Source organism: Myxocyprinus asiaticus, chromosome 9 (assembly GCF_019703515.2).
Source record: "Myxocyprinus asiaticus isolate MX2 ecotype Aquarium Trade chromosome 9, UBuf_Myxa_2, whole genome shotgun sequence".
Classification (NCBI taxonomy): domain Eukaryota; kingdom Metazoa; phylum Chordata; class Actinopteri; order Cypriniformes; family Catostomidae; genus Myxocyprinus; species Myxocyprinus asiaticus.
Window position 1 is genome coordinate 8,558,089 of NC_059352.1, and position 144,179 is coordinate 8,702,267.

The following is a 144,179-nucleotide window of genomic DNA, read 5'->3' on the forward strand; positions in this document are numbered from 1 at the left end:
AGGTTGTCATAGTGTAACAGATTAACTTTCTCAATCATCATAGCACTATTACTAACGCTTTTTGCACAAAAACTAATATTTTAACACTTTAACTGACCGTTGGTTCAAGTTCACCTGTGCAGTTGACTATTATCTATCAGTTGTAGTTGTTCATATCTTACAATGTGCTATAGAGAGTCTGGTTTCATATGCTGTTAAAAATTGATTTATCTTATCTTTTCAATGTCTTTGTCAAGTTGTAACTGATTTAAAAACCACTCACTGTAACCACAGGTAGATACTGATTGAACAGGACCTATTTGCAATGGACAAAGGAATTCTTTTCAAGCTTTAAGAAAACTCATATATCAGGTAAGCGCAAAAACAGCACTAGGAACTGAGGGTGTTCGACATGACCTTCTCATTGGTACTTGATGTTCTGTTACTTTATGTTCAACATATTCAGAAAATAGTGTAATTGTGAAACAGTGTTTCTATTGTGGTTTATTTTGTTGCATTAATGGGGGTATATCAGGTAACTGATAAAAGTGATTTTAAAAATCGCATGATTTTCATAAAAGCGTGATAAACGCCAGCCTGGAAAAAGCACAAAGCGTTGGAATTCATTAAGCAACTGTGACTAAACCTTTTTTTCAATGCTAAACTCACGTCATGAGCTTGGAATAAAAAAAACTTCACTTCCTTTTACAATGTAACTGCTATATCTTCTGGCCTTGAGGGATCATTAACTCAGGGTTTTTTTTTGTTTTTTTTTTTGTTGTTGTGGTCAGTCCAAGATTACAGAACACTTAAATTCTTAACAGCTATTGGCACAGAGAGGAGCTACTTGGTCCTGGCCTCCTCTTAAATGTTGGGGAAAGCATTTTAGGACTTTCCAGCAAGAACTTGATCTCGACTTCCAGCATCACTTAACAGAAAACCAGGACTCAACCGACCAGGACTAAACTGACTGGACTGATACCAGCTATATAGCTCTTGAAGATCTCCATAAGTATATTTTGAAATCATGACTGGCAGTGGAGGTCCCGTTGCGATGTTCTCAGTGTGGGACTATGTGGTCTTTGCTGGGCTGATCCTTTTTGCAGCTGGCATTGGGTTGTTTCAAGCCATCCGGGGAAGAAAGGACACCAGCAGCAATGAGTTTCTACTGGGGGGTCGTCAGATGACAGCAGTGCCTGTTGCTTTGTCCCTCACGGCTAGTTTCATGTCAGGTATCACTGTTATTGGAACACCTGCAGAGGCTTACTTATATGGCACACCGTTTTGGCTCTTCGTCTTTTCCTATTCTATCATGTCAGCCATCAGCGCGGAAATCTTCGTGCCATTGTTTTACCGCCTGGGCATCACCAGCACATATGAGGTAAGAGGGTGACATGGGCCACATGGGGTTTGAATGAGGACAAATGAGTGTGGTCAACAGACAGAAAATACCCAGATAAACTGCAGGGTGTGTATGAAGTCAAGAGTACCATTGATTGGCTCTCAGATGCTCCCATTTTTATTTGTCCTTGTTGAAGAATCAATAGATGGAAATACAAATAAAGACAAAGGAGATCGAGAGAGATAAAAAGGAAAAAGGCAAAGCCGGGACAGTTTACTGATGAACAGATTTACTGCCCTGACATTGTATTCGACACTTTCATGGTGAAAATGTTGTAGGTGTGTAATCCAAAGTGCAAAAGTTATTCTGGGTTACTTGCCCTGTAAAAGAAACATACATTAAAAACATACATTTTATGAAGAATGAGCATTTAGAATTCGAATATACATTGGCCCCAAAAAGAATTTGGACACTTAGGTTACACTTAAAAAAGTTTTTGTAGTAAACAAGGTAATTTATTTTAGAGAAAAATAGCAAAAATGGCCCAGAAAAGTAATGTTTGTTTGCAAATGCAACTTGGCTTGGTGTTTAGTTTCTAATGCAATCAAATGAATACATTTTTAAGTGTGACTTAAAGGAATATTCCGGGTTCAATATAAGATTAGCTCAATCCACAGCATTTGTGACATAATAATGATTACCACAAAAATTGGTTTTGACTAATGAAGGAAATAAAATCTGTTACAGTGAGGTACTTACAATAGAAGGTGAATGGGGCTGATCCGTAAACGTTAAAACACTCAATGTTTCATAAGTATAGCCACGCAATGTAAACAATATGTGTCTTTAAATGATTTTAGTGTGATAAAATCGATTTCTAACCTTTTCTGTGGAAAGTTCTATCCAATTTTACTTGTAAGTGTCTCATTGGAACCTTGATTTTTGCTTTTTTTTAAAGAAAAGAAGGGACAAGTTGAAATTACTGTTGTGGTAATCAACATTATGCCACAAATGCTTCGACTGAGCGTAACTTGTATTGAACCTGAAATATTCTTTTAAGTGTCCAGAAGTTTGTGCCATTGTATCAATGGTTTCTTTTTTTTTTCTGTTTTAAAAACTAAATGGGTGCTGATGTTCAAAAAACATGTGCAAATGATCATCACTCAAAAATGTGTTTTACATTATCCTTAGAAGAGCAAAGATGTTAATCTTAGAAAATTCATTATGTAATGTACAGCTGGTGTTTTGCATTATGTAAATTTTTACAAAGTAAATTTGTTGTTTCGTTTACTAATAATTAATTCAATTGGTCACTTGTTTTGTAGTACTTGGAAATGCGTTTCAGCAAGCTCATACGAATCATTGGAACAAGCATGTATATTGCTCAAACCGTAAGTTGGTTTTTAGCTTCTTGCATGACTTTATACATAACCAAACACACGCATGAAGAGTGATTGCATCAGCATTAGCGAACATTACTTTGAAAAAACAGCTTCCATTTTTCCATGTCAAAATGTCATATAATTCAGGTGTTGAATATATTAAAGAATTTTAGGCAGAATATATTTTTGTCCAATTATCTAATGGGTGGTTTTATCTCTACTAGGCTTTATACACAGGCATGGTTATCTACGCACCTGCGCTCGCCCTTAATCAGAGTAAGTAAAGAGCCACTCTTCATCTACTAATGTCAAAGGGATCAACAAAGTATCTGCTGAATATAAAAGTGATGTCTATGCATGCTAGCATAAATGGTGACGCCGCCCTGTGACTTTAAACATGTATAGTGAGGCCAAATTTTCATTATAAATTATTTCAGAATATCTTAGTATTTGCTTTGTCCACCCTTTTGCTTTAATGACAGCACACACTCGAGCTGACACTTCATAAGTTGCAGCAAGTTGTAAAACCTGATGATCCAAGTTATCCAGCATATCTGAGAATGTTCCAAAGAGCATTGTGTGTGCTACAATGGAAGCAAGGAATTTGGACCTTTTGAGTTAACATGGTCAATGCCACAAATTTGATTAAATTTGATTAGTGACCAAGAAATAAAGCAAAATCTTTTCTATCTTTCTTTCTTTTCTTTTTCTTTTTTTTTTTTTTTTAAATTAATTTTCTGTTTGAAATTATTCAAAATCTTAAATATTTACTTCCAGACTTTTGGACCCCACTGTATATCAAATAAAAAAGTACTTGCAGTGTATAAATGCGTATACTGTACGTTGAAATCTATCTGTTTTGTTGCAGTCACTGGTCTGGATCTTTGGGGAGTGCTAGTGGCAACAGGGGCTGTTTGCATCATCTACTGCACCCTAGTCAGTAACATTATTCAGTTTACATGCAATTTCACATACTGTTTAGTAATTTTTTTGTTTTTCATTTTTAATCCCCTTTTAGATTTTTGCAGTTCATTTAAATAGCCCAGTGACGTAATAAAAAATACACAAATGAGTAAGGAAATTAATTTCAGTGCTCAAAGGTGCTGTCAGTGCCTGATGTGAGAGGTAAATTATGTAATTTGTTGATATTCTCTGATATTCTCTAATCAACAGGGAGGGCTGAAGGCAGTGATATGGACAGATGTATTCCAGATGGTCATTATGTTGGCTGGGTTTGTGGCGGTTATTGCTCGTGGGTCTGTACTACAGGGGGGACTCGGAAAGATCTGGAATGATAGCTACCATGGTGGGCGTTTGGAAACATTCAGGTATATTCTAAGTACAAATCTAATCAAGATTACATAAATATAGTTAAAAAGACAGTAACGTACAATATACATACAGTGCATATACAAAATGTAATGCGATGGATGGATGGATGGATGATATAGTTAGGTAGATAGAAAGAGGGATGGATGGATGGATGATATAGATAGGTAGATAGAGGGATGGATGGATGGATCATTTAGATAGGTAGATAGAAAGAGGGATGGATGATGGATCATATAGATAGGTAGATAGAAAGAGGGATGATGGATGTATGGATGGATAGGTAAATAGAAAGAGGGATGGATGGATAATATAAATAGGCTGATAGAAAGAGGGATGGATGGATGGATATGTAAATAGAAAGTGGGATGGATGGATGGATGATGGATTGATGATATGGTTAGGTAGATAGATAGAAAGATGGATGGATGGTTCATTTAGATAGGTAGATAGAAAGAGGGATGTATGGATGGATGGATCATATAGATAGGTAGATAGAAAGAGGGATGGATGGATGCATAGATGGATGAATAGATCATATAGAAAGGTAGATAGAAAGAGGGATGATGGATGGATGGTTGGATGATGGATGATAGATCATATAGAAAGATTGATAGAAAGAGGGAAGGATGGATGCATGGATGGATGGATAGATAATATAGAAAGGTAGATAGAAAGAGGGATGATGCATGGATGGAAGGATGGATGATGGATGGATCATATAGATACATAGAAAGAGGGATGGATGTATGGTTGGATGGATTGATGATATAGATAGGTAGATAGAAAGATGGATGGATCATATAGATTGGTAGATAGAAAGAGGGATGGATGGATGGTTCACATAGATAGGTAGATAAAAAGAGGGATGGATGGTTCAGATAGATAGGTAGATAGAAAGCGGGATGAATGGATGGAAGGAAGGATGGATCTTAACCTACCTCTAAAATGTACCTTCAGTTTTGATCCTGACCCTTTGAAGCGTCACAGTTTTTGGACAATCGTTGTTGGTGGCAGTCTGATGTGGGCATCAATGTACTCAATCAACCAATCGCAGGTCCAACGCTACATTTCCTGTAAGACAATGACTCAGGCCAAGCTGTGAGTATATGATCAACACATGATTGTGTGAGGATTGGTTACAGCTAATACCAAATATTTTGTGTAAACACTTGTGTCCTGTCAATATTCCCCCCACACAGATCTCTGTATGTGAATATGGTGGGATTATGGGTCACAGTGAGTTTGGCCATGCTTTCTGGTCTCACTATGTACTCCATCTACAAAGACTGTGATCCTTTCACAAACAAAGATGTAGGCGCCACAGACCAGGTAATACAAGCTCCAACAGTGACCACTTAATCTTAAACCCCAATGCTTAAAATCAAACTCACCAAACAACATGTTCACCAGCTCCTTCCTTATCTGGTGATGGACATACTAGCAGATTTTCCAGGACTGCCTGGCTTGTTTGTGGCTGCAGCATACAGTGGCACACTGAGGTGAGAAACAAAAAAATATCTTTGTCAGATTTGTCCACCCTGATTTTTTTGTAAAGGGTTTTCCAGACTGGGGTTTGTGATTGTGATAGAGTGTGCAAAATTAAATTAAATTAAATTACATTACATTAATTGAAACAATCAAACTATAACACTGAACTTATATGCAAAAATAAATGTTGTTAAATGTTTTCATTATTATAATTATTTACTAATTGTTATTTTCATTATTATAATAATGTAAATAAGTTATTAAATGCTAATTATTATATAATTGTGTTATTATTACTTAGATTTATTGTTATAATTATTTTAATTATTATCTTGATTATATTTGATTGTAAATCTTAATATTTCATTATTACTTCTTAATAATTAAAAATCATTTTAATAGTTTTAATATTTATTTCAATTAGATTTTCATTTGAAATCTCAGGGCTTACTTCTGATTCATCCTACCAAAAAGGTTGAGAAGCCCCGATTCAGGCCATGAATTAAATTGAAAGAAAAAAAAAAAGTAACATGAAGACAATAAAAATATATCACTGATTTTATATGCAAAAATAAATGTTGCTAATTTTCATAATTATTGTAATTTAAATAAGTTATTTAAATTATAATTATAAAATAAATATGTTATTATTTATTATAATTGTTTAATTATTTGATTGATTATATTTAATAAATCTTAATATTTAATTTTACTTATCAATAATTGAAAACATATTTTTAATAGTTTAAATTATTATGTTAATACGTTTTTCACAATAAATTATTATTATGCATTTTATTCTTGAAAGCTTAGAACTTAAAAGCTTATGAAATCTTAGACAAAAACATTTGAGAACCCCCGATTCAGGCCTTGAAGTAACATGAACATTGTGAATTTTGTTGAGGTCTGGTCACATAATTTACCATCAGTTATAACTGGTGTGTTGGATTTCAACAGTACAGTGTCATCCAGTATAAACGCTCTGGTGGCAGTCACAGTGGAGGACTTTATGAAACCTGCTTTGCCCTGGCTGACAGAGAAACAGCTGTCCTGGATCAACATGGGCATGAGTGAGTTACATTGTGACAATTACTGTATATACCCTGACAACTGCATGCATTAAAACCCCCGTGAAGCAGAGTATAGAGGTGATGTTGGATTGTTTGATGAGTAATTACATACAGGTTATCTCTAGGTGTATTCTATGGAGCTGTATGCATTGGTATGGCTGGTATTGCCTCTTTGATGGGCAATATATTGCAGGTAAGTTTATTTATGGACACTTAAAATTACACGAGACAAAAACGAGAGAAACATGAAAGCAAACAATTTTAAATTTAAAACCGCAATAATGTCTTAACAATTAAGATTACTGAATACATTTTAAGAATTTAATGGGGAACTAATACTTCCTTGGGTCACTTTGCAAGGCATTGCATTTTTTTAGTCAACAGCGCCATCTGCTGGTAACAGACTGCAATGGCATGTTACAAGTAAATTTTCTCTTCCCCCACAGGCTGCTCTATCCATATTTGGGATGATCAGCGGCCCTCTCTTGGGCCTGTATCTGCTCGGCATATTCTTCCGCTGTGTGAACTCCATTGTAAGAACTGGAATTTATCTTAAAGTGCTATACATCCTTTTAAACAAGCAAACAACAAGTTTTTAAAGTGGCTTATTAGTGCAATAAGCGATTCTCTTTCCACTGTAAAAAAAATAAAATAATAATTACAGCTAAAAAAATTAATACATTTTTATACAAAATTTATAATATTTCTGCATTGCACATGGGCTGGTCACCCCCTCATGCTGGCCGTCCTGTTGAGAATTACATGACTTGCCAAATTACTGCTCATTTAATCTCAGTAACCCACTTATTACTGGACACTTTTGGTGGCAGAATAAAAAAAATGTATCTTGCAAGCAGGGTATTTTTTACAATTACCTAAAAAGTTTTTTTTAGGGATGACGCATCCAAGCAGACAGGTGTCGATATAAAGTTTAAGACCAGTTGTTTAAATAAAAATAGCTTTATGCACCTTTAACACTAAAGTGCATAACTTACAAAGTTCAGTTTGCTCAGACTGTCTGATGGACCACAGATCTACAGAATAACAATGTATTCCTACAGGGAGGATTAGCTGGTTTGATTTGTGGCCTGGTTATAACATTATGGGTTGGGATTGGAGCTCAGATATATCCACCTTTACCTGAGAAGACCCTTCGCCTTCCGTTGAGTGTGGAGGGCTGCATCTCATGGGACATGAACCAAACCACCACAGTGACACCATTCAGTACTGTCCTACAAACCACAACTACAAAGTTAGTGATCCCACATTTGTTTTACATACATTAACCTATTCTTCTTGTCAAATTTCCATGACCTTGAAATCGCAAGTGCCATGCTCTACCAATCGAGATACAGGAACATAAAAACATACAACAGTAAATACAGATACACTGACATCAAAGCTAAAATCTAAAGCTAACTGTAACTTGTCTCATGCTGTCCTTCAGCCCAAGACCAGCTTTGGCAGACAACTGGTATTCTCTGTCCTACCTGTACTTCTGCCCTGTAGGCATACTGGTGACCATGATCACAGGACTAATAGTTAGTGCAATATCAGGTAAGATCTTTTTGTTGGTGATGCAAGCACTCAGAGGTGGAACCTTAAAGTCAACATGAAATGGCCAACACTTTTTACTATTGTAATCAGACATATTTCTAGTAAAAGAGGATATCCAAAGAGAAAAATATAGGGTGGGGACTTGATTTTATCCATCAGGAATTGATTGAATAGTGAAAAGAGAGGATTATCAGAATGGAGCCTGGTTGGAGGGGAGGAACTGAAAAACTAAGAGGGATTTGTTATGTCAGCCAAAAAGGAAAGTTGTTTCAGAAGCGGAGCAAGTTTTTGCATTTTGATAAAAGACAAACAAACATAAAAAATAAATAAATAAATAAATATAAAAAAATTGGAATAACATGCACTGATGCACTGTGAAAAGATAAGACCAGGAATGTGCATTAAGAAAGTAAATAGGGTTGACGTTTTTTTTTTAATTAGGTGGCTGTAAACAGGAGAAACTTCGACCTGAACTGTTCATCAGAAAGTCAGATCTCCTCTACTTTGGTTGCAGTAGAGAAGACACAGAGGTGAGGCCTTTCATTACCATTGTGAAAGATATATCAAGATCAAAGATCAATGTTGTAATGTTTTGACTATATAACACTCTCAGCTTTCAGTTGTAGTCAGGAACCTAAAATTAAGTAATTAATTAGTAAGCTACAAAGTTGTTGATAAAGTTGATTTTACACACACATAATTTACAAAACATTTACGAATACTATTTATGTGTTTTACTATGAACGTTTTCGCAAAACTGGCCCTGCAAGAATTTAAAATGCTTATAACTGCATTGTTTTTCATATTTTCTCTAGAAGTCCAAGTCAGACCTAATTGAAAAAGAGCCAAACCACATCCAGGGGTTGGACAGTCCAGTTTTCTATGACAATGAAATTGCACTGACAGAGAAAGACCTAGAGAAGATCACAAGATTTTAGATATAATACGGTAACACTTTACAATAAGGTTGCATTTGTTTATAGTTAACACCTTTAGTTAACATGAACTAACAATGAACAATACTTTTACAGCATTTATTAATCTTGGTTAATATTAATTTAAACATATATGTTTAAATCAAAAGTTGTATTTGTTAACATCAGTAACTAACATGAACTAACATGAACTAACAAAGAACAATTGTATTTTTATTAACTAACATTAACAAAGATTAATAAATGTTGTAAACAATATATTGTTCATTGTTAGTTCATGATACCTAATACATTAACTAATGTTAACAAATGGAACCTTATTGTACAGTGTTACCAATAATACACTCTTTTGATTTTTTGATGTTGTAAATAGTAAATGGTAACTGTATTTTTGTATGTTAAAATTGCTGATGCTCCAAGTGATGATGAAAAAAATTAAATCCACATAAAAGAAGCATAAAATTATTGATAAACATGTCTATTTATTTCCATTGTCCTTATTAAGCCTGTTTTTGTGATTGAGTTGCTTGTTTTCAATAATGTACAGAAATATAATAAAGATTATGTATTAAATTTGAACTGTCTGAGAACTGTAATATCTGCACAAATAAAATTGGACAAACTCAACAACTTTTGGGCTGATTTCTATGTAAAATCCAGGGTCGTTTTCTCTTCCCAGTCTGCCCACGCCTGCCTCCTCGACACTTTACTGATAAAGGAAGTCACATATTTGAAGGTCCGCCCACTCTACCTGTTTGTTTGACGTAGAGCCGGTTGTTTAGCTCTCTGTTTTCTTAAAGGAGTGGAAAAAGTATCGAGCCTACCGCAAGTGGGGGTGTTATAACTGCTGCAAGGCATTTCCTGGTTTCATGTCCCAGGATTTGTTTCTGCTTAAAGGTAAGTTCAAAACCTGCTCATATTGTTGTGTGTTATTATTGCTTTTATATATAAACTACAGTGTAGAAACTATAAAAACCAAGATGTGGGAAAAGCGGGGAAAAAGATAGATAAGAAAAAGATATTGTGGCTGGGGAAAGAATTAGTTTTTCTTTAAAAGCTTTATGACATATAGCTGCTCTTATAAAACCGCATAATGAGTAGAAATTCAACAAAATTATCTGCGTGACAATTAAATTATGGGAGGCTACTCTAACCAAGGAACGTTTGCTACTAAGTTGGACTGCCCATGACTGTTTGTTTAGTCCATGCAAATCCATATTGTTCTTTGTTGTTTTCAGTTTAGTGTCAGCACCATTTTAAGTTTAATCATCAAGTATAGCACTTGTGTGAGATGGGATCCACACCATCTCAGCATCTTCTTCAAAATTTTTGTATGTGTTCTTCTAAACACATACACATATTATTTTTTTATGCATATATTAGCAATTAAAATGTCCAGAACAAAAGAAAAATGGATTTTGAACATGAAAAGACAAAATAGTGGGTTAAAATACAAAGCAGGTGTTACCAGAAATGAATTAACATATGCAAATGGGAACTTTGCAAGAACCTAACAGGAAACCACATGTCAGTACCATATACACATAAAGTCACTATGTTAGGTCATGCTAAATATGAAAGTGAATGATCTCTTGATTTGGGTGTGTTCTGTGTTTGTATTATTTTTTTAAGGAGACAAAAGCATTTGTGAACAGCTATGGGTGTATTAACTCTTCAGCTTTTGGTATATGGCCAACTAATATGGTTTATATTGGCTATAAACAATGTAACTTATCCTGACCGGACCACTGAGTCACCATCATGGCTGAATAACACCTCTCAGATTAAACCTACTATGATGGCTCCACCGCTGAATGCAACTGGAAACTACACATAAAACAATGCCTCAAATTCAAATACAAATCAGACCAACTAGACCACCCAGGTGACCACTACTGGACCCCAGAACACTACTTTATGCCCCATCCACAGCAATGCAACAGTCACAGGAACAACAGTGCAGCCAAACACAACGGCAAATGCTCAGACAACCCGCTCAACACAGTTCACCTCAAAGCCAAAAACAACAGTGAACATCACATCAACAGCCGTCACCTCTCTAGACAACATCACTCACAACGGCAATGAAAGTACTACATTAAAGACTACACCAGTGCCTAAACCAACAGAGAATGCACCCACCACTGTAATTCAAAACAACACAACTCTTTTCAATGAATCTCGAGGTAGGTTTGATGACATCCTATCATTAATAGTGTAAACTACATAATGAAATTTGTTTACCCAGCCTGATTAATTCCAACCCGGTCTCATGACAAGTCGAACAAAATCGTAAGAAATTGTACGAGTTGGCTTGTACAGAAACATACAACTCTCTCAACAGAGAGAGAGAGAGAGAGAGAGAGAGAGAGAGAGAGAGAAAAGATTGACATTTATAAAAAACAATTCTTAGTTTAACCCCTAAACCAAACCTAACCATAAAATAACTTTGGCGTACCACGGAAGAAAGAAAACATTGCAGATTTGAAAAAGACAATGGGAGCATGTTACAGGTTCTTGATATACATCCATCATTTTTATTGCATACATAAATATAGAAAGAGTAAGCAAATTTGTTCACTAACGATTCCTTTCTTAAAATAAAGTGTTGGATAGGAGGGTAGCTAAAATCTGATGCCTGTATTGTGTCAATCTAAAATTGTCTTTGCTTTTTAGTGGGTCTCTAGATGGGAAGAAAAGTTTTACCTTTTTGTACGACAAGTCGTACAATATCTTACGAATACGAATTATTACGAGACTACTGTATGCTAAATAATTCCTACCTCCTATTCCTATTCAAAGCAGGTGCTGGCATGAATCATTCAGAGAAGTCCATGACCATTTTATTCAGCATTCTGCTTGGTGTAATAGTTCTGATAATTCTGGGGCACTTTGTGTACAAGTCTGGTAGAAGCAATCAGAGAAGGATCCAATATACTCATCGCCGTCTCCAGAATGAGGATACAGTTAAGGAAAACCTTTTTTTTTTTTTGTGCTTTTTTTACACTATGTCCACATGTTTGTTTATGTGTACATGGTGTCTATAATTGCTTAATGAAATTCTTGTAGTGTCATTCAGGTTAAATAAAGTTGTGACTAGATTAACAACTAAGTGATAATGTACTGTGAGCTGGTCATCATCACAAAATAAACCCTTACTTTGCGATAATGACCACCTGGCTATACGTTATTCAGCTTTTTATACTGCTGCTCTGCGGTCATTATATGAAAATATTTGACCGAATAATGTTGAGAAATTAGAATCAAATATTCCAGACAACTCTGTAATGAAAGTATTTTTTATGATTAAGATTACAAATAGTACATCTGATTCTCTAAATTACTTTCACAGGTGAGCAGTTTACAGTGCCAGAAGACACACTGGTCATTTCAGGAGGACTCAACGATGGCCCCTAGATTTACAACCCCACAATGACAGTGCATAATGAGGATGAATTTCAGACAGATGCACCTGGACTATCCTACAGACCCATTCAGTTCCACTTGGAGCTTTTGGGAGAGGATCAGGGAAGCGCACTTGATCGTAATACCTTCACCTTTCAGACATTCCAAGCAAATGATACCTTGATATCTGAACACAGCAACCAGACTTTTTATTTTTAAAAACTGAGATGAAAATTGCTGAACGGAAAAATCAGTAACAGTCACTAAAAACCATTTGAACGCAAAAATAAATAAATAAATAAATAAATAAATAAATAAAATAATGCAAACAACAAAAAGCTGCACACAACAAAATTAACTATACAGAGAACATATATTTTTTAACAGAACATACTATGATGTGAAAGTGTTTTGAGAAAAAAACAGATAATCACTGTAATATTTTTGATACAAACATTTTCAAGCAAATATTTTCTGTGATAATTGTTTTCTTCTTATCTGAACTGTTGACGGTGGTCCATCCAGCATCTTGCATTCTCTTTATTGCTATCAGTTTCAGAACTGTTCCCGTAGATTTGCATGCAACAGAACTTTGCACCTGTACAAGCATATTTTGTACTTACTGTAACAACCATATTTTCAGATCACATTCGAGAAGATAAAAGAATTACATTTTGACTAATTCTGTCAAATTTTAATTTTTACCTTCTTGAGCATGCCTGAACTCCCTATTTCTGGGTCTTTTGGCGGCAGTGGTTTCTATGACTTAACAGGTCTCAGAGAGAAACTCTGCACAACAGATAAACAGGGGGTTAAGAAAGTGTAACACAAACCACAGACTGGAGGATCTACTTTAGTGAATTTCATGCCAAAAAGCAGAGCTGTTTAATAACACTAGAAAGTGAATAGAGTAACAGTAAATACACATATACCAGTATATCACTGATTTCTGAGCTGTCCAGCTTCAGTATGCTGGTCTTCCAAGACCCAGTTATATCAGGTGTTGGTGGTGTACGGATTCTGAATGACTGAAGCAAAAATGTAACTGGCTCTTCCAAATGTTTAAGATGAATGATGACTAGTGCTAACAGTTCGGGCTGACCATATACCTTTATCTGAGGTGTTCTTCCAACACCACAAAGGGGGTTTATGGCTTCATTTAAAGCTCCCTTGCATACAAATTTAGTTAGACACTATACGTGAAGAATATGAATGTTCAAAATAGACAAAGGGAAAAAACCTACAACAGGAGTGGCAGATGCATTTCTTGATGGAGATTCATATTCTTGTTCATTGAAAAGAGCATATACTTAGTGGAAGCAGTTTTTTGAGTTTTAGAAATATTACTTCTCCCTTTCTTGGGTTTTGCTTCAGATATCTAAAACAAGATTTTCATATTTCACTGTTCACTTTAAATAGCCATGCATACTTCTGGTATATTCTCAAATGACACAAGATATGACACCTTTTGAGGTGATTCTTTTTCAAGAGATGTCCTCAAGGCCACCTTTTCTCTTTTCATCTTTTCCAGTTGTTGTCTCAGTTCATCATTTTCCACTTGCAGATGTGACAGCTCCAGCTCCTGAATTGAGTGTTTTTTTTATTTTTTTATTTAGCAGAGGCTATTTATATTTTAGAGGCTTTTATTTAATGCAACTTACAGTACTCTTACAAAAATGACAGTCCTCCTGCAGCAACCTGGGGCTAAATGTCTCGAGGGCATAAAAGTACAGTAACAGGCAAACTCAGCAACTTCATGAATCAAACTTTCCAAAGTTTGAACCTACTGTAGGACCTTTGAATTACCATCCCAAATCTCTAACTTCTAGCTAGCCCCAACTCTACATTTATGCTGAATAAGATTTTCAATGCGAACAATGTTGTCAGCCATAAAAAAAGTCAAATAATTACCAGTAATGCTTTACTTGCATTAACTTCAGCTTCTCTCATCCATTTTTCACTCAGTTCTGCATCCTTTTCTTTTACCATTTTGTCATACTCATGCTATTAAGTAAAATAAAACATCAGAATGATCAATCTCCAATAATAATATAAGAGATCAGTGATGAATATAAACAATGATTACCACCTTGTGCCTTTCCATCAAAGCAACCATGTCTGATATCTTCTGCTGGCATTTGATTTCTGTGTCGTCTTTACGCTTCAGTGCATCCATAACTTTTTGCTTCAGTTTCTGCACCTGCAAAAAACCAAACTGATCAAGTAGGGCATGAGTGTTCATTATTATGCCAGCTAATGTATTTAACAAAAGAAATAACATTGAGGTTGAGCCCCAGATGTTGATTTGTCTTCAAGGACAAAGCATATTTTCTGAAGCTCCTCTTTGTGCTGTTTCTTCATGTTCTCAGACTCTTCCTTCAATTTAGTTAACTATGAGAGACAATATTATACTTAAACAAGCCTATGTTTACTCCTAGCTTATACTGATATAGGAAAACACAGTGTATGCAATTTGAATCCGCTAAGGAATCTTCTTATGACTACAAATGTCAGATTCATCAACAATTTTTATTTATGATGCTATTGATTTCTACAAATTTTTGCTGATAATGAATATTGATCAATTAATAAGTTTAATATAAACAAGATAACATATTGTTTGTTTGCTGAGTAATAGTAAGTAAATCATCTACCTCATTTTGGCACTCCTCATAAGCCTTGGTTTTGGTCTCTAGTTTTGTTTTTAAGTTTGTCAGCTAAAAAAGAGAGGAAATTAAAAGTAAATATATAAACAAACATGTTTCTAATGAGTATGGAGCATGCATACTTTGTATCCAAGATACGTAATATGATGTTTCACCTTTGACTCCAATGCTTTGATTTGTTTGTCTTTTTTCAGAAGTTCTCTCTTCGAATTTTTGCCCTGTTGGGGTGATTAAAAACAGATTACTGTTAGATGTGTGAGCTGATACACCTCAATATCCAAGACAATAAAGTGTGTAATAATGTAAACGCACACTCTCTTTCAACTGCTCCTGAGCATTCTTACTCTCTTCATTCTGACCAGCAATTTTTGTGGATAAAATATCCATCTGTGTCCTGGGAAATGAAATTATCCATGTAAAACAAAATGAAACCAATATATAAAACCAAATATAATGTTTCAAACAGTTTTCCCCCAAGGTTACTGAAGCTGTTCTTTCTCCCTCTCAAGTCTCTCTATTTCTGTCTTCTCCCTTTCTGCATTTGGTTAGCTTTACTGTAGTTAAAAAAAGAAACCACATAACATATAGCACCTGAAACCAAACAAAGCCACTTTGTCATAATGACATAAAATTACAAGATTAGTAGCTTGATTTAATTTATAGACCTTGAAATAAGACTGTAGGACGTATTGTTCTCTAAAGCACTCTCAACCTGTTTTTGCATGGTGTCCTTATCTATTTGCAGGTCATTAAACCTCAACAACAGCTCCTTGTGTTTATCTCTACAGAAAAAAGTTCCATATGGTATTAAACAGAATTCCAACATAAATAGCAGAAATGTCTAAATGCTTAATATCTAAAGGAAAGGAAAATAATTTTAGCTAATTGTCTTATAAGCCCTGTTTCCACACACTATAATTAGTGTGTGGAAACAGGGTTTATAAGACCATAAAACAAATTTGCAAAACATCTCTAAGTTTAAAAAAGTTAAATTAAATACCAATACCTATATTAAGAGTATATAAAAACAGTATGCTACAATGAAAAATAGAGGAGCAAATGACCATTTACACATACACTTAAATTGTTTTTAAACACAAGAGAGGTTTAAGTTTGATGCGCAAAGAGACAGTGATTGCTCTTACTTCTGTTGCTCTATGTCCCTCTCCAATCTTTCTACCTCTTTTGATGATTTACGACCACTGTCTAAAGCTTCTTGCAGTTGTTCTTCTATCTCTTTCCATTTAGTCTGGATGAAAGATGTAAATGTTCAGGCTGAGCACCCTAATTGTTCAAGTTCAATCACATTCCATCTTAATATTGAACTCAAAATATGATTACAAATACATTTACTTTGGCAGTGTTATAAAATGAAACATTGAACCTCTTTCAGAAGCATTTCTTCTTGCATCTCATCAAACTCATGTCTAGCCTTTTTCAGGGCCTCCTCCGTGTTTTTATTTTTGGTGGCGGCATTCTCCATTGCATCCTTGAAGGAAGAATTTTAGATATATGAAGCACACAGAGCAAATTATGAAGCATACACTTTACCACAGCATCTCAGTAAATGCTTCATAATTTTCTCCTCACCTTCAATTGATTTGCTTCCCTTTGTTTCTCTTCAAGTGCTGCAATAACATGAGCATCTGATCCTTATTTGTCTGTAAATTCTCTTTTACAGACCTAAGTGAGTCTGACTACACATCCTGTTTAAAAACACAGTGGTAAAAACTACGTCGATAACGTTGAGGTATCTGAGGTAAATATTACTCGCAAATCATATGATTTTTGTTACTGTTTCTTTTGTATAACTTGGGTTTATAACTTCAATTCACTTCATTTTGGAGACCTTTTTGGAATTATTATTATTATTATTATTATTATTATTATTATTACCTTTAAACAATTCACCGGAGCTCTTTCGTGAACTATTGTACCATTAATAGCACTCAGTGGACCAACGGTTTCTCAGCTGACGATCATATGACTCACGCAACGCGGATTTAAATAGTTCGCGCGCTTTCACGCGCTGCTCAGTACCAAAAGCGCGAGTGCTCCGAAATGAGCTCTGGTGCTTCCAAACTATAACAGGTCTTCCAGCTGTGTTATAAAAAGTGCGAATTAAAGGGCGAGCTCAATAATATCTCAAAAAATCTTCGGGGTATCTTTAACGCTCTTGAAAGAAGGGACAATACATTTCATATTAAAATGAGAATCACTTTTATTTAAACTATATTACTGTTTTACAACACAAAATGATATACAGTATATATAAACTGGCTCTGATAGTAAATTATTTGTCATTTCAAGACCTACACAGTTTTAAACAAGAAATATTAATGCTGAATTACACACTCATAACTCACAAAAGAATATATAATAAAACAGACATTGGCAAGTGAAGCATGGGTACTGTATGAACAATGCACAGCAGTACTTTCCTGCAATTAAGAAGCCAAGAAGTTATTTCATATTAAGTTGCTTCACTTTTGCATATAATTAAAATGAGCATGGAACTGACCCTATTTAGGCCAAGTAAAAAAAGAACTATAACTAAAATAACAAATAACTTGGTCCGGGAGGTCCAACACATTTCCTTTTCAGCCGACACCACCAAGCACTCTTATTTTTCAACCCCTCCCCAACCACCTTTAATATAGAGACAACTTTTCACATCCAATCAATTCCTGATGGACAAAATAAGCTCCTGCCCTAAATGTATTTCTTGTTAAATATCCTCTTTCATTTAGAAATACATCAAAATACTGAAGTAATATGGGTTGAGAACTCCTTTTCATGTTGACTTCTAGCAACAAAAACTTTGTTAATCTCTCTCCTTTTTATTTACTACTTATTGATAGATAATTGTTTCATGTAGATTAATTTTATCTGTATTCAGTGCACTTCGATTCAGTCTTTCCTCCTACATATATAAAATGCCCTAAAATAGAAGTGCCACAACTCTTGTCCTACAATGAAGGCTTATGTTTAAGCAAAAATCCTTTAAAACTTATATTCAACATCAACATCAGTGTTAACCAAATCAATACATGAAATAGTCAGTTTCACACAGTATCCTCTGCAGTATTGTCATCAGGTGCTTTCAATGGTTCTACAACACCTTTGCCAGGCTGTCTATTTGAACTGTCCTTGTTGCAGTCATCCTCTCTCCCCTGCAGACTGGCTCTCTTGGATTCCTCTTTTGCCTCCCTATCCAGTAGCCTGTAGTTGATGCCCATTCCGATGAAAAGAAACATACTGCCAACCAGCAGGAGAATTCCACAGCCAATGTATGTGTACTTGTAGTCATGAAAGATGTCATTGAATTTTCCTGTAAGTGAAAACAGAATTATCAAATGTTACCAATGGTCTGTAAACTTGATATGTCTTTACCACCAGCCCCATTGGATCCATCAACCCACCAACTCAACTTTCTACAGAGCACAACAGTGTCCACCCACTTTTTCATCCGGCTTGGTTCCAGAAGTAATTTTTCCATAATTTTTTTCATAAAATCCTTCAGAAGAGAGTTCTAAGCCTTGGATCAAACCAACCAGCTCCGAGGTGAATCACAACATTACAAACTTTGATTTGAAGTATTAGAAAAACAGACAAATACAAAAAGTACGTGACTAATGTGTACTTAACGTCTTTAATGGGGGAATGAACTACAATGCAGTTATTGTTTGGCGTGCTTTGTTGGCAACAATTCTCTGATTGGTGGGGTGTTTCTCTGTAGGATCATAGGTAGTGTAGTTCTTCACTAGGAATTCCACTATTAAAAAATATTTCTAAAATATTAAGTTGGAATATATCATCATATACCATCAATTAACGACTCATTAAAGGTTTAAATAATCCTTAAAAATGAATTGACTTATGGATTTATTTATTTATTTTTTACTTTAGAACTTGATTTAACTATTATGCTAAGCCCAGCAAGTGCAATGATGAAATAAATATTTTAGGCCATATTTATGTGAACATAAAAGAATAATTAATGCTTTTTTAAATTATTTTTTTTTTAAGTGATAAAATATTTAGGATGCTCATAACATTTAGCAAGACATATACTGACTGATCCCTGAATCTATTGCTCATTATGCATCTTTATTTTGCGAAGACATTTAAAAGTTTGTTGAAAATGTTTTTTAACAACTTCCCTGCTGGGGATCCATACAGAAGGAACTCCAGATCATACTGTTTTTATTGTCTTTTCTTATCATTCATCATCATTATAAGTGGGAAAGGAAAGAAAGCTCTAAAGTGAGTGTTTAAAAGTTTTGAAAGCCTAAGAAAGCTAACCAGAAATGTGTAACTTTTTCTGTAATAAATACTTTCTCCTATCCCAGCTTAATATGCGGAGACAACTGTAAGTAAGCCATTCTACTTACAGTTGTCTCTGCATATTAAGCTGGGATAGGTTAAAACCATGTCTCTGTGAAAAAAAGCACTACATAACATTAACTCAACCAACAGCTCGAGTTGGGGGCGAGACGATCTGTTTGTTCGATCAACAGAAAACTCGTATTCAGATGCTTGTTTATTTTTGCAATTCCGTTCGGTGGCGCTAGTGGTGCAGAAGTTACACACTTCAGCTTTATTAATGACTTATTCTGTGTTGCTTGATTTCCTAGTTTACAGTCCATACTCACCTAGTAAAGGAGGCCCTAGTAACACTGGCCCACACTCCACAATTGTCACCAATCCAACAGCACTGGAGAAACGCTGGGCACCCACCAGATCCATGAGGGTCTCAAACAGCACAGAGCTCAACCACCCAAAGGCAAACCCAAAGAAGATGGCATAAATCACAAACCCTGTGTAGTCCGTCGACAAAGGGGCAAGCAGGTGGCACACACCGTTGAGAAGAACAGAGGCAGCAAAGAAGTACTGCACCCTCTGTCTCACCCATTTTGTGCTGGCGACTACTCCCATGGAAGGTCGTGCCACCATGTCTACAAAGGCCAGTACAGAGAGCAGAAAAGCCGCTTTCTCCTTGGGAATTTCCCTGCTCTTGGCGAAATTACTGAGGAACACAAGGGGAGTGAAGAGGCCAAAGAACAAGACCACATTTCCCAGAAGGTAAAGCAAGAAGCCACGATGCTTGAAGAGCGTCAGATCAATAAAACCATTAATCATCTCCATCACCGTCTTTTGCTCTGTGGCTCTGCTGTTACTTTTAACCCCTTTAACAGCAGGTTGGGGCTTTGGCCCTATAGGTCTCATCAGTGATCCAGCTACACAACAATTGAGCAAAATTCCACCCAAGATCAAGAAGCTACCCCTCCAGCCATACTGATCAAAGAACCAGGTGTTCAGAGGAGCAAGAGTTGACAAGAAGACTGGACTACCAGCCATAGCAATGCCATTCGCTATTGGACGTCTCTTGAAGAAATATTTGCCGATCATAGTGAGTGCAGGGTTGAGATTGAACGCCAGTCCCAGACCTGTAACATCATAAGAAACAGTTAAAATGAGAATCGGTTCATAGTGTGATATTAAAATGTTATTAAAATTGCATTGGATAAGACCAGTGTGTGTTTAAAAATTGTATTTGATTTTAATTATACCTCCAACAACTCCCACACAGAAGTACAAGCTTTCAATATTATTGCAGAAAGAAGCAGCAATGAGTCCGGTTCCCGAGAGACAGCCTCCTAAAATCATAACAGGCCGACTTCCATACTTATTGACCATGATACTGCTGGCAGGACCTGAGGTGAGAAATTGAACAGCAAAAAGTTTGAATTTTTCAGCTGTTTTCTAAAGGGTGAAGCAGTCATCAAGAGTTTTTCTCTTTAAAAGGTGAAGTTAATTATTTTGTGCCTCTAGCAGCACCGAACAGAATCGCAAAAATAATGTGTTTTCAAACAGGATTCCCGAACAGTCCCCTCATCTTCAGTTGGTTGATCAAACAAATAGTCTTATGAAAATCAAGAAGGCTTGGTGTAATTTCAGAGGCAAAGCAAGTCATTACATTTTGATGAAGGTTTTTGAAGACAAGCATTTCTTTTCTTTTTAAATAATATGCACAGGCTAATTATTCACAATAAGACAAGGTGTGTATAAATAAAGTAAATAGGGTCAATTTTGATTGTAAAAATAAATAGTTCACCAAAAACTAATAATTCTCTAATCATTTACTCTCCCTCATGCCATTCCAAAACCATATGGCTTTCTCTTTTTTCCCCCGAGGAGCACAAATAAAGATGTTTTGAAGAATGTATGGTGTTTTTCCCGTACAATGCAAGCCAATATGAATAAAACTCGAGTGGTTTAAACCATGTCTTCTGAAGAGATATGATCAATTTGTGTGAGAAACAGACAAAGATTTAACCTTATAAAAGTCCTTAGTCCTTACAAATCATTATACATAAACTGTTATCATTATACAATCAATAAGACATTTTCAAAGTGCATTTTCAGTTTTTAGAGTTTACCATCAACCTTTTGGTGACCACTGCACATTATAAAAATTGCAAACTGCAAACTTGGCAGCACTTTTTCTGTCTTGTGCACAGTGCTTTTCGCATGCGTCAAACACAAGGGCGCATGAACGAGCTTTGCTCATGAACGTGTATTGGAGAGCTGGGAGGAAGGGAAGATTTTAAGTGAACAAGGAATGATTTTTTTTTCACTCAAAGCTATCGTAATGCTTTAGAAGACATGGATTAAACCACTCAAGTTGTATGGATTATTTTTATGCCGCCTTTTTACTTTTTGTAGCTGAAAAGTTTTGAACCTCATTGACTTACATTGTATGGACAAAATCAGCAGACAATCTTCAAAATATCTTCTTTTATGTTCCGCAGAAGAAAGAAAGTCATTCAAGTTTGGGCCATCATGAGGGTGAGTAAATTATGACAGAATTTTCCCTCGTTGGGTGAAATATACTTTCAACTTTAAGGGATAGTTCTGCCAAAAATGACAATTCTGTCATCATTTACTCACCCTTATGCTATTTCAAATTTGTATGACTTTATTTCTTATGTAGAATACAAAAGGAGATGATAGGCAAAATGTTAGGACTGACAGCCTCAGTCAACATTCACTTACATTTCATCTTCTTCCATACTCTGTAAATGCACCATTCACTTACATTTCATCTTCTTCCATACTCTGTGAATGGTGGCTGGGACTGTTTGTCCCTTACATTCTGCCTAACATCTCCATTTATGCTCCACAGAAAAAAATACAGATTTTAGACAACACAAGGGTGATTACGTGATGACACAATGTTCATTTATGAGTGAACTATCCCTTTAATAATGCAAGCTGGTAGTCTATCTTCAAACCACTAGAGGGCATTGTAGCTCTGAATGAAAGAACAGTAGAATTTGACATCGCATATTACTGCAATTATCATTAAATTGCAGATTTTACTGCTTGCCACCATCATCAAGCCACTGAGAAAAATTAATTTCCTCAGAAACATGGTGGCTGATTGATTAAACCACTCTTCTAAATTATATTCCAGATGCATTTTAACCCATGGTAAAATTTAGCCCTCACAAACCAAACTAATGTCTTACTCTGCTACTGTAGCAAATGCAGAAATCCCAAAGGTATTTCCAGTTACGTGCTTGCTTTAAAGTGATCCTTGTACTGAGTCTAAATCCTATCATGAATGTGAAAAGGAAGTCTGATAATCACGTGAAAAATGGAGAGTGATGGTGAGCGCTTGCATGTCTTCATACACCCAGTACAATAGGCTGCCTTGTTTTCCAGCTCTAATCCACCTTGTACAACGGGGGAGTGCGTCACCTCAAACATGTATGAATGAACACATTAACACATTTCTGCGGACACTTCATTAGCTCAGGGTCTGGAATGAGAAGCCCTTGTTTACCCCACAACTTGAGCTGTATTCAAAGAATTTGGGCTTCTTAACTACCAATACCAGTACTTTAACCAGATTTGAGCTGTTCTTTTTCTCGAAGAAGAAATACAAGTACTGAAGATATATGAGCGATCAAGCACATATGAGCATGACAACTTGCAAAACTTAAAGAGATCAAAAATGAATTTTCTTTTGTTATTTACTCACCCTCATGTTGTTCCAAACCCGTATGACTTTCTTATCTCAGTCCATCTTTTCAATACATGGCAGTTGATAGTGACTCAATTTAAATCTTAAAAAAGCACACAAAAGTATCATAAAAATTAGTCCAAGCAATTCATGCATCATCATCATTCCAAGTCTTCTAAGGCATTCTATAGGTTTTTGGTGAGAAACAACGTGAAATTTAAACAATTTCTTTGATGAAATTCTTGAAATCTGTTGCACGTTCACGAGTGTTTAGAGATTTCGAATGGTACACGTGTTCAGAACCTAGTTTTTAGCACTAAACATAGTTCTAGCGTGATTTATTTTAAATTTTTTCACTTAAAGAGATTACATCCATATGTTTTGGAATGACATGAGGGTGAGTATTAAGAATATGTGAGTAGTGCTTGCCCGTGCCATACTTGCTGCCATGTGACAATGTTAGGACGTTTTGAGTGTTTTTGTAGTGCATTGCTATGGATTTGTTAAAAAAAAACAGAGTTAAAATTTATATATATAAAAAAGGAAAACATTTAACAAATTTAACATGATTACATTCTGTTTTCTAATGATAAAATATACATTTAAATTGAATTGAAAATGGTTTTCTTAAGGTATATTCATCTAACCAGGGCTGTAACCCCCCCTCTCTAATTGTCTAACTGTCATTAAGTTGTTGCAAGGATTATATAATGGTTAAAAAAAGTTAATTACTTTAGCATGGTCAATGGTCTAACACAAGGTCTAACACTGCTTGACAATGTTGTCTGAGAATGCAAATCAAATCAATGAAGGCGGGACTCACGATTCATAAAAAAGTAAGTGCGAGTGCATGACACATCAGTAAAGTCAGCAGTTCATATTGGAAGGGCGAAACCTTTGTAAAGTGTCTGCCCGGAGCAATTACATTGAGGCACACTTCACAACATCACACACACACACACACACACACACACACACACACACACACACACACACACACACAATGATGGTGCAGCTATCATTATGAGGACTCTCCATAGACAAAATGATTTTTATACTGTACGAACTATAGATTCTATCCCCTAACCCTAACCCTAACCCTACCCCTAAACCTAACCCTCACAGAAACCTTTTTGCATTTTTACATTTTCAATAAAACATTGTTTAGTATATTTTTTAAGTGATTTGAATTATGGGGACACTAGAAATGTCCTTATAAACCACATTTATAGCATAATACCCTTGTAATTACCAGTTTGTAACCTAAAAAAAAGTCCTCGTAAACCACTTAAACCTGCCCAAATACACACACAAACACACACACACACACACACACACACACAAACAACAGCGCTTTCGTGTCAGTGATCAAATGATAGAGATTGAGACTTATGATAGAAATCAAATATTTTTCAGCCTATGTGTGGTGCATTTTAATTACCACAGAGGCGCATCAAGTCTTTATAATCACCAAAACGCAGAATGAGACGTCTTTTTCTGCAAGCGCGTTTCATGTGGAGTTCAAAGTAGAGCTTGAAACTGGTGTTGATGCCCTGATGCGAATCATGAACTTGGCTTCATGTTTGCTGTAGGAAAGCGGAAAGCCACAGTCTACAGGCAGATTAATATTGTGGAGGATGAGAGTTTAAGAGATTTAATGACCATTGCAATGAATATGTGACCTGTGTGGGGACTTCTTTCAATTAGTCAAAGAGGGGGAAGTACAGTGTAATTCAGCATTGCTCACAGCAGTCAAATGTGTAAAGGAAAATTAATTTTAATTTTCAACTAGCTGTTGCAGAACAAGTACTTGTTTAATTGTGCACTTTTTTATATTAAGGACAAAAAAGGAACATTACACCCTCAACACCCGCGACCCCTCACCCCCCAAAATGTTTGGTCCCCCCCCAATGTTCAAGACGTGGTTACAGCCTTGCATCTAACAGCAGTCTGGCCATTCTCTGTTGACCGCTCTCATCAACAAGGCGTTTCCGTCCACAGAACTGCCACTCACTGGGTATTTTTTGTTTTTGGCACCATTTGGAGTAAATTTTAGAGACTTTTGTGTGTGAAAATCCCTTGAGATCAGCAGTTACAGAAATACTCAAACCAGCCCGTCTGGCACCAACAATACTCCATGCGATTATCTAATCAGCCAATCGTATGGCAACAGTGTAGTGTATAAAATCATGCAGATGTGGGTCAGGAGCTTCAGTTAATGTTCACTTAACTGTCAACCATCAGAATGGGGAAAAAATGTGATCTCAATGATTTGGATCATGGCATGATTGTTGGTGCCAGATGGGCTGGTTTTAGTATTTTTTTAACTGCTGATCTCCAGGGATTTTCATGCACAACAGTCTCTAGAATTGACTAAGATTGGTGCCAAAAACAAAAAACATCCAGTGAGTGGCAGTTCTGTGGATGGAAATGCCTTGTTGATGAGAGAGGTCAGCAGAGAATGGCCAGACTGGTTCGAACTGACAAAGTCTACGTTCACTCAGATAAACGCTCTGTACAATTGTGGTGAAAAGAATATAATCTCAGAATGCTATTCTAAGATGTGGGTTGGCGCTGTTTTGGTGGCACGAGGGGGACCTACACAATATTAGGCAAGTGGTTTTAATGTTGTTGGCTGATCGGTGTATGTATATGTGCCATAAAATCAGTGGACATGCTGTTATTAAAAGTTTGGCAATATCAATACAGTAAATCCACGCCCGTGTTTATTATGTGCAGGATTTGCGCCACATGTAATAAACAAGCATGCACTGCTCCATACAATCAGCTTCTGTGCTAGGATGTGCATTCGAGACAAGCGTGCCAGTTTTAGCCACTGGAAGTGAGAAAAAACATTAGTGAAGTTTCAGGAAGTAAAGAAAAAACAACTGATAATGCATTAATTGCATTAATTTTTTTTAATACGTTAAGCAGTTAAGAACTACTAATCACAGAAATTAATGCATTAAATTTCCCAGCCCTAATTATGACTTACTATTTTTCCTCACACAGTACATGAAAACATATTTGTGCCTTCTTATTTTTATGGAAGAGGGTCCCTTGCAAGGGGATCATCATATTCAGGGATCCTATGTATAAAAAAGTTTGAACCAGTGGGCAGCCAGCTTGTTACTGTTACTCTCCGGGGAGGCTCCTCAATTACCGCCAGCCTCCTCAATTACCCCAATCTCAAGAAAGCCATCCTGCAGCGAGTTGGTCGTAGTCCAGAGCAGAGCCACAAGCAGTTCCGATCCCTGAGGTTCGGGAGGCATGGCCGCCTGTTTGCCTTTGCCAGCAGCTCCAGGATGCCTGCCAGAAATGGTTGCTGGCTGAGGGGACACGTGGCGCCGTGGACGTCGTCGACCTGGTGGTACTGGAGCAGTTCATTGCCCAGCTTCCTCGTGGTATGGCCGAGTGGGTCCAGTGCCACCGCCCGGCGTCGCTGGAAGAGGCCGTCCAGTTGGTAGAGGACTGCATGACAGCGTTTCTGTGAGGCAGAGAAGCAGTCTCTTCTTCTTCTCTCTCTCTCTCCTGTATCTCAGGACCCCCTCCCTCTCACCCCTCCCATTTCCATCATGTTCCAGCTCCCCGGAGATGGGGAGGAACCCCACCCAAACCCCTTCCCCGATCTAGGGGGTCCTTCCCTTTATCTGTGTCCCCCACTTCTCCTGTCTCTCTCCGATCTCCTCCAAGGTTGACGGGACCACCCCCACGAGTGAGGTAGGGAGCCTGAGCCAGTCTGTTGGGGCTGCGGGGAAGCCAGGCACTCCCAGGATCAGTGCTCGGAGATGGAGATGGATGGTCCGGATCCCTGACCCTCCGCAGGCTGCCCCCAGTCGGGCAGGGGCATATCGTATACCGATGAGTCTAAAAGGGGATACATACTAAGCTTTGGTGGATTCAGGCTGTTCTCAAAACACCATTCACCAACGCTTGATGCAAGATGGGCACTGGGTACAGATAAACAAGTGAGGGTGCATGTGTGCATGGGGATATTCACATGTATCCGGTGGTTACCATTGAGATTTTCAGGGGAAAAAAGTATAGAGTAGAGGCCATGGTTAATTCCAGCCTCACCCATCCACTGATTTTGAGAACAAATTGGCCTGATTTTAAGAATCTATTAAGGGAAATATATGTGGATGGGTCCTGTAAAAAGTTGTCTTGGTGTGTGACTTGCGATGCTATGGCTGGAGAGGCGGTGCCAGGGCCATCTACATCTGCTCTGTGTCAAGATGACACAGGAGGGAGAGTTCCCGTCCTCAGGGGATTCCCTGATGGGGATTTCCCTCTAGAGCAGTCACATGATGAGTCTTTCAAACACGTGTTTGACCAAGTGAGAGTAATTGATGGTCAACAGCTTCGGCCTGACTTCACACTTGCATACCCATATTTTTCAATTATCAAAAGATAGGTTGTATCAAGTGATGCAGGACATTCAAACAAAAGGAAATACAACCCATTTGTTAGTACAGAAATGCCGTCGGGAAACCCTCTTCCAGGTGGCTCACCATAATCCAGTGGCTAGCCATCTAGGTCACGAAAAAACACTCAACCGCATAATGGCGTGTGACATGCCATGAATGTCAGTTGGTGAATCCACCAGCCACCCCAAAAGCACCATTGTGCCCTCTACCACTAATCGAGGTCCCCTTCGAAAGAATTGGTATGGACATCATCGGGCCATTAGAACGGACCGCACGCAGGCATCGTTTTGTATTAGTTCTGGTGGACTATGCAATGCAATATACAGAAGCAGTGCCCCTGCACAACATCTCAGCACGTAGTGTTGCGGAGGCACTCTTCAGTGTTATCTCCCGAGTGGGGGTTCCAAAAGAAATCCTCACTGATCAAGGCACAACCTTTATGTCATGAACACTACGCGAACTATACGAATTGTTAGGTATTAAACAGATTCACACCAGTGTTTATCACCCACAAATGGATGAGTTGGTGGAATGATTTAATAAAACCTTAAAAAACATGATTTGTAAGTTCGTACACGAGGACGCTAGAAAATGGGATAAGTGGCTCGATCCCCTGTTATTTGCAGTGCGAGAGGTCCCGAAAGCCTCCACAGGGTTTTCCCCATTCGAACTGCTGTATGGGCATCGGTCAAGCGGCGTGTTCGACATCATATGGGAAGCTTGGGAGGAGGGACCTTCAAACAGTAAAAACAAAATTCAGTATGTTCGTGATCTTAGAGCAAAACTCCACACTTTGGGTCGATTAACACAGGAGAATTTGCTCCAAGCTCAGGAACGTCAAAGCCGGCTGTATGATAGGGGCACTTGATAATGGGGAATTGACACCGGGAGATAAAGTGCTTGTATTACTGCCCACCTCAAGCTCTAAATTACTTGTCAAGTGGCAAGGGCCTTTTGAGGTCACATGGCGAGTTGGAGATCTTGATTATGGTCCCGTGTGGAGACCACCTCTCACTGTCGCAGCTCACAGATGTGGCCAAGTTGCAATCGGAATTTGTGGACGTGTTCACGCCTCTCCCCGGTTGCATTAACCTCATAGAGCACCACATAGAGACCAACCCAGGCGTGGAGGTTCGTAGCCGCACCTATCGCCTTCCTGAACACAAAAAAAGGTAATTAAGGAAGAATTAGAGGCAATGCTTGATATGGGCATAATAGAAGAGTCGATTGGGCCAACCCGGTGGTTCTGGTACCTAAGAGTGATGGGACGATCCAAATTTGACACGTACCCAATTCCTTGGATTGACGAATTGCTCGATCGGTTGGGCGCGGCTCAATTTTATTCAACACAGGACTTAACAAAGGGTTATTGGCAGATCCCTTTAACTCCAGTCTCCCGAGAAAAAACTGCTTTTTCCACACCATTCAGCTTACACCAATTTGTGACCCTTCCGTTCTGTTTGTTAGGGGTCTTGGCCACATTTCAGCGTCTCATGGACAAAATTCTCAGACCTCATACAGCATTTGATGCTGCATATTTAAATGATATTATTATCTATAGTAATGACTGGCAGCGGCATATGCAACATCTGAGAGCTGTCCTGAGGTCGCTGCGATGGGCGGGGCTCATGGCCAACCCAAAGAAGTGCGGAACTGGGCGAGTGGAAGTTCAGTATTTGGGGTTCCACTTGGGCCACGGTCAGGTGTGTCCCCAGGTTAACAAAACCTCAGTGATCGCAGCCTGTCCGAGGCCCAAGTCTAAAAAGGAAGTGAGCCAGTTTCTGGGGCTGAATGGCTACTACCGAAGATTTGTGCCTAGTTACTCTGATGTCACCAGCCCATTGACTGATCTTACTAGAAAGGGGGCCCCCGATCCGGTCCAGTGGACGGAGTCGTGCCAATAGGCTTTCTTAAAAATAAAATCTGTGCTTTGTGGGGGGCCACTTTTACATGCTCCTAATTAGTCTCTCCCCTTTATTTTGCAGACGGATGCATCTGACAGAAGGCTGGGGGCAGTGCTTTCACAGGAGGTGGAGGGGGAGGAGCAACCAGTGCTGTACATTAGTCGTAAGCTCTTGCTGAGAGACACTAAGTACAGCACCGTGGAGAAGGAATGTCTGGTGATTAAGTGGGCCGTCCTCACTCTCCGCTACTACCTGCTGGGGTGGGCCTTCACCCTCTGTTCAGATCATGCCCCAATCCAGTGGCTCCACCGCATGAAGGATACCAATGCGCGGATCAGCCGTTGGTACCTGGCACTTCAGCTGTTCAAATTTGCAGTGATCCACAGACCAGGAGCGCAGATGGCTGTGGCTGACTTTCTCTCCAGAAAAGGCGGGGGGGGGGGGGTGGGCTGGGGGGTTGGTTTGGCAGGGCGGATGTTGCCCTGGCCTGAGTCGGGTGGCGGGGATATGTGGTGATGGGGGCATGGTCGTGTGTCTGTCAGAGGGAGAGAGAGAGCGAACAGAGAGCACGATCGTGATGTGTATTGAGTGTATTAAAATGTTTATGTCATCTTATTGAATATTGTGAATAATCTACGTGAATTTTTTTGCATTAAAAATACAAGACGCTGAAGGCAGAAAATAAAAGACTAGCCTGCACTGCTTTGTTGTCTCCGGACTCCTCGACAGCTCCAAAAGAACCGAACATACTACACCATGGTAACCCCAAAATTCCCCAAATAATGTGTTATTTAACATGGAAACCCAAAATAATTGCGAAAACTGTGAAACTGTTGTAAGGAAGCACAATATGTTTTGTGAGTGAACACGGACTATTGAAAAAAAAAAAACTTTTGTGAGATCGTAAAACTATTTCAGAATATAAGTTCCCCCCCTTTCCTCTAACTTACATACAAAAATAACTTGAAACTACACACAAAAATATTAATGGATCTTAAAACCAGATAGAAATGTTTATACACTTAGCTTATACTGTAGATACAGTAGACCTATCGTACATTACAAGGGCCAATTTTCTGGTTGTTTTATTGGCTAATTGTGTAAACAAAAGTATATTTGTGTGTAAGCATACAAGCAAGCCATACTGACAACAGTATACACTAGTCGGCTGGTGGTGATAATAGGTTTGATAAATCAGTAGTGTTGGGGATGCTACTTTGAAACTGTAGTCTGACAAGCTACAAGCTACTCATAATTTTAAGTAGTTAAGCTAAAGTCAAGCTACTCTTTTGAAAAAGTAGTTAGCTACACTACAAGTTACTATCAAAAAGTAGCTAGCTACATTGAAGCTACTTGATGAGGCAATATTTTTTTTTTTAATGTTACTATCAAACCAATAATATTAATATAAAAATTTACACTAATGACATTTATTAATTCATGTATAAATTAAATACATTTAATGTGTTTAATTAAATATATCAAAAGTATTTAATACATTTAATGAAAAGTAACATTAATACAATTAATAATGTCATAAACTAAAATACAACAGTATAAAATAAAAAAAATAGTTTTTAAAACGCCATTAAAAAAATAGTTTTTATACTATACTTCACACTTTTCAGTCCTGCTGTGGCCAGGTGTAGCCTACTTCCCTAAAGATCAAATTTTTATGACAAACTCTCCTTGGGCTGGCATTTTTTGTTCTTGTCACATAATATTTAGTGTGGATAATATGTGAATAAAGACTCAAGGCTTGTTTCTCCCCTCACCTGGGTTCATGCTCGTTGTATTTTCTGACTTTTTTGCCATTGACATGCAAGTGCCAGCTTTACAGGTCACATACAGAGGTTACTCTACAAATATTTGTTCACTTTGTCCAGGTCCAAAAAAAGTGGACGGACGGTCATCCTAGATTGTTGCATAATAATACATGCCATAAATTATTTCTTTTACTAATAATTTTTTTTTTTTTATTTTACGTGAAAATAATAGTTAATTAAATGTTAAGAAATGGAGAAATCAAATAGTTCTGCATGATAGTAATTATTATAATAATAATTCACTCGCTGCTCCCAATAACGCACAGATGATGAGAAGCGAAATAAACTTATTTAGAACAGAAACAAAATCCCTCAAAAGGCAATAATAACTTTTTGAATTATTTTATTTAAAATAGTAAAGGTAAATATGCTGTTATGTGATCTATTAAGAACAAAGTGTCTGAAACATTCTTTGTTTCATAGAAAAATAAAATAGTGTTCTTTTATTAACCATCAGACAATCTCTTCTTATCCAAGTGAGCTGTAACAAGCTCTCAGTAGATGGCGGTAATTCACTATTTTTGTTTGTGATCTGCCATTACAAAAGAAGAAGCTGACGCTGCCTGATTCTGATCAGCAGACAGAAATATGCTGCCAGATCTAGGGTTGCCAACTTTTTGTCAAATTAATACAGGATGCTTGAGCCCCTTTGAACATTTTGTTGATTCAATACGGGGCATTTCGCCATCTGATCGGGGTCCTGCTCCAGTGTCTTCCTGCTGAAATACAGGACAATAGGCTTCCCGTATGGGACATCTTCATTTCCGCCGAAATACGGCTAATACGGGACAGTTGGCAACCTTAGCCAGATTGTCAGATGTTTTGCCGGTAAAAGTTTGGCTTCTACACAATAAGGAAGGCTATTAGTTATAATCTTACCAACATGATGAAGCGTTTGGTCACGCTACACCGCTACTTGCTGGAAAAAGTAGTTTGCTACTGGAAAAGCTACTCTGTTTTAAAAGCAGCTGAGCTACTTTCAAGCTACTGAAAAATGTAGTTAAGTTAGTAGCGTCGCTACATGTAGTTAGCTACTCCCCAACACTGTAAATCAGCTAACCCAAATGTAGCACCATAATGCCAAAAACATTCCAATGATTTATTTCTTATTCATAATGGGATATATTTTTTAAACATATGTTTGATTTGCTCAGTAGTGTGAGCATGAGTGCGTGCAATTTAGTCTTCCTATGTGAGAGTGCTGACATCACTCGCTGGTGCTCTACTTCCTGAGACAGGTTTGCTAGACGCTAGTCATCACAAGTCTGTGTGACTCCTGAGTTAGGCGTCTCATCTCCACATCTCTCTCCAAGGAAAACATCTGACACATGCAGAATAAAGAGCTGACTGAGAAGAAAGGCTCCAGAGAGAGATAGAGTTGCCCATTCAGAGCTCAATCTCTCTGCAAAGCAGCCGGTAGCTAGTGTGTCTAAGCCTTGTCTAGCATGTCCTCATTTCTACCATTCAAATGAATAAGGGCCTTTTCACTCATTGATAAACTGCGTCGAGGTCTCCATTATCTGTGCCATGATCTCAGCACTGGCTTGAACAGATAGTTGATTTAAAAGTGACTAAAGGGCAGAATTACAGTATGAAGCAACTCACTGAGACTCTTTGTACTGGTGAAAACATCTAAGACCAGACTGCATCATTATAGATACAAAATAAAATGTTTATGAGTTATGGAGTGTCATTTCTGTGCTACAAGCGTCACCAAACAGAATTGCAAAAATAATCATTGTTTTCAAACAGTTTACCCTGAACACTTTCCCCCTCTGCAACAAAAAAATAATCACTTTTTGGTGAAAACATTCATAGTTACATAAATATACATTAAATATAGATAGAATAAATATATATATATATATATATTTAAAAAAAGTTTGCTAGATTCAACTTAGTAAATTAAGGTGGAAATACTGTATGTAATACATTTTGTGAAAAAGGCTACATTTTACCTACTTTTACACCATTTTTACATCAATCTGGAGCAGATATGTGTAATTTTAACATGCAGAGACAACTATAAGTAAGCCATTTGTACAACCTTGTCTCATAAAATCATGTTACTACTATAACTATATTTTTGCAAAAGGAGTTTTACGTGGCTTGTTGTACATATTGCGACAGTTTCCTGGTTAAAAAAAAACACAAGAGGCGCTACAACAACAACCTTAATTCTTTCACAGTAATTACGAGTAAAACGGCTGATCATCAGTTCATAAACACTTACTTTTCGCTCTGTTCCTCACACAATGCTACGTATGTTGTGACATCAAAACACCTTTACTATAACATTTTCATTACATAACCAACTACATTTACAAGCTTATTCCAAAGCAATTAAGTTGTGTGGTAGCTCAACTGATAGAGCATTGTAATTGCGACACAAAGGGCTTCATGCACTTCAGTAGAGCATGTGAGTTGACACGTGAGCCAAGTGTAATAAAAGCCCCACATAACGACATAGTTGCTTCAGCAATTGTGTTTTTCACTTTTATGACACCATCGGTTAGGTTTAGGGTTAAGGTTAGGCTATGGACATCAGTTTTGTTGATTTAAAACTCAGTCTGTTTGGGAGAAAATTTAACTTGCTTTTAACGCCACACAGTGGACATTTCACCAGGGAACTGCTGTGATAAGTGCAATGAACCAGGTAATTTCGTTTTGCAAAAATGATGCCACATTCAAGCCACTTTCATGAGATCAGGCTGGATTTGTAGGTTGATTTCCTCAAAAAGATTCCCATGTTTGAGCATCCCAACTTAAAAACATTAACTCAACCAATGGTGTGAGTTTGGGACAGGAGTATCTGTTTGGTTCAACAATGGTGGATGGAGGGAGTGTTTGGAAAATTTATTTGGAAACCATCATTATTTTTGTAATTCCGTTTGGTGCTACTAATTGTGCTGAAATGACACATTGCACCCTCCACTTAAGCCTGTAGCATTTATTTTTGCACATAAATAATTTGATCCCATTTAACAGAGGCAAATTCAGATTGCTTTGGTGTAGAGGCTTCTCTAGAAGAAGCAGGAAGTCACTGCTTACCTCCTGCGTACATGACAGCGAGCATGATGGAAGAGATCCAGGACACTTGACTGCTGGTGGCATTGAAGATCACTTCAATTTCTTTGAAGAAGACAGTGATGGACTTTGGAAAGGCATAGGAGAACCCAATGGAAATGAAGGCTCCAAACACCACAGCCCAACCCCAGACCCCCTCTGGAGGGGTGTAACCGACGGGACCTCCAACTGCAGGTGGCATGGCTGCAGAGTGCAGATGACCAGGTGTTTACAAAGAAAGCTATTAAAGAATAAAAGAAATAGGAAAATGGTGATTATATAATATTCTGACCCTGTAAATCTAAACAGAAAAATTTTATAGTAAGTAAAGGCTTATTAATAACAACATTTTTGATTGTGGATGAGGTAACATGGTAGAGCTTATTTTTTGATTAAAGAACTTCGATAGATTCAACTTTTGATAGATTATTATGTACTATATGAAAGAAAATTACAAGAAAGAAAATAAAACAGAGCTGAAGTTTTAAATAAAACTATTTATACATCTTCTGAAAATGCAGGTGGTGCTTGCCCTAGCAAAACGCTTTTCCATGATGATTGTGTCTTTTGGGTGGTTGCCAGTGTGTTGCTATATGATTGCTGTTCACTTACTGGCTCAAGTACAAACAGGCTCACTTTAAATTCTCTATGACATTCTGGTTCAGAAGATATGGCTAAAACATAAATCTTTCACCCATTTTATCATCTGCCAGGTGAAAATCCAAAGCCTTATTACTAGAAAAGTAAAAGAACACCTCTCATAAATAAGCTGCACGATTTGAGGTATCATTCATATCTGTAGAAAAACGGTGCGGGTTAGAGGTTTGTTCAAATCCCTAACCCCAATTATGAGGAATATTAATAGGAATGATTGCCTTAGCAAAGGAGTTAGGCTAAAATAACTGGAAATTTCTTACCAATTTGCCTTTTACAGGTAAACCCAAAACATCAAAGCTTCACACATCAGACCCAACAGCTTCAAGAAATCATAAATGTGGCAGAAAAATGTTCAAAGGAAATGTAGACGGTACAAAGACTCTGAGTACCTCAACAAATTAAAACCTTGTAACCGACCTGCACACATCAAGTGTAAAGTGTTCAGCTGGGTTCAACTACAGTAATGCCTTCCAAAACAATAAAAAATCTAGGGGTAACCATCGATAACCAACTCAATTTCACAGACCACATCTAAAAGACAGCATGATCATGTAGATTTACACTCTACAATATCAGGAAAATAAGACCCTTCCTCTCTGAACATGCCACACAACTTCTTGTTCAGTCACTTGTCAAAACTAGACTGGACTACTGTAACGCTCTCATTGCAGGCCTCCCTGAATGCTCAATTAGGCCCCTGCAAATGATCCAGAATACAGCAGCACATCTGGTCTTTAATGAACCAAGGAGAGCGCATGTTACACCACTCCTTGTCTCTCTTCACGAGTTGCCGGTTGATGCACATATCAAATTCAAAGCTCTGATGCTGGCATACAGAACAGTCACTGGGTCAGCTCCAGCATACTTAAAATCATTTCTGCAGAACTACATTCCCACCAGAAGCCTGTGCTCGGCTAATGTGTGGCGCCTTGTTGTACCAACACAAAGAGGCACCAAAATACTTTCCTGGACTTTCGGTTTCACTGTACCATGTTGGTGAAATGACCTTCCATCTGTAAAGCAGACTCACTCTCTGTCTTCAAAAAATGGCTAAAAACACATAATTTCAATGAGCACTTAACCATTCACTCATAAAAAATAAAATAAAATAAAATAAAAATAATGATATATATTTTTGTTACACTCTAATCTGTCTTGGATACTACTATTCTGATGCTATTGAAACTTTGTAATGCAGCACTTTTCGTACCACTTTCATCTCCTTAAGATGAATCGCTTATGATGTATTATTCCTCTTATGTAAGTCGCTTTGGATAAAAGCGTCTGCCAAATTAATAAAAGTAAATGTAATGTAAAGGTAAAGCCATGGCAGCATGCTTTTAAAGCGAACATGCCCTCAAAAATGGAAATGTGACTCACATTATGTTAGGAGGATCAGAGGTTTATGTCAGAAAGAGGTGCCTTGTACCAGCATCAGGTTATTTTCCCCATTGGAATTTAAGCCTCTTTACATGTGTTCCTAGATATATTTTGCCAGCCCAGGCAGAATGATCTAGAGGGATCAGGCCACCTCATTGCTTGTTATGCTCCGTACAGTGATACTTCCCATTATTACACATAATAGCAGCCAGAACAATTTAAATAACAACTTTTACATTAAAACAAAAATCATATGTAAGGGATAATGTACGGTCAGCCGAGCGACAGGGTGAACAGGACCCCAACACAAAGAGAGTCTGGTATAACCTTAAAGGTGTTTACTTTGTCATAATGAATGGCTGTCTGTATTTTATCCTGCCTCCCTTCTGAAAAACCATCTGAACTTTGTGCGATCACATGCGTGGACATTGTATTTTAGCTTCGATATATGCAACAAATAATTTAAATTCATATAAATCAACTGATCTCAGTTCAGGAGACTCTGGGCTGTCAGTAAAGGGTTAAACTCTCGACGTATGGAGCCATATGACAAAACAACATGGCCCGTTCACAGCGGAGATTGTATTTGGGAGAAATGCCAACAAACTACATCTGGTAAGAAACCTAATTAAATTTTTATATTGAAACCTGTTTGAATGAAAATAGTCTCTAGTTTCATCCGATATTCCATTTTTTTAATTTGAACGATTTATCGTGAAACGCCACACTGCTAAACACAATGTACACTAATGTGTACTTAAGCACATATTTTCCTTAGAAATACTATATTTAGTGTGCATTATCACATTATCACACAGAAAAATATGCCTTTCAGAGGCTTTTTATGGAGTTAGGATGAAAATAATTCACGTTTTGAACTGTTCTAAGACCAGTGCAGACAGACAGCACACTGGAGGTTAAGTCATTTACTAAACAGGGAGCAAGGGAGCATCCTATAACTTTCATATGCAGCTAAGTGCATTCGCTCCTAAAATCCGTCCAAAAGTTCAGTTTCAGGCGGCAGATGATGTTTAGCCCAATATGTTTGGCAGATATGGGATAATGGTAATCAGCACATAGATTCAGAATGTATAATGTATAATCATATATAACACTCCAACCAACACTCCTGCAAACATAAACTTGATTAAAAATAATCTGACTTTCTATAGCTTGGTATTATTTCAAATTTCACAACTTAGTTCTGCTGTCCACATACACTGCCATTCAAAAGTTTGGGGTCACTTACTCATTCTTTATTATAATTTTTTCCCCCATTTTAGAATAATTGTAAAGTCATCAAAACTATGGAATAACAGAAACTGAATTATGTAAATTATGTTGTGACTAAAAAATCCAAAATAAATAAAAACTATGTTATATTTTATCATCTTCAAAGTAGCCACTGTTTGCCTAAAATTTGTAGAAATGTACTCTTTGCATTTTCTCAACCAACTTCTTGAGGTATCACCCAGGAATGCTTTTTAAAGAGTATTGAAGGAGTTCCCATCTATGCAGGGCATTTATTGGCTGCTTTTCTTTATTATTCGTTCCAAGTCATCCATTTCAAAAACTTTTATTTTTTTTAAATAAAATTTTAGTTTTGTAATTAAACAAATTCATATGTTGGCACAATTATATTTTTGTCTACAAAACTAATTTCAAACTTTTAAGCATACACCTTCAGATCAAAAGGTTTTTAAGATCATGAGAAACATTTCAGTCAAGTGACCCCAAACTTTTGAACAGCAGTGTATGTTGCCATACATTTTTAGGATAACTATATGCCCCAGAATTTATTTATTTATTTATTTATTTATTTATTTTTTGCATGTTTATTAAGTGCTACTAGTTACAAATTAAAAAAGGGAAATGGAAAATGGATTCATCTCAAAATGGTGCCGTGTATTGCAGCCTCGGTATGGAGCTCTCCAATTCTTTTGTAGTTTTTGTTTGTTTGTCCTGTGTTTATAAAAAAATTTCCAATCAGTTTTACAAGGGACGGACTGCTTAATATTCAGCAGCACATACCAGACAATCTTTTCCTGATTTTTGACCAATTGGACGTTTTGCTGAACATTATAGTCGATGGTGCAGCTGTGTTGTTCAAGCACGCTATGAGATGCAAGTGAGGGAAGATAGCCGATGCGCTGGTCAGGTTTTCCTCATTTATTCTGGTGTTTTTATGTTCCTCCACAAACGTGCATGAAAGCAGAGCTGCAAAAGCTGGCTGATGATATCACAGACACAGATTAACAATACCCGGACTCACTTATTATTCTCTGTGATTTTAAGGATTAGGATTTTAAAGAAAATAGGATGCTTACAGAAGTGGGGATAAAATCTTGTACATTCAGGCCAGAAACACACTGACAAAAGGGATTAGAGTGGCTAAAAGAAGCTACTCTGAGAAGCTGAAAAACAAGTTTTCAGCTAACGACCCTGCATCAGTGTGGAGAGGCCTGAAAGGCATTACTAACAACAAGACACCATTCTTCAACACTGTAGGGAATCAACAACCGGCTGACGACCTGAATGTGTTTTACTGTAGGTTTGAAAAGCCCAGTCTCACACCCCACAACCAATCTGACCTTCACTTCACACAAACATCAACACCTACTGCGACCCCCTCCCCCCTCCTGCTATTCAACCTGCACTTAAGATCTGTGAAGAGGATGTGTGCCGGGTATTCCCAAAACAAAAGACAAGGAAAGCACAGAGCCCAGACGGTGTATCACCCACTTGTCTAAAATCCTGTGCTGACCAGCTGGCCCCCATCTTCTCACAGATCTTCAACAGATCACTGGAGCAGTGTGAAGTTCCCTGCTGCTTCAAACGCTCCACCATCATCCCTGTCCCAAAGAAACCCAAAATCACAGGACTTAATGACTACAGACCCGTTGCTCTGACGTCTGTGGTCATGAAGTCATTTGAGAGACTGGTGTTGGCCCACCTGAAGGACATCACTGGACCCTTTCTGGATCCCCTTTAATTTGCTTATCAAGCAAACAGGTCTGTGGATGATGCAGTCAACATGGGATTGCATCATATCCTGCAACATCTCGACAGACCAGGAACATTTGCAAAGATCCTTTTTGTGGACTTCAGTTCAGCTTTCAACACCATCATCCCAGCTATTCTCTGGACTAAATTAAACCAACTCTCTGTTCCCACCTCTATCTGTCAGTGGATCACCAGCTTTCTGAGAGATAGGTAGCAGTTAGTGAGACTGGGGAAATTTACTTCCAGCATCTGTACGATCAGCACTGGTGCCCCCCAGGGATGTGTGCTCTCCACAATACTCTTCTCCCTGTACACAAATGACTGCACCACCAAGGACCCCTCTGTCAAGCTCCTGAAGTTTGCAGGTGACACTACTGTCATCGGCCTCATCCAGGATGACAATGAGTCTGCATACAGAAGGGAGGTTGAACAGCTGACTGTCTGGCTGGAGCTGAACACGCTGTCTGGCTAGAGCTGAACATGCTCAAAACAGTGGAGACTATAGTGGACTTTAAGAGGAACACCCCAACATTGACCCCGCTCACCATTCTGAACAGCACTGTCGCAGCAGGTCATTCAGGTTCCTGGGCACTACCATCTCACATGTCCTGAGGTGGGAGACCCACATTGATTGTCTGTCCTCTGCACTTCAATAATGCACTTCAATGTCTGGTTTGGTTCAGCTATGAAATCAGACATCAGAAAACTACAAAGGACAGTTTGGACTGCTAAGCAGATTACTGGTTGCCCCCTGCCATCCCTTCAAGAACTGTACACTTCCAGAGTGAGGAAAAGGGCTGGAAAAATCACTCTGGACCCCACTCACCCAGCCCACTACCTTTTTGAACTGTTGCCTTTTGGCCTGCGCTACACTGAGCACCAGAACCGTCAGGCACAAGAACAGTTTTTTCCCTCAGGCTATCCATCTCATGAACAGTTAAAACTGCCCCATTGATCAATAATTATGTGCAATACACAGCTTTGTCTATTTATAGGTATCCAACATACCTTACCTCTTCTGCCAATACATTCCCTTGCAATATCTGTATATAACAGATTTGTATTTGTACATACACACATACAGTATATACATACACACACACTCACACACACACACACACACACACACACACACAATAGTTAGTTCCGGTCCTCGAATCTGATTGGACGACAGACGTTCCATGAGTACTGATGGTCTCACACCATCAGCACTTGGATGCTTCACTGTTTGTATCACTCCGCTTGTGTTCGTGCCATTCTAAACTAAAGTGTAAAAGCAGTGCAGATGTGTTAAGAGCCATTGTGACATTACATATTTTAGCCAGCAGGTGGTGGCAAAAGACCATTTTTTTGTGTGTAATATGAGCCAGTTGGTGACGTTAAGTGACTCAGCGTCACTCAGTGTTTATATTCAACAGCACTCCGTGATCGCTCAAATTACTACTACACTACTAAAACTAGGAAATACCTTTAAATGGCTTTAAACTAACAACTTCAGCATTAAGGCTCTTCACAGCTGAGAGACACAACAGACTGATTAATCACACAAACTCTTACCTCTTAGCAGATTTTCTATAGTGAAAGACTCTTGTGCACCAGCTACCGCGAAATAGGGAGGAATACCCCTGCTTGGATGGCTATTTTTCCACTGAGAAAATAGGATGCATTTCACCAAAATTACCATTACCAGAATCATTATCTTCAGAAAGCTGACTAACAGACTATAGCATCATCAACAGGTGATCGCACATGCTCCATCTCTCTCTCTCTCTCTCTCTCTCTCTCTCTCTCTCTCTCTCTCTCTCTCTCTCTCTCTCACACACACACACACACACACACACACACACACACACACACACAAACACACGAACAAACATATCCTTGTTTTTCCAATAACATGTTAGAAACAGCCCAAGCCGTGATACTATTGCTAAAGTGAAATTTTTTAATTATTAACGGAGGCTTGGACACATCATTTGTTTTGAACCAGCAACTGCAGATTCTGATCCATCACGTAAGAAAGTAGTTCCATGCACAAATGCATTTTGTGACCGTACTAAGTTTTTCCTAATTTTAAAAAATTTACTTGTTCATTGAACTGTTGTATATAAGCAATTTCACAGTCGCAATCGTGTTGTATGGCCCTAAATCAGCACTGCTGTGATTACCTGCGGCCGAATCACAACAGTGCTGATGTAGGACCATATCGCACTCTTGCTCGTGTGATATTGCTTAAATATATATTTGTTTTTTGTCTTATTGTGTATTTCTATATACATTTATATTTTTTATTTGCTTTTTATTTTTATTCTATTTTTTATTATCTCTATCTTTTTGTTGTATTGTTAGTTTACTGGAAGCTTCTGTCACCAAGACAAATTCCTTGTATGTGTAAGCATACTTGGCATTAAAGCTAATTCTGATTCTGATTCTGAAATGTACACAGCAGTCAGTCTAAACTGGTTTGCTGGACTCCGAGCTGGTGTTCAGCTGGTTTATCTGGTCAGCCAGCTGGTCTCAAAAGTCACAAGTGACCAAAATCCCTTAAAAACTAGCAAACCAGACCAGCTTTGGAGACCAGCTAAGACTAGCTTAGGGTTTTTTTCAGCAGGGTTATTAGATGGCTACTTGAGAGATAAATAAATAAATGGACATGAAATTGAAATGACTTTATTATGTGAGAAAAAAGCGACCAAGTGATACAAGAAACATACATAGCTATGTCGAAAATCAGTTGCCATTTAATTAAACATTTTAGCTATCATTATACAAAAATATTTGACAGCAGAAAGACGTGATTGATCAATCAGAATCAAGTTATCTTGAAAGCTGTTTTTTAAGGTATTGCCAAAATATTTCAAATGTGACAGGATTAACTGAATTCTTTCAAGCACTAAAATTAAATCACTCCAAAAAGTTTGAGAGGTGATGCCTTTTAACATACCAACATCTGTCTTTTCCTTTTATACATTTCTTTGCTAAATTCTTACAAAATGCATTTTGATTTAGCTATTATTACATTGTTGGGCCGTTCACTTTGAATTTGGACCATCTGACAGCTTGATCATTTTGGCAGAGCATATGCCCTTTCAATGCACTTGAAGTGCTATATGGTTAAAAGAGAGGTGAAAATGAAATGAATCACTTAACAGGTAAAACTGCACTTTGACATGCTGACAGGTTGGGCATTTTAATACATTCAAGCCTAGAATCACACATTCCACACAGACATGCTCCTACCTTTCTGGCACAGTCTATAAATTCTCTTGATAAAATAGTTCAAAGTGCTCCTCTATTCCACTGTGATGACAAGCTGCATTGTAAGGGACCAGTCTGTTTCAAGGCAAGTCTTGGGTAATGTGAATAATCCCTACGAAAAACACACAAATTGGAGAGAGAGAAAAAATATCTATTGAAACTTAAATAGGCCTTGATGTTCACCCTTATGATCCGGTCAGCTTGGTCAAACTGTGACCAACTGTGTTCAGGCCTGCTCTTATTGGTCCCCAAAGTCTACAGAGAATTCAAAATGGGTCCCTATTGGCTACTTGATGTCTGTCAACATTTCCACTTGTGTCCCCTGTTCCCTCCTCTTTGTCCTTTGTTTAAGCCACTCATTCTGAACTCTGTTGATGTCTTCCTTGGAGGATATATGTTTCAATATGGGCTCTTTGAGATAGCATGTACATAGCTTCCTGATTGTGTCTATTTAGCCAATTTCAACAAACATTCATTATAGCAATAGGATGTTAATGCTATTATACTTCCCATACTATGTACATGCTCTTTTATTATTATGTATGATTCTTGTTGTTCAGTAGTTTGTAAACTGTAGTTTGTTGTCCTATTTTATAATTATATAGATTATGATACATTCTGAGACTCTCAGCCTAAGAAACTGCTGAAATATTTTTTAGCCAAAAATGTACTTTTTTTCTTATTTTTCTTATTTGACATTATGTCTCTCTGGGTGTACAAAACATGCAAACACAACAATGACTAAAGGTATTCATAGCATGGAGACATGATTTTAGCAATGCGATTTAACACAATGTGTGCCATTTGACTCAATGAGTGTGCATCATTGGCTCCATTTCCTCCTGGTATTAAGATGCGTTTCGGGTGATCCAATCACATGTGGCCAGGTGAGACACATGGCTGTTTACACCTGGTTGTTTAAATGCGTCTCCTGTGACCACTTGTGTTCAGGGGAGGGTCTCTGTTCATGACGACATACATCAGTCACTATGTCAGTGTGTTGCTGCATGATATTAAAGCACAACAATATCAGAAGAGACAAATAATGCAAAAAAAAAAAAAAAAAAAGGCGTGCTGATTCTCCCAGATGCGGTTGAAATATAATCTAAGCACAAACGCAACATGCAGAATTATAAGTTATTTTAGAGTATTGCCTGTATTAAAGATGCTTCAGGTGTTCATGCTTCTCATCTGTGTTGATATTAGACACACTAAAGAAGATTCGTGAAGCTCTTGTGATTGTGTATGTATCTGCTTTTTTAACATTTTGCAATCGGGTGGTTATTTCCTTTTAAAGCCGCTTGTAACCGACAAGTTTAAATTCTTGTTTTGGCGCAGCGGTTGATTAGGTGAGGGGCGGTGCTTCACTGCTGTCAAGATGCATACAGGACAGATTAGCATTTACACCACAAATGCGACCTGGTCACTAGGGTTGCAACTAACGATTATTTTGATAATCGATTAATCTAACGAGTATTAGAACGATTATTCGACTATTCACCGATTATTGCAATGATTAATCATTTGCTCCTAAACGATTATTCAGCTTGTGTCCCGACTTAAAAGGTTGTATTAAACGTGCTTGCTAACAATAAAGAGGACAAAATGGAAAAATATATCTCTAAAAAAAAAAAAAAAAAAAATTCCTATTGTTATCAAGTGTTTTGTCTGGTTTTCCATTTAAAATGGTCTAAAAATCCTTAAAACAAGATACATTTACTTCAGAAGCAACATATAAGATATTTAGACTTCCTTTAAGAGAACGTATCTTAAATATAAGTGTATTTTGTATTTAAGTGTATTGTTCACTTGGTTATACTTCTGCGAGTGCAGTAAAGACAAAATATACTTATATTCATGATCTATTCTCTAAAAGCAAGTCTAAATATCTTATATGCTGCTTTTCAGGTGAATGTATCTTTTTTTAAAGGATTTTTAGATATTTTAAAATATTTGCATTTTTAATATTATATTCAACATTTTTAGATAAAAATGTATTCTGCAGTATAGCTGCTAAAGTAAATGTACATTGTTTTAAAGGAGTTTCAGATATTTATATTGGAAAACAAGCCAAAACAAAAACAAATCAAAAACATATTTTGTTGCAGTGTATAATGGGGCGAAGACTACCCTCTCTCACCTTTCTGTTCACTTCAATCCATCTTTAATTCACAAAAAAACAAACTCTTTCTTATTAATAAAGCTGCGTATTGCCAATTTGTTTCACGATAAGAAATGCACAGTTACATATATTATGATTCACTAAGTCAGGAGTCATCACGTTATAATCTAGCTGCAGCAAGCTCGAGGGACAAGCGTCCCCACGACAGAGTGTGCATCATACGAGTACAGTTTCTATCTCTCCCCCTTAGATTGGGACACTTCGCGCAACTCATAGAAGAGGTGCAGACTGCACAGAGAAATGCCAGTTTCGGAGTTTGTAGTTATTTACATGATCTGCTTCCATATAATTTGAACTTTAATAAAGCTATAATGCATTAAATATAACTGCAATTAAGATGTAACGCTGGGGTGTTTCCTTTAAAGACACTTGATACACAAGTTTTGCTCCAGCTCCACTTATTCCACAACGAGAGTGTTTCTGTATTTACTTATGTTGTATTTTTGCATTATAATTCCCTCATACTTTGCGATCTACATCACCTGAAGCTGTTTGGAAAGTTTCGAGTGCATCTGGGCTGTAAGCTGTGTAATTCTTCCTCTCCTCAGTCAGGTGTGAACTGCAGTGCTGCTCTCACGCGTCATCATTACAGTTTACAGTTACAGTTAATGTGATCACGTTACGTTAAATGAGATCAAACGAATATTCGACAATGCAAATTTTTGTTGACAATTTTTTTATTGTCAACGTTGTCGATAATGTCGACTAATTGTTTTTAGCCCTACTGGTGACATATGTTTTTGACCACATGCGTATGTGGTTTTTGGTTTAGACCTGTATTTAGGGCTGACCACATGTGATCAGATCACCAGAAACGCATCTTAATACCAGGTGGGCCATTGAGTCTGTGTCAATTACTTGTTGCCATCTCCTGGTGGCCATATGTATCACTGTGCTTTGTAGGGTTTATCTAATGATCTGTACATCTGATTGCTTGTTTGAAAGATAAAAACCTCATCTAATCCATATGACTCAAAAAAACTATTTGGGTAAGGATGGGGTTAAAAAAAATACAATTATTTCAAGATATATTCTCTGAATTCTCTTAAAATTGTATGCAATTTTGCTCCTCAATTAAAATGATCTGATTTTAAGGATGTTTTGAGGATATATATATATATATATATATATATATATATATATATATATATATATATATATATATATATATATACAGTGGTGTGAAAAAGTGTTTGCCCCCTTCCTGATTTCTTATTTTTTTGCATGTTTGTCACACTTAAATGTTTCAGATCATCAAACAAGTTTAAATATTAGTCAAAGATAACACAAGTAAACACAAAATGCAGTTTTTAAATGAAGGTTGTTATTATTAAGGGAAAACAAAATCCAAACCTACATGGCCCTGTGTGAAAAAGTGTTTGCCCCACCTATTAAAACATAACTGTGGTTTATCACACCTGAGTTCAATTTCTCTAGCCACACCCAAGCCTGATTACTGCCACACCTGTTCTCAATCAAGAAATCACTTAATAGGACCTGCCTGACAAAGTGAAGTAGACCAAAAGATCTTCAAAAGCTAGACATCATGCCGAGATCCAAAGAAATTCAGGAACAAATGAGAAAGAAAGTAATTGAGATCTATCAGTCTGGAAAAGGTTATAAAGCCATTTCTAAAGCTTTAGGACTCCAGAGAACCACAGTGAGAGCCATTATCCACAAATGGCGAAAACATGGAACAGTGGTGAACCTTCCCAGGAGTGGCCGGCCGACCAAAATTACCCCAAGAGCGCAGCGACGACTCATCCAAGAGGTCACAAAAGACCCCACAACAACATCCAAAGAACTGCAGGCCTCACTTGCCTCAGTTAAGATCAGTGTTCATGACTCCACCATAAGAAAGAGACTGGGCAAAAATGGCCTGCATGGCAGAGTTCCAAGATGAAAACCACTGCTGAGCAAAAAGAACATTAAGGCTCGTCTCATTTTTGCCAGAAAACATCTTGATGATCCCCAAGACTTTTGGGAAAATACTCTGTGGACTGATGAGACAAAAGTTGAACTTTTTGGAAGGTGTGTCCCGTTACATCTGGCGTAAAAGTAACACCGCATTTCAGAAAAAGAACATCATACCAACAGTAAAATATGGTGGTGTAGTGTGATGGTCTGGGGCTGTTTTGCTGCTTCAGGACCTGGAAGACTTGCTGTGATAAATGGAACCATGAATTCTGCTGTCTACCAAAAAATCCTGAAGGAGAATGTCCGGCCATCTGTACGTGACCTCAAGCTGAAGCGAACTTGGGTTCTGCAGCAGGACAATGATCCAAAACACACCAGCAAGTCCACCTCTGAATGGCTGAAGAAAAACAAAATGAAGACTTTGGAGTGGCCTAGTCAAAGTCCTGACCTGAATCCTATTGAGATGCTGTGGCATGACCTTAAAAAGGCAGTTCATGCTCGAAAACCCTCCAATGTGGCTGAATTACAACAATTCTGCAAAGATGAGTGGGCCAAAATTCCTCCACAGCGCTGTAAAAGACTCATTGCAAGTTATCGCAAACGCTTGATTGCAGTTGTTGCTGCTAAGGGTGGCCCAACCAGTTATTAGGTTTAGGGGGCAATCACTTTTTCACACAGGGCCATGTAGGTTTGGATTTTGTTTTCCCTTAATAATAACAACCTTCATTTAAAAACTGCATTTTGTGTTTACTTGTGTTATCTTTGACTAATATTTAAACTTGTTTGATGATCTGAAACATTTAAGTGTGACAAACATGCAAAAAAAATAAGAAATCAGGAAGGGGGCAAACACTTTTTCACACCACTGTATATTACAATATATATAACAGTACACAGTTGCCATTTAATTTGAATAAATTGTATAACTGCTACTTTAAAAAATCCTGTCAAAATATGGTAACTAGTAGGCTAAATTTACTGTAAATTCATACTAGAGTATTTCTGACAGTACATGCAGTACATTCTCCATGAATCAGCAGAAACTGTAAAACACGTTCCTTCAGATTCCTGTGGCTTTCAAAGGCCTAGTCACACTTTCATGTCAGAGCAATTGTGTCCTGAACGTGACACCAACCCAAAATATTTACTTTCCTCCACTTTCGTATGAAAACCTCCACAAACCTGACATCAATAGGCTTTCCCCTTCATCTCAGGAAGCTTCGTGCTTCAGGCTAATAGAGAGAGGAGCAACTGTAGCTCCTTTTTGAAGCATGTGTGTCCTTATGCCCAGAAGACAGAAGATCTGATGGCCATTTGTCCATGGTGGTGCATCTGTGTGGAGAAAAACAGCTATGACAATAAACACGCCACGAAAAAGGCAGGAAAGAATAGAGGATCCTGTGCTCTCCCGTCGAGGGCTCTATTGTTCAGCACATCAAGCTTTAACATGAAAGGAATTGTTTGTGACACTCCTATCGGGGTCATATAAGGAGTTTATGGGAAGGAGGAGGTTCAAAAGACAGAGAGTCTCCAGTCTGGGAGATTCTTTCGATCTCTTTGTCAGATGTCACAGATTTCTGTCCCTGTGACAAATGAGACACTTCATGGCTAAAGGGTAAGATGAAGTGTGAGAGTCATTGACCTTCACAGATAATTAGTTTTGGTGTGCACTGAGGTTAATTGTCGTCACTCCTTTTACCGTGATTCTTATAAAAATATGCCCAGGTCACCTTTCACCCAAAAATCAAGAGAAAATAAAAATGCATAAAGAAAAAGAAGCTTATTTTTAGTATTTGTTTGAATTGTGGCATTATTTTCTGATTATAGTCAGGCCATCACTGATTAAAGTCAAGCCATCTCCGATTTTTCCAGCAGGAGAGGTAGCTAACCTTGGAGAGAATTGACAGAAGGGAACACTGTTAACAAGGACTTGCAATATATCAAAGAGCCAATTTGGATCTTTAAATCCACTAGGGGTGAATTCTCGTCATGTGGACATACAGTAGATCACAGCGGTTCAGGACATGTTACACAGTTGATATCTGTCTGTTCAATCCTCCATCCAGCCAAATATGGTCCAGCTTGTTATTTACACAGAATGGGAAATAAAGTAGAAAGAGATGAGCTACAAAGCATTCAGAAGCATGTACACAAATATTTGATTACAAAGACAAGATTGCTTAATTTACAAGTTGAATACCATGCACTACGATAATTTCACATTTTCAGTCATATACATTCTTATGAAATATGTAGCCTATTTTCAAATATGAGAATACAGAAAAACAACTGATGAAGCATACAAGGAGGTAACTTTAACATATTTTGTCTGTGTTGGGCAAGCTACACTAAAACTATAGAAATATAAGAAAAACATGGCACTCCCACTCAAAGAGTTTAAATGACTTTTATTGAATCGTGAATCGATTCAGGCAATTTTGATAAACAGTTTGACCGTTCTTTAAAGAACCGACTTAAAGGAGGGAGTTATTTGCTAATCGGGCTTCGCTAGTTCTGAAACTTCTGATTCTAAACAGCCGACAGAAATGCATGACAAACAACGTAATTAATGACATATTTTCATGGACAATGTTACATACCCCATTACTTAATCAATTAAATTGTAAAGGTCGACCGAAAATGGATTTTGCCGATGGCGTTAACTAAGATGGTGGAAAAGGCTGATAACCGATTAATCGGCCGATAGTTTTTAAATTCAGTTAAAGAGCATTTAAAATAGTGAGTATACTATAACGGGAACAGACATATTGGCTACAAGAGTCCAACATGAACAAAATCCCAGATTCTGATTATTGTTCAACCAAAATCCCAATAATAATCCTATATATATATATATATATATATATATATATATATATATATATATATATTGGTGCATTATGTGGGACTTTTAACTGTAAACAAGCCCAAAACCTACATAAGGGACTCTTATTTTGAAATAACGGAGAGTTGGCTCCATTATAATGATCTATATTTAAGTATTTACCAAATTAATCTTTTTATAGCCTATATATTCACCAGATTATGAGTTTGTATTTATATTTCACCAGATGAGGTTTAATGAGGAATATGGTTATTTATTATTCCCAAGATATGAAGTTGGAGAAAACACAGTGACATATTTCTTACCCTCACTTCAATTTACATTTTTATTTATGTATTTGGCAGACAATTTTTATTCAAAGTGACTTATTGCAGGGTCAATCCCCTCATAGCAACATGGAGTTCAGTGCCTTGCTCAAGGACACAATGGTGGTGGCAGCTGTGGGGATTGAACCTGAAACCTTCTGTTTACCAGTTCTGTGCTTTAGCCCACTACGCCACCACCACTCCAATTTAGATTATCTATATTATTACAGAGGAACATGGAGAAATTATAATAAAAAAATTATCTGCAACTATCGGCATAGATTTTGGCCGATAACCGATAGTTCCAAAAAGCAACTATCGGCACCGATTAATCGGTAAAACCGATATATCGATCTACTCCATTATTGAAAAGCTACCTGATATAAAAACTAGCAAGGCTACCAAGTACTGAGAAATTTAAAGTAGCCTATAGTCAGGTGGGGTTAACAGTTTGGATGGTTTAATATCCCACTCTTTTAGTTTGTGTAAAGCAGATACATTTATGGCAGGTCAGATATTCTGGAATGTATTTTTGATATTTTCTAAAATTACACCAGTGCTTTGGAACTGGTCTGTCTTGTGCTTTTCTGTACCAGGCAGTAATGTCACTACTCAGTGGAGCTACGGCATTAGCCATCCTACTCATGACATACTTTGTGCTCACAAGTGAGGGTACTCTTGTGCTTTTGTAGAAATGTCCTCTGCTGCCCAGTTACATTACATTTGGTTTGCCTAAACCTTTGGCCTAACCCAGAGAACAATTTAATTGCTCCAAAGTTGCTCTTCACAGCTCAAAAGATGTAATGGTGTTCTCAGTCATGATCAACCTTTTTTCAGACTTTCTCCTAAAATCAACATGGTTTTGGTATCTTGGCAAATCTGAACATAGTTTAAGACATTAAAGCCTCTATGTGCTCTCCATTTAATTCCATTGCTTTCTATGAGAAAAATTGAGATATTTAAGCTACTGTAAGCATTGTTAGCCATCTTTCACCACTTTGACATCAAATTAGTCAAAGCTCCACCACCCATAGGCATGCCAGCAAACAAAACACAAAAAATTATTGACAGGCAAAGAGGTTCCTCCACGATTTCTGATTGGCTACAGTAATTTGTGCGAGCCATACCAAGATTATTATTTTTTTGCCATTAACAGTCTATAATCGGGCTGTCACAGACACAAGTGTGATTTCTCAGAACAACTTTCAGTGATATTTGTCGGGTTATTAGTACATTTTAAGTGAAAATACTCACAGAAGCTTTAAGCAGATCTCATCTGGGAGTTTTCCCCATTCATTTCCCCATTCATAGTTTTAAAATTCATATTCAGAGCGGGACTGAATTTAAACCTACTGTGACCCCATCAAACACAGGACAAGATACAGGCATTTCTAACATCAAACAGTGGCTACAGAAATGAGCAGAGACAAAATCAAGACGAGGCACCAAATTAAACAGTTTAGACTGCATAAACTCTGAACGCTTGTGTGAATCCTACGACAACAGGAACAACGCTTATAACTCGCAATGACAAAACACAGCAATATCTTATGATGTTAAATATTCCTTGTCACACAACAGGCCCAGGGCCCCTTGAACATTCACTGAAACTCATATGCTCCAAAACTTCCTTATAGTGGCCTCATTGTGTCAGCACGGCAGCTAGTACTGTAGATTCCCCTGCGTTATGTTGGATGAGTTCTGTCTTCATGTTGTTCTAAAACCTGCACTCAGCAGATAGACTGAAGACATCTAGGATCCATTTGGCTGTGAACTGCAGTGCTCTAGTGAGCTTACTTAAGATCTGTTTTTTATTTTATTTTTATGTGTAACCTCTGCAATAACTGTGGCTAGGTATGATTTGTATTTCTGTCCTTGTTGTAAAGACAAGCCAGATGGCCAGCCTGCTGAGTGGGAAAAAAAAACTGTGAGACAAGTGATGCGTCACCACAGTAAAGCCTCTGGTGGTGTCTGTGAGGATGGTCTTTGAATTTTTAGAATTCAGCTTTGTCAATACACTGTAAAGATACAGTACATATCTTGAATACATATTCTATACAATTCCACACAATTCACAATTTCATTGCATTAGAAACAAAATATCAAACCAAGTGGCATCTGCAAACAAACAATACTACATATTTTCTTCAGAATTAACCTCACATTTCATAGCCACTTTTGCAATTAATTTTAACCAACTGTTCCCAAGGTCACTTTCAGTGGATGTATGGAGTCAGTTCCTCTCAAGTTCACACAGGTGTCCAGGTATAGCTCATCATCATTTCCCTTTGACTTTAGGGGTAGTTAATAGACAGGCTTAAGACTGGGTCATTTGGAAAATTTGCTTGTTGATAAATGTTCTATTGTACTTAGCATGACATTAGAGCGCCACTTGGTGGACATGGCAGATATGACTATAACACTTTTCATTTACATTACTGTAAATGCTTATTGATTTCAACAAACAGCCTTTGACTATTCATCGTATTCATTGTAATCAATTGTTAGCCGGTTTAGAGAAATGACAATAGATTTCTCTGTTTGAACTCAATAAAATGTGCCTTTGAAAGACTATGGATTAAACCATGTTCTTGTTTGTCCATTAAACCACACAAAGCTTTGCATCACACCCTCTGGGTATGCTTGAGAGAGCAGGACTAAATTGAAAATCTTGCAGGTCATATTTAAAGATTAATGCATTGTGCCACAATTTAACTGATGCTGTTTTTCTTTGTAGACATCAAAACTAGTGTAAGCAAAAAGATTGTATTAATTTTTAACAAAGCCAGCAGGTGTCGATAAAACTGTTTGTTAACCATAAAACGCCCCTCCAAAACAATGGGCAATATGAATGGGTACACTGCCATGGAAAGTGAGGATTTTCTTGGCACCTTGTGTTTTTCTTAAATATGAAATGCATACTGTCTGCAAAACTAAACTCTTAAAGTAATGTTCCAGGCTTAAAGGAATATTCCGTGTTCAATATAAAATAAGCTCAATCAACAACATTTTTGGCATTATGCATTACAGCATAATCCCTCGTTTTCTTTAAAAAAGCAAAAATAAAGGTTACAGTGAGGCACTTACAATGGAAGTTAATGGGGCCAATCTGTTAACATTAAAATACTCACTGTTTCAAAAGTATAGCCACAAGATGTAAACAATATGTGTGTTAACATGATTTTAGTGAGTGACTCTTCTGTGAAAATTATATCAGATTTTACAATTTTGTTGCCTTGACGACGTAATGCCATAATGCCGTAAACACTAAAACCCTGATATGACTGTAAAAACAATTTGTTTTAAAAGAAGAACTAATGTAAGTGCTTTTATAAAATTATAAGCTTCACATTTCTGCCTTTAAACCCTCCAAAAATTGGCCCCAATCACTTCCACTGTAAATGCCCCACTGTAATCTTGATTTGTGCTTTTTTTTTTTTTTTTAAAGACAAGGAGGGATGAGTCGAAATAAATTTTTGTGGTAATCAACATGTCACAAATGCTGTTGATTGAACTTAACTTGTTTTGAACTCTGCAAATTCCTTTAATACAAGTTAAGCTCAATCAAAAGCATTTTAGCATAATATTGATCACTACAAAAAATTATTTCGTCTCGTCACTCATTTATTAATATAAACAGTTACAAGGCACTTACAAAGGAAGTGAATGCAGGGGCAGATCTAGAATTTTTTTTTATAAGGTGGCAAGGGGGTGGTGCAGACGATGGGGGGTGACAACACTAAAGAAAGCACTCTTGTGTTGTTATTATGGTTTAAGATACCAAGCTTCACTGCGACAAGTACTAGTTCATTAAGTGGAGTCACTATCAAATTATAAATGCCCATGAATTTGTGATACAACTGCATCTCCACAGGAACCACATAGTTACCATTTTGATACTGATTTGCCAACATAAAAAAAATAAAAAAATAAAAGAAAATTGCATAATAAAATAAGTAACAACATTTCTATCTCCAGAGCACCAAGACATTCTCTATTAAACAAACAAAAATGTTCCTGTGCTTCACATATAGAACCGGCAATCTGGACTAAATGTTACCACCTTTGTTAAGTGTACCCATGGATGGAAAATGTATGCATATGTTATTCTGCTAATAAAGTCCCCATCACCTTTGTAACAGCTGGAATAATCAATCAGAAAGTGAAGATTAACACAAAGTTAGGTCTAAATAAAAATAAACTGTACAGAAAATTGTGCTGTGGGGGGCAGTGCTGCAAAACTCATGAATATTAATTATGCTATGCACAGTAACATATATTTTTTAACTATTTTGATCAACAGTCATACTTAATGATGAAATGATGAAGCACCCAAATAAATATTTCACACAATATGGTAATTTTATTTCTACATCTGCAACTATCAATCTTGGGATTTGGTTAATCAGTAGATGAATACATAGATCAGCACTTTGATTAAAAATATGACTGACTGATTTTTCATAGTGGTCATTTTTTGCTTTTAGTTTTTAGAGATTTTGGATTCGAATCGCCCAAATATAACTTTTTATTATAATAAAACAAGATTGCATTTGTACGTCAGTGGATGGGTGTTACACTTTAAAAATAAAATGCAATAAAAGATGCGGGGTGGCGAGAGTAGTGGAAACACAGACACATTTTTTGACAGTTCTGTATATGAAAGAACAATGAACTTCGAAATTCATTAGTTGCTGCTGTAATCAATCAATGGGTCTGCAGTCATTTGTGCATTCGGTGAGAGTTTAGGCAGTTTATCATGAATAAACCCCTACACAATGTCAAAATCAACGATAATACACTTACATTTATATTTAATACATTTGGATACTTATGTGGGGTGGCAGATGGGGTGGCAATGCTTTTTCTTAGGGTGGCATTTGCCACCCCATGCCACCCCGGAAGATCCACCCCTGAGTGAACATTAAAATACATAATGTTTCAAAATTATAGCCAGAAGACATAAACATTGTTCTTTATATATTAACTTTAGCGTGATAAAATCACTACTAACCATATTTGTTTAAGGTTAAATCCATTACTGGGAGTTTGTTGGGCATCATTGTCTTGACAACCAAGTAGTAAAATTGGATATAACTTTACACAGGTTAGCAAGTGACTTTTTACTGTAAGTGTTGTTAATAGATGCTGCTGTTCAGGAAATTTCCACAGCCTAAGACGCAATTCAGACTTCATCCGCCCCCCAACTTGAATACCGACTGCAAGCTTTCTTTAGCATCTGCAACATACTTATTCATCTATTCAGGCATTCGAAAATACCCCTGCCTTGCCACGGCAATTACCAGCCCATCTTTTCCACCCCGCTGTCCACTGCCAGCCTCAAATCGTCCCTCTGTTAGAGGATAAGTATTCACCCCAGGGTCAGGGCATTTAAAAATACTCCCGAGAACATGTTTAACCACTGTGCTGCTCCTCTCTATTGCGTTCTATTCTGTGCTGTTGGCCAGAAACCCTGACTAATTTCTAAATATTGGAAAATTGTTATTCCTGAATGAATTTATGCATGACTGGCATTTACATTTTGGCCAAGGTCTAAAGGATCAGGTTTAAATAGGGTGACGCATATCGTTTTGATCTGATACTGAGCGGTTATGACCCAAGACAAACATGAACCGAGAAATCTATTATGTGATATTTAGTAGAGTATTGACCTAAATCACAAGGTTTGGAATCAAATAGGGGTTGGAAGTGTCAGTATGAACTTTTGAAGGATGGCAAAACAAGGTAGATTTATTAGTTATGACACCTACAGGTTCAAATTATTGGTTTTAAATCTTTTAATGAATAAATCAATCCTATAAGAGAAAATACAATTTAGTAAATCTAGGCTTGTCTGACACCCCTTCTTCAGCTTTAGAACTTATTTTCTTTCTTTTTCCCATTTTGTAGTTTCTGTATGGCACACCCTTTTTAATTTTCTGTTTTGGATGTTTATACCAGTTTATAAGCATGAATACTTTACTATACAAGTGAAAGTATAATTACAAGGCATTATGGAGATAAAGCAAGTAATATTTTGCTGTTTTATGATCTCAACATTGTAATGCTTGTGATATGACAAGTCTTCATCTCATGTGTGTACATAATTTTTAAGATATTTTTCAAAAATATGATTAATTTCTTTCTGTTTAAAAGTTGAGCATTTAGCAAAAAAAAAATAAAATAAAAAAAAGAAACTCAAATCAAAAGCCTCCCAATAATCGCTGACTGATTGCCATGTCTGTCTCGAGGGTCTCCTGTCACGTTTATGTGTTTTGTTCATGTTTTGTGTTCATGTCTTTTATTTTGAATGTTTATTCCTGTTTCTTTGCCATGTCATGTGATCTGTTCCCTCACGTGATCCCCCCTTCTTCCATGTGTTTTGTTCTCATTGGTTTGTGTTCATGAGTCTTGTTATCTTGTTATCAGTTCTGTTATGTCATTGGTTCATGTTTCATTGTCTTATTATTAGTTCAGTCTTGTGATTGGTTGTTTTGTTTACTTGTTACCCATGTGTGCATATTTAAACCCTCATGTTTGCCATGGTTCTTTGTTAGGTATTGTTTTGTGTAATGTAGTTTATAGTCAAGTCTAGTCTTATCAAGTTGTTTATGGTTTTTGTTTTGAATTCATATTTTTGGTTAACACTTATGTAAATAAACTGCACTTGGGTTCTTCACATCATCATTGTCTTCATCTGCCTGTCATTGCCTGCCAGCTATGTTACATCTCCACTGAGGCATTTTTAGGTCTTTTAAAATAAAGAGTCTCATTCCTGTTCATCTGAATCCAGGAAAGGCAAATTTCTTGCACCTTTACTGATTCTGCACCTGGTGAGGCAAAGAAGTTGGGCCTCTATGTCACTTGAAATTATTTGAACATAAATCTAAAACATTTTTGTAATGTTTTTGCCTAATCCAAGACAAAAAATTTTAAAAAATTTAATAATTCAAGATGTATTCTCTTAAAACAAGACTAATAATCTTTATAACAGATTTAATCTATTACACAATTTTGCTTCAAGTAAATTTCTTTCTTTTATGAATGTTTGGATATTATTACTAGAAAACAGATTTTTTTATTTTATTTTTTCCCAGTGTAACTGGAATTGAGAATGTTATATGATTTGATATACAGCTAAAGCCGAATCGACGCCCTTGCTCACGTGTCTTATTTCATATTCCTCCTATTTTCCGCATGATGAGGCCTGGAAAATTGACTCCGCCATGTTTCCATGCAAAGTGGGTTTACTTTCACATGAACATAAATAGGGATGTGTCGGGTCATCAAAGCGGATCGCAGGAGTAGCCCTAGTGTTAACATTGCCATTATTGTCAACCCGCGGAAGAGAGACCGAAATCTTTGATGCAAACGAACGGCACACTGCCATTCGCCTCGTTGTTTTGTTTGCGTCTCTTCGTCACACACATGCAAACACACCGTGTGTGATGCGATGACATTTATGCTAATATGAGCATATTTTGCAGCAGTTAGCCAGTGTTTGTTGATTGTGTGATGAATCCGATGTCACAACTGTCAGACACCGCTGTCATAACAAAAACATAACTTGGCCCTCAGACACTAAACCTCAGATTACCAGTTAGGCCTACTGTTTCTGCCAAAATACAATAGTTACTAAAATTTGTTGCAATAGTTGCTAATGTAACAAAAACGCTGTGATAAACTCAGTATTAGTCAAGTCAACTCATGTTCCTCCAAACCTTATAATAGCAATATTTGTGCAATTCCATGTGGTGATGCTAGTGGCGCAGAAATGACTTTACCTATACATCACCTACAAAGCTTCTTACAATTTTTGAAGAAGATCCCATAATAAAAGTACAGAAATTTCACTAGGTGATTTTATTTTAGGTGTCTTACTGCCTTCCTGAGCCTGTCTTACAAATATTTGTTTTCTCTCTCTCAATTTTTTTTCTATCTCAAAAGAGAAAAGGTGTCGAAACAGGTAAAGAGATCTATCTCGCATTATTAATAGCCTCATCCATATTCCCGGTGGTGAATGCCATCGAAAAACTAGAAAAACTCCTGTTGTTACACTTGACAAAGAATGCCATATGAAGCAAATGTAACCTGAGGTATATTCATTTGATTGTGGATTTCATGTATTAGTAGACTCTTAAACATTATATGTGTTTCTTTCCTTGATGAACATTTGCAAAACTTTCTTGTTAGAGTATTATACAACTATACACTACCGTTCAAAAGTTTAGGGTCACTTACTCTTTATTTTTTATTAAAAAAAAAAATAAAAAAATTCACATTTTAGAATAATAGTTAAGTCATCTCAACTATGGAATAATAGAAATGGAAATATGGGAATTATGTTGTGACTAAAAAAAAAATCTAGATTTTGCAGAAATGTACTCTTGACATTTTCTCAACCAACTTCTTGAGGTATCACCCTGGGATGCTTTTTAAACAGTATTGAAGGAGTTCCCATCTATATGCTGGGCGCTTAGTGGCTGCTTTTCTTAATTAATCGGTCCAAGTCATCCATTTCAAAAACTTTTTTTTTTTAAATACATTTTTAGTTTTGTAATTAAATAAATTAATATGTTGGCACAATTTTGTCTACAAAACTAATTTCAAACATTTAAGCATACGCCTTCAGATCAAAAGGCTTTTAAGACCATGAGAAACTTTTCAGGCAAGTGACCCCAAATTTTGAACGGTAATTAAATCAACAGATCAAGCACCACAGGCACACATCTGTCACCTTGTAAGATTTCATGTTTACTGATAGTGGCACCTGGTGGCCGAGGTTGGTACCGCTTGCAAATTGTTAGCTAGGAAGCCAAATAATAATAATAATAATAATAATAATAATAGTATTGCCTCTCGAGGAGAAAAAACATTTGAGATTTTATTTATTTATTTATTTATTTTACAATTTTGTTTTCTTTGACAAAGAAAAAAAGATTTGAGAGAAAGAAAAAAAAAACCCTATTTAACAGAAAAATTGTTTTAGAGATTTTTTTTTTTTTGTTTTTTTTTTTGGTAATTTTGTTTCAGCTGTGGTACTTGACAAATATATATATATATATATATATATATATATATATATATATATATATATGTATATATATTAAGATTTGTAGGACATAGTATCAGGAAGGCACTTAGACACCTATTAAAAAAATCCCCTAGTGAATTTTTTTTTCACAGTGCGGTTCAGACAGGGCTTCGGTAATGGAATTCTATTAAACAAAATACAGAATTTGAAATGTGGTGGAAATTACACAGTGGTGGGAATTTTCATGACTTTCAGGAAAAAATTACAAAAATGACACAAATCTGCATGTATTAACACTGTTAGAAATTGTTAGTAGAAAAATAAAAAAAATGTAAGAGTGTAAAAATGCTTTAACGAGACTTTACTGTCCAGAAATATACAGTGCTAAAAGTGCCAGAAGTTAAAGAAACACATGTTATGTATTTGCTGTAAGATTGCTCCGTAGATGTCCACTGTAAGTGCATTACTGTAAACTCACTTTTTTAGTTTCTAAATATCTAAATATCTCTCCAAAATGAGGGACAAATTGAAATTATGTATCATGTCAGATCAAGATGTCACAGATGCTGTAAATAGAGCTAAACTTGCATTTCACTTAAAAGTATTACCTACTGTATACACTCACTGAGCGCTTTATTAGGAACACCTGTACACTTAATTATTCATGCGATTATCTAATCAGCCAATCGTGTGGCAGCAGTGCAATGCATAAAATCAAGCAGATACGGGTCAGGAGCTTCAATTAATGTTCATATCAACCATCAGAATGGGTAAAACAAAGTGATCTCAGTGATTTGGACCGTGGCATGATTGTTGGTGCCAGATGGGCTGGTTTGAGTATTTCTGTAATGGCTGATCTCCTGGGATTTTCACTCACAGTCTCTAGAGTTTACTCAGAATGGTGCCAAAAAAACAAAAAAAACATCCAGTGAGCACCAGTTATGCGGACAGAAACGCCTTGTTGATGAGAGAGGTCAACAGAGAATGGCTAGACTGCTTCGAGCTGACAGAAAGGATATGGTAACTCAAATAACCACTCTGTACAATTGTAGTGAGCAGAATAGCATCTCAGAATGCACAACATGTCCAACCTTGAAGCGCATGGAGTACAACAGCCAATGACCACGTCGGGTTTTGGCCAAAGCTACAGTTATCATAGTATATTTTTGTAAGGGCAGGTTACGTACAAATAAAACCTATACCACAAAGGCACTTCTCACTAGATGCTAATTTGCAATCAACATTTCTAAGTGTGCATTTTATGCAATTGCTTATTTATCAAAACCATGGATGATATATTTCTGTCTGGTATCTTATGACAGTGTATTCCATACAATAAATCACAAGATATTATTTGAACAGATAATGCCTAAAGAAATGAATTAATCTTCTCAAGAATCCTAATCTAGACAGTTCTCACTTTACTTGTGTCTTTTTCACCTTCTTATAAAAGAATAAGACAGTTCACCCTGGGGACAAAGGGCTACACTCGCATAAAAAAATAAAATAAAAAAAAAGTGACAAGCAATAATCATTTGCATTTCCAACACCTGCGTTCTTGACAGAGACCAATATCTTGTTATTTTGCTGCCTGAAGGCCCATCTTCATATTTCAGTGCCACTATCGAGGTGTTTTTTCATTGGAGTGCATTTTTATGACACCTTGAAAACTCCTGTTGGGTGATTTATTTAGTCTACTATCTTTCTTAGTTAATTAATTAATTTATTTTATTAGTGTTTAGGGGCTGGGTAATTTATCAAACACAGTTCGGATTACACTAGACACAACTCTAGCTGGCCCGTCGGTCACACCAAAATCAATGTAAAATTCAACGTTCATGATGCATGGGATGATTTTGTAGCCTCAGGATTTGTAAGGTGAAAAAAAAAAGGCCCTAGCTGCAGCAACAATAACAACAGATCTTTCCTAGTTGTAAAGAACCATCAGGACTAAGTCCCTGGGGTAGATTTGTGACAGGGCTTTTTTTCCAGGAAGGTCAAATACCTTGAGTGCTCTAATAGAATGCCACTTTGAGCGGGGTCATGGGAGGCACTGGAGGCTGGTGCAGGGAACAGTAAACAACTTCTCACTTTCATGCTTCTTCAATTCATTTTCCATTTTGCTAATGCTGCCATATAGCTCCCCACAGGGAGGGAAGGTGCTCCTAAACCCCAGGGAAAAAAGTGATAGTCTCTTGCACTTTTGATTTTTTTGGAAACAGCCATATTATGTTAGAGCAATAGGCATGTTAGGTTAGAACCGGTGGGTCACAACTCAAAGTTTGGTCAAAGATTTGTTCTGGCAAAGTTGTGAACAGCAAGGCAAAAAACTATGCTAAATACAACCTACAAAATAATTGCGTATAATAAGGATAGCAAATTAAATTCCAGGCTCAATAGAAGTTAAGATTAATTGACAGCATTTGTTTCACAATGTTTATCACAAATTGTTTTTACTTTTAAACATTTGTTTAAAAAAAAGCACAAATCACGGTTCCAGTAAGGCATTTACAATGGAAGTGAATGGGCCAGTCCAAAAATAGTAAAATACACACTGCTTCAAAAGAATAGCCACACAATGTAAACCTTAAAATGATTTTAATGTGATAAAATCAGAAATTGTGAACTCGGAACATTAATTTAAAACAGATAAGGAAGCACTTACCATATCTTTTGTTGTTGGCATCAAAGAGCAATCAAACTATACAGTATTTTGGTGCAAATTCATCTAACAATTGGTAGAACTTAGTCAATTTAGGTAGATGCCAACATCGACAGTTTGCTTGACATCCTTGAAAATCCTGAAAAAAAACCCAAAAAACAATGTAAGGTAAAAAATAATAATTAAAAAAAAAAAAAAAAAAAAAAAAAAAATATATATATATATATATATATATATATATATATATATATATATATATACACACACACACACACATTTATTTATATTCAGGAAAATTCCTATTAATTCTATGTCATGTTTATAATTTTACATATTTTTAGGCTTATGCAATTCACTGTAATATTAATACACTTCAATATTTGATTTTTTTAAGGACATTTTTGTTAACTTTTGTATGATAAAAATTGTTGGTACTGTGTTACAGTAGGTCACAACATGATCACTTGAAAACTACTGGGTTAGATGGACGTTAAAATAGTGGTTATGTAGTGTTTTTCTGTGTCTTTTTCAGGCACACATAAATGAGATAAATATATAAAATGATAATGATGTCAAAGTCTCAAAGCATCTTCAGAGCCCTTTCTGTTGAATTTTTCATTGCAACTGTCTTCCAGATCTTCTCTTCAAACAACTGTTCCAGGGTTATACAATAAAGGTAGAATGTGCGCATATGTGGGTTTATGGGATGGAGAGCCATTGGGATTGCGGAATAATTTTGTACTTTATGTACACAAGGGCATGTTTATGGCAAAGCTTTGTGAGTTAACAGCCAAAGCTTTGACCATGACTGTAGTAACCATGTTTTTCTGGTAGGAACTATAATTTTAAAAACCATGGAAAATATACCACAAATCACCTCTGATATTTGAGAAAAGGCCAATGAAAATTGGCGAGTGAAATTTGCATGCTACTCCCCCAGACATACAGGTATAAAAGGAGATGGCTTGCATCCACTCATTCAGATTTGTTCTCTGGAGCCGATCAGTGTTGAAAGCTAATCCACTGGCATTCCATTCACCTCAGTGATTGTTTAACAGGCTGTTGGATATATGGCGCATTTACAGCGTGTTCTCCCTTCTCGCACAGAGAATGCCCCTGGGCGCTTCAGCAGCCACACTAAAAGAGTTTATTTTCTCTAAAAGAGTAAACACTGACGGAAAGCATCTTTTTAAAGATGCCTTTCTGCTTATGTGCAGTTCATGTGTGCGGTCGTTATCTCTCTTCCTCTGACGGCCACGATCGCTGTCTAACGTGTATCGGCCGTAGTCACACTGAGACAGCGTACGTGGATGGCTCATGTTCTCACTGCGAGAACATGACCATGGCAAAGTTGCGATCGCGGCTTTCTTTCTTTCACAGAGAGAAGGAAAGAAAGCGGCTATGCGATTCAGTTCACCTGGCGCCCGCCCAAGTTCAGTGGCGTCCGTTTTACCTTGGTAGCAGGCCAGGATTCCACTGCATGTGGAAATTGCAGTCCTTCTAGAGAAGGATGCGATAGAGCCTGTCACTCCAGCTGAGATGAAGAAGGGGTTTTACAGCCCCTACTTCATCGTACAGAAAAAAAGGCGGTGGGTTGCGGTCAATCTTAGACTTGCGAGCTTTGATTCGGGCCTTGCACAAGCTCCCGTTCAAAATGCTGATGCATAAGCACATTCTGTCATGCATCCGGCGTCAAGATTGGTTCGCGGCAGTAGACCTGAAGGACTTGTACTTTCATGTCTCGATTTTGCCTCGACAAAGACTGTTCCTTCGGTTTGCCTTCAAGGGTCAGGCATATCAGTACAAGGTCCTCCCCTTTGGTCTGTCCCTGTCACCTCACATCTTTACAAAAGTCGCAGAGGCAGCCCTTGCCCGCTAAGGGAAATCAATTATCTCGATGACTGGCTGATTCTAGCTCACTCTCGAGATTTATTGTGTGTGCACAGGGACCTGGTGCTCAGACACCTCTGCCGTTTGGGGCTTCAGGTCAACTGGGAAAAGAGCAAGCTCTTTCCGGTGCAGAGCATCTCTTTTGTCGGGATGGAGTTGAACTCAGTCACCATGATGGCACACCTCACGAGTGAGCGCGCTCAGTCGGTGCTGAATTGCCTGAAGTCATTCAGGGGTCCCACTGAAACAATTTCAGAGGCTCCTGAGGCATATGGCATCCTCAGCGGAGGTTACGCTGCTTGGGTTGATGCATATGAGACCGCTTCAACACTGGCTTCAGACTCGAGTCCCAAGATGGGTATGGCGCTGCAGTACACATCGCATGGCTATCACGCCGATCTGTTGCCGCACGTTCAGCCCTTGGACAGACCTTGCATTTCTATGGGCAGGGGTTCCCCTAGAACAAGTGTCCAGGTGTGTCATTGTCACAACAGACGCATCCAAGTCAGGCTGGGGCGCTGTTTGCAATGGGCACGCAGCCTCGGGCTCCTGGAAAGGACTTTGACTGCGTTGGCATATCAACTGCCTCGAGTTGCTGGTGGTATTGCTGGCTCTGTGGAGGTTTCGGCCATTGATCCAGGGCAAGCATATATTAGTCCGGACGGACAACATGGCAGTGGTAGCATATATAAATCGCCAAGGCGGTTTACACTCACGTCGCATGTCACAACTCGCCCGCCATCTCCTCCTTTGGAGTCAGCAGCAACTGAAGTCGTTGCGGGCCACACAAGCGCAGGTAGACCTGTTTGCTTCCCAGGAATCCTACCACTGCCCGCTATGGTACTCCCTGACCGAGGCCCTGCTCGGCATGGACGCGTTGGCACACAGCTGGCCCTGGGGCATGTGCAAATATGCGTTTCCCTCAGTGAGCCTGCTTGCACAGACTCTGTGGAAAGTCAGGGAGGACGAAGAACAAGTCATGTTGGTGGCACTGTACTGGCCCACTCAGACTTGGTTCTCGGAGTTCACACTCCTCATGACAGCCCCTCCCTGGCGAATTCCCCTGAGGAAGGACCTCCTTTCTCAAGGACGGGGCACCATTTGGCACCCGTGCCCAGACCTCTGGAAGCTCCATGTCTGGCCCCTAGAAAGGATGCGGTAGACCTAAGTGGGCTACCACTGACGGTGGAAGACACTATCACTCAGGCCAGAGCTCCCTCTTTGAGACAGCTGTATATCTTGAAGTGGCGTCTGTTTGCAAACTGGTGTTCTTCCCGAAGTGAAGACCCACAGAGATGCACAGTCAGGTCGGTGCTTTCCTTCCCGCAAGAGAGGTTGGAGGGGCGGCTGTCCCCCTCCACCTTAAAAGTGTATGTGGCCGCCATAGCAGCACACCACGATGCGGTACACTGTAAGTCCTTGGGGAAGCACAACCTGATCATCAGGTTCCTTAGAGGCACCAGGTGATTGAATCCTCCTAGGCCATGCCTCATTCCCTCTCTGTAGTTTTGCTAGGCCTACAGAGAGCCCCGTTTGAGCCACTGGAGTCAGTCGAGCTAAAAGCCCTCATTGAAGACAGTCCTCCTGACTGCGCTCACTTCCATCAAGAGGGTTGGGGACCTACAGGCGTTCTCTGTCGGCAATACGTGCCTAGAGTTCGGTCCGGCATAATCTCACGTAATCCTGAGACCCCGGCCGGGCTATGTGCCCAAAGTTCCCACTACCCCTTTTAGAGATCAAGTGGTGAACTTTCAAGCGCTGCCCCAGGAGGAGGCAGACCCAGCCTTGTCGTTGCTGTGTCCGGTACATGCCTTGCATGTTTACTTGGACCGCACAGAGAGCTTTAGATGCTCTGAGCAGCTCTTTGTCTGTTTTGGGGACAGCAGAAGGGGAAGTCTGTCTCCAAACAGAGGATTTCCCATTGGATCGTGGATGCCATCGCTTTTGGAGTACAAGCATACTCCACTAGGAGTGTGGCATCCTCCTGGGCCCTGTCGAATGGCGCCTCTCTATTTTATAATCTCTGGTTGAGCCATTTTCATCCCGTGTGTTAGCGGGTACAAACAGGTAAATATGCGGGCAGTTGGCTGGGTGTACTGCTTGCACTCAACATCTTTCCCCTCCCTGAGGGGATAACGTGCACTTTTTTGTCCACGTGAGTTCCCGGGACCGGCGAACCCTGGATGTCTTTCCTCCCCCAGCACACTGCGGCAGGTGAATTCGGCGGAGGAATTCGATTCCAGGCCCAGTACTCGTGAAGTATGCCCTGTCAGGTCAGCCCCTGTACTTGGGACAGGTGCTCCATATGTGGTGGTTCCCTGTCGGTAATCCCATATGAGGTATTTTCTACGGTACGGTTTCCCTGATGGCAAACCTGTGTCTTCCCCTGGGCAGAGCTCTGCTCTGCCACCAGTCGCTGCACTTGTAGAGCTCCTCCCTTCCAGGTAAGACCTAGCACAGTGACTCCTTTCCATGTGTGGTACTTCCCGGTTGGTAAGTCCATGTGATGTGCTCTCCACGTTAACCTCCCTTCGGGCAGAATGTGGTCTCAGCGGTGTCCTTTCTTCAACGACAGATAGGGAACTGTTGGTTACTATTGTAACCTCCGTTCCCTGATGGAGGGAATGAGACATTGTGTCCCTCCTGCCACAACACTGAACTACCCACTGAAATGGCCGGGACTCTGTCTCGGCTCCTCAGCACAAACCTGAATGAGTGGATGCAAGCTATCTCCTTTTATACCCGTATGTCCGGGAGAGTGGCATGCAAATTCCACTCAGCAATTTTCATTGGCCTTTTCTTAAATATCAGAGGTGATTGGGGCTCCCAAGTCCGACCCCTAGTGTCACTACATCGACACAACGTCTCGTTCCCTCCATCAGGGAACGGAGGTTACAACAGTAACCAAAACGTTATTGTAGTAAAGCCACCCAAAATAACCCAAAAATAATTGTGAGGAAATCTAAAACTATTGCGAGAGAACACAATGTATTGTGAGGGAACATAAAAATCATTGCGAGGGAATGCAAAACTATTGCAAGGGAACATAAATAATCTCCCAATCCCCTAAGGGGCTTTAATACCTTGTATATGTCATTTGAAATCCATGCAACTTCACCAGTGTTTTGTCGTCATGACATTGTGGTCATGAAAGACTGGATATACAGTATCTGTGTCTAATGCTGCATTTTGTCAGATAGATTGTAACACATTCACATTTTTTTGTTAAAAAGGTCTCTAACATAAGGGCATCAATTATTCCTCCATTACCATGTGTGGAACAATCGAGATGTAGGGAGATTTTGTTGGATTCTATCTCTCCTATTTCAGAGCAGGATCTTTAAAGAATTGTACATCAGTTGAAACCATCAAGTTGCCATACAGATGTTGTTCCTTTAAGATTTTTCAAGGAAGTTATTTGGACTTACTACTTTGTTGTCTATAGTAAATAGCTTGCTTGTCAGGGTGTGTCTGACTGCAAAAGCTAAGTGCCTTTGGTTGCTAATAACTATAGACCAATCTCTAAATTACCTTTCATCTAAAAAAATAATAGAGAAAGCAGTAGCAAAGCATCTGTTGGAGGTAGTGAAGGATAACAACATTTCTGAGAAATTTCAGTCAGGTTTTAGAGAAAACCACAATACAGAAACTGTCTAAGGTGACAATGACTTATTGATGGTCACTAGAGTACTCCATTTTAGTGTTGCTTGATTTAAATGCAGCGTTTGATACAGTTGATCATTCAGTTTTAATTGATACATTGAAGAGATGGGTGGGAATACCTGGGGTGGCTTTAGATTGGTTTATTTCCTATTTGTTGAATAGGACATTTAGTGTCTATTGGAGATGATATGTCCTCTTTTTCAACAATAAATTGTGGTGTTCGCAAGGATCCCTGTTAGGGCCAATTTTGTTTTCTCTATATATGTAACCTCTTGGTTCTATCATACATAAATATTCATTGCTATGCAGATGACCTACAATTGTATTTTGTCACTGAGTCCCATTGATCTGACTAATTAAATGTTCTTCAGTCAGGTATAGCAGATATATAAAATTGGATGGCATGTAATTTTCTGCAGTTAAATACTGATAAAACAGAGGATGTTATACCGGTCATGGTTTTAAAAAAGTCAGATTTTGTTGGCACTTAATCAGGTGGTCCCAAATATTCAGCAGGTGGTGAGAAATCTGGGCGTCTACTTTGACACAAATTAACATTTTGAATATCACGTCAGGAAGTTAGTTCAGTCTTGTTTTTTTATCAGTTAAGGAGCATTTCCAAGGTGAGACAGGTTTTGAGTTTTAGGGATATGGAGAAGCTTATTCATGCTTTTATTTCGTCTCGCCTAGATTATTGTAATGCCCTGTTTTCAACTTCAAATCAATGCACCTTAGCATGGCTACAATCAGTGCAAAATGCTGCAGTTAGACTTTTGACACAAACTAGGTCATTTAAATCATATTACTCCAGTTTTAGCTTCTTTGCATTAATTACCAGTTCATTTTAGGGTTGACTTTAAGATTTTATTAATAACAAATAAAGCATTACATGGTTTGGTGCCAGATTATTTAGCAGAACTTTTAAGACCTTATAAAACAGTTAGACCTCTTAGATCTTCTTGTCTTGAACTGTTGGCTGTTGCAAGATCCAGATACAAAACTAAAGGTGATATAGTTTTGTAGTGAAGGCCACACGAATATGGAACAGCCTGCCCTGGGATATTAGATCTGTTGAATCTGTGTCTGTTTTTAAATCTCGTTTGAAAACTAATTTTTATAGACTTGCTTTTACTACTTTGTGAATTTTAGTTTTTACCTTGTGTTTCACCAAGTGTGTTTTGATTTTATGCTATTTGAAGCACTTTGTGCTTGTTCTACAATGTGTTTTTTGATTACAAATTTTGTGAAGCACTTTGTGCTAAATTGCTAAAAAAGTGCAGTATAAATAAAGTTATTAGTTATTATTAACTTTACCAAGACAAGTACTTTTATCATGCTAGTGTCATGCCACCATATTTAATGTTTAAGTTTTGTGGCTATACATTTAAAATGTGTGTGTACTTTAATGTTTATTGCCAGGCTCCCTGTACTTCCACTGTGAGTGCTTACTGTAACCATGATGTTTTTTTGTTGTTGTTTTTATTTTAACTGAGTTGTATTTGATACTCCAACAATCATAGATTCTGCACATTTCCTAATTTCATAATTATAACAATTTTGGTATATTATAATGTCTTGACTGATTATAATTTCCTTCAGATTTCTTGACTACCAGTGTAATATGAGAAAATTATCTACATTTTGCACATCTGCAAGTTGGCATAGCAGATATGTGGATGACAATATCAGTACCACCACTACAGAAAAAAAGTATTCAGCATACTTCAACAGCAATTCTCTTCACATACTCAAAATCTGTATGCAGGTTGAATACTAGTGAAGTTGGCAAGAAGCAAGCAGCAAGAGGAATGAAATATGAATAAAACACTCTATTCTAACAATGAGCCAACATGAAAATGGTCTCAAATTTCAAACTGGCTGAGGTGCTCCAAGTCAAGAGGGAGCTTTAGCTGACATTATTTCTGCTTATGTTCAATTCATGTATGCTATGGCAATATAAGCTTTCCTAACAGGGCTTAACAATTAGAAACAGGTTCAGCGCTGATAGGCGTGCTGGGAGAAGGGCGAATGAATGCATTCGGAGGGTTGCAAAAGCACACCTGGTAAACAACATGTACATTGCAGGGTAAGGCAATGCATACATCTTTGATTGGAGTAGTGTGTACTTGCAGTTTGTATGGGAAGAAAAGGGAGAGGTTAGTGAAGTGAAGCCAACCTTTTTCATCCTGGTTTAAAAACTTTTCCAGGTTATCAGATTTTGGCCACTCGTGTAAGGCACAACATTTCTCCCAGAGTACAGAATCTTTTATTTAAATGTCAGGGTCCTCCGAGGCCCTCCAGTGAAGTACAGTGTGCCACAAATATTCAAAGCTGTTCCGGGGTCAGCACTGGATGTGTGGCGAATAGGGATGTAATGGTATGATGGTATACCATAGTATTAAAAACAGACGGTTTCCATACCATAGACGTTTCCTTAATGACGGTAATGTGTTAAAAATAATATATATATATATATAATATATATATCACTACCGGTCAAAAGTTTTGAAACACTTGACTGAAATGTTTCTCATGATCTTAAAAATCTTTTGATCTGAAGGCGTATGCTTAAATGTTTGAAATTAGTTTTGTAGACAAAAATATAATTGTGCCACCATATTAATTTATTTCATTATAAAACAAAAATGTTATTAAAAAAAAAAGTTTTTTAAATTGATGACTTGGACCAAATAATAAAGAAAAGCAGCCAATAAGTGCCCAGCATATAGATGGGAACTCCTGCAATACTGTTTAAAAAGCATCTCAGGGTGATACCTCAAAAAGCTGGTTGAGAAAATGTCAAGAGTACATGTCTGCAAATTCTTGGCAAAGGGTGACTACTTTGTAGATGCTAAAATATAACACAGTTTTGATTTATTTTGGATTTTGTTTAGTCACAACATAATTCTCATAGTTCCATTTATGTTATTCCATAGTTTTGATGACTTTATTATTATTCTAATTACTCTAATAAAGAATGAGTAAGTGTTTCAAAACTTTTGACCGGTAGTGTATTCACAGCGCTTCACTTTTTCAACATTTTGTTATGTTACAGCCTTATTCCAAAATGGATTAAATTCATTATTTTCCTCAAAATTCTACCAACAATACCCCATAATGACAACGTGAAAGAAGTTTGTTTGAAATCTTTGCAAATTTACAAAAAAAATAAATAAAAAAAATAAAATAAAATAAAAAATCACTTACATAAGAATTCACAGCCTTTGCTCAATACTTTGTTGAAGCACCTTTGGCAACAATTACAGCCTCAAGTCTTTTTGAGTATGATGCTACAAGCTTGGCACACCTATTTTTGGGCAGTTTCTCCCATTCTTCTTTGCAGGACCTCTCAAGCTCCATCAGGTTGGATGGGGAGCGTCGGTGCACAGCCATTTTCAGATCTCTCCAGAGATGTTCAATCGGGTTCAAGTCTGGGCTCTGGTTGGGCCACTCAAGGACATTCACAGAGTTGTCCCGGAGCCACTCCTTTGTTATCTTGGCTGTGTGCTTAGGGTCGTTGTCCTGTTGGAAGATGAACCTTCGCCCTATTCTGAGGTCCAGAGCGCTCTGGAGCAGGTTTTCATCAAGGATGTCTCTGTACATTGCTGCATTCATCTTTCCCTCGATCCTGACTAGTCTCCCAGTTCCTGCCGCTGAAAAGCATCCCCACAGCATAATGCTACCACCACCATGCTTCACTGAAGGGATGGTATTGGCCAGGTGATGAGCGGTGCCTGGTTTCCTCCAGACATGATGCTTGCCATTCAGGCCAAAGAGTTCAATCTTTGTTTCTCATGGTCTGAGAGTCCTTCAGGTGCCTTTTTGGCAAACTCCAGGTGGGCTGTCATGTGCCTTTTACTGAGGAGTGGCTTCCGTCTGGTCACTCTACCATACAGGCCTGATTGGTGGAGTGCTGCAGAGATGGTTGTTCTTCTGGAAGGTTCTCCTCTCGCCACAGAGAAATGCTGGAGCTCTGTCAGAGTGACCATCAGGTTCTTGGTCACCTCCCTGACTAAGGCCCTTCTCCTCCGATCGCTCAGTTTGGCCAGGCGGCCAGCTCTAGGAGGAGTCCTGGTGGTTCCAAACTTCTTCCATTTACGGATGATGGAGGCCACTGTGCTCATTGGGACCTTCAATGCTGCAGCATTTTTCTGTACCCTTCCCCAGATCTGTGCCTCAATACAATCCTGTCTCGGAGGTCTACAGACAATTCCTTGGACTTCATGGCTTGGTTTGTGCTCTGACATGCACTGTTAACTGTGGGACCTTATATAGACAGGTGTGTACCTTTCCAAATCATGTCCAATCAACTGAATTTACCACAGGTGGACTCCAATCAAGTTGTAGAAACATCTCAAGGATGATCAGTGGAAACAGGATGCACCTGAGCTCAATTTTGAGTGTCATGGCAAAGGCTGTGAATACTTATGTACATGTGATTTTTTTTTTCGTTTTTTTTATTTATTTATTTTTTAATAAATTTGCAAAGATTTCAAACAAACTTCTGTCACGTTGTCATTATGGGGTATTGTTTGTAGAATTTTGAGGAAAATAATGAATTTAATCCATTTTGGAATAAGGCTGTAACATAACAAAATGTGGAAAAAGTGAAGCGCTGTGAATACTTTCCGGATGCACTGTATATATATATATATATATATATATATATATATATATATATATATATATATACAATTGTGCTCAAAAGTTTGCATACCCTGGCAGAAATTGTGAAATTTTGGCATTGATTTTGAAAATATGACTGATCATGCAAAAAAAAAAAAAAACTGTCTTTTATTTAAGGATAGTGATCATATGAAGCCATTTATTATTACATAGTTGTTTGGCTCCTTTTTAAAGATAACAGAAATCACCCAAATGGCCCTGATCAAAAGTTTACATTCCCTTGAATGTTTGGCCTTGTTACAGACACACAAGGTGACACACACAGGTTTAAATGGCAATTAAAGGTTAATTTCCCACACCTGTGGCTTTTTAAATTGCAATTAGTGTCTGTGTATAAATAGTCAATGAGTTTGTTAGCTCTCACATGGATGCACTGAGCAGGCTAGATACTGAGCCATGGGGAGCAGAAAAGAACTGTCAAACACAACTGCCAGAAGAATTGTTTGGGATACAAAGGAAAACCCACAGGTATCCTCAGGAGAAATACAGGCTGCTCTGGAAAAAGATGGTGTGGTTGTTTCAAGGAGCACAATACTTGTTGACCCCTCTCCAAACATAGCGCTTATGGTTGTGACCATAAAGCTCTATTTTGGTCTCATCACTCCAAATTACAGTGTGCCAGAAGCTGTGAGGCATGTCAAGGTGTTGTCGGGCATATTGTAACCGGGCTTTTTTGTGGCATTGGCTTCTTTCTGGCAACTCGACCATGCAGCTCATTTTTGTTCAAGTATCGTCGTATTGTGTTCCTTGAAACAACCACAATATCTTTTTCCAGAGCAGCCTGTATTTCTCCTGAGGTTACCTGTGGGTTTTTCTTTGTATCCGGAACAATTCTTCTGGCAGTTGTGGCTGAAATCTTTCTTGGTCTACCTGACCTTGGCTTGGTATCAAGAGATCCCCGAATTTTCCACTTCTTAATAAGTGATTGAACAGTACTTACTGGCATTACCTTGTTACACAGGTCTTTTGACAGTTCTTTTCTGCTCCCCATGGCTCAGTATCTAGCCTGCTCAGTGCATCCATGTGAGAGCTAACAAACTCATTGACTATTTATACACAGACACCTGTGTGTCTGATACCACTTCATTACTTTGATTATATTTGTTTCGTTTGAAGGGTAAATTGATTAATTCAGAAATATATTTGGTTTAATTTGTTCGCATTTCAATAAATGAACCCAAAAGCAGGTATTTATTGAACAAACACAAAAACAGACAGCAAATGGCAGGTGAGTGGTGAATGAGCAGATTGGTTCTGGAACAGACAACAGTACTTGATGAAGGTTATTGTATTTGCAGGTAGAAGTATTACTTGGGTTGGAGGATAACACCAAGGGAAGGAGACGCAGGAGAGGAGAACAAACTTCAGAATAGCGCTGGAGAGGAATCGTCACTGTGGAATGGCGTCTGAAGAGTCAGGTAAGTAGAAGTAAGTGAGTCTGTATACTGCTTTGATACCAGATGAAGACTGAAGGGAGAGTGGGGTGTTATATAGAGGAGCTGATTGACACGGTGATTGGAGACAGGTGCGGGTGATCAGTATTCGGGGGAGCGGGAAGGTTGAGTGTTTGTGGCGGGAAGGTCAGGTGGATCTGTGACAATCGGTTAGATTTAGGTGTTGATTTAGAGTAAGGATGTCTTTTTTGTTTACCTCTCATTAATTTATTTTTAACACTATTAGTTATGTTTAAGTTAAAGTTTTAGTTTAAGGAGGTGTGTTTAAGGAGGTATGTTTACTCATTAAACCACCTATCTTATATTCACCTGAAAAACATTGCCTGATTACATAATTTCACTCGATTTTGGTGCCCCCCACTGGACATTTCACTGGGAAACTGCAGCCAAACTTGTAAAGAAGTATGTATTTTTGCTTTGCAGAAATGTTGCCATTGTCACATTAATTTCATGAGATCAGGCTGCCTGAGTGGCATGTAAAAACAAAACAAGCAGTGGTTGGTTGCTTTAAATGCATGGTTAGACAATCTCTTTCTGTCTAAGTAGGCGACTGTTGGCCAGAATAAACTGCAAAGTGGACAAAATTGAACCAGACTTTACCCCAACATTCAAAAGTCTGGTTCTGTGAGAAGTTATTGATCATTATCTTGTAAGATGAGCACATATTTTTATTTCAATATGTTCTTAAAGTATGCCTAAGTTCTAGTAAGATTAATCAAGTGAGGATACAGATTTTCTTTTTAGATTCAGCAGTCAGCCACAAGACACCTGAGTCATCATGGCTGTAATTCCCTCCTGTGATTTAGGTGTTAACTCGAGTAAAGGTGGAATAAAGGCTGGCACTTGCCTTTGGGTGAAGGGTGTCTAGAAACTTTGTCACATTAATTGATGGCTTCATTAGATCCCAATCAGAGCACTTTAATATACCTCTGGGGCCCAGCTAACCCATTCCTTTGCATTGGAGAATAAAACTGGGAAAATAGGGTTTTACTGCAGTGAATATTGCATCTGTCACACCAGGAGAACCAAGAGAAAACCTCTGTCTACCAGGAGCATAATATAGATAAAGTAGAAGCAAGAGCAAGTTACATGGAGACTGATTGTGGCACAATAGCAAGGCAGCGAAAAAGCACAATGAGAAATAACTTTAGTCAGATATGGACTTTGAAGAAATGGCAAGGTACTTTGTTCTCCATATTTTTGGGATAAATTACACCTTTCAGATTTGAAGGTCAAATTTTAGAGTGACTACCAGGCCTGCATCATTACTTTATGTCAGATTTTTTTAGAATAATCAAAGGAGAATGATGTCATCGTGTGCTTTATAAAAAAAAATAAAAAAAAACTGGTAAGGGATCAGCTGCACAATTTTCCAGAAAGTGTCCCTTTTAACTTGGAAATTACTGACAATTGCAGAGCTGTTGTGTGTGTGACTCACAAGAGAAAACAAGCCAACTGCAACGAAGTAACTACAATAAATACAGACCTATTACTGAGTTACAGCCACAATGAGTGGTTTTGAAAGACAACTATTTCATAAAATGTTGGAGAGCTGAAAGTCCTTCTTCGAAAACAATTGATCGCCTCAACTATGAGTCTTGCTACATTAATGTATCCTTTCAGTAACAGGGTGCTGTTTCCTGTTGGTAACTTGGTGGTTAAGGTCTAGTAAAGCAAAGGTCACCCTTTTGCTACCCTTTTTTCATGCTGAAAACACCAGCATGTTGTTTTTTGGATACTGGTCCCCAGCAAGAGTTGCTGGTGTTCTGGTGTCCCCAACATTCTTCTTAACTAGCTAAACCAGCAAGACTTCTTTTGTCAACTAGATGAAAGATCTAGCTGGTCAACCAGCATCACAATCTAAATGTTTCTGGTGAAAAACATGATTATATTGGTCCTCAGCACCAAACCAGCATAAACCAACCTACATGTAGACCAAAATGAAAATTTATGTTCACTTGCAAAGAAATAGTTCACTCCCAAAAATGAAAATTTTGTCATCATCTACTCAGATATTTTGCAGAATGTCCAAGTTGCTCAGTGGTTGTCAAGCTACAAAAAGGAGTATCATGAAAGTATCATCAGTAGACTTATGCACTGTATTCAAAGTCAGGTTTGTAAGAGGGAAAAGTGTGAAATTTAAATTGTTCTATGCGTAAAATCATCCTAACTGCTGTAGCTCTCAAATCTTATCCAATATTTAACTTTCCAAATGGTCAAAAAACACATGTAAAGTTAGTTTTTTTGGATTAAAGATACAGTATTTGCCTAAAATAACACCACTTCATAAATGCCTAATATATAATATATACACTATATAGCATATATATATATACTGTATATATTTATACTGTATATGTTTTGTTTTATTTTCTTTATATATATATACTGTGCATATATATACAGTTGTGCTCAAAAGTTTGCATACCCTTGGAGAATTGGTAATATATGTACCATTTTTAAAGAAAACATGAGTGAGCAGGCAAAACACATTTCTTTTATTTCTTATGGGATTCATATTCAACTGTAGGTTATAACAGAATGGCACAATCATAAAACAAATCATGGCAACAAAGAAAAAAGTCTGTATACCCTTAGTTCTTAATACTGTGTATTGCCCCCTTTAGCATCAATGACAGTGTGCAGTCTTTTGTAATAGTTGTCTATGAGGCCCCAAATTCTTGCAGGTGGTATAGCTGCCCATTCATCTTGGCAAAATGCCTCCAGGTCATGCAAAGTCTTTGGTCGTCTTACATGAACTGCACGTTTGAGATCTCCCCAGAGTGGCTCGATGATATTAAGGTCAGGAGACTTTGATGGCCACACCAGAACCTTCACCTTTTTCTGCTTTAACCACTGGAGGGTCAACTTGGCCTTGTGCTTAGAGCCATCGTCGTGCTGGAAAGTCCAAGAGTGTCCTATGTGCAGCTCTCGTACAGAAGAATGCAAATTGTCTGCCAGTATTTTCTGATAACATGCTGCATTCATCTTGCCATCAATTTTCACAAGATTCCCCATGCCTTTAGAGCTCACACACCACCAAAACATCAGTGGGCCACCACCATGCTTCACAGTGGGGATGGTATTCTTTTCACTATAGGACTTGTTGACCCCTCTCCAAACATAGCGCTTATGATTGTGACCATAAAGCTCTATTTTGGTCTCGTCACTCCAAATTACAGTGTGCCAGAAGCTGTGAGGCGTATCAAGGTGATGTCAGGCATATTGTAACCAGGCTTTTTTTGTGGCATTGGCGCAGTAAAGGCTTCATTCTGGCAACTCGACCATGCAGCTCATTTTTGTTCAAGTATCGTCATATTGTGCTCCTTGAAACAACCACACCATCTTTTTCCAGAGCAACCTGTATTTCTCCTGAGGTTACCTTGGGTTTTTCTTTGTATCCCGAATAATTCTTCTGGCAGTTGTGGCTGAAATCTTTCTTGGTCTACCTGACCTTGGCTTGGTATCAAGAGATCCCCGAATTTTCCACTTCTTAATAAGTGATTGAACAGTACTGACTGGCATTTTCAAGGCTTTGGATATCTATTTATATCCTTTTCCATCTTTATATAGTTCCATTACCTTGTTACACAGGTCTTTTGACAGTTCTTTTCTGCTCCCCATGGCTCAGTATCTAGCCTGCTCAGTGCATCCATGTGAGAGCTAACAAACTCATTGACTATTTATACACAGACACTAATTGCAATTTAAAAAGCCACAGGTGTGGGAAATTAACCTTTAATTGCCATTTAAACCTGTGTGTGTCACCTTGTGTGTCTGTAACAAGGCCAAACATTCAAGGGAATGTAAACTTTTGATCAGGGCCATTTGTGTGATTTCTGTTATCATTATGATTTAAAAAGGAGCCAGACAACTATGTGATAATAAATGGCTTCATATGATCACTATCCTATATATTGATATATTTTCAAAATCAATGCCAAAATTTCACAATTTCTGCAAGGGTATGCAAACATTTGAGCACAACTGTATATATATATATATATATATCTTATATCTCTGTATATATATCTCTTAACAACACACTGGCAACTGACTATCAACCGACAGCCTGAATGTCAATACAGTACAATACAACCTACTGTACATTTTATATATACTATATATACTATTTTTTTTTATTGTATAATGTGTATTCTATATTGTGTGTATTGTATAATGTACATTGTATGTTATTATTTGTATATTGTGTTGTGTGTAATTATGTGTATATTAGATTTTAAATTGTGCTGTGTAAATTTGATGTTTATTGTAGACTGGTATACGTCTCATCACTGTCATGACTGCTATGTTGCTCGGAACCGCACCCAAGAATTTCACACACTATTGCACTTGTGTATATGGTTGTGTGACAATAAAAGTGATTTGATATTTGTATATATATATATATATATATATATATATATATATATATACAGGTGCATCTCAATAAATTAGAATGTCGTGGAAAAGTTCATTTATTTCAGTAATTCAACTCAAATTGTGAAACTCGTGTATTAAATAAATTCAATGCACACAGACTGAAGTAGTTTAAGTCTTTGGTTCTTTTAATTGTGATGATTTTGGCTCACATTTAACAAAAACCCACCAATTCACTATCTCAAAAAATTAGAATACATCATAAGACTAATAAAAAAAACATTTTTAGTGAATTGTTGGCCTTCTGGAAAGTATGTTCATTTACTGTATATGTACTCAATACTTGGTAGGGGCTCCTTTTGCTTTAATTACTGCCTCAGTTTGGCGTGGCATGGAGGTGATCAGTTTGTGGCACTGCCGAGGTGGTATGGAAGCCCAGGTTTCTTTGACAGTGGCCTTCAGCTCATACACATTTTTTGGTCTCTTGTTTCTCATTTTCCTCTTGACAATACCCCATAGATTCTCTATGGGGTTCAGGTCTGGTGAGTTTGCTGGCAAGTCAAGCACACCAACATCATGGTCATTTAACCAACTTTTGGTGCTTTTGGCAGTGTGGGCAGGTGCCAAATCCTGCTGGAAAATGAAATCAGCATCTTTAAAAAGCTGGTCAGCAGAAGGAAGCCTGAAGTGCTCCAAAATTTCTTGGTAACGGGTGCAGTGACTTTGGTTTTCAAAAAACACAATGGACCAACACCAGCAGATGACATTGCACCCCAAATCATCACAGACTGTGGAAACAACACTGGACTTCAAGCAACTTGGGCTATGAGCTTCTCCACCCTTCCTCCAGACTCTAGGACCTTGGTTTCCAAATGAAATACAAAACTTGCTCTCATCTGAAAAGAGGACTTTGGACCACTGGGCAACAGTCCAGTTCTTCTTCTCCTTAGCCCAGGTAAGACGCCTCTGACATTGTCTGTGGTTCAGGAGTGGCTTAACAAGAGGAATACGACAACTGTAGCCAAATTCCTTGACACGTCTGTGTGTGGTGGCTCTTGATGCCTTGACCCCAGCCTCAGTCCATTCCTTGTGAAGTTCACCCAAATTCTTGAATCGATTTTGCTTGACAATCCTCATAAGGCTGCGGTTCTCTCGGTTGGTTGTGCATCTTTTTCTTCCACACTTTTTCCTTCCACTCAACTTTCTGTTAACATGCTTGGATACAGCACTCTGTGAACAGCCAGCTTCTTTGGCAATGAATGTTTGTGGCTTACCCTCCTTGTGAAGGGTGTCAATGATTGTCTTCTGGACAACTGTCAGATCAGCAGTCTTCCCCATAACTGTGTAGCCTAGTGAACCAAACTGAGAGACCATTTTGAAGGCTCAGGAAACCTTTGCAGGTGTTTTGAGTTGATTAGCTGATTGGCATGTCACCATATTCTAATTTTTTGAGATAGTGAATTGGTGGGTTTTTGTTAAATGTGAGCCAAAATCATCACAATTAAAAGAACCAAAGACTTAAACTACTTCAGTCTGTGTGCACTGAATTTATTTAATACACGAGTTTCACAATTTGAGTTGAATTACTGAAATAAATGAACTTTTCCACGACATTCTAATTTATTGAGATGCACCTGTATATGTATGTGTGTGTGTGTGTGTGTGTGTGTGTGTGTGTGTATATATATATATATATATATATATATATATATATATATATATATATATATATATATACACACACACACACACACACACACATACATATATGCATCTGTATATTAGATAAATATATAGATAAAAAATAAGTAGTGTTATAATAGTAATATTATTTAGTACTTACTGATAGCCTTATCAGTAAGTATTAAATCTTTTTGAATTTTCAGTTAATTCTTATTTAATTTAAATACTGTCTTTGGGCTATGAATTTGAAACTTGACTAATAGTCAGGTAGTATGGCTGAACAATTTGGACAAAAAATCTAAATAGCGATTATTTTGGAAAAATATTGTGATTTAGAGTTGAACTGTGATATGATTATAATTGTTTTTTTTTTTTTTTTTTTTTTTTACTAATAAGCATTTTCTTTTGACCAAAATTAAGTCATGGGCAAACATGCTCTACTGCCAATAGAAATATTGTTCAAGAAAGGATGTTCAAACTTGAGTCCTCTTAAAAAAAAAAAAAAAAAAAAAAGAAAACAGACTAAATAAATACAAAATACATTGAAAAAGAAAATAGATTCACATCATCTTCGCATTGTATTTGTTCACTGTGTACCTGTTTTTGTTGAATTTGTATAGGGTCTCAGCCCAATTTTCATCATTATTTTTTGAAACCCAATAATAAGTTATTAATAAGTTTAGACATTATAATGGAAATATATTTTTGTATAATATTAAAAACAATAACAACTATTATCAGTGTCTATGAACACCAAGTAAAATTTAAACCTGTGTGATCACTGATCTTTAACAGGGGCACATATCTCCAAAAGCAGCTTATAACTCTCACATTAACCTTGAAGTCAAGGATTTGTAGTAAATTTGATCCTTGTCTGAGACATCTTTTGACATCTTTGATGCTTAGATTGCGAGGACAGTAAAATGTTTTGGTAATTAACAACCTTGGCTTTGGCACTTCTTGGAGTGGCTGCACAGAACTGTGGGTAAACACAGCATGCGGCTGATTGCTGAGTGTGTGGTTACTAATCTGCAGATGTGATGTGCTTTGAAGGATAATTCAGGGTTATTTGTTACTTTGTTGAGGCTTTAGAAACTGAGATGATCTCACAGGGAGACAGGGAGAGGACATAAACGGATGGATTATACCTTGTGATTGTTATGGAAACAGACCAAGTATTTTTACATATGGGATAAGAAGGTTGCAAAGTCTGTTTGAGAGAGATTTATCTTCTCTCCAAATCCATTTTAAAAACTTCCAGGAATATCAAATGTATTATTTGACTTCAGTGCAAAAGCTGCATGCACTGAAAAACAAAAACAAAATTACTAGTACGATTTACTTAATTTTATACCATTAAGATTTACTTAGAAAAACTGTGCAAAAACTTGCAAAATTGAACATTAAGTTACAGTCATAATTTAGTAATATATGATAATTTTACACCCTGTCTCTGGCAGTCTGACTGAAACACTTGGATTTGGCTTGAGCACCTCCTTAAAACCTCACCATAAATGGCCACTGTTCTGATTGGCTAACATTGTGCATCCCCTCCAAATCAGACAAATTTGAAACACAATCAGAAGAGAATGAACAAGCTCCACAACATTATAAAACAAAATTTCAGGGTTTTCACATAATGCACAACCAACACATTGCATCCGAATATATTTCACTGTTCATCTCAAGCACACCTGTTAACACTCAGCACCGTAATCTATCAAACAGTCATGACATTGGAAATATTAATGAATGAAACTGTTAACTTACTGTTTTGCATTGGGTCCAAGTGTTTTTAACTGCCCCAACCTTCAATAATAGCTGCTTTGCAAAGCTTGAATTGTATTATGACTGGTTCACAAGCAATCCAAGCTCGTATGAGCCGGATAAACATGCAATCCACGCTGAAATATGATGAGGACACATCCACATGACACACACACATAGTCCAAAGCACGGTGTGAACTAGATGCACACGTACAGCATTGCATCGCCGGAAATGTATCAAAACAGTTGTCCATCTTGTACATGTTTTCATACACCAACAATTAAAAAAAAAAAAAAAAAAAAAAAAAATCGCAGATGGGTGAAAGAACGTGTCCATGACTCATTTGTGCTCAAAACAACAAGAGGCAGAGCAGCTGAATAAAATTGAATGGCTTCTCCTTTTCAGAGTTGTAACTTGACACCTCGTCTTTTAAAAGCAGACTGAGATATGTATCATGCGGTCAAAGATGTCTGTCTAATGCATGAAAATATACGAAAATAATCCAAAATAGTCCAGATGGGTCTCCTTTGGTGTTCAGGAATAGTGAGGCCACAGTAGGCCTATTTGTTCTGCTCTCTCTGAGTACGAACTGAGCACCAGGGAGCAGGGCCAAGGATGTGATGACGTAAAGTAGATGTTGATGTTTTTTCGCTGTAGAGGCAGTCATGAATTAATGTACCCCTATGTACCATTGGGTAGCTACGGAAGTAGAGAAAAATGAATTTTTGCAGCTTGGTTTCAATAAATGCTTTTATTGCACTGGAGATTAAGTTTTGAGTTCTGAAATTTACAATATGTTTTTACAGTAGAAAACCTCTTATATGTCAAAATATAAAGGAAAATTGTATTCCTTATGACATGACCCCTTTAAACACTTGGTACACAAAATGCAGAAAACACGTGATGGTGACAATCAACATCAGTAATTACAGGTAATAAATAGGGATGCACCAATATGGAATTTCTGGGCCGATACGATTACTGATAATTCACAGCTCATTGTGGCCGATAACTGATATTTTAAAAACAGTTTTTATTTTTTATCCTTTAACCTGGAACTGCTAGCTAATTCATTAAAAGCTTCACATTTGAAAAATATGTGTCATGTAAAAGCTTGGAATTTGTACTTGCTGCTACAGTGCATTCAGAAATTTCAGACCCCTTCATTTTTTTCACATTTTGTTATGTTGCAGCCTTATGCTAAAATGCTTTACATTGTTTTTTTTCCGCATAAATCTACACTCCATACCCCATAATGACAAAGAAAAAAACAGATTTTTGATAACTTTGCAAAATGGTTATATATATATATATTTAAAAAAAACTGAAATATCACACTGACATAAGTATTCAGACCCTTAAATCAGTACTTAGTTGAAGTACCTTTGGCAGCGATTACAGCCTCAAGTCTTTTTGAGTATGATGCGACAAGCTTTGCACACCTGGATTTGGGGATTTTCTGCCATTCTTCTCTGCAGATCCTCTCAAGGACATTCACAGAGTTGTCCCTAAGCCACTCTTGCATTGTCTTGGCTGTGTGCTTAGAGTTATTGTCCTGTTGGAAGGTGAACCTTCGGACCAGTCTGAGGTCCTGAGCGCTCTGGACCAGGTTTTCTTTAAGGATATCTCTGTATTTTGCATGAGCACCCCCACAGCATGATGCTACCACCACCATGCTTCACCGTTGGGATGGTATTGCTCAGGTAATGAGCGGTGCCTGGTTTCCTCCAGACATGACGTGTGGAATTTGAAGCCAAACAGTTCAATCTTTGTTTCATCAGACCAGAGAATCTTGTTTCTCACAGTCTGAGAGTCTTTTAGGCGCTTTTTTGTGTGTCTTCCACTGAGGAGAGGCTTCTGTCTGGCCACTCTGTCATAAAGCCCAGATCGGTGGAGTGTTGCAGTGATGGTTGTCCTTCTGTAAGTTTCTCCCATCTCCACACATGATCTCTGGAGCTAAACCAAAGTGATGATGGTGTTCTTGGTCATCTCTCCTACCAAGGCCCTTCTCCCCCGATTGCTTAGTTTGGCCAGGCGGCCAGCTCTAGGAAGAGTCCTGTTGCTCCAAACTTCTTACATTAAGAATTATGGAGGCCACTGTGGTCTTGGGAACCTTCAATGCAGCCAATTTGTTTTGTAGCCATCCGCAGATCTGTGCCTCGACACAATCCTGTCTCTGAGCTTTGCAGGCAGTTCCTTTGACCTCATGGCTTGGTTTTTGCTCTAATATGCATTTTCAGCTGTGAGACCTTATATAGACAGGTGTGTGCCTTTCCAAATCATGTCCAATCAATTGAATGTTCCACAGGTGGACTCCAATCAAAGTGTAGAAACATCTCAAAGATGATCCAGAGAAATGGGATGCACCTGAGCTAAACCAAGTGTCATAGCAAAGGGTCTGAATACTTATGTCAATGTGATATTTCAGTTTTTTATTTTTAATAAATTTGCAAAGTTATCAAAAATCAGTTTTTTGCTTTCTCTTTATGGGGTATGGAGTGTAGATTGATGTGAAAAAAAATAAAATAAAAAATAATTTAAAGCATTTTATCATAAGGCTGCAACATAACAAAATGTGAAAAAAAAAATGAAGGTGTCTGAATACTTTATGAGTGCACTTTATGAATAAGGTTTGGCTGATGTAACATGAACCAGAAATGTGCCTATAAAAGAAATGCATGCTGATTTGAATGAGAAATAAATGACAAAACACTTACATAAATTGTATGGTGCCCATATATACTGTATGAGTGTTAACGGTAACCCTGATGACTCGCTTACAGAGAGAGAATAATGAACTTCAGACAGCTGTAATAATGCATTAAACCAAAATGAGGTGATAAACAGCATATAACGAACATTTAAACAACAAAACACACAATACAAACCCTAAACTCTGTGTACATGTTGTAATATTTATGATAGCAGCTAGACTGTGTGTGCAGCAGTGGTTTGTGTGTTTCACAGATGCTTACTACAGCGCTCATCCTTAACAGTTCCACTGTATAACTTGTGAAATATGAACACAACAATCATAATGGGAATAGGTAACATTATAGAGACTAGAGTCATGAGTCATAATGTTCTAAAAGTCTCAATTTGTAAATTACAAGTACATTCATTTCACTCACAAACTAGTGTTTTTAGCCATCTCAAGTCACTCTGTGAATTTTTTTCAATATCTATGAAACTTGTTAGGTTGTTTTGGGGCTTATTGTAATTGGATGCCATGCTGCAAGAAACTATGTGTAATTTCCCACATTCTGTTTATGTTTCATTAAGTAATAAGCGAAAATGATCGCCCCCAAGTAACATACATGTTTTTGTTGCGTTTTTGTTTATTGCCTCATGAAACATAAACAGAATATGGGAAATGGCATGTCTTTACTCACAGCAGATGATCTCAAATTAAAACCAGACCCAAAACAACGTAACAAGGTGCAGAGATGTTGAAATAATCCACACAGAGCGACATTAGCTTGGCTCTCACCTGCTCTCACTCACACAGACACACTCTGTGTGCGCACGTGCACTGTCACTTGGGGCAGTGAAGACAAGATGCTGCAGGCAGTCAGAGATTCTCAGCTGCAAGCAAATAAACTGTAACAAATTATCGGCGAAAATATCGGCGGTAATTCCATTATTGCCTTAATAAAAATTAGAGATGCACCGATTGTGAAATTCTGGGCCCATACCGATGTTTAAAATAACAATTTGGCCGATAGCCGATACCAATTTTTATTTTATTTTTATATAATCCCCCTTTTGTGCCAGTGAAACAAAGAAATCTTCATTATAAACAAATAAATGAGCTGTTTTTAAGTCTTTCAGCCCTGCATCACACTATCTTTGAATGAGCACAAATTCAATCATACAAATTTATGAAACAACGTTTAATATAACCTTCATTCACATGACAAAGATTCTTTCTTTTTGTGAAAAATTACTTTTTCAAGAGACTTTTTAGCCTGCTATACATCTGCCTACTCAATGAGAAGAATTTTTCAGTACATAGCCCAACAAAAATTATTTTTGTGAAACAAAAATGTAATTAAATTTAAATATATAAATAAAATATAAAAGATAAATAATTAATAAATATAAACATAAATAGGTTATAAATTATGTATTTATAACATAAATACAAATCTTTCAGCTCTTGTTTTTCATACAGAATACAAAGTTCTTATGTTTCCATTAAGCACAAACTTATAGTAGGTTGAAACATGGGGCTGAACATGGGCCTCTTAACAAAACAAAAATGTGCCTCTTAGGAAATACCTTCCCATACAGTGGGCCCCCTCTTCTGTATATTAATTACAAAATAAAATCACTGGTACCTTATAGCCTACTTCTTAGTAAGATGCATGTTTTTCTTTACAAAGATAAGCACCTCTGCCTTATCACAGCTCAGTCTATTTCTCTTCTCATCCAAGATGTGAGACGCAGAGCTAAACAGCCGCCCACTGTCCGTGCTGGTGCATGGAGCACATAGGTATTTGCGTGCCATTTGTGCCAGTGCGGTCTCATTTCTGGGGACGGGGGCCCCTGCAAAGAAACCATCCAATTGCTGTGATGCCCTCGTTCTTAGCCTTTCTGATCCCTTTTCCTCCAGAATCTCCTCAAACATGTCATGCAGAGTGGGCGGTGCCCCATCCTTTTGTGCCCTCTTGCTCTGTGTGTGTGATCAGCTCTCTCTCTACCATGCGTCTCATCTCCAGGACCGGCAGCAGGCCTATCCATCAGATGCACCTCAACTGTTGTTCGTGCGCATTGTTTAACATCCTCATCAAAGTAGCGGTCCTTATATCTGGCATCCAGTGATGTTGCAATGCAGAAAATGGGATCAGACTCGATTTTATCGAATCGTTTGTTTACAGCCTCTAATAATGCAGTCTTTGTTGTTTTAACACCATGGTCTGTGTCAGCCTCCTTGCTTAAAAGACGTCTCAGGGCTCTCACCGAGGGGATCATGTCAGCAGCCGATGCCTCTGATGAGCTGACTTCTTTTGTCAGTTGTTCAAATGGAGAGAGAAGTGTGATAAAGTTTTCAACTAATCCCCACTGGTGAGCAGTGAGGGTTGCGGGGAGGTCGTAGTCTGCAGCATATGTTGCAAGTGAGTGCTTTTGTTCCAGAAGGCTTTCCATCACGTAGAATGTACTATTCCACCGAGTGGCAACATCTTGCTGTAGCCTTTTTGGTTTCATCCCCAACTGGATCTGCACAGCCTGCAGGCATGAGTAGGCAAGGGGTGAGTGTTTAAAGTGTCCCACTATCTTTCGGCCTATTGCCACTACATCCGAGATGCTGCGCTGGCTCAGCACGCCATCGTGGACAGCTAGCTGCAAGTTGTGTGCCATGCAGCCAAAACTAGCCAGACCACTATCCATCATAGCTTTTGCCATATTTCTGCCATTATCTCTCATGACAGCATGCACTTTGGATTTGTCTATTTTCCATGTTTCAAACATTTTCTCAAATGCCTTTGAGATAGCAGGTGCGGAGTGGGAGCCCGTGAACTCCTGGGAGTGTAACACTGCTTTTATCAAGTTAAAATCTTTGTCAATCCACTGTGCCGTGAAGCTAAGCATACTCACAGGGCTAGCATCCGAACTCCATATATCAGTTGTAAAACTGATGGCAGGGATGTCACTGGCCAGTAGCTCATGAATGTGTGTGGCAACAACGTTGTAGACTTCGGGGAGACAGACGTCTGCAAAATGACGATGACTGGGCAGTGTGTAGCAGGGCTCCATATACTCCATCAGGCCTCGAAACCCCACATCCTCCACAATGGAGAAAGGTTGGTCATCTAATGCGATAAACTCCATCACCTTTTTAGTGATCCCTTTAGCTTTGACGCATGGGGAATGTTTTCCCTTTCTCAAATGCTGTGGTTATCAACTGAGTCTTGCTGGTGGTGGTTTGTGCTTTCTTGGTGTCCAGTTCATCTCTCCGTTTTTTGTCGGCTTTCAGGTAATTATTGAACACTCCTTCATGTTGGCTTTTCAAATGGGCGATGAGATTTGATGTGTTAAAATTCTTGCTTGTAGTACCTCCTCTTGAAATGTCATTAGAACATGTCTTACAAACTGCATATCGCTGATCTTTTTTCGAGACAGTAAAATACTCCCACACCACCGACATTTTGTTGCACTTATTTGAAAACAAACCACAGGTGCGCATGGCACCTGTTGCCCTCTTATGTCATGCCAGAGTCGTGTCCAGCCAGTGGCTGTGGGTGGTATTATAGTACCACCTGTTGGATCTTCTCCGAATCTGCAGCTGGGTAGGCTACTGTTGTCCAAGTCGACCGCAAATAACCAACACATATAAACAGATAAACATCGGCCACTGCCATCGGTGAATGACATCATATTTGCCGATAGGCCAATGGCAGTCAACAAGGCGAATATCGTCCGATACGATGTTTGGCCGATAAATCGGTGCATCCCTAATAATAATATTTTGATTTTCCCGGTTATTGGCTAATAATATATTGGCCACCGATATATTGTGCATCCCTAGTAATAATGGGTATTTTTGAGTAGAAAATGAACTTCAGACCGCACAAACCGTGTTAGGTTGTTTTGGGGCTTATTTTAATTGGAATGCCGTGCTGCAAGTAACGATGTTCAATTTCCCACATTCTGTTTGTTTCATTAAGTAATAAGCGAGAATGATCGCCAAGTAACATACATACATGTTTTTGTCGCGTTGTCACGTAGATTTGTCACAAAAATGAATGTAACCACAAAATCAAAAACGTATGTAAATAAACTTGTAAATAAACTTCAAATGTATGCAAACAGTGAAACTATGCTGGGAACACCAAAAACTTCAAAAAGTTACATTAATTTACTTATATTTACCAGTGAAATTTACTCAAATCAGCAAATAAATATGACAAGGTTTTCTACTTAAGGATTGATACATGATGACATAATGTAAAGATCGATCATAAATAAAATTTACTTATAAGCTAGAGCATTCATTATTACATGTTTGAATGTAGAATTTACTTAATATTTTCATGTTCCGGCTTAAACTAACTTATTCAAGAAAGTACTTAATCTTTCTGCAATATTTACTTCAACACATAATAATTGTTTTCAGTGTTGTTCTGATCATCAGTGTGCCCGATAGGCATTATAATAAATATAGAGGATAGAATCTGAGAAAGAAAGGGAGAAAAAGAAAGAAAGAAAAAGAAAGAAAGAGTAGAGGGTTTGGGGAGGGGACGAGTTTAAGATTTCTGCAAGCAAAAAAGGATTAAGGCTGATTCGGAGCCAAACAGTTCTTGGCAGATGGGGCCTTGTGCATTTAGGATGCCAAAAAGAGTCAATAAGTCATCAGTGCATTCAATCCTAGCAATAATACATTTAGGAGAAGGGATTAATAGACACAATAAAAACAGGTGTTTTCTTCCTCTGCCTCCATACTGCACACTTTTGCATAAGGAGATATATGCTCCTCGTCACTCTGACGCAATCCCCTACTGTCTTTCTATGCGATTTGACTGTTCCAGTGCCAGTCCTCTCACAGTGAAGAGGTTCCACCTCAATTGTACAGTGTGTCTGGCAAAAGAGCAATGGACCGAGAAGCGCGCTGGAGAACAGAGGTATGCATAATGCTGAGAGGTACAGAGGCTCATTTATAATTGTCTCCATTTGTGGCTTGACTGTCAGAGCATATCTGAAACCAGCCCATGAGCACTGTATTTGTAACCAGTGACATTGCATTTTACTCTTGTACAGACTGATCAACCGACAGACAGACAGAGGGATAGATTGATGGGTTGACTTTTGTGTGTCTGTTTCACAGTTCAAATCTTAATTGCACAGTCCCCTAAACTGGTCATACCCACCCCAGTCATTTCACAAGTTTCTATCAAATGGTTCTATTGGCAGCTATTGAGAACCATGGCACAGGATAAAAATAATAAGGTGCCATATGCCTTTTTTACTTGGCCCCTAAATTTATCACTGGTCCCCTGTGATTAGGTGATAAATCCTCAAGTTCATTTAAGATCAGTATATTTCAATGATTTCCACTCCATACACACCAAACCTGACTGTCACTCTAATCATCGCAGGTCTAAAAGGCATGTGAAAATCCTATCTTCCTTCCCTTTTACTAATGACCAGTGTGTTAGGAGCTCAAACCTAAGAAGGCATGTGAGTGCTAGGCAATCTACATCTCCTCTAAAGGACAATTTTCCAGAGTAATTGCACTAGAAAAAATCTATCACTGTCACACTCCCTTGGCCAATTAACACTTGGGGATAAAAGGAGAACGAGAAGAAAGTGGGTGAGGAAGTAGAGGTGTGATTAAAAAAAGTGCTCAATTTTAGCTACAATCGTCAAAGCAGCTATGGGACATGAATTGTCATAACATTTAAGCACATTTTGCTATGGCAGGAAGTGGTTTAGCAATTAAAGTGATCTTTAAATGCTGTTATTGCCTGTAATAAGTGTGACAGTTTGAATGTCTTATTTTGCGTATTGAGTGAATTAATCTTGCTGAGTTTAGGTATAAATTAGATGTTAATGTAATGTATTGTGCAGTATGTCAAATCATTCAATGAGCATGTTTTCGAGATTAATAACAGGGTGAATCCAAAGAACATGTCCAGGTCATATTTCACCCCAAAATCAAAAGAAAGAAAAATGGCATTTTTATTTTGCATTACTAAAATGAAGCCTATTTTTAAGACCATTAAGATTTTTTACATTGTCATATTATTTTTATGAAAATTATGCACATTTTTCTCTCAGTAAAAAGTGTAACAGTACCCACCCACTTTCTCAGCAGCCTTGATTCTGGAAGTATTTTTCCCATTCATTTTCTCCATCGGGATTTCACATTTTTTTCTAGTTCTTTTTTTAGTTTTCTAGTTTTAAAGGAAAAAATCAAATATTAATAAAAAAAAAAATAAATAAATAAAAAAAGGTATAAGACTGTGTACCAAACAACAACTTCATTAACAACAATCAGTATCATGAAGCATTGCGTGACTTATAATCATTAAAGTATAAAAACAAAATATTCAGACAAATATTGAGAATTTAACTTTCCAGAACCCAGTTTTACACTGTATTCTCATTACTATACTGCTAAACAAATATCTTTAAATTAGTAATGCAAAAAAAAAAAAAAAAAGAGCATTTATATATATATATTAAGAAATATCACACGAGCAAGAGTGCGATATGGCCCAACATCAGCACTGCTGTGATTCGGCCACAGGCCATAAGCAGTGCTGTTTTAGGACCATATAGCATGATTGCGAGTGTGATATTGCTTATATACAACAGTTCAATGAACAAGTACATTTAAAAAACATTAGGAAAAACTGAGTACGGTCATAAAAAACGCATTTGTGGAACTACTTTCTTACGCCACGGATCAGAATCTGCCGTTGCTGGTTCAAAACAAATCATGGGTCCAAGCCTCTCCAAAAACATCACTTTAGAACTACTAGTATCACGGCTTAGGCTGTTTCTAACATGTTATTGGAGAAACAATGTATGAGTGTGTGTGTGTGTGTGTGTGTGTCTGTGAGAGAGAGAGAGAGAGAGAGAGAGAGAGATGAAGCATGTGCGATCACCTGTTGATGATGCTGTAGTCTGTTAGCTTTCTGAAGATAATGTCTTTTTGGTGAAATTCATTTTCTCAGTGGAAAAATAGCCATCCAAGTGGGGCTATTCCTCCCTATTTCGTGGTAGCCGGTGCGCAAGAGTCTTTCACTATAGAAACTGCAATCTCCTCCGCCATTTTGAACAGTATTTTCTCTCCAATGTGGAAACTCCGGTAAGAGGTCAGCGCCTTAAGTTTGTGTAATTAATCAGTCTTTTGTGTCTCTCAGCTGTGATGAGCCTTAATGCTGTAGTTGTTAGTTTAAAGCCGTTTAAAGCTATTTCATAGCTTTAGTAGTGTAGCCGTAATCTGAGCAATCATTTAGTGCTGATGAATGTAAACACTGAGTGATGCTGACTCACTTCATGTCACCAACTGGCTCATATTACACAAAAAATTTACTTTTGCCGCAACCTGCTGGCTAAAATATGTAATGTCACAAAATTAAATGTAAAGAGACAGATAGCTCTGAACACATCTGCACTGCTCTTACACTTTAGTTTAGAACAGCATGAACACAAGCGGATTGATAAACATTGTGCAGCATCCCAGTGATGATGTACTGAGACCAATCAGATCTGATCACCGGAACTAACTGTTATATATATATATATATATATATATATATATATACATACATACATACATTAGTGTATTTCACCTAACAACCATCAGTGATGTTGTAATGCTGTAAAGCATTATTCCAGGTTCAATACATGTTAAGCTCAATTGACAGCATTTATGGCATAATGTTGATTACCATAAAAAATATTTTTGACTCGTCCCTACTTTTTCTTTTTAACAAAAGCAAAAATCGAGGTTACAGTGAGGCACTTACAATGGAAGTGAATGGGGCAATTTTTTTGGAGGGTTTAAAGAAAGAAACGTGAAGCATTTAATTTGATAAAACCACTTGTGTATTATTTAAGCTGTAAAGTTGTTAAGTAAAGTTGGTCGCTTTAGGGTTTACAGCGTTACATCGTCAAGTCAAAAGTTGTAAAATTGGACATAACTTTACACAGAAGAGTTTAGTATGCGATTTTATCACACTACAATCTTGTTAACGTGTATATTGTTCATGTCTTGTGGCAGTGCAGTACTTTTAGTATAAAATACCCTTTATTCTGAGTATTTTAACATTTCCAGATTGGCCCCTTTCAGTTCCATAGTACGATGCTTTTTTAAAGAAAAGGAGGGACAAAATGACAAAAATGTTGTTGATTGAGCTTTACTTGTATTAAACCCAGAATATTCTTTTAAGTTATTTGTGTTCGCATATTTATTTAAATTCTAACCTATCATTAAGAGATTCACTTATTAACAAAGCCTGCTATATGCTATGCTGGAAGGGGTTTATAATTCTTTGCATGCCATTATAAAGATACAGTGTAATGTTCAGACATAATATAATGACTTGCATTTCTTCAATAAATTACAATGTAATTCAGGAGTCAATTCGCACAATCACTTTATAGGAGTTTCATTAACTAACAATTAGCAGTTGTCTGCCAAGTGCTGGGTTTTTACCACAGTAGAGAACACCATGGGAGCGGATTGCTGAATGAGGATAGGTGAACCATGACGGAATTTTCCTACAAGACGATTGAGCTGCACCAACATTTCCTCCCTGTACTAATGAAAAGAGCTGACCTCTCACCCTCCATGGTTTTACATTATCAGAGAGAGAGAGAGAGAGAGAGAGAGAGAGGCTGCATTATGCACCAGTGCCCCTGAGAGATAGACTGCTCGTAAGACCAAAAGATAAACTGAGAGAGAGAGAGAGAGAGAGAGAGAGAGAGAGAGAGAGGCTGCATTATGCACCAGTGCCCCTGAGAGATAGACTGCTCGTGAGACCAAAAGATAAACTGAGAGAGAGAGAGAGAGAGAGGAATAGAGAAAGGCTGTCTCTCTCCAGACAGTCCCACTGCTGCCAGTGTGATCTTTAATTATACCACAGGTACAAAGCAGTAGATATCCGATTTCCCTTTATCTCTCCCACAGACTTTCCTAATTAGATAGTAACTGACACAGGACGGGGAGAAGGACCAGAGTCACTTTATATATTCAGATCAGAACATTAACAGTGGATTTTGAATCCACTTAATCACAACCAGTTGTAAGTCCCGTCATTCAAATAAAAACTTCAGCAACTGGTTCTCAATTAGGGCTGGGCGATATGGCCAAAAATATTATCATGATATTCTTTTTCATATCATTCGATATCAATATTTATCACGATATACATCCATATTTGCATATTGCAAATGTATTTGAATATCCAAGTTGGCAGAAGAAAAAATAAAATAATTAAATCCTAAACATTCAAAATAGTCTCTACCAAACTGCATTGTGAGCACAGAGACAGCCAAAGCAGCGGGGTCTGAGGGATCTTCTACCAAAATATGACAATAATTTATAGAGTTTATCAATCGAGTGCAGTTGGATATGAATGTTAAAAGATCCATCTGTCCATTTTGAAGCATAATGACAGCAGTCCGGTATTTGTTTGAATATTTTTACATTTCAAATAATATATTTTTTATATTTCTTTGCATTCAAATACCCAAGTACGGGGGCATAGAAGCCCTTGTGACTGAGGAATGATACTGTATGTGGGTTCATGGGTATCCCCTGTGAAAAAATTTCGAAAATTTAAAAGTCTGAATGGACCGTTTTTATATTTTCATTAAAGTGAGATAGATTAGGCTACCAACTAGTAATTTTATTGTCTTTCCTTGTCATCCAAGCCAGAGATGATGACATCTGATTTTCACAAAATTAGAACAGAAATCTATTTGTTTATTATTAAAGGCTCATAACATTCTGATTAATAAAGCTAAATTTAGAAGGAAAAATCATTATGGTCTAAAGGTGATCAAGATGTCTAAAGGTCATCAAGATGTCTTGCAGTCCGGGTGGAATCAATCGACCGCGGTGACCGTCGGGTAGCCTAATCATTAGCAAGGCAGCTAACATTAGCAACTTCATGCAGTCTGAGAAAGCCGAACTGCTTGCGTTTTTAGCAACATGCACCTGAACATCTAGATGTAGAACATGGGCAAAATATAAAAAATTAAATGCACCATATGTTGTGAGAAAAAAAAAAAAAAAAAAAAAAAAGATCTAAAAACTTATCTTAGCTAAAACTTTATATTTTAGCATTTTCAAAAGTAGCCACCTACTAGATTAAAGTTCTGCTTACCTTTGGATACATGGATATTCAGTTTGTAATTCTTTGTGCTGAAACATCAATAATAATGACACAGACATTTAATGGAAACTCTATAACCCGCTTGAGAACTGTACTGAGGTGTTACTGCAACAAGAGCACAAAAATGCATATTAAGTATGTATACCGGAACAGCCGCTTACAATGCATTGGCCATTTGCGTTTGCATACTTGTGAAAAATATGCTTTTGGCCTAAAGGATTCTGTTTAGACTTTGGATTGGGAAATAGGGGTTCTGGGGCATTAAAAGGAATTTGTACAACATTTACTTACAAAGGTTCCACAAGCATGTGCCAGACCTTTGTTATAAATTGTACAATTACAGATGAGGCATCTTATTCTGCAGTTTAATTAATGTTTTAATTTATGAATAATTTAATTGATTATACCCCCTACAGATCCCAGCAGCTATGTAATTAGGTGGTAGCTGTTAAACAGGTGCTGTAATGAAAAATTTCTTGTTAAAGGATGCAAATGCATCACATTTGTGACATAAAAAACATCCATGTAATGTACACATTATCCCATGTGTAATTCCCCATATAGGGTATCTCAAGAGGTCAAGGTTTAGCTGGTTAGTATTGGAAGGTCCTGCTGGTAAGTGCTGTAACTACACCATTATGCGGGTAAAAAAGTATGGTTCTCCACTGACTGCCATTCAAAACTAGCAGTGAGATCAGATATAATTGTCAAACTTTTGACTCAGGGAAGGTTTACTTTTGAATGTCAATATCTGCATAGCCACATACCTTGAAGTCTTCGCTACAAAAAAGCTATTGAATATTTTCACCGTTTTTGCCCGGAAAAAAAATATACAGTTCACTGAACACACATTTACTTTTTTGTGACACTATATGGGGCAAGTTTTCAAAATTAAACTTGCTAGTGTATTTCATGTGAACATTGGCGGTGACGCGGTAATGTGTCTACACAACCACCAAAGCAAAATCTACACCTCTCTTTAAATTTACACCTGTATTAAACAACTGCCCTTACGAAAATCGAGAGTTCATGGCAAATATGCCGCAAATTCAGCACTTATAATTTTCACATGCAAATGAGCTTTGCGGCAAATTGTCCATTGTTGCCAAAGGTTTGCTGAAGATTCACCACTACTGATGAAGGGCTGCAAACTTCTGAAAAACATTTGCGGTGAATCAAAGGCTAATTTGCAAGTGAAAATAACAAGCGGCAAATTTGCGGCAAATTTGCGGCTAGTTTAGATTTTTTGTAATGGCGATTATAGGCTTTTTAGCAAAATGTAAAAAAATAAAACAATTATGAAGCACAAAACGATTCACGAAACAGCAAAATATGGAAAAGGTAACATACAAACATATCAAAACATTGTTTTTATTCCAACAAATATTGTAATTAATAAATGTATGCCATTTAAAACACATGTGACAACATGCCCCAACCTGATTTTCATGAAAAATACCTTTGTCCTAAGAACACATTTAAAACTTTCTCCTTCATAATATAGTTAAAACCATGCCTTAATGTAATGCCAATCAGAACCGCCACTCCCTATACACATATTATGCATTCAGCGTATAAGGCACCAACTCCCAATGGGGGCACAATCTTAACCTAGGGGGGCACAAGAAACTCCACCGGATGCCCTTGCTCACACGTTATATGTTATTCAAGGACCCAATAGCAGGCACAGCACACAAAGACGATCGCCTCACGTTCGCACTTTCACAAAAATGGTGGGCCACCTCCCTGACTCTTTTTGTTTACAGATTTTTTTGTCTCGATTTCTCAAGACACCAATTTCAGCGATAGCTGTCAGGTAATAGGGACATTTTATGCGTGGTATTTCAAAGTAAAAAAAAAAGACCACTTGCAGCACCTTTAAAATTAGCATACTTTCTCTAACACACCAGCAACAGCACCCAACCAAAACACACTTCAAGTAAATTGCAGTTTAGCACATTACAAAGCAAGCGCTCTTTGAAGTTAACCACTAAAAGTATAATCTTTATATGAATTGGTAAAGCACACAGCAGATCTACTAAAATACCGTAATCCCTGGGTGTCTCCTCTGTTATGCTGCTGCTAAATAACCCTTTTCTTGGTGGAGTGAGCCTTTGTATCAAAATTAATTTCAGGACAATGAAGCTTTTAATGTGCTCATAACAGAAATGGTTGGATGAAGATAAATGAGTGTAGCTCCGGGAACCGCAGGTTTATGTGCTTTAGAGCGAGACAGGAAGAATGAGCAAAAGAGGCCAATGAAGCAGCATGCTAGCTGCTCTCCCAGGCCTTTGATTAATAGCCTTAGCTCTGCTCCAAGCCCTCCTCCCCGAGCTTGTGTAATAACTGCCCTGAGGCTGTGCTCTACTGAAGATGTTTTGAGGAGAAATGGATGGCTGACCCTTCTCCTTCCAGGCAAACATCAGTCAGGGCAATTAAACAATACAAACATGCAGGTCTTGACAATTCGGTACACCGTTGGGTTCGACAGAACAAGAACTATGGGGAACAATCCATCACAGAAATCTGGATGCCTGACCAATCACATTTTGAATTACTGTTTAAAAATCGCACATCAACAAGAAACAGAATGATGTCATTGTCTCTCAGTGGTTTGGGCCACAGTAAACCGGCAGTTAAGATCCTTGTTAGTGTCCGGAAAGGCTGCATGCATGTTATTTTATGAAAACAAATATGGACTAGTATATGACTGAACTCTTTCACATAGGCTGCACTGTAAAAAGGGAAAATGCTATACTACATGATACTTTTGTTGTTCAAAAATAATATTTTTGAGTTGAATTAAACTAATTAATTTAGATGCAACTGTGTTTTGGTTTACCTGGTGATTTTAGTTTTTTTATTAAATAAAAAAAAATAAATAAATAAAATAAAAAATGGGAAAGTTCACATGTCCTGTGGTGTGACCAGTGTTGAGTGTAATCTGATTACAAGGTAATTTGTTTCATAATATAATTACTTTTTATGTCAGAAAGTAGTGTAATGAATTTGATTTAAATTTCTTGTAATCAGATTTCAATTACTGATTTATAATTTTAACATTATGGGTTACACATATTTCTAAAATAATATTATTTATGTAGAATACATTTAAAACATGAATTTTGTTCATACGTATGTCTGTTTGCATTTCTGTCATAGCTTGAGGGCACGCACCCCCTAACAAGTCATTGTAATAAAAACACGAGGTATGACTTGCATGCGACAATGAACAAAGACAAAATATATAGTAAATTAAAAGTTATGTAATTAGTAATTTGAGTACTTTTAACTAATACGATTAACATTTTACAGAAGTAATTATTCATTTCTACTGGATTCCTTTTTTGATTAACTTACCCAAAACTGGGACATGCCATACATCGAAAGCTATTTTAAACAACATATTTCTTATTCTTATAAATTTATAATGCATGCAGATTTTGTGACCTCATATTAATTAAGAGACTATGTATGTCACAGTCTGTCTCCCTCACGTTCTTCAAGGACTCTTATTTTGAAGTTTTCCTCCGGACTACATCTCCCATGTTTCACTGCCCTCATCACTTCCACCTGTTCTTCATCATCTGTATTCCATTCCCTCATTTAGCTCCTTGTGTTTAAATACCCTCTAGTTGTTCCATTTATGTTATTCCATAGTTTTGATGACTTTACTATTATTCTAAAATGTGAAAAATAAATTATAATAAAGAATGAGTAAGTGTTTTAAAACTTTTGACCAGTAGTGTATACATATATATATATTTGTTAAAATGCAGAACCATTTAAAATGAACTAGTGAATGCAAATAAGTGATTAAAAATGGTGAAAACTTTGTGGTGAACAGTGTTTCTGAACTGGTGGGTTGGAACCCAAATATTGGTTTCAGGTCTGCTCAAATAGGGTCACGGACAGCAGGGAACGAGAAATGCCTGGGTTCTCCCTCCACTGGAAATTTGTTCTGTGGCTGCTCAAATGAAATTTCAGGCCACTGAGGCAAATTTTATGAGATTAATCTCACGTTCTGCGCTTTATATGCGCTAAATATGCTTCTCATCTGAAAGACTAATTTTGCGCAATGTAATTGAGGCCTGGTTTTCGTGTGAGCCATCACAGAACCACTCGTGCCAATGATCTGCTTTGCTCTAACCCATAACTCTGGAGCACATATGCGTCATGTCAACTGAGCTTCCCTTGATATCGCGGCACAGACTGCAAAGCTGATGCAACCCATTTAAATTGAGAATGTTTAGAGCACCATAGATGAAGTCAAACCTCTCAAACAGTAGACAGCCTGTACATGCTAAACAGCACTGAGGACGAAATGAGACAACACTGTGCTAGGCACCAAAATAATATATTTTTTTTAAAATTACAAATCACCCTTACTAGAATTTATCAAGATTTTTCAGTAGTAACAGTAACTATGGTATTTTGACAAAATTGGTATAGTGTCATATTAAATAATCTATTAGGTTGAATCTATTAAATACATGTTTTATTACAACTATGTTAGTTGTTAAAGTTTCGAAATGTGTTTATGCTACAATTTCTTTGTTTATAGAACAGACTAGATATAAGTATTGACACAACCACTGTAATGAGGACCCACCAATGGTCTTACCTGCGCTTATATGGCATTGCATCATAAATATAAAGGCAAGTACATCAACAACTAAAATAATATCACTTGATATACTTGTGACCTTATACTTGAAAACCATGAACAAAACTATGCAAAATAAAAGAAAATTCAGCATAGACTACAGTAAGTACAGGTTAAGTTTTTTACTGTGTTGGGTCGCTACTTGATATCCAGTGTAAAATCTGGGTCTTGAAACAAAACCAGTTGAGAACCACTGACCTAAGATTTACACTTCGTCCTTATAAACTCGTATACATTTTAACATAAAATCTTTAGGTTGAAAAAAAAAATATATATATGTCCATGGACACATTATGCATCAACTAATTATCTATGCACTCACATATTGTTGCATTGGAAGGTCACTCTTGAGATTTACTGGATGAGCAATTTCACACATATTCTTAACCAGGTTGACTTATCTTCACGGATGGCATTTGAAATTCACTACCTTGGCTTCTTCATACTAACAGACATTGTTAAGTAATTTCTATTTGATTTGTCTGCGAAAGATCATTCTTCATGACTCCTCGGTCGAGTCTCTCCCACTATGAACATCCAGTACTCGGCGAGCACCATCTGGGCATAATTAAAGAGAGTCTGTTCCTACTGTAGACACCAATAACTCACAACTAATTATACATCAATTAATAAATCCCTAAAAGCTTATTAAACAGTGTGTAATAATTAGCTACCTGCACCTGACAATTTATTGACTATTTATTGTTCAAAGAATAATGAACAGAATAAAGATGTTGATAATCATCCATATTAAGATGTAGGGAGGGAAGTACATGGAGAGAAAAGAGAGCAAGAATACATTAGTGAGGGGGAGAGAGACAGATTTTCTTAATTACTGGCTTTTATGACCTGTAATCCTGTTAATATGCACAGTCATGCTAGCAAACACTATTCATGCTTTCCAGCAATATCAAACGTGTACATGCCACAATCTCTAAAGCCACTGTTTTCAGTAAACTTGAAGAGACTTCACATAATGATAGATTTTTTTTCCCCCTTTTCTCCCCAATTTGGAATGCCCAATTCCCGATGTGCTCTAAGTCCTCGTGCTGGTGTAGTGACTCACCTCAATCCGAGTGGCGGATCTTATCATGTGGTTTGTTGAGCGCGTTACCGCAGAGACGTAGCGTGCGTGGAGGCCCACACTATTCTCCGCGGCATCCACTCACAATTTACCATGCGCCCCACCGAGAGCGAGAACCACACATTATAGCGACCATGAGGAGGTTACCCCATGTGACTGTACCCTCCCTAACAACCGGGCCAATTTGGTTGCTTAGGAGACCTGGCTGGAGTTACTCAGCACGCACTGGATTTGAACTTGCGACTCCAGGGGTGGTAGTCAGCATCAGTACTTGCTGAACTACCCAGGCCCCCATAATGACAGATTTTAAGGGTACTGACAGCTGTATTAATCACTAATTTTTATAGGTGCTGAGATGTACGACATAACCTAGCAACGCCTACATAGTTGTCAATCCCAAACACTGACTGTGTGAATGTATAGGCAAAGAATCTTCAAAGAAACCCCTGTGACGAATGCAGGGGAGGGGTGTCCATGTTCAGGGCAAGCGAATGTATATATTGTCGGTGGTTAGCGGGAGGAGACGATGTGGGCTGAATTGGATATTGATCCATGTGTGTATTGAGCAGCATGTAATGAATGAAGATGACTGGGCAAGTACATGAGCTCGGGATGGTGACCCTGAACATTCAGAATGAAACAGCTGTGCTTCAGTTAATGTCCTAACTAAATTCAGTTAAATAAGTTAAAACCCCTTGGAACACGTCATAATATTCAGTGAGCTGGTGTTCGGTCAGTATAAAGAATATGATAGCTGCTACAAAATGTACTTATAAACTGATCAAAACATACAGTTTGTCAGTCTGAAAATGTAAGAGGCTGAAGTCCTTCAGAGGTCAAAAACCAAATACAGAGAGGTAATAGTTTTGCTTGTGGTCAGCAGCCGATTGCAAGAAATCTCTAAAGTTACAAAAACCTTTAGTAAAAAAATTATATATTCTCAAACTGCTTCAGTTTAAGTTAAAAGCCCCTTGGTGAGTCTGTTTTTCACCCACAGTATCACACAGATTGTTTTTAGTTTAAGTGAATAATTGTCCTAAGGACCATTTTTATGTTCATGATAATGTCAAATGATATCCAGTGTAATATGAGTTGAAATAAGCAAGTTTCTGGTTACTGTGGCACATACAGCAATACAAAAAATATTGTGTAAAACTGCCAATGGGTTGATTTCTCACATTTCTTTGCAGAACATTTAAAAATTAATATGATTAATGGTTGAGAGGATTGCTTTTAATCGGTTCACTGATTAATTTCTTGTCCTTCAGTCTATTGCCATTGAGACTGGAAAAAGCTATAGATCACTCACTATCATGTGCGTTTATCTTGGTTAAGACATCAATTCCACTAACACTGATTGACTCAAACGTTCAGTCAATTGATGCCTCGTGAAAGTTAAATTTTTTTTTTTTTTTTAACCTTCAGTATAGTTACACAATAAAGGAATTGTTCAGCTGAAAATGAAAATTCTGTCATTATTTACTCATATTAAAGGATAAAGAACATATTCCAATAACATTTACTTGACTAATTTTTGAAGTATCTTCACAACTGTGGTAAAAAAATAAAAAATCAACATAAAAGTAGTCATGTAAATCATGCTCTTACTTTTAACTTTTCTCTGTTTGCTGGAAATCAAAATTGCATTATGTTTACTGCTTGGACCAGATCATTAAGTCAGTGAGTTGAACTAGAAATTCGGATCATTCCTATTCGTGAACGAATCATTCAGACTGGTTTTGTGAGCCAGATCAACTGATCGATTCATTTAAAAGATTCGACTCAATTGAAAAATTCCCTCATGAGTCAGACATTGTTTAGGTTTCTCATGAACTTTCGTGCCAAAAACAATTTTTAGGAGAGCAAGTGTTGTCAGTGAACAATAACTTGAATTTCGATCAGTTTCTCACACAATGCTATAGTCTGGTGTTAGAAGACTTGCACATGTAATGCAAGAGTTAAATTGACTACTTTTATGATACTTTTTATGGTGCTTTTGCATCCTTATTGAAGCTTTAAAACTTTGTAGAAATAAACGACCAGCAATAAATATTCTCCTTTTGAATTCCATGGAAGATAGACAGTCATACTAGTTTGAAACAACATGAGGGTGAGTAATGACAGAATTTATATTTTTGGGTGAACATTTCCATATTAAGAGATACTTACCTTAAAGGTGGAGTAAGCGATTCCTGAGAAAGACTGTTGATATTTGAACTCAACAGCCAAATAAACATACCCCTCCCTTCAGTGTTCCATCAGAAGCTCTGCCCCCAAATTCATGCATGCACAAGTGTTGTGTGGATCAGTATGATCCACTTTGATTATTTTCCCATTTACAGAGACAGGGCTGTGTACAAACACCGGATTTTTTTTCCCGGCACACATGCAGAACGGACAGCTAGCGGACAGTGAAGAGATATTTGTGGAAACTGACAAAAAGTGTATTGGATTAAAATGACTTACTCCACCTTTAAGATGCTTCTTCAGGTTGGTTAGAAGTTGAATCTTTTGAAGCATGGAGCAGTTTGGTTGCTTGCAAAACCCACATTTGCTGAGTTTAAAAGTAAAACAGTCTTTGTATTTCCATAACAGAAATGCATTGCGCACGTAGCAAATTTGACGTTTGATGAGGCAATGTGTCAAAAGGTGCCACATTTGATTTTAAAGACACCAGACAGCTTTTTTAGTCAATAAAGGCCTAAATTTCGGTATGTTTGTCACACAAATTATTTTATGGCTACAAAAGACTTGAAATATACAGCACTTGTTATCATTTTATGGTATTTTCTTGTCCTTTTAGGAGCTTGACAGCCATGCTCCCCGTGAGCTGTCTTGTGGAAATGAGTTGCGAGAAGATTCTTTAAATCGTCCTTTTGGGTTCCAAAGAAGAAAAAATAACAGCTTACTGGTTTGAATCAGGGTGGGAGTGTGAAAATAATAACATTTTCATTTTTGAGTAACAAAAATCCTTGGTTTCAAAATGTTTATTTATTTATTTATTTTTTTATATTTATTCTTTAAAGGGTTAGTTCAACAAAAAAACAAAAAATTCTCTCATCATTTACTCACCCTCATGCCATCCCATATGTTTATGATTTTCTCTCTTCTGCTAAACACAAACAAAGATTTTCAGAAGAACATCTCAGCTCTCTAGATCCATACAATGCAAGTGAATGGTGACCAGAACTCCAAAAGCTCCAAAAGGAGATAAAGTCAGCATAAAAGTAATCCATATGACTACAGTGGTTTAATCAGTGTCTTCTGAAGCGATCCAGTTGGTTTTGGGTGAGAACAGATCAAAATATAACTCCTTTTTCACTGTACATCTTGATATGAAACTTGGCAATCATGATTTCAGTCCTAAGTGTAATCGAGCTTGAACTCATGATCATGCTTAGAGACTGCAAGATATAAGTGTAAGTGACAAGATGTAAAGTGAAAAAGGAGTTACACTTTGGTCTGTTCTTGCCCGAAACCAACTGGATCCCTTCAGAAGACATATATTAAACCACTGGACTCTTATGGATTACTTTTATGCTGATTTATGTGATTTTTGGAGATTCAAAGTTCTGGTCCCCATTTGCTTGCATTGTATGGACCTACATAGCTCAGACATTCTTCTTAAAATCTTAATTTGTATTCAGGAGAATAAAGAAAGTCATACACATCTGGGATGGCATGAGGGTGAGTAAATGATTAGAGAATTTTCATTTTTGGGTGAGCTATCCCTTTAATATTAATATTAATAAATATTAATAAAAATATAATACCAATTCAGTTAGGCCAATGAGTATTCAGATTTTCAGGTGAGTCCCCCATTGATTAAACATTTTAGTGTAATAATTTATTGGAGATAGGCTTCATATTTGTACATGTGAGACAGGATTGTTGGCTGATTGCATTCGCTTCAACAGATTTGATATTACACATTTCATTGTAAGTGAATATTAGAGGCCATAAATCATATCTATGACCCAGTGGACTAGCTCACATTCATCAACAAACATGCAAATGTTTTGATTTTATCATCGAATGCCTGACACTCATACTGCTGATACTGATTCTTAAAAGACCAAGTGAGGTCTCACGTGAAGTACAAACACAATTTTAAAAGTACCTCATGGTACTCCTGACAGAGAATGTGAGTTGTCCGTGGTACTTTATTTGCATGGTAAGAAGAAAAGGCAGGCTAACTAATCAACAAATCTCTTGATAGTGGATCTCATGCCAGTGATGAATTAGGTGCTGTCTGCCAGTCGTGAACTGTATTTTTGATTGCTCTTTGTAATTAAGGATTGCAAGTGGAAGACAATATTACAGGTCTGGGTGTGTATTTGTGTGTGTGTGTTTGAGTGTGTTTGACCCACACTGCACTTCAGAGGTTTTTGTTTGGTTTTAGGCAGTTAATTGTGAGACTGTGCATGTTGCGAGAGAACAATTTTCGGCTGGACAACCACTGGGAATAGAAGCAGGAACAGTGAGTGAGTCACACATGAGAGCCCTCACACACAGACAAATTGAGTCTCAAAATGCTGAAATTGACCAAATTTCTAAAGCAGTGTCGATATGCAATCAGATTCTTGTGCATACATAGTAACTGATAAGAATGCACAGCCTTTAAGAAAGGAGGGGAGATGGATGGATGGATGGATAGATAGAAGTGTTGGGTAGATTATTTCTGAAATGTAATCTGGTAATGATTACAAATTACAAATTACATTGTCTTTTAGATTATATTTATTTTTTAAATTACTTATTGCATGTTTTTTTATTTTTTATTTTGATCAAAATCTAATTTTAAGTGATATCTTAAGACAGATATAAAGATAGATAGATATTTAGATAAAAAAAAAAAAATAGACAAATAATTATCTTTTGTGAAGCAGCTTGGAGCCAAAATTCACACCAGAGCAAGTACCTGTGAAGAGCAGACCTGCGAATGATGAATTACATCATTAACTCACCCAGTAAAACTCTCTGCACCATCTTAGGTTGGCAGAGAAAGTTGATGAGCTAGCCAGACAGTGAGGAAGGAAGGTATCAAGCACACTCTCAGGACCCAACTGGAATTCTTGGTAAGAAACAATTAATACATCTAGAAATGTGCAGTAAGTGAGAACTTCTGTTTTTGCATTATCTACAAGGTGTCAGCACAACAAAAACACAAATTCTCAGTTACCGATTTCACAATCAACCATTATTTATTCTGCATTTGAATACAGCCAGTTATAATGGATTATTGAGATAAAGCGAGTAATATTTGGCATGGTCATGATCTCAACATGTTTGCACTCATGAATGTGTGTCCAGCACCATATATGTAGATTAAAGCAGCCTTTTTCTCTAAAGCCCTTTTTGGATGGCAGTTATTTTACATGGGGACGTGAGGTAATTCCAGCATTTACATGGGGTAGTCAGTGATTTTATTGCCGTCCGAATCCGAAATGTCGGTGTCGCGAGAAAATTCCCGGGCAAATTACCTACTGTTTTTGTTAGGAAGGCAACACACGCAGATGGAAGGTGAACCCAGATGCAGGATCTTTATTGAAACACAGGTAGAAACACTGGTGATTATAATAGTAGACAAACTTAACTTGTGTACTGAGTCACTTGGTTTGCAGATGATGATGACTGAAGAAGGTATCACGATGATGATGAGCGTACTAAGAGTAAAGGCACTGCTGTGGAAGAGCAGTGAGGACTGTGTGTTCCTAAGGGAGACTAGACAGTGACTGTGAGGTTGTGACAGGTACAGTATTTAAGCTGTCCTTGATTACTATATTAACTAAATGCAGGTGATTAGAAATCCAGGGAGGTGCTTCTGGGTAATGTAGTTTTGTGGAGAGAGTGAATGACAGAGACTGCCCCCCCCAAAGGGCGACTCCTGGTGCCCAATGATGGATGGAAAAGAAGGGCTGGGCCAAGCAGACCTGGAAGGATCCGGAGGATGATTATGAGGCCAAGGAGGAGTTGGCAGATGATCAGGAGGCCAGGGAGGAGCATGAGGATGACCAGGAGGCCAGGGAAGAGCCTCCAGGAAGGGACCGGGGTCCGGCGGTATGGGAGGTGGCTCCAGGAAGGGTACGGGGTCCGGTGGTAGCTCCAAGAAGGCAACAGGTGGAGGATCATAACACCAGGATGGAACTGGCAGGGGGTCTGGGGGGTGGAGCCACAGGGGGCGGAGCCGTTGGTGGTGAAGACCCAGTGGGTGGAGCCACAGTTGGTTTGGGGGGTTGAGTCTCAGGAGGTGGAGCCGAAGGTGGAGTGGGTGGAGCCGCTGGATGAGCAGGGACTTGTGACTCAGGAGGAGGCAGAGCGAGCAGAGCTGCAGGAGGAGCAGGGATTTGAGTTCCAGGAGGAGGAGCCGGAGGTGGAGCGGGCGGAACCACTGGAGGATCAGGGATTTGAGATTCAGGAGGAGGAACCGGAGGTGGAGTGTGCGAATCCATAGGAGGAGAAGAGGTTTGAGTTTCAGGAGTAGGAGGCAGAGGTGGAGCGGGTGGAGCCACAGGAGGTTTAGGGAATTGAGTCTCTGGAGGCGGAGCCACAGGGGGTAAAACAGTAGGCAGCTCAGGAGAAAGCACTGCAGGAGGTATGTGGGCGGAGCCACAGCAGGCTCAGGGAAGTGAGTCCTGGAGGCAGAGCCCCAGGGGTTGGAGCAGTAAGCGGCTCAAGAGATGATGGAGAAGGAGTATCAGAAAGGGGCGGAGCCTCTGGAGAAGGAGGGGGCGGAGCTGCTGGAGAAGGAGCGGGCGGAGTCGTGGAAGACTCAGAGGGCGGAATCGCTGTGGTCAGGAGATCTGGCAGCGACTGGGAAATGGCCTCCCTGACCGTGGGCACTGGCAGTGACAGGGGAACGACCTCCATGGTCGTGAGCACAGGCAGTGATAGGGGAACAGCCTCCATGGTCGTGAACACCGGCAGTGACTGGGGAGTAGGAGCCCTTTTTCTCCTCCTCATCTTCCGGACAGCCGTGAGCACAGCTGTAGGAGTCTCGGAAGGTTGAGCCATGGGAGGATCGATGAAGGAAGGCAGAGCCGTGGGAGGCTCAATGAAGGAAGTCTCCAGGACCACTGAGGCTGGGGAGAAAGTGGTCTCCATTGAGGGGAGCTTGGAAAGTGGTCTCTGTTGAGGGAAGCTCAGAGACCACTGGAACCAGAGTAGCCACCCCCCCCTAAAAATTCCTCTAGGGTTGGAGCAGGCTTGCAATGCTAGCTCTGGGACAGACGAGGCTTGCAACGCTAGCTCTGGGATGGACAATGCTTGCAATGCTAGCTCTGGGATGGATGAGGCTTGCAATGCTAGCTCTGGGATGGACGAGGCTTGCAACACTAGCTCTGGGATGGATGAGGCTTGCAATGCTAGCTCTGGGATGGACGAGGCTTGCAATGCTAGCTCTGGGATGGACGAGGCTTGCAACGCTAGCTCTGGGATGGACGAGGCTTGCAACGCTAACTCTGGGACCGTGGCAAGCGTGGGCTTTGGCTCGTTGACTGTGGCAGGCTTGGGCATTGGCTCGTTGACCATGGCAGGCATGGGCGTTGGCTCGTTGGCCGTGGTAGGCATGGGTGTTGGCTCGTAAAACCCCTCCAAGCAAACTGCAGCATTGTAGGACCACACTGGTAGCTTGAAGACCTTCCGAAAGTGGGTGATGAAGGCATCAAAGGATTGAGTTACTTTACCTCCTCACCACCAGATTGCGGACCCCCACTTCAAGGCATCTCCGGTCAAATGGGATATGATATAAGCAATCATTGCTCGCTCGGTGGGAAAACTGTGTGGATAACTCTGGAACAGGAGAAGACATTGGAGGAATCCGTGGAACCAGAAAAGTAAGTCGGAGTGGCCAGTGGATTGCGAGGAAATTGAACCAGAGGGTCTGGATAGGAGTTAACAGAGTAGGCCACTGAAGTTCTGGTAGCACTGACCGATGATGGAGAGGTGATAACAGGAACTCTCACTATGGGATCCAGTGCATGTTCAATCTGATGAACAACAACCCCAAATTCTGCATAACTTGCTTGTGAGCTTCGTGAGGTTGTTGCAGGTAATTGGATCCTGCTGGGTTCATTTTTGCAGGTCTAGTCTTCTGTTAGGAAGGTGACACATGCAGATGGAAGGTGAACCCAGATGTGGGAACTTTATTGAAACACAGGTAGAAACACTGGTGAGTATAATAGTAGACAAACTTAACTTGTGTTGAGTCACTTGGTTTGCAGATGATGATGACTGAAGAAGGTATCACGATGATAATGAGCATATGAAGAGTAAGGGCACTGTGGAGCTTTGTTCAGGAGCGGGTTTGGTTATTAGCAATAATGAATAATTATCAAAGATAATTATTAATTATTAAAATCAATAGAACATTGATTAGAATCAACATTAGCTTATTAATTCTTCAAATCAACCCTGGAATCGGGGACTGATTCATTAATTTTAGCATGAGTTTTATCAGAGGAGCCATGAAAATGTGCTTTTACAGACTTCATCCTGAGAAACAGTTGCCATCTGAATAGGGCTTAAGACTGAAAAGTTTACTCTCTTTACTTCACAATCAAAGCTCCAGTTTTCAGAGTGGAAATGGTCACCTTCTCAACAGCCTTTATGGAATGTGGCTATTTGAGGTCACTTGCATTTATTTAAATCAAATCCCAATACTCTACCCAGCCAGTGTGACTCATGCATTGGCTTCCCCAGCACGCAGTGCCTCTGACACTTCCCGGATGTGCCCTTGACATTTCAGCAGGGTATTAATGTTTTGGGATGCGAGGATGGGACACTGATACAAAAAAGAGGGATGCAGGAGATGCAGTGAAGCTGACAGATCATTCAGTTGTGGGACACGTGCATTTGCATACGTGTGTTGTGTGTGACGGCAGTAAATGAAATAGCATTGATATTTATAATAAGGAATCAAGAAAGAGCCTGAAAGTAGAAAGTGGGGTTCCCCAAAAGAGTTGTATGGAGTTCAAAGATATTTCCATTTAAATGCATAATATATAAAAATACATAATAATACAAATAATTACACATACAGTATAATATGTAGGGCCTAATATAAATATAATAATTCAGATATTCAGATTAAAATATTATTCATTATTTTGGCAGATGAGTAAAGCATTGATAAGACAATACAAAAATGGCTTTAGAAGTCAGTATATTGTTTGTCTTATTCCCATATCATTAAACATAAACCTACAGTCAACAGCAATGAATTTTGCAATTGAATTCATCAATCTGTCCTGTTCCCACAGGATGCCTTAATTAGTGGTACACCGATCAGGAAATTTGAGGCTGATAACGATCTCCAATTTTTTAACACTAAGATCAGCCGATACTGATACTGATTTTCTTTTAAAGTGCCCTTTGCCACACCTTTGCAAGTTATATGCTGCAGTTATATGTTTATGCCCCACACAGTAAGATTATGGTAACACTTTACAAAAAGGTTTCATTTGTTTACATTATTTAACAACATTACTGCAGTTAACATAAACTAATGAACTTAATGTCAGTTACAACATATACTAATACATTTTTTAAATCAAAAGTTGTATTAGTTAACAATAATGCACTATGAACTAACATGAACTAACAATTAATAATTGTATTTTATTACCTAAGATTATGATTAATAAATGCTGTAAAAATATATTGTTCATTGTTTGTTCATGATAACTAATGCATTAACTAATGTTAAAGAAATGAAACCTTTTTATAAAGTATTACCAAAATTACATTAATTGTGAATTGCTAACATTTATTTGTATTAAAAATAAATTAATAGTTCTGTCTGTGATATCAAACGGTCATTGTGACATACTGGCAGCCAGTAGAAACCATGAGAGCATCACATACAGTAGACATTTGTTCAAAAATAAATCATATAAATCATTAATATCTATGATTTGTGGGGGCATGGGTAGCTCAGTGAGTAAAGACGCTGACTACCACCCCTGGAGTTCGCGAGTTCGAATCTCAGGGCATGCTGAGTGACTCCAGCCAGGTCTCCTAAGCAACCAAATTGGCCTGTTTGCTAGGGAGGGTAGAGACACATGGGGTAACCTCCTCGTGGTCACTATAATGTGGTTCGCTCTCGGTGGGGTGCATGGTCAGTTGTGCGTGGATGCCGCGGTGGATGGCGTGAAGCCTCCAGACGCACTTTGTCTCCGTGGTAACGCACTCAACAAGCCACGTGATAAGATGCGCGGATTGACAGTCTCAGACACGGAGGCAACTGAGATTCGTCCTCCGCCACCCGGATTGAGGCGAGTCACTACGACTTAGAGCACATTGGGAAATGGGCATTCCAAATTGGGGAGAAAAAGGGAAAAAAAATTATCTATGATTTGTTTATTGTCTTTGACGTTTTGCTGTAACACAAATCACTAATTATTACGCAAATGCGTGAAGACGCGGTGCCGTTAAGGTTAAAATGTAATTGCTGTGATTAGTGGTATTGTGACCAACATTAATCTGATTTAAATTGGAATCCTCAGAGAATAGCACCGAGATGAGTGACTGATGATGAGATATTGAGAGCACCTGCAGAGTTTGATTAACACCGAGAGAGCTAATTTTGAAGAGAGTAAAGCTAAAAGCGGTCATGATTGCTCAAACAGTCTCTATCGCTCCACACATCTGATTCTGGCGACTCGCGTTACATCACACGTACTCAGATTTGTATTCGTATGTTTATTTGTTGTTTAATTTTTTTTATACCCGTTAGGAGCCTCTTTGTCCTCTTCCTGCTCACTGTGCAGAATAACTACCATACTGACTCTAGAAAATGGGCAACTTAATATACATAATCATGTAATTCTTATACATTTTTAAAAACAAAATGGAATATTCTTGTGAATTACATCATGTCTGAAAGTTTAAATTTGTGAATGCTTAGAATTTCCAACAACTCACCTTCCAAAGGCCACTCTGTCATGCTTCAAGTGCTGAGGAAACATTCATTTATTAGAGGAGCAGTGTGTATGTGTGATTCCTTGCATGCTGCAAAAAAGATCGGCCATTCATTAGATCACAGATTTAAGACCAATATCAGCCAATTTCGATCGGTGGCTGATCGATCGGTGCACCCCTAGCGTTAATGCGTTCCATCTGTGCTATTTTTTAATTGGCGGTCTATGTACGTGCAGTGGCGATTTTAGGGGGTGGCCTGTGGTGGCCTGGGCCACCCCTGAAATCTCATTGGCCACCCTGTGGCCACCCCAGAACTGATTGGTAGTTCATCATGTTCATCAACACAAGAACGAAGAACCAATAGAAACACCTGTCAATCAAAGATGACATCTCAGGTCATTTGATGATTTAGAGCCACACTGACCCAGGTTCAGTTTTATATTTCTGACCATTATAGTAGTGGTGGGACTGAAGCTGTGTGAGCTGATCTTTGATCAGTGGGGGGAGGGGCAGGCCGCGGGTGGCCAGGCAGGTGCCGCAGGTCGCGGGCAGCGGGCACCAGGTGTGGAGTATAATGGTCGGTCAGAAGCACGAAGTTGACACGAGCTAGCATCTACCTCCAACTTCCAATGAGTTGACGACGATTTGTGGTCAAAAAGAAAGCTATTATTTGAGAGGTATGTTCATCTAATCTATCGTTTAATTTATCCCGAATTTCCATGTGAATGTGAAATTTTTTTTCATTGTTACAGTAGTAGGTTAAAGAGTAAGCTAGACCCTACACCACATTCAGCATGTTATCTTTATATTGACATGAAATATGAAATGCCATGTTTTCTGATTTAATGACGGAGGTGTGTAAAGCATTTTACAGATGTATATGTTCAATAGCTAAAGTTATATATATGGCTAACCTGTGTGTGAAATGGAAGGGTTTGTGCTGTGACTGTACTTTAAATCTTTACATGAGTTATTTATGAGCTCTTTATGTGTATTATTGGTCAATCAGACCAATAAAATCTTCAAAGTTTTTATACCTTATTTGACATTTTAAATATGCAGCGGCAGGGCAAATTGCACTTAAATGCCGCAAATGATTTGACCAACTATTTTATTTGGTAATATTCAAAGTAATTGAAGCTATCAGAACATGTGGAATATAAACCTGAGTAGACACTGTAAATAGAGTTTTGTTTTTTACAGAGCTCAATCTGCAATTTTGGGGTTTCCAGACAGACACCTATAAGCCCTCGTAGCCAATTTCACACACTGATTTGTACCCAATTGAACAATATTTCTGCTGGACAGTGCAGTTATAGCTAATAAATGAATGAATAATTGATTGAATGATTGATTGAATTGCGCCTCAATCAGTTATCACCTGTACTGGTATCTTTTTATGATTATACACTATACCTGATGTTATACGCAGATTAATTCTCTACAATGAGAATAGCTCTTAAAAATGTGTAACTGACTTTTCCTAAACAATTACTGATTTAAAAATGGATGTTATGTTAAAATAACCAGAGATTCCCAGAAACTGTAATAGGTTGAAATAGAACAGGAATAGAAAACTGTCAAATGTCAAAACAACTGTCTGATATTAAATACAAACAATTCAGTGAATGCTAACATGAGTTTAAGAATTCATTTATTCTACATGTGTAGATGTTGAAGCAAAGCAATGCGATATTTACACATTTTGATCATGTGCCATTCATAAAGGTTCTCCCGGTATCGCCACCCCACACTAGGTCTGTGCCCCATTTTGGCCACCCCAGTAAAAATGTCCTGGATACGCCACTGTGTACGTGTGCATCAGACAGACGTTTTTGGAGCGTCTGACTGGTTTTCAGTGTCATAAATGCTTCGTTTTTACAACGCTGTGTAAAAATTAAAAGCAGCTGAAACTCTGAAAATCTGTGTTTTGTCCAGCTGACAAAATTGCATCCTGTGTGACCGGCTCTCACTATATGGTGGTGCTGCTTTGTTGAGGCACGCTGACTGCCCTGAACTGATGCAGCTCTTAAAAACACAAAGTTACATATACTTTAAACTTAAAGTGCTCCAATGGCAGGAAAATACGTACCTTAATTAAGGAATTTCCATACAGGTCAGGGGGCATGATTAATTGCATTAATTTAACACGTTATTTTTTTATACAATTATGCCATTTTGTACTAAATTAACATGTTAAATTGATAGCCCTACAAGCAACATATACATTGCAAACATTTAATTGTATCATAGTAGATATTTGTTGATGAGAACATGTTCCCATGAAGCATAGACCACACAAGGGATGTGCCCTTATAGGATCTCCTAAAGTACAGGAACTTCTTTTTAGTTCTTCTTATATCTACTCTATTATGTTGGCCACATCTGACCTTTCATGCCCAGATCCTTGCATAACACAAAAATGTATGTTTCCCCTCAGCCTTTACACCTTTAATACATTCACCTCAGTCCTATAGGGCATCAGGGAGCAACAAAAGAGAGTTTCACTCTAAATAGAGAAAGAGACAAAGGGAGTCCAGAGGGAGAGTAAAAAAGAGAGATGGTGAGCAAGAGGGAGTGTTAGTTTCATTATTTATCTCACACTGAATTGGCCAGCTTCGTACTTTTTCCTAAAAGAAGGCGTATGCAATTTCAATTGGCATCATTCAAGTTTTAATGTCAATATCATAGACTGTCTTTTCAGCGGCCTCACAGCCTCAAGAAACAGGCAATTTCAAAGCAACAGCTCTGTGGAATCCCTCAATCTTGAATTAAAAATGTTAACCTTGGAGAAATGTTAAGTACAAGGCAGGTAATGTTGTAGAATTAAAATGAATAGTTCAGAGAACAGGAGAGTGGGGAATTATTCTAAAAAAAAAGTTTCTGTTTTCTAAATTTGGTTTTAATTCATGTTCGTTTTGAGTTTAAAAATAAACTCATTATAGGCTGCAAATGCTCTTTTGGTGCAACAGATCAAAATATCTGGCAAGATGTGAGATCTTGAAATAAATTTAGAAGTACTAGTATAGGCGCAGATAGAAGCACACTCAAGTGGTGAAATATGCATGCATGATTGAGAAGTACTGAATGAGACTCTTGAAAAAGATGGGTGATTGAGACAAACACAGATGCAAAATGGAATTATAAAATTAACTCTTAAAGGTGAAGTGTTGCATTTTTTCAATGTTAAAATACTCTCTTCTATTCAAGCTTAATATGCAGAGAACACTGTAAGTAAGGAAAGACAGTATAAAGGGAGAAGATGGAACACTTGTAGAAAAATTATAGCGCTCAGTATGGCAGCTGTAAGAACAGAAGTCCCGTTTTTCATTTAAAAGAGCTAATCACCGTTTTGATAGCGTTTGTTTACTCGAGTACGTGTATGTGCATTAATTAGATTTTTTTTTATTTCTTACACTGACACCTAGGGAGGTGGAAGCAGCTTCATTCAGACAAGCGCTTTGACAAACACACATGATTATATTTTGAAGAACAGACAAAAAAAGACGTCAGTACACGTTTCTGATTCGCAATGTTTTTCAGAGGTTCAGAAGATGTTTTCAGAGGTTTATGCACATAGCGTGAGCGCTTGTCATGGAACACTCAAGTGTGAAGAATTTTCCTTCTCTGTCAGTTACGTGGATACAGTTTGCAAGAATACTGTCATATGTCTGTGTGGTGATGGGGGCGTTGCTGAGCGACGTCTGTGGAGAGCGAGGCTGTGAGAGGAAGAATGGTAAGGATTGACACCTGTAGGAAATTATCTCTAACAGCTGTGTGTGTTTGCAGTGAGAGCTGAGAGGGATTTAAAAGAGCAGTCCAGTCCACTGGAGGAGAGAGAGAGAGAGACACATGCACAGCAGAGTGTTCTGTGTGTTTTGTGTCCCAGATGATGGAGGGGGAGGAGTGCCCCGTGCTGTACATTAGTCTCAAACTCTCACTGAGGGAGACTAAGTACAGCACAATAGAGAAGGGTTGTTTGGCCATCAAGTGGGTGGTCCTCACCCTCCGGTACTATCTGTTGGGGCGTGCTTTCAACCTCTGTTCAGACCACGCCCCGCTACAGTGGCTCCATCGCATGAAGAATACCAACACACAGATCACCCGTTGGTATCTAGCTCTCCAGCCTTTTAAGTTCGAGGTGGTCCACAGGTCATGGGCGGTGCGCAGATGGCTGTGGTGGGTTTCCTCTCTAGAAATGGGGGGGAGTAAGTCACAGGCTGGATAGCTCCCCAGCCTGAGTCGGGCGATGGGGGTATGTGGTGATGGATGCTGAGAGGCTGAGAGATGCTGCTGGGTGAGAGTGCCAGGACTCAGCATCCAGACTCATGCTGAGGTCCTGCATCAATGCATCGAATACCTAGAGGCCTGTGCATGCCTGGGGCACAGCCACATAGTAGCATGCAGCAGCCACACTACATATCAACATAGACTACTGCACACATGGAATGCTTTGTTCTCCTTGATGCATTGTTTCAGTTAACATGATTTATAGGTCATGTGGTGCAAGGACAGAGCTGTTAAGGCTCTATTACAGTTCTTTTAATAGGATTGGCTGCTTTGTTAGCTTGTTAGAGCATTTTGTTGGGTTTTGAAATGTTTAAGCACAAAAACAGCCTAATTTAAATCACAACTAATAACATGGATTAATTATCCTATGGTGATTCTATATTTAAAAATCTTAGCTTAATCTAGTCCTGGTCCCGGATGTTTGGGTTGAGTCCTTGGACTTGAAGACCTCACAAAAAGATCTCAACTTTGAGCTGATTTGCATTGTAAAGGAAGCATGATTAAATTGAAAAGTAATTGGTTTCTTGAGTAGAGTCAGTAACTGTAATAAGGATTATGAGAAATGTTTTAACTCAGAGTTAAGAAGTTCACACATGGGTGGAGATTGTTACCTCCACCCTCTGTAGTATTAGCAGCTAAGCAGTGCCTGTCCACTTTTTCAGTATTGGTTCCAGAATTATTATTCCCATTCATTTTTTCTATGGGGATTCCTAAAAGTTTTCATGAAAGCATTCAAAGCCATGAACCAAACCAACCAGCTCAGAGGTGTATCATTACAAACATGACAAACTTTGACTTGAAGCAAACAAAGTATGTGAAAATCTGACAAAAAGACAAAGGTACAAGACTGTGTACTTAACGTCTTTCATGAATGAACTACAATCCCATGAAGCATTGTGAATGATGTAATCAAAATCAAAATTATGAAAATATATATAACACTACATACAGTATATACAAATATATAAGTAATTTAAAAGTGTTGATTGCGTCATTCTCAAGTGCTGTTGGTTTGCTGCGACTCTGATTGGTGGATTTTTCCCCACAGGATCATGAGTAGTGTAATTCTTCAACAGGAATTCCGCTATTAAAAGTAAAAATAAATAAATAAATAAATAAATAAGTAGAAATTAATCAGACTGATGGCTTCAACATAAACATAAACCATCGATTAACAACCCCAAAGCTCACTGTACATCTGTCTTTAAAGGTTTATAAGTTATTGCTAAATTATTCCCCCTATTGAAAAAAATCATTGGATTTTTGCTTCCGGAACCAGACTGTTGCCACTAGTGGCTTATCAGTGATTTCAGGTTCTAGCTTTTCTAGAAGGTCCAAAAATGAAATTTTTGTCATCATTTACTTACCCTCATGTTGATTCTTGGATGTCATTTGACCAGTCGAAACAGGTTTAAAAACTGGTCTACAAATGAGATCTGAACTGTAGGCTTTGAACCATTTATGCCATTCGATGACAGAAGTGTTTGTAAATCACAGTATGACAGAAACGATTATTTGGTTATGTAATTTGATGAATGTGAAATGTTATTTGTCAATACAACACTAGCATGTATGACAACATGTAACCTATGTAATTATGTACATTTATAATTAAATACATTTTCCACCATTACAAATATATGCTTTCACATCCAGAAGATTTTTGGTCAACACAGTTTTGGAACCACTGCTCTTAGCAAAACTATACAAATATTACCAGTCTAGAGCAGAGTTCACCGCAACAACCAACTATGACATTCTGCCAAGCCATTGGCGAGTAGGAAAGTATATTTAGAGGCACTTGTGAACAGAATACATTAGGTGTTTTGAGTCACTAACACAGAACAGCAGCGGAAGGACTACAACAGCTGGTGTGTAAACGCCGGGGGGAGCAGCAAACTGACTCACGCCACAGAGGGCAAGATCTGTCAGGTTTCATCTTTGTTGCATCAGTTTATTCCTCTGCCTCCCTCTCTCTGCGCACTCAGCAAGAATGTGATGGGGATGGCATTTATTGGTTAAAGGAAGTTTTGTTCACAACCTTCCTCCAAACTTTTAGTCTTATTTAATTCAGCAACGTATTATTATTATTATTATTATTTTAGGTAGGTGTAATCATTAAAACGTCACTGTAACTATATTATAATATTGGCTACCATAGTAGGGCCCTATGAAATCAATTTTTTTCCAAATTCAGTTTTATTTTTTCCCAAATTACATGTTTTCCTTTTATTTTCTCTGAATTCTGGGTTTTAAAGTTTAATTAAATTTTATCATTAAAAAAAAAAAAATCTAATCAATTGAATTAATAGAATTTTAATCAAATGAAAACAGAACAACATTCTCATACTTTTCAACATACCATTGAATTATTTTTTTATTAAATGAAGAGCATCTATACTGATCCTCACACAATCCAAAACCCCAAATTTGTTTGTTTATTTTTATTTTATTAGTACAAATACAGTGTTGCACACTAGAGCATCACAGTATTAATGAAAGCAGTGATGAAACTTTTGCTTGAGATATTGCTTAAATATAATGACATTTTAATAGTTTATTATAATGATTACTACTACTACTACTACTACTACATTGAATATAAACTGTTATTATACAGAAGTAATATATTTCTGTCGCATTTTTTCCAATTTCACAGGTCTAGTTAAATGGAACTTTTATTTTGACGAAAATCCAGATGTTTTTGACTGCTTCACTTCTCACCTCTGGAAAAGCAGTTCGCTATATGGGCTAATGTGCTTATTAAACCGCAAAAGGCTATGATGTAAATATATAAATATACAGTCTGCATGTGCTACATGCTTTACAATAAAAAAAGTGATCTGTTCTTGTCATTAATACACACACAGAGTGCACATGATTTTAATGATGCGGTTTGTGTGTAAGCAATGGCTCACATTCACTCACTGTTGAAGCATGCAGCTCATGCAAACCGTAAACCACAGCCTTTTGTGGTTTTATTATTACACTAGGACATATCACAATTTTAAATTAATTGTGCATTTATACATTAATTTAATCTGAAATATGTCAAATTCAATGACATTCCATGTTTTATAGTTAATTCTGTTTTTATGACTGGAAATTTTATTTCCCCTTTTTCTCCCAATTTGGAATGCCCAGTTCCCACTACTTAGTAGGTCCTTGTGGTGGTGCGGTTACTCACCTCAATTGGAGTTGCCTCTGCTTCTGAGACAGTCAATCCATGCATCTTATCACTTGGCTCATTGTGCATGACACCGCAGAGACTCCGCATGTGGAAGCTCGTGCTACTCTCCGCGATCCACGCACAACTTACCACGCACCCCATTGAGAACGAGAACCACTAATCGTGACCACGAGGAGGTTACCCCATGTGACTCTACCCTATCAAGCAACTGGGCCAATTTGGTTACTTAGGAGACCTGGCTGGAGTCACTCAGCACACCCTGGATTCGAACTTGCGACTCCAGGGGTGGTAGTCAGCATCAATACTCGCTGAGCTACCCAGGCCCCCCTATGACTGGAAACTCAACATGAATTGCATTTCTCATTTCCAAATATTTATCCCTCAAAAGTTCTAAAACAATCGTTAATGGAACCGTTAAGGAACTGGAATCGTTAAGATGAATCGGAATCGTTAAATTCCTTATGATTCCCATCACTAGTGTTTGGAAATGTGTGATTGTGATTAGCTTAGGGAGAAGGATGGACTTAAGGCTCTGGTGCTCATAACCAAAGCATCTCACTTCAGATACATCAAGACTAGAATGTTATTATCAGTTAATCATCTTTCTACCAGCAGCGCTGATTTCTCTAGTGGGTTTACACCAATTAACCAAGAATATTTAATTGGAGTTGATTATGCAAGCTTCATTTTTAGTACCCACCACTGTTCTGAATGCTCTGGTTGGATGACAATAAAAACGACCTCTCGTAGAGCTTACCTGTGCAAGGTAACGTGTGGAAGTCATCAGTATTCAAGACTGGATCTTGCTTAGAAAGCATTAGCACCATCATGGATCTTCAATCTAATGAGGCTCCAGGTTTTCATGTCTTAATTGGATTGCTTCAACACAGTCCCTTATTGATGCTAGTGCTGCACAGTTTATCATGATAAGTAATGAGCGGATAATTCTCTGGCCATATCCAATCTTTGGCCTCATTGATGAATTAGGGGGAAAGTGCTTTTTCATCCTTGACCCCAACTGTTTGTGAGAAATTATGCTACCCAAATATACAGTTTGCATTGCTTTATAAATACACCATACAATGCCATTATGTTAGTACATTGCTAAAGCTGTGTTTTCACTCACAGTAAGTATCACACAGGGGTTTAGAACTGAACTAAACTAAAGGCTAAACTAACATGCTGTAGAGTGAATGTGGGCTGTGTGTGTGTGTATGTCAGTTTACTCCCAAAGCAACAAATTGCTGGCAAATAATCAGGAGAGTGGAGCAATGTGAGGATACAGTGCTTTATCAGAGGAAGAGGACATGATTGCCCTTTCTAATCTCAAACAAGTGCAGCTGGGCTCTTTGAGTTGTCTCTCTGCTATCTCACACTCTGAAGGAAATTGGAAACAAAACTGCCAAATATAATCAATCTGTGGTCATTTATTGTATTATCTCTAAAAAGGACACCACTAAGTAAGTAAAGTCAGCCCAAACATGGAGAGCAGCTGTGAGGAAGGCACACGTTCTCAGAGGAAAGGGTGGAATACTTATTATCTGCAAAGATAGAAGGGCAGAAAAGGCAGAGTTTTATGAGGAACTCCAGGACAAGGCATCCATCTTGATTTGTAATCCAAGCAACACTATTTTACAATGATCTCTTCAATGAACCCCGAAAGCACCCACTGCTCATTTGTATAAAGCCATATATCTCAGTAGCAGATGGTTTGCGTGCTTAACCAGACATCCACTCAGCCATGGATTATACTACACAACTTTTAAAATATGAACAGATTTAAAAATACTAGGAATCATACACTTACCGACTTTGAAAATCGAAACAGACACCAAACAATTGGGGAACCCATACTATCTGATATTCAAGTAGATCTGATCCGGTCACAAACTCATGCAGCACCACGCACCCTCCCGTTATAGGAACCCCATGACAGATATAAACAAACATGGATGCCGGAACTTACTGCTTTTATTGATGCTGCTGTTACACTCTGTTCAGTGTCGCAAAAGACATGGTCCAAACGCATTTGGATGCGGTCTTGGGTGGTAAGACACAGCTAGTATGACTTCAGATTTTAGTTGGCTAAAAAATATCAAATATGTTATACATCTTCTGACTAGATGGAATCATAGGTAATAAATCGGAGTCGTCACCCATCAGAGCATGTGAGTGGAGTGGAGTGAGTTGTCGCTCCATTCAAATATTCGCTCATGTGCGATCACTCAACTCCAGCGCTCAAGTTCAAAAGTCATCACAAGCACATGAGCAAGAGCGATGTTGAAGCTGCATGAAATGACAAAGAAATCAGGCATAACTTTCTTGTTTATTTTTTTGCATCAAGGACAAAAAAATCCTTCTTCGTATTGGCATACGACCTAATATTTTATGGTGCAAATAACAACTGCACAAACAATGCCTTGATGTAGGCTACTTTAAAAAAATAGTCTTGTTCTCTCTGCCCTACTTGGACGTGGTTATTTTATATGTGGGCGTGCGGTAATGTAACAGCCTAATTACCAGAGCTTCTCAATTATTTTAATCCCGTGCTAATCGTTCATGACAGTAATTTTTCCAGAGTTTTTGTGGGCTGCGCGTTCCCGTGCTGGTAAAGAGAATAGCGTCTTTTACCTATCAAACGCTGTAAAAAAGCAAGTGAATCTGCACTGTCCAGCCTGTGAACCCTTTAACTCTTTGTCTCTGAAGTTCACCAAGTGTCTGAAGTGGATTTTGGTCATTGAGAAGACACCAGAAAATGTAAGATGCTTCAAAACTTCATCTAACGCTGGCTGTTGCATTTGGACTGATGCATGAGAAACAAACGAGCATCATTTCTTTTGATTAGGAAAATTTGTGCTAATTTTGTGATTTAAGCAGAGTGAATGGGAAAAAAAATTATGTTGAGCCCCGCGTTTCGTTCCGGAGGGACAAATAAAATTATATTTTTAAAAATCTATTTTTTTAATTCAAGCGTGTACTGTAGGATTACTGGCTTGCTAATGTAACCAGCTCTGTTGTATTTTGCCAGATATTCAAGTCAGTTTCTTCTAATAATCCCAGATACATACGGACATGTTTAATACTTCATAATTAATCAGCACAGCTGAATAGTATCAGAAAATTTGATGGGTCAGTTATGCTTGACAGCAGTGTGTAAAAGCAGTCAACACTCTCATCTCTGTGATTTATTCAGACATCGCTTATCCCGTGCGAATCAATGGTAAACTTTACAGATGTCTGCTGTAGCCTAATAAAATTATTTTACTTTACAGACGTACGTCCGGGAAACTAATCTGTGTTTTGAATTGCCTCTGCGCTCTCACATCACTGTAGTCTGTTATTGGAATCGGCACCTGTCACCATTAGCTCGCGAATCACACTGAGTTTAAATGTTGCCTCATCTCTGATAATCCACTCCGTTTAAAATCCTGGACCTAATACAGCCGCCAACACCAGATATTTGTCAGTGTAGAAGCACATACATATTAATGTGGCCACACGCGAAATGTAGCACATTCTGTTTGGAGCAGAAAGTGAACGCCTTGTGAGCGGCCGGAGCGGGGCTGAGCTGAGCGCAGTCTCGTGAAATGCGCTACTCACTTCATTGAAATTCTGATTGCTCCTCGCTATGCTCTGCTCACATGCTCTGGCACCCATCATACACTACACGATTTTCTCACACTCTGCCTTTCTCAAAATCTGCAGACTGAAGCCGACTAGCACCAACTCAGCCTGACTAAAATTGGCGTTAAAGTTGTGCAGTGTAATCCAGCCTAACATACACACCTAGAAATATTTATTTGTTTGACTAAAAATGGCTGTACAGTGTACGATTTTGGTTGTGGTAGCTACCACTACCAGAACTTTGTTGGAGGCTAAGATTAATCGTAAAGGCAATTAATCGACTGTCACTAACCACGTTACAGTAAGCGATCAAAGACTGACGATTTTGGCCTACAACAAGAAAAATATTTTATGACTGTAGAAGTTTGTGTCAGACAGCAAAATCATGGCCAAAGTTGAACAGTTTGAACCTGGCTTAAAGGTGCTGTAAGTGAATTTAGCCATTCTGGAATTCTGTGCCGTTGAATTAGCCACGGCCCCTTTTAAAAACAAAAAAATGCCCTCCAAAGATAGCTCTGAGATGTCAACAAAAAGGCAGCATTGCTTCTTATGTTGGTCAAACACAACAATAGCAAAATAGCGCCCTCAGCTGACAACTCAGCCATAAATCTGAATATGACATTAAACCTGAATGATCCACTCCAACTACTACACTACAGGCTCGGTTCCATATCAAATAATTACTTAATCATATAATCTGCTTCAAACACTAGACATTCTTTAATATCTTTCAAATATTTAATGCCATAAACTTTGCAAGCTTTGGCAGATCTAATCAATCAAAAAGTTTTAGACTAGTTCTTCCAAAGTTCTCACTGTAGCAGCCTGGTAACTTTTAAACAAACTTTGTTACCTGATGAACTACAAAAATAATAGGGTTCAAAACAGTGTTATTATGAATGCAAACTTTAATACAGTGAAAAAGACACTCAATTATCATAATGTAAATATATATAAATAAATACAAATTTCCAACATTCTTTTGAATGTCCATGTAGTAAAATAAAATATTTGATGCTATGAGTGTACCTTCATTTACTATTACTAATATTTTGAATGGCCATGGAAAATGAAGAAATGTGATAACAATTTTACCTGGTTGCAAATGTAATAATTTACCTGATGAACTTTCACCTTTTGATTACCCTTTATGCTTCGCAGAGCTAATGTGTGCTTCTAATTCACTTGTACCTTTATTAGCAACTGACACATAAGTGCCAGCTTTACATGTCATACATTCTGCTTCCCATGGATCTCGACCTGGACGAAAGCATTGGAATTTTTTGTGCAAATCTTCTGAAAATTTGCACTTTCGTTTGGGCATTGTTTCCACTCAGCTGTCATTTGCTGTTACTGTCAAGCAACAGTTTGATGCCGAACACAACAGTTCAACAACGTTCACGGAGAGATTGACAGGCAGGAATTTGGCCAATAGTTGCTGCAAGCCTCTTATAATTGACCAATTGGTGTGTGAGAAGGTGGGACTTACAAAGAGGGGTTAAAGCAATGCAAATATGCACGCACACACAATGAAGTATTAGACCAGATGCACATCATAATGCAACTAAAGCCGAATCCCAGACATTTTTGCAAATTTAGAAATCCCGGCCGGATGCTTTTTTAAGGTCCGAAAAAGAGGACATGTCTGGGAAAAAGAGGACGTATGGTCACCCTAATTAATTGTATATTAATCTTACTTTTCTTCAGTTAAAAAAACTAACAACAAAAAAAACAAAACAAAAAAAATTGCTAATATTAATTGAGAACATTGTCTTAAGATGTGGATGAAGAAAATTAAGTTCCCTTACTACTCAGTACACTTGACATGCGTAGTTACGCATATGGGGAGTGCCTTCATACACAACCTAGTTGAAACCTCTCTACAATAAAGCCAATATTCTAATATTGGCTATGGTGTTTGAGACCCGCCTGTTTTGGCGCGAAACTGTCCTCTATAAAAACAGGTGCACAAACACCATTTCCTCAGAATTTCTTCCTTCAAGACAGCGATCATCTCTTGTCTAGAAGCCCTCTACCTTCGCCATCGATATACATGAGTCAGCAGGCGGAATCTTCGCGGGACAACTTTCCGCTCCCCTGCAGTGTTCCGGCAAACATCACACCGCCTCGCCAATTGACGCTTCGCTGGTGAACGGGCCTCAGCATTCTGATTCCCCGTAGCGCTTTGGCAGGGTTTGTGTATCCTTACAAAGCAATTGTATATTTTGTATTGTATACTGTGTGATATAAATATAAATATATATTAATTTATATATATTTTTATATCTAAAAGAGTCACTTACGTGTTCGTGTCTTTTTAAAGATGTCGTTCCGTAAGTGTTCCTTGTGCAAGAGGCACATCCCGCCGTCAGATCAGCATGAGAGCTGCGTCTACTGTTTGGGCCGTGCCCACGCAGAGACAGCTTTTATGGAGACAGACTGTCCTCACTGTGAGGGCATGAATCTCAAGACGCTTCGCTCGTGAATCACCCTCGTTCTGAGAGATGATTCAGCCTCACAAGCTCTCCCACCCGCCTCTTCTGTGATACCCGAGGATTCACACGAGGAGAACCGGCGGGGCCGCGAGGTCGAGAAGGATGACTTTGAGGTGGTCCTTGTGGCGGCACATGCCCTGTGAGCCCCTCAATCTCTCCGAAGCACGTTTTCCGATACGCTATGCGCGAGACGAGCTACGGCCTTCTGAAAGAGCGGGAGGCCTCGTCTCGTGCAGCGGTTCTGACGCTGGGGATAATAATGATGATGTCATTATGTCTCTCGCTGCATCAGGTGAGTGGTCAGTGGATGATGCTGCTGCCCCTCACCCCAGCGAGGGCGAGGAACGTGCACGAGCATGGCTTCAATCCAGAGATATTCAAAGAGCTCCGCACTGCTAAAGATTTAGTGCTGCATACCACGAAAGTCACTGAGCAGGCCATCGGCAAGTCCATGGGCAACCTGGCAGTTCGACATATATGGTTGACCCTCACAGAAATGAGTTATAAGGAAAAAGCCACTCTTTTGGATGCTCCAGTGTCTCCAGCCGGCCTCTTTGGCAGCTCTGTGAATAAGATTTCTGAGCGTTACGTTGCGATTCAGCAGCAGTCACAGGCTATGAGACACTTTATGCCCTAATGGAGTATATCACATCCGGTTCACCCTCGCTCTGTTTCGAGCCAGCACCCGACTAAAAGCCCCATACCTACTGCCTCACCGGCACCTGCGTATCAGCACGCGCAGCAAAAGCGCTCCTGACGGGCACAACCCTTTGAAGCGGAAAGCAGAGCCCACGGTTCCCTTCAGGTCTGCTCCAAAAAAGGCTCAGTTGGATACACAAAACACTGTTCCCCATCTCCCCACTATTGTTAGTCGGTAAAGGAATACTGTTGTTCACAATATTGTTCAAAATATTGTTTCCGTGTCTTGCACTCAAATAAATGCAATAAAAAATGCAATGTGCAAAAAAGAATACAGCATTCGTTGCAAATGCATGAGATGCTCACACATTCTCAATAAAGAGCCCCTTTTTCCTCTTCAAAGCACACACATTATGCGCAACCGCTTCCCTATAGTGAGTGTCGCATCATATCATACAGTAAGTAAACCAAACTGCCCTCTGTCCCGTTACGTGGATGCGTGGCGAGCCCTAACGGGTATTTCAGAATGAGTGCAAAAATGATCGAACCTGATTATACGATCCAATTTTGCACAGTGGCCACCCCGTTTCAACGGTGTTCTGTCTTCCACGGTTTCGTCCGAAGACGCGCCAGTGTTACGAGCCGAAATACACAATCTCCTAGTGAAAAACGCGATAGAGATTGTACCAAATTGTCAAGCCCAAAAAGGGTTTTACAGCCATTATTTTCTTGTTCCAAAGAAAGACTGTGGGCTTCGGCCAATCCTGGATCTGAGAAATTTAAATCATGCACTTATAAAGCGCCCATTCAAAATGATTACTCAGAAACGTATCTTATCACATGTACGCCCACACAATTGGATTCATATCCAAATTGTATGATGTCACAGGATGTTTTTGAGATTCACGTTCGAGGGAACAGCGTATCAATTCAAAGTCCTGCCCTTCGGACTGTCTCTGGCTCCTCGCACATTCACAAAGCACATTGATGCGGTTCTCGCCCCTCTAAGACTGAGTGGCGTACACATCTTGAACTACCTCGCCGATTGGCTGTTACTGCCGTAATCAGAGGCTTTGTTATGCCAGCACTGAGACTTACTGCTTCAGCCATTCTACAGTGTCCATCTCAGTTCAAACTTGGTAGAACACTTCCACTGAAACTGTTTTAGAAAGCATTGGGATTTATGGCAGTGGCCATTCCATTAGGTCTCTTACACATGAGACCTCTTCAGTGCTGGCTGAAGCGCCGTGTGCCACGACGTGCTTGGTGCCAAGGGCACATGCACATCACTATATCCCACCTCTGTATAGCTGCTTTAGCACCACGGACAGCTCCTGCGTTTTACCAGTGAGTTGTCACACTGGGGCAAGCTGTCACACAGTGCCTAAAGCTATTGGCTGTATTTCTAGCCTTAAAGGTTTTTCAATCAGAAATATCAAACTGTCAAGTCCTGGTTCGCTCAGACAACATGACAGTTGTGGCATATATAAACCGCCAAGGCAGAATTCAGGAGACTTCACCCTCAAACTGTACTGAGGATTTGGGAAATATCTGGCAAAGCAGAAATCGATCTATTTGCCTCAGTGGAGAATACCCACTGTCCCCTCTGGTACTCGAAGTCCTAAGTTGTCAGGCGGAAAGTGATGACCACAGATGCTTTCAACACAGGTTGGGGGGCGGTGTGCGATGGACGCCCGACTTTCGGCACCTGGACAGGTGCGAGGAGGGCATGGCACATCAACCGCTTAGAGCTATCGGCTGTAATTCTAGACTTAAAGGCTTTCAGTCAGAAATAGCAAGCTGTCATGTCCTGGTTTGCTCAGACAGCATGACAGTTGTGGCATATATAAACAGCCAAGGCGGAATTCATTCACCGCCACTGTTGAGATACCGGGCGAATGGAGACTTCATCCTCAAACTGTACTGAGGATTTGGGAAATATTCAGCAAAGCAGAAATCAATCTATTTGCCTCAGTGGAGAATGCCCACTGTCCCCTCTGTTATTCAAAGTCCCAAGCCCTGCTGAGAACGGATGCAGTGGCACACAAATGGCTGGCGAAACGCAAATATACGTTTCCCCTGGTATGCCTTATTCACTCTGTCATATGCAAAGTCTGAGAGGACAAGGAAACAGTTCTATTAGTTGCGCCGAAATGGCCCAACCAGCCATGGTTTCTGGAAATGATGGAGATGCTATAAAGCTTGCTCACCATGGGAAATACCACTGAAGAGGGATCTCCCCTCAGGCACGAGGCACAATCTGGCATCCCCAGCCCCAGCTGTGGAACCCTGAACGGGGCACACTACACATGCCAGAACTGAAGCATTCAGTCATGAACACCATTTTACAAGCCAGAGCACTGTCCATGAGACGCCTCTATGCACTAAAATGGAAGGTGTTCACTGATTGGTGTCTCTTACATGGCAAGGACCCAGTAAACTGCCCCATACATAAAATTCTAATATTTCTTCAAGAGTGATTAGACATAGGACTCACCCCGTCAACGCTCAAAGTGTACATGGCAACTATATCTGCGTATCATGCACATGAAGCCGGCGCCTCTATAGGCAAGCATGATTTAATCATAAAGTTCCTTAAAGGAGCAAGGTGATTAAACCTACCCCGGCCGGCTACAGTTCCGATTTGGGACTTAACTTTAGTCCTAAAAGCTCTCGCAGGGCCCCCCTTCGAGCCTTTGGACTCTGTTGAACTGCGCATGCTCTCCGTTAAGGCTGCACTACTGCTGGCTCTGGCCTCAGTAAAACGGGTCTGTGACCTGCATTCACTATCAGTCGACAATTCATGTCTGGAGTTTGGCCCCGGTCTTTCAAGAGCCACTGTCAAACCCAGGAAAGGCTATGTACCCAAGGTCCTAACCACGCCCGTCAAAGTGCAGGTGGTTCACCTTCAGGCCTTCTTCCCTCCTCCATTTAATTCAAATGAGGAACAATCATTGCATTGTTATGCCCTGTACGGGCACTACATGCATATGTTGAGCATACTGGCCAGTTCAGACTGTCTGATCAGCTCTTTATATGCTATGGAGGATGCACAAAAGGAATGTCCGTCTCCAAGCAAAGGCTCTCTCACTGGATTGTCGATGCAATTACCCTGGCTTATGAGTCGCAGGGTAAGACTTTTGGACTTTTTTAAATACCCAATTGGTGTTAAAGCACACTCAGCTAGAGGCATGGCCTCCTCATGGGCATGGACGAATGGTGTCCTTACAAGACATATGTTTTGCAGCAGGATGGTTCTCTCAAAACACATTTGCAAGGTTTTACAACCTAGATGTAACGTCTCTTTTTATAAAAAAATGTCCTCTCTGTTTAGAGCACTTGCTATTCATTAGCCAAATATATATATACTTATGCCCTTCCCTTTAAGTACGGGCTCCCCATCATTTTCACAACCGCCTGCAGTCAGGCCATTATAATTTACCATAAAGTTGCAAGCACTTTCATTATAAATATACTCCCTTCCCGACTGGGTTCATAAGGAGTTAATTCATACTATATGACTATAGTTCATATATTCGTTATGAGTGCTCTCCTCCTGGCCATCACGAGGATCATTCACTGTGGCATGCTCATGTCGGTTGCCATCCCACAAGACTGTGCTGCCATGTTTCCTCTCTGGGTAGTTATGTCGTGTAGTGTGGCGTGATGGGATTCTGTTCCCCATATGCATAACTATGCAATGTCAAGTGTACTGAGTCCTAAGGGAAAGTCTCGGTTACGTACGTAACCTCGGTTCTCTGAGATGAAGGGAACGAGACATTGTGAATGCTAGCCGCACTACAAGACTCAGAGTTCTTGAGGCATGAGCGATGCGCTCCTTGTTCTCATTCAGAAATTCTGAGGAAATGGTGTTTGTGCACCTGTTTTTATAGAGGACAGTTTTGCGCCAAAACAGGCGGGGCTCAAACACCATAGCCAATATTAGAATATTGGATTTATTGTAGAGAGGTTTCAACTAGGTCGTGTATGAAGGCACTCCCCATATGCGTAACTACGCAATGTCTCATTCCCTTCATCTCAGGGAAAAATGTGATGCTCTTTTTGTTTGTAATAAAGAATGGAATACATTTTCTTTCTTATTGTACTTTTATGTTAAAATGATACAAGGTTATCCTAAACAAATGCATGTGACATCAAATAAAATAGAATTAGGTTGGAAGTAATTCAAAAGTAATCAGATTAGATTACCCCAAAAAATTTAATCTACAAGATTACATTACTGTTTGCATTTTTTTGTCATGGAATTTGTAATCAGTATCTGATTACAATTCACAAGTAATCTGCCCAGCACTGGTTACACACACACACACACACACACACACAAACACACTCTCTCTCTCTCACACACACACACACACACACACACACACACACACACACACTTTTACATTTTCCAAAAAAACAATAAAAACTCTCTGGGCATACAATATACAAGGCACGGCGGCCCCTCAGCACAGTAGAGCAGAAGAAAATAAAAAACATTGCCGTTAATCAAACGCTGAAATTTGGCTTGGTGCAGAACAATCTGGAATAATGTTAAACATTGTAACAGTCACCTCTTAGCAACCTGAACTTGTTCAGAATGTTAAATCTTTGTGACACCTGTGCTAAAAACGATCTAGATGCAATGCAACGACTGAAACAGAACGCAGGTGTCTCGACATGCCTTTTTGAGACCTGAAGTTCTTTTTAACTGGACACAGTGTCTAAAAATGTGCCGGTCCAGTGAGAGACACTGAAGAAACAGCGATATGCAGTGCAGCAGTCAAGGATGTTCGTCCAGCTCGTGTTTACATAGGACAATGGAAAAACAGAGCAGATGCACGCAAAAACATGTTCAGTGTGAATGGCCCCTAACTCATCCGTTTGTGCATATCTGTGTGTGAGAGCGCATGGGCGAAACTAGTTCGGAAGGCCTGCATATTTTTTCATAAATTACAAACCCGAACCCAAAGTCCTACTTGAAAAACTGATCCGAACTGGCGGCTTGTAACTTGACCCGCTCTGAGAGCGCTGACAACAGCGTATTCAGAACAACATGTCACACCTCGATCAGGATCTTGTGTTTTGTTCGGAACAGCATACTGTCATATGGAAGTATGTTGTTTTGAACAAAGCCTTGCACATGACCATTTAAAGCTACTCATTTGCTATAAGAGGCTAAAATACTCTGGAATATAACTAAAAATAATGCTAGTGGAATTTCCATTGTGATCTAAAATGCTTGAAGTTCCATTTAAGCCGCTTGCATAATAAGTTGAGTTTAAAAATTTTTGGTGAGTAGCAGTTCGTGCTTCACATTAAATGAATAGAGGAGCTGGTATTGGTATTAACTTCCTACTGTAGGAACAATGCGTATCTCTTTGTTCTAGCCAACCATGATGCTAAAGCACAGCTCCGCTCTGTGCTGGTGAGGAACTGATCTGAGAGACAAAGGCCCCGGGCACTGTATGACACTGTACTGCTTCTCATTAACAAGGACTTGCAAATCAAGAAAAGTCAGCCATGCTACAAGAACGGCAGCACTAACTCAACCATTTAAATGCGCAGAACATTATATCCTTAGAAGTGACTGAGCAGTGAGGCCAGCATCTCATACACACACACACACACACACAAAAATGCTAATTATATTGTTTTGTAATGTATATTTTCCATTGACTTACTACAGAAAACACGTCTGAATTTACAAAAGGTCCATAAAAGTCCTTAAAATACTAGTGGGTTAACATGACAAGACAAGGTTGAAATGTCTTCCATACTTTGGAATACTTTTTATCGTTAACCGAAGACCACCCTGCTGAACAGACCAACTTAAACCAGCGTGGTCTTTTTGATGGGGCTGGTTTACCAAGGATGTCTTGCTGATTAAGCAGTTTAAGAAGCTAGTTGGGGGCACCAGCATTCGACACACCTGCTGGCCTTTTCAGCTGGTCAGTAAGTCAAACAACAAAGAAAAGTTTCCCAGGTTTGATAGTTTGGGAGTTTGAAAGGTGTACACCAAAGCAGTATATTCTGATGAAATACACACACACATACTCACACACATCCAAGACCTTCAAGGGCTGTACATGCCAGTCAAGCAACTACCACTGAGATGATGAATGGAAATGCCAATGGATAGCTTTCTCCAGGTATTATAGACTTCCTTATATCAGGTATCGTTTGTCTACTTCCACATAGTTTTTTTAAAAACCTATAGCTGATTTGAGCAATTCAAGTTTTCACATTTTTGCTTCCACCGCTACTCCAGAGTGTGCATAAATCTGCTCCTTACAAATTTTCTTTGGTGAAATAAAGGTTACTTAAAACCTTGTAATTTTAAATAAACCTACACTTCAACGGAGCTAAATTATCCAAAAGCCAATGTGCTAAAAGCCTATCGTCCTATTAGAAAAGTCTTCAGTCGAGTTCCTCCACATAAAAAAATGAAAAGTTCTTGTTAATATTATTTGAACATAGTTCCCACATTTCCCCAAGAGAACATGATTAGAATCTTTCAGTTTTAGGAGATGGCTTTTTTTTTTCACTTTCCTTCTCTGTGCTGGTTTTGACTGACAGACTTCATTACCACCTTTTGGAGCTTATCAGGACCCAGTGTGTTTACGATCTGTTTTGGAACTGTGTGTTTTTCCCTGGTTGGCCCCCTATGGTTTATCTAATCGTGCAGATGGACTGGCGGGGGCAATGCCCCCTGTGCCATCCTCACTGCGGGCAAGGTCAGGCAGGAGGAGGTGCTGCCAGGCAGCCAATATTTTTCCCAAGACCTAAATGTTGGCACTGAATCAACTGCCTGTCATACTTGTTTTTTTCTCAATTTAACAGGTTTATTTGAGTGTTCCTGTTACAGCTGAAGTCAGAAGTTTACATACACTTAGGTTGAAGTCATTAAAACAAATTTTTTAACCACTCCACAGATTTAATATTAGCAAACTATATTTTTTGCAAGTTGTTTAGGACATCTATTTTGTGCATGACACAAGTAATTTTGTTTCACTTTTAACTGACTATATCACAATTTCAGTGGTTTACATACACTAAGTTAACTGTGCCTTTAAGAGCTTGGAAAATTCCAGAAAATGATGTAAAGCCTTTAGGCAATTAGACAATTAGCTTCTGATAAGAGGTGTACTGAACTGAAGGTGTACATGTGGATGTATTTTAAGGCCTACCTTCAAACTCAGTGCCTCTTTTCTTGACATCATGGGAAAATCAAAAGAAATCAGCCAAGACCTCAGAAAAAAATTGTGGACCTCCACAAGTCTGGTTCATCCTTGGTTGGGAGCAATTTCCAAACACCTGAAGGTACCACGTTCATCTGTACAAACAATAGTACACAAGTATAAACACCATGGGACCATGCAGCCATCATACCGCTCAGGAAGGACACGCATTCTATGTCCAAGAGATTAACGTAGTTTGGTGCGAAAAGTGCAAATCAATCCCAGAACAACAGCAAGGGTCCTTGTGAAGATTCTGGAGGAAACAGGTAGACAAGTATCTATATCCACAGTAAAACGAGTCCTATATCGACATAACCTGAAAGGCTGCTCAGCAAGGAAGAAGCCACTGCTCCAAAATCACCATAAAAAAGCCAGACTACAGTTTGCAAGTGCACATGGGAACAAAGATCTTTATTTTTAGAGAAATGTCCTCTGGTCTAATGAAACAAAAATATAACTGTTTGGCCATAATGTCCATCATTATGTTTGAAGGAAAAAGGGTGAGGCTTGCAAGCCGAAGAACACCATCCCAACCGTGAAGCATGGGTGTGGCAGCATCATGTTTTGGGGGTGATTTGCTGCAGGAGGGACTGGTGCACTTCACAAAATAGATGGGATCATGAGGAAGGAAAATTATGTGGATATATTAAAGCAACATCTCAAGACATCAGCCAGGAAGTTAAAGCTTGGGTCTTCCAAATGGATAATGACCCCAAAAATAACTCCAAAATTGTGGCAAAATGGCTTAAGGACAACAAAATCAAGGGATTGGAGTGGCCACCACAAAGCCCTGACCTCAATCCGATAGAAAATTTGTGGGCAGAACTGAAAAGATGTGTGTGAGCAAGAAGACCTACAAACCTGACTCAGTTACACCAGTTCTGTCTGGAGGAATGGGCCAAAATTCCAGCAACTTATTGTGAGAAGCTTGAGGAAGGCTACCCAAAATGTTTGACCCAAGTTAAACAATTTAAAGGCAATGCTACTGAATACTAACAAAGTAAAGTGTATGTAAATTTCTGACCCACTGGGAATGTGATGAAATAAATAAAAGCTGAAATAATAATTCCCTCTACTATTATTCTGACATTTCACATTCTTAAAATAAAGTAGTGATACTAACTGAACTAAGACAGGGAATGTTTCTACAATTAAATGTCAGGATTTGTGAAAAACGTCATGTTACTGGTGTAACCTCCGTTCCCTGATGGAGGGAACGAGACGTTGGTGTCGATGTAGTGACACTAGGGGTCACTCTTGGGAGCCCGAGACACCTCTGGTCTTTGATAAAAGGCCAATAAAAATTGGCGAGTGGTATTTGCATGCCACTCCTCCGAACATATGGGTATAAAAGGAGCTGGTATGCAACCACTCATTCAGGTTTTACGCTGAGGAGCCGATATAAGGTCCGGCCATTTCAGCGGGTAGTTCAGCATTGTGGCAGGAGGGACCAATGTCTCGTTCCCTCCATCAGGGAACGGAGGTTACACCAGTAACCATGACGTTCCCTATCTGTCACTCACTCGATGTTGGTGTCGATGTAGTGACACTAGGGGTCCCTATACAAAATGCCACAAGGCTGAACTGTGTTACGTGAACTGGCGGTGTGTGGTGGGAAGACTTGCTGTGTGCCTCATAGCCAGCACACCAGGTCGACACGTAACCTCTCCCAACACAGTTATGAGTGTCGAACGGCCCTTTTTGGGGACAAGTCGACTACCCAGAGATAGAGACAGGCTTAACCCAGTCGTGGCCTCTTTCCCCTTCTCTTTTTCCACTCCCTAAAAGAGAAGGGGGATTATCCGACTGTGCCGCCAGGTCTAGTCGGGGGGTGTCCCTCCCAAGGTGAGGACACCGCGGAGACCACACCTCGCCCCAAGAGGGGGGGGTATTTAAGTGGAAGAATACATCACATGGTCTTTCCAACCATGTGGAGAGCCTTCAAGGTAGATCCTGCCCAATGGGGGAGGAGTTACTACAACATGGAGACTGGGGCAGAGGGGCTCTGCCCAAGGAAGATGCAGTTTGCCAGCAGGGAAATGAATTAGCGGAAGATATAGATCGCATGGGGTTAGCCTTACAGGGAACCACCACATGCAGAGCACCTACCCCAGAACCTGGCTCTTAGTTAGCGCATGTACTGGGCCGGCAGCGAGTCTCTCCGAAAACTCGACTGCCACAGGGCTCGGAGGAAGTCAACCAGGGAACAACTTTTGTGAACACTACTGGGAATTAACAGCGCACGTCTTCAGCTCAAAAGGAGGTGGAAGGTGCTATGTGCAAGCGATACACCCGGCCGGCTATCCCGGGCTTATCCGCTTGTGTTGCGTGCCACTACCTGGGATGAAACCGGTTCCACCCGGAGGTTGTAGAACCTTGCAAAGGTGTTGGGTGTTGCCCAGCCTGCTGCTCTGCAAATGTCTGTTAGAGAGGCACCTCTGGCCAGGGCCCAAGAAGCCGCTACACTACGGGTAGAATGGGCTCGTAGCCCTACTGGGGGCGGCATGTTTTGGGCGAGATATGCCATAGTTATGGCGTCAATGAGCCAGTGGGTGATCCTCTGCTTGGAGACAGCGCTTCCTTTCCGCTGTGCACCAAAGCAGACAAAGAGCTGCTCAGAGACTCTAAAGTTCTGCGTGCGATCCAAATAGATGCGTATAGCGCGCACCGGACACAGCAACGACAGGGCTGGGTCTGCCTCCTCCTGGGGCAGCGCTTGCAGGTTCACCACCTGGTCCCTAAAAGGAGTGGTGGGAACCTTGGGCACATAGCCTGGTCGGTGTCTCAGGATCATGTGAGAATAGCCCGGACCAAACTCCAAGCACGTTTCGCTGACAGAGAACGCTTGCAGGTCACCTACAATCTTGATGGAAGTGAGCGCAGTCAGGAGGGCAGTCTTCAAGGAGAGTGCCTTAAGCTCGGCTGACTGCAAAGCTCAAAGGGGGCTCTCTGTAGACCCTGAAAAACTACAGAGGTCCGATGAGGGAACAAGGCGCGGCCTGGAGGGATTCAGCCTCCTCGCACCTCTTAGGAACCTCATGATCAGATCATGCTTCCCTAAGAACTTACCATCGAATGCGTCATGGTGTGCTGCTATGGCAGCAACGTACACCTTCAAGGTGGAAGGGGACAGCCTCCCTTCCAACCTCTCTTGCAGGAAGGAAAGCACTGATCTGACTGCGCATCTCTGGGGGTCTTCCCGATGGGAAGAACACCATTTAGTGAACAGACACCACTTAAAGGCATACAGGCGCCTCGTAGAGGGAGCCCTAGCCTGAGTGAACGTGTCTACCATCGCAGGTGGGAGATAGCTTAGGTCTTCCGCGTCCCGTCCAGGGGCCAGACATGGAGATTCCAGAGGTCTGGGCGCGGGTGCCGGATGGTGCCCCTTCCCTCAGAAAGAAGGTCCTTCCTCAGGGGAATTTGCCCCGGGGGAGCTGTCGCAAGGAGCGTGAGGTCCAAGCACCACGTCTGGGCGGGCCAGTAGGGTGCTTACCAGGACGACCTTCTCCTCGTCCTCCCTGGCCTTGCACAGGGTCTGTGCAAGCAGGCTCACTGGGGGAAAACGCATATTTGCGAATGCCAGGGGACCAGCTGTGTGTCAGCGCATCTATGCCGAGGGCAGTGGGGAGGATTCTTGGGAGGCGAACAGGTGCACCTGTGCCTGTTGAATAGACTCCAAATCAGCTGGACCACCTGAAGGTGGAGTCTCCACTCTCCCTTGAGGGTAACCTGTTGTGACGGCGCGTCCGCCGATGTGTTGAGGTTGCCCGGGATGTGAGTGGCTTGCAGCGACTTGAGGTGCTGCTGACTCCGTTGGAGGAGACGGCGGGCGAGTTGTGACATACTGCGGGAGCGCAGACCACCTTAGCGGTTGACATATGCTACCACTGCCGTGCTGTCTGTCTGAACTAGCACGTGCTTGCCCTGGATCAACGGCCGGAACCTCTGCAGGGCGAGCAGAATTGCCAGTAACTCGAGGCAGTTGATGTGCCAACGCAGCCGCGGACCCGTCCAGAGGCCGGCGGCTGCGTGCCCATTGCCAACAGCGCCCCAGCCCATTTTGGAGGCATCTGTCGTGACCACAACGCGCTTGGAGACCAGTTCTAGGGGAACACCTGCTCGTAGAAACGAGAGGTCGGTCCAAGGGCTGAAAAGACGGTGACAGACTGACGTAATGGCCACGCGGTGTGTCCCATGGTGCCATGCCCATCTCGGGACTCGAGTCTGGAGCCAGTGCTGAAGCGGCCTCATATGCATCAACCCGAGCGGGGTGGCCACCGCCGAGGATGCCATATGCCCCAGGAGCCTCTGAAAAAGTTTCAGTGGAACCGCTGTTTTCTGTTTGAACGCCTTCAAACAGGCCAGCACTGACTGGGCGCGCTCGTTCGTAAGGTGCGCCGTCAAGGAGACTGAGTCCAACTCCAAACCGAGAAAAGAGATGCTCTGAACCGGGAGGAGCTTGCTCTTTTCCCAGTTGACCCGAAGCCCTAGTCGGCTGAGGTGTGAGAGCACCAGGTCCCTGTGTGCGCATAACACGTCTCAAGAGTGAGCTACGTCGAGATAGTTGAGAATACGAATGCCCACCTCCCTTAATGGGGCAAGGGCAGCCTCTGCGATCTTCGTAAAGACGCGAGGAGACAGGGACAGGCCGAAAGGGAGGACTTGTACTGATATGCCTGACCCTCGAATGCGAACCGCAGGAAGGGTCTGTGTCGAGGAAGGATCGAGACGTGAAAGTACGCATCCTTCGGGTCTACCGCCGCGAACCAATCCCGGCTGCCCGGGAAAGCATGTCGTCATCTCTGCGTCAGCCTGTGACTGGGCGATCGACCCCGAAGGGAGGAGCCCAGCTGAGGCTTCCGACTGGACAAGCCCGCTCTCCGATGCTGCGCTCGAGAGCTCATCACTTTCGCGGGCTCCGAATAAGAGGTCGAACTCGCCGTGAGACGAGCCGGCGGACTCACCCGGAAGCCCGATCGGGGCAGACAAGCGTGCTGGGGAATGGGAGGTCCGCGGGGGGATACCCGGCGATGGCAGTCCCATTGGGGTCCCCAAATCGCCCCCAGTGCTAGCCGCGCTGGCCTCAAACCCGTGGGTAAAAGGACCGAGGCGGGAGCCTCTGGGGTGGCTTGCTTTCTTACGAAGGCGAGCCGCGACCGCAACGTTGCCATGGACATATTCTCGCAATGAGAACATGACCATCCACGAACGCTGTCTCTGCGTGAGCAGTGCCCAGACACGAAAGACAATGATCGTGACCGTTAGAAGGCGAGAGAAAATGAGCACAACCAGGAATAACACACAATCGGAAAAGCATCTTTAAAAAGACGCGTCTTTAAAAAGACATTCCGTGTGTGCGCTCTTTCAGAGAAATATATACTCTTTTAGAGGGGAAAAATGCTCTTTCAGAAAATATACTCTCTAGTTTTTCTGCCGAAGTGCCCAGGGGCATTCTCTGCAGTGCACCAGTGCAGAGGAGGGAGAAGCCGCTGAAATGCGCCATCAGATCCAGCAGAGGTGAATGAACAGTAGTATTCAGCTCAGTGAGCATGATCGTTCGGCTCCGAAGAGAAAATCTGAATGAGTGGTTGCATACCAGCTCCTTTTATACCCATATGTTCGGGGGAGTGGCATGCAAATACCACTCGCCAATTTTCATTGGCCTTTTATCAAAGATAGCAGGTACATTCTTGCCAGTCTGACATTTGGAAGGGTTCACCATGCAGAAGTAGCAGTTGCTTGAGTGGTCAGTGGGTTCCCGCAAAATTCTTGGGGTAGCGAACTTCATGGCTCTCTTTTCCCCACTGTACCATCCTACAAAAATACATTTATTTCACCCATGACTAATGTGTAAGAGATTTTCGCAACATTTTTCATATATGATATATTTGTTCAATAACATTGAAAATTGTAAAACATTTTAAAAATAAAAACTTACAATTTAAAAAATTAACACATTTTATAACAAAATTCCAAGCAACAATTGTCCATCTTGCCTTCCAGAGTTTTTTTGCAGTGCTCGCAGGTGAAATGAGGTGCCCAGGGTTTGTCTTGATTTAAGCATGCCAAAATATGCCTTGTAGGCCTCACACATCTTAGCAGATGCTTTCACGGTGTACTTTTTTGCTCTTGTCTTGATAAATTGGCCGCAGACATAGCAAAATGCATCTGCCGGATGCTTGCAGCCTCTTGATGCCATCTCAGAAAAACGCAGATATGTATCCACTTAGGCAGCTGGAACTAAACTGAACTGGTGGGCTTAAGGCCCCTGTATTTATACTACTATTTATATTACTGGAAAGTTCTAGAAAGTTCTAGAAGTTACTCCAAGTTTACTCAGCACTGAATCTATCTGGAATGTTCTGGAAAATAGGTAAATTTCAAAATATCACTGTCCTGGTCACAAACGCAAAATTTGTGGTGAATAATAGCCATTTTCTATACTTTTGAGGCATAAGCATTAGGAAATAAAACTTACTACCCAGGAACAAAAAAAAAAAAAAAAAAAAAAAAAAAAAGGTGTTACACGGTGTTATTACAGTTTTTCTGAATTGCTAAAACACATTTCTTGAAACCTTCACCCATTTTCTCACAACTTTAAACACAAAACCAAATATTCAATCTACATTCACAAAACCCCTGACTCTTCTGGCAAAATCAAACAATCACCTCAAAGACATTTCATCTGTGCTCAAAATCAATCAATGCTTTCAGATCATACACACAGCAATTCAATATATAAACACTACAGAGCATTCATTAGACACTACATCAGAAAATGGAGAACACAGCTTCCAGGGCATGTAGTTACAGATTTTTAAACATTTTTTTTATTGTATATAGTAAGTGCATTTTGCAATTACTGTCAAAAAAAAAAAAAAATAATAAAATAAAAAGTAATCACAACTTACAGTAGTACAGTGAATATATTGTATACTGTAAATACTGCAAGTAATACAATATTGAATGGCTTTATATTCAGCACTTGCATACTGTAAAAATACAGTAGTCCAACTGCAAAACCCCAAAGAATAAAGAGCACTCTAAATGAAAAACACTTTACAGTACACTCACTCAAAAATGTTGTGCAACTGCAAAATCAAAGTCAATGAGATCTTCATTCTGCTTCAGCATCACATTTTCACATCATTAGAAACAACAAGTCTAAATAATTTTGAGTCGTTGTGTGTAAATTATGACAACTGTGTTGTAGTTGTGTTTAACTTTTACTGCCCGTGCTTACCATTTTGCAACACAATTGTATCACAGTGTGAAATGTGTTTAGAATTTTTCAAAAAGAGTGATTGATTAGACAAATGGGATTAGGCCACTGAGCATTTGGTTCAGAGAATGGGGCTTAGTGTTTTAGCAATTCAGAAAAACTGTAAACCACAAAAGGCTGCTATTAATGAAATAAATGTGTAGTCTTTATATGCCTCCTGCTATAAAGTGAATTAGTGTTCTGCTCGCTGTCATCTGCTAAAAACAGAGCGCACAATGCTCATGATGGTGTTTTCCGTGTATGGGCCAAGGGCCTCTAAAAGGAATGAGCAGCCGGTGTCGGCACAACACCAGCTCTACACATTCACTTTGAAGTGTGTAGCACATGCAATAATCACACTAGGACATAATGTGATTTTAATTTGTGTGCTGAATGTTTACGGAATGACATTCGTACGTAAGATGGTATCAGTTTTTTGAGCATTTTTGGGAGCACAAATATGTGAGCCTGATTTCGGACCAGATTCTGATACCAGTATCGGTATCTGGAAATCGTCTTGGTTACTGTTGTAACCTCCGTTCCCTGATGGAGGGAACGAGACGTTATGTCGATGTAGTGACACTAGGGTTCGCTCTTGGGAGCCCCAAACACCTCTGATCTTTGAGAAAAGGCCAGTGGGAATTGGCGAGTGGAATTTGCATGCCACTCCCCCAACATTACGGGTATAAAAGGAGCTGGCTCGCAACCACTCATTCAGACAGGGTCCCGGCCATTTCAGGGGGTAGCTCAGCATTGTAGCAAGAGGGACATGGTGGCAGAGGGAGCTCTGCCCAAGGAAGATGTGGATTTACCAACAGGGAAACCGTACTGTGGAAAATACATCACACGATGGTACCAACGGGCAACCAGCATGTGTGGAGCACCTACCCCAGTACAGGGCATACTAGCGCACGTAATGAGCCGGCATCGAATTTCTCTGCTGAATTCGCCTGCCACAGGGCTAAGGAGGAAGACATCCAGGGTTCACCATCTCGTGAACTCGCATGGGGGAAAAAGCGCACGTCTTCCCCTCCGGGAGGGGAAAGGCACTGTAAGCAAGTGGTACACCCGGCCAGCTGCCCCGCATACTTACCTGTTCGTACCTGACAACACACAGGACGAAACCGGCTCAACCCGGAGATTATAAAATCTCGCAAAGGTATTGGGTGTTGCCCAGCCCGCTGCTCTACAGATGTCTGCTAGAGAGGCGCCATTGGTCAAGGCCCAGGAGGACGCCACACTCCTAGTGGAGTGTGCTCGTAGTCCCAAAGGGGGCGGCATGTCCTGGGCCTGGTATGGTAAGCGATGGCATCCATGACCCAGTGTGCGATCCTCTGTTTGGAGACAGCCCTCCCTTTCCACTGTCCTCCAAAGCAGACAAAGAGCTGCTCAGAGTGTCTAAAGCTCTGCATGCGGTCCAAGTAGATGCGCAAAGTGCACACCGGACACAGCAATGACAAGGCTGGGTCTGCCTCCTCCTGGGCCAGCGCTTGCAGGCTCACCACTTGATACCTAAAAGGGGTCGTGGGAACCTTGGGCACATAGCCCGGTCGGGGTCTCAAGATCACGCGAGAGTATGCCGGACCGAACTCCAGGCAGGTGTCGCTGACAGAGAACGCCTGCACGACTTCATTTGCTGCTGACTCCAGAGGAGAACACGGCGAGTTAGCTGCAACATGTGACGTGAGCGTAAGCTGCCTTGGCGGTTTATATATGCTACCGTCACCATGTTGTCCGTCCGGACCAACATGTGCTTGCCCTGGATCAATGGCTGAAGCCTCCGCAGGGCCAGCAATACTGCCAGCAACTCGAGGCAGTTGATATGCCAACACAGTCGTGGCCCTGTCCAGGAACCCGCGGCTGTGTGCCCGTTGCACACACCGCCACAGCCTAACTTGGAAGCATCTGTTGTAACAACAACATGCCTGGACACTTGCTCTAAAGGGACCCCTGCCTGCAGAAATGCAAGGTCCGTCCAAGGGCTGAAAATGCGGCGTCAGATCGGCGTGATGGCCACGCAATGCGTGCCGCGGCGCCATGACCATCTCGGTACTCGAGTCTGAAGCCAGTGCTTGAACGGTCTCATATGCATCAACCAGAGTGGCATGACCGCCGTTCTCCGCCTGAACGACTTCAGGCAGTTCAGCACTGATTGCGCGCGCTCGTTCGTGAGGCGTGCTATCATAGAGACTGAGTCTAACTCCATTCCGAGAAAAGAGATGCTCTGAACTGGGGAGAGCTTGCACTTTTCCCAGTTGACCTGAAGCCCCAGCCGGCTGAAGTGCCTGAGCACAAGGTCCCTGTGTGTACACAACAGGTCTTGAGAGTGAGCTAGAATCAGCCAGTCCTCGAGCTAATTGAGGACACAAACGCCCACTTCCCTTAGTGGGGCAAGGGCTGCCTCTGCGACTTTCGTAAAGACGCAAAGGAACAGGGACAGACCGAAAGGGAGGACCTTGTACTGATATGCCTGGCCCTCAAAGGCGAACCGCAGAAAGGGTCTGTGTCGAGGTAAAACCGAGACGTGGAAGTACGCGTCCCTCGGGTCTACCGCCGCGAACCAATCTTGATGCTGGACGCATGACAGAATGCGCTTCTGCGTCAGCATCTTGAACGGGAATCTGTGCAAGGCCCGGTTCAGCACGCTAAAAGGTTTTTTTTCAAACAAAGTATAATTAGCCATTACTGATCTTACACAGACGTTACAACAGTGATTTAAAGGAACAGTTCACCTCAAAGTGAGGTTTGACATAAATGACACCAGTTGGTTCTCACGTGTCTCGTTACCAATTTAGACATTTCAAGTATGAATATGTGGAAGTGTATGAGTTTTGAAATCAGATACTAAAATTCTGGTCTGTCCCTCTGTAGAGCTGAGGAGGGCGGGGCCGGGCTAGAATGACGCACGCCCGGTCCCCAATCAGCCTGATGGGGCGCGCGAGGGATAAAGGCGGCCGGGGATGACAGTTCGAGAGAGAGATAATTACAGGCAGCTGCACTGTGTGTGTGTGTGTGTGTGTGTGTGTGTGTGTGTGTGTGTGTGTGTGTGGTTGTGTGGTTGTGTGTTTTTGGTTAAGTTGTTCATTAAATTATTATTTAAGTTGTCAAGCTGGTTCTCACCTCCTCCTTTCCACTGAACCCCCTTACACCCTCACACAAGCTATTTTATGTCTTCAGAAGATTTGTAATATTGAGCATATATTGTATGGACTACTAATAGTACTTTTATTGTGCTTTTTTGGACCTTGACAGTTCAGTCACTGTATGCTTTCATTGTATGGAAAATAAAATAAATCTAAAAATATCACCTTTTGTGTTTCACAGAAGTCAGAGAGAATAGAATGTTATTTTTTGGATGAATTATGCCTATTCCCATCACACAAATGGTCATAAACCACACAAATGTTTTCACATTTGATGAGAAAATGCAAAGTACACAAAATTAGGATTAATAATTTAGATTAAAACTCATTTTTCTTTGCAATCTATTAGTAATTGTAAGATCTAACTTGCCAATGAATCATAACATTTTGAAATTAAAGAATCACCCTGATGTAAAACTTAGTTTCATGAGTTTTCATGAGTTTTAAACAAATTTGCTGTGGTCCTGTGCATTGAAATTGTAGTTCACCTCTTTTTAAATTAAGACATAAAACTTTACCCAAGTGCAGGTGGTTTAAGACTACTTTAAACTTGAATCTGTAAAAAGAGATATTTGATGGTGAAAGACAAAAGAAAAAGGGATCGAAAAAGAGCAGTGCTGCTCTAATAAGTTCCGCTATACTCCCATGTGTGTTTGTCTTTTGATGTTGCACCAGGGCAAGATTTCTGAGGAGTTAAGCCTAATCCAGGAGACTAATACAGGGTGGAGCTCCACATTTGACAACTTTCTTTATCAAGTAATAGAGAAAACCAAAACCTTTTGAAACGGATGAATCTTTTTCACGACCTTTATCATAAACATATTGAGGACACAATTTTTCATTAAATGTTGATTTATCAAGCAAATTTATTACATGCCATCCTTCCAAGAGAAGATATAGTCTCTGTCATGTAAACTAAGGTTAATAGTTGGCATGGTATCTCTTGATACTGTACAGTGATATACGCAGTGTCTAGGTGAACAGATGTTTCACATCATAGCTCTTGCTATGTTGTGTATTTTAGCATGGCTGGAATGCTGTATTGACCAATCATCTTCCAGAAACGGATGTGTTTTATAATGATAAAATTTTCACAAACCCGTAACCTGTAAGCTCTCAGACAAGACTGAATGTAATGTCTTTGCTCGTGGTTCATTGTGTCAAATGTTAATTCATTAACTGCTCTGATGGATTCAGCAAGTTCAATCAGTGAAGGATTCGTCAGACTGATACAAACTGATAACAGTTGAGTTGTTTGGATTTATTAATTGCAAAGAACTGGTTCAGAGTCATTTGGAATGAGTAATTCAAAGAACCAGTTAATACAAGTTTCGTAAATTGGACAATAGTACACTAGTCACGTGCTGCATGTTTGTTTTTGTTGCACCCAGCAAACACAACGCAATAGAAAGGCATGTTGTTTTTTTTAGTTATTTCACAGTATGATGCTCTTTTTATCCAATTCAAACTGCAAGCTTACAACTCAGGTAAAATATGACTTCTTTTTCCATGGCGCTAAAAATCTAGAGTGCCACTCATTATTTTCACATGCAAATAAGTTTGTGATTCACCGCAAATGTTTACCAGAAGA

At 39.2% G+C, this 144,179-nt stretch overlaps 2 protein-coding genes and 2 pseudogenes across 6 annotated transcripts; 2 read left to right on the plus strand and 2 right to left on the minus strand.

The window, feature by feature from the left end:
- The first annotated feature begins 270 nt into the window (after positions 1-270).
- slc5a8l (solute carrier family 5 member 8, like) lies at positions 271-9,715 on the plus strand. 3 transcript variants are annotated; one of them, XM_051706461.1, is made up of 16 exons: positions 271-351; positions 771-1,360; positions 2,647-2,712; positions 2,928-2,979; positions 3,572-3,639; positions 3,877-4,031; positions 4,993-5,133; positions 5,235-5,364; positions 5,446-5,534; positions 6,481-6,593; positions 6,719-6,786; positions 7,040-7,126; positions 7,655-7,845; positions 8,041-8,150; positions 8,592-8,680; positions 8,966-9,715. In XM_051706461.1, exons 2-16 carry the CDS (start codon positions 1,007-1,009, stop codon positions 9,086-9,088), a joined length of 1,836 nt encoding a protein of 611 aa, XP_051562421.1. In that variant the 5' UTR covers positions 271-351; positions 771-1,006; the 3' UTR covers positions 9,089-9,715. The 3 variants fall into 3 exon arrangements, with proteins under 3 accessions (XP_051562421.1, XP_051562420.1, XP_051562422.1); XM_051706460.1 differs by having other exon boundaries at positions 328-351; positions 777-1,360; XM_051706462.1 differs by having other exon boundaries at positions 334-351; positions 804-1,360.
- A 175-nt stretch (positions 9,716-9,890) lies between these two features.
- LOC127446398 (uncharacterized) lies at positions 9,891-15,424 on the plus strand (annotated as a pseudogene).
- Positions 12,921-17,139, minus strand: LOC127446399 (synaptonemal complex protein 1-like; annotated as a pseudogene).
- Positions 17,140-17,372: 233 nt separating this feature from the next.
- LOC127445949 (monocarboxylate transporter 1-like) lies at positions 17,373-48,218 on the minus strand. 3 transcript variants are annotated; one of them, XM_051706478.1, is made up of 6 exons: positions 47,991-48,218; positions 42,692-42,821; positions 34,397-34,652; positions 20,730-20,873; positions 19,812-20,606; positions 17,373-18,487 (listed from the first exon to the last, which is right to left on the minus strand). In XM_051706478.1, the coding sequence occupies exons 3-6, from the start codon at positions 34,611-34,613 to the stop codon at positions 18,222-18,224; spliced, it is 1,422 nt and encodes a 473-aa protein (XP_051562438.1). In that variant the 5' UTR covers positions 34,614-34,652; positions 42,692-42,821; positions 47,991-48,218; the 3' UTR covers positions 17,373-18,221. The 3 variants fall into 3 exon arrangements, with proteins under 3 accessions (XP_051562438.1, XP_051562441.1, XP_051562439.1); XM_051706481.1 differs by lacking the exons at positions 42,692-42,821; positions 47,991-48,218 and adding an exon at positions 23,207-23,291 and having other exon boundaries at positions 34,397-34,491; XM_051706479.1 differs by lacking the exons at positions 34,397-34,652; positions 42,692-42,821; positions 47,991-48,218 and adding an exon at positions 22,259-23,181.
- Positions 48,219-144,179: the final 95,961 nt, after the last annotated feature.

What these genes read in the sequence shown, in the direction of transcription:
- slc5a8l (XM_051706461.1), top strand. Translation starts at nt 1,007, where the DNA reads ATGACTGGCAGTGGAGGTCCCGTTGCGATGTTCTCAGTGTGGGACTAT. An exon ending in TGCGCTCGCCCTTAATCAGA is followed by an intron (nt 2,980 to 3,571) that starts GTAAGTAAAGAG and finishes GTTTTGTTGCAG; the next exon opens with TCACTGGTCTGGATCTTTGG. An exon ending in CTGGATCAACATGGGCATGA is followed by an intron (nt 6,594 to 6,718) that starts GTGAGTTACATT and finishes GGTTATCTCTAG; the next exon opens with GTGTATTCTATGGAGCTGTA.
- LOC127445949 (XM_051706478.1), bottom strand. Translation starts at nt 34,613, where the DNA reads ATGCCACCTGCAGTTGGAGGTCCCGTCGGTTACACCCCTCCAGAGGGG. An exon ending in CGCTGTCATGTACGCAGGAG is followed by an intron (nt 20,874 to 34,396) that starts GTAAGCAGTGAC and finishes TTCTCACCTCAG; the next exon opens with GTCCTGCCAGCAGTATCATG. An exon ending in ACTAGGGCCTCCTTTACTAG is followed by an intron (nt 18,488 to 19,811) that starts GTGAGTATGGAC and finishes TTTCACTTACAG; the next exon opens with GAAAATTCAATGACATCTTT.